This window comes from Tachysurus vachellii, chromosome 22 (assembly GCF_030014155.1).
Source record: "Tachysurus vachellii isolate PV-2020 chromosome 22, HZAU_Pvac_v1, whole genome shotgun sequence".
Classification (NCBI taxonomy): domain Eukaryota; kingdom Metazoa; phylum Chordata; class Actinopteri; order Siluriformes; family Bagridae; genus Tachysurus; species Tachysurus vachellii.
Genome location: NC_083481.1, coordinates 11,252,304 through 11,396,482, shown reverse-complemented (window position 1 = coordinate 11,396,482; position 144,179 = coordinate 11,252,304). Strand labels below are relative to the sequence as shown.

The 144,179-nt window shown below is 37.2% G+C and overlaps 4 protein-coding genes across 6 annotated transcripts; all 4 read left to right on the top strand.

Moving 5' to 3' along the window:
- The first annotated feature begins 34,926 nt into the window (after positions 1-34,926).
- On the top strand, positions 34,927-44,262 carry cstf1 (cleavage stimulation factor, 3' pre-RNA, subunit 1). Its single transcript, XM_060858379.1, has 6 exons — positions 34,927-35,037; positions 37,826-38,014; positions 38,714-38,991; positions 40,363-40,560; positions 41,218-41,608; positions 43,688-44,262. The coding sequence occupies exons 2-6, from the start codon at positions 37,846-37,848 to the stop codon at positions 43,945-43,947; spliced, it is 1,296 nt and encodes a 431-aa protein (XP_060714362.1). The 5' UTR covers positions 34,927-35,037; positions 37,826-37,845; the 3' UTR covers positions 43,948-44,262.
- Positions 44,263-57,984: 13,722 nt separating this feature from the next.
- Positions 57,985-67,907, top strand: cass4 (Cas scaffold protein family member 4). Of its 2 annotated transcripts, none has more exons than XM_060858468.1 (7): positions 57,985-58,224; positions 63,383-63,640; positions 64,437-64,514; positions 64,650-64,742; positions 64,869-66,173; positions 66,297-66,383; positions 66,538-67,907. In XM_060858468.1, exons 1-7 carry the CDS (start codon positions 58,219-58,221, stop codon positions 66,949-66,951), a joined length of 2,241 nt encoding a protein of 746 aa, XP_060714451.1. In that variant the 5' UTR covers positions 57,985-58,218; the 3' UTR covers positions 66,952-67,907. The 2 variants fall into 2 exon arrangements, with proteins under 2 accessions (XP_060714451.1, XP_060714450.1); XM_060858467.1 differs by having other exon boundaries at positions 63,383-63,724.
- A 4,919-nt stretch (positions 67,908-72,826) lies between these two features.
- On the top strand, positions 72,827-99,997 carry LOC132838469 (constitutive coactivator of PPAR-gamma-like protein 1 homolog). Of its 2 annotated transcripts, none has more exons than XM_060858792.1 (17): positions 72,827-73,561; positions 75,655-75,901; positions 76,468-76,550; positions 77,596-77,724; positions 77,810-77,900; positions 80,929-81,011; positions 86,654-86,844; positions 87,746-87,830; positions 87,948-88,169; positions 88,354-88,525; positions 91,089-91,338; positions 91,774-91,888; positions 93,084-93,263; positions 93,821-94,004; positions 96,116-96,254; positions 96,755-96,851; positions 98,102-99,997. In XM_060858792.1, the coding sequence occupies exons 1-17, from the start codon at positions 72,893-72,895 to the stop codon at positions 98,387-98,389; spliced, it is 3,225 nt and encodes a 1,074-aa protein (XP_060714775.1). In that variant the 5' UTR covers positions 72,827-72,892; the 3' UTR covers positions 98,390-99,997. The 2 variants fall into 2 exon arrangements, with proteins under 2 accessions (XP_060714775.1, XP_060714773.1); XM_060858790.1 differs by having other exon boundaries at positions 72,828-73,561; positions 93,084-93,293.
- Positions 99,998-102,718: 2,721 nt separating this feature from the next.
- On the top strand, positions 102,719-143,647 carry phf2 (PHD finger protein 2). Its single transcript, XM_060857634.1, has 22 exons — positions 102,719-103,170; positions 114,657-114,742; positions 115,452-115,566; positions 116,944-117,104; positions 117,710-117,851; positions 120,709-120,895; positions 123,661-123,823; positions 124,423-124,510; positions 124,756-124,862; positions 128,790-128,881; positions 128,972-129,061; positions 129,218-129,565; positions 129,653-129,769; positions 130,570-130,685; positions 130,973-131,151; positions 131,348-131,421; positions 134,287-134,453; positions 137,837-138,132; positions 139,357-139,452; positions 139,560-139,669; positions 140,629-140,920; positions 141,315-143,647. Exons 1-22 carry the CDS (start codon positions 103,073-103,075, stop codon positions 141,401-141,403), a joined length of 3,213 nt encoding a protein of 1,070 aa, XP_060713617.1. The 5' UTR covers positions 102,719-103,072; the 3' UTR covers positions 141,404-143,647.
- The last annotated feature ends 532 nt before the right edge of the window (positions 143,648-144,179 follow it).

Genomic DNA, 144,179 nt, shown 5'->3' with positions numbered 1-144,179 from the left:
TTTACCATAAAATAACGTAAAAAAGAATTTTTCAGACATAAACACACTGTGTCCTATCATGTTTCATGGAAACAACGTGAAACAGCCCTTTTCAAGCTTGTCAGATGTGTGCTTATTTAAGGTTGCACGAAAAACCATGAAAGGAAGGCGCTAGAGCTCTGAGACTGCGGGAAACGCGTTTTCAGCTCCTGAGAAGCACTTTTCTACATGCATGAACTGATTCACTCAAAACACATGCTGATACTTAAGATTGCATGAAAATGATCATACCACACACAAATCATCAGATTTTCGACTTTAAATCATATTTTTAGTAACATATTGGCCTTTAATATGAACTTTCATATTTGATATTATTTACCATAAAATAACGTAAAAAAGCATTTTTCAGACATAAACACACTGTGTCCTATCATGTTTCATGGAAACAACGTGAAACAGCCCTTTTCAAGCTTGTCAGATGTGTGCTTATTTAAGGTTGCACGAAAAACCATGAAAGGAAGGCGCTAGAGCTCTGAGACTGCGGGAAACGCGTTTTCAGCTCCTGAGAAGCACTTTTGTACATGCATGCACTGATTCACTCAAAACACATGCTGATATCTAAGATTGCATGAAAATGATCATACCACACACAAATCATCAGATTTTCGACTTTAAATCATATTTTTAGTAACATATTGGCCTTTAATATGAACTTTCATATTTGATATTATTTACCATAAAATAACGTAAAAAAGCATTTTTCAGACATAAACACACTGTGTCCTATCATGTTTCATGGAAACAACGTGAAACAGCCCTTTTCAAGCTTGTCAGATGTGTGCTAATATAAGGTTGCACGAAAAACCATGAAAGGAAGGCGCTAGAGCTCTGAGACTGCGGGAAACGCGTTTTCAGCTCCTGAGAAGCACTTTTGTACATGCATGCACTGATTCACTCAAAACACATGCTGATATCTAAGATTGCATGAAAATGATCATACCACACACAAATCATCAGATTTTCGACTTTAAAACATATTTTTATCAAAATACTGGCTTTTAATATGAACTATTATATTTGATATTATTTACCATAAAATAGCATTTTTCAGACATAAACACACTGTGTCCGATCATGTTTCATGGAAACAACGTGAAACAGCCCTTTTCAAGCTTGTCAGATGTGTGCTTATTTAAGGTTGCACGAAAAACCATGAAAGGAAGGCGCTAGAGCTCTGAGACTGCGGGAAACGCGTTTTCAGCTCCTGAGAAGCACTTTTGTACATGCATGCACTGATTCACTCAAAACACATGCTGATATCTAAGATTGCATGAAAATGATCATACCACACACAAATCATCAGATTTTCGACTTTAAATCATATTTTTAGTAACATATTGGCCTTTAATATGAACTTTCATATTTGATATTATTTACCATAAAATAACGTAAAAAAGAATTTTTCAGACATAAACACACTGTGTCCTATCATGTTTCATGGAAACAACGTGAAACAGCCCTTTTCAAGCTTGTCAGATGTGTGCTTATTTAAGGTTGCACGAAAAACCATGAAAGGAAGGCGCTAGAGCTCTGAGACTGCGGGAAACGCGTTTTCAGCTCCTGAGAAGCACTTTTCTACATGCATGAACTGATTCACTCAAAACACATGCTGATACTTAAGATTGCATGAAAATGATCATACCACACACAAATCATCAGATTTTCGACTTTAAATCATATTTTTAGTAACATATTGGCCTTTAATATGAACTTTCATATTTGATATTATTTACCATAAAATAACGTAAAAAAGCATTTTTCAGACATAAACACACTGTGTCCTATCATGTTTCATGGAAACAACGTGAAACAGCCCTTTTCAAGCTTGTCAGATGTGTGCTTATTTAAGGTTGCACGAAAAACCATGAAAGGAAGGCGCTAGAGCTCTGAGACTGCGGGAAACGCGTTTTCAGCTCCTGAGAAGCACTTTTGTACATGCATGCACTGATTCACTCAAAACACATGCTGATATCTAAGATTGCATGAAAATGATCATACCACACACAAATCATCAGATTTTCGACTTTAAATCATGTTTTTAGTAACAAATTGGCCTTTAATATGAACTATCATATTTGATATTATTTACCATAAAATAACCTAAAAAAGCATTTTTCAGACATAAACACACTGTGTCCTATCATGTTTCATGGAAACAACGTGAAACAGCCCTTTTCAAGCTTGTCAGATGTGTGCTTATTTAAGGTTGCACGAAAAACCATGAAAGGAAGGCGCTAGAGCTCTGAGACTACGGGAAACGCGTTTTCAGCTCCTGAGAAGCACTTTTGTACATGCATGCACTGATTCACTCAAAACACATGCTGATATCTAAGATTGCATGAAAATGATCATACCACACACAAATCATCAGATTTTCGACTTTAAAACATATTTTTATCAAAATACTGGCTTTTAATATGAACTATTATATTTGATATTATTTACCATAAAATAACGTAAAAAAGCATTTTTCAGACATAAACACACAGTGTCCTATCATGTTTCATGGAAACAACGTGAAACAGCCCTTTTCAAGCTTGTCAGATGTGTGCTTATTTAAGGTTGCACGAAAAACCATGAAAGGAAGGCGTTAGAGCTCTGAGACTGCGGGAAACGCGTTTTCAGCTCCTGAGAAGCACTTTTGTACATGCATGCACTGATTCACTCAAAACACATGCTGATATCTAAGATTGCATGAAAATGATCATACCACACACAAATCATCAGATTTTCGACTTTAAATCATATTTTTAGTAACATATTGGCCTTTAATATGAACTTTCATATTTGATATTATTTACCATAAAATAACGTAAAAAAGAATTTTTCAGACATAAACACACTGTGTCCTATCATGTTTCATGGAAACAACGTGAAACAGCCCTTTTCAAGCTTGTCAGATGTGTGCTTATTTAAGGTTGAACGAAAAACCATGAAAGGAAGGCGCTAGAGCTCTGAGACTGCGGGAAACGCGTTTTCAGCTCCTGAGAAGCACTTTTCTACATGCATGAACTGATTCACTCAAAACACATGCTGATACTTAAGATTGCATGAAAATGATCATACCACACACAAATCATCAGATTTTCGACTTTAAATCATATTTTTAGTAACATATTGGCCTTTAATATGAACTTTCATATTTGATATTATTTACCATAAAATAACGTAAAAAAGCATTTTTCAGACATAAACACACTGTGTCCTATCATGTTTCATGGAAACAACGTGAAACAGCCCTTTTCAAGCTTGTCAGATGTGTGCTTATTTAAGGTTGCACGAAAAACCATGAAAGGAAGGCGCTAGAGCTCTGAGACTGCGGGAAACGCGTTTTCAGCTCCTGAGAAGCACTTTTGTACATGCATGCACTGATTCACTCAAAACACATGCTGATATCTAAGATTGCATGAAAATGATCATACCACACACAAATCATCAGATTTTCGACTTTAAATCATGTTTTTAGTAACAAATTGGCCTTTAATATGAACTATCATATTTGATATTATTTACCATAAAATAACCTAAAAAAGCATTTTTCAGACATAAACACACTGTGTCCTATCATGTTTCATGGAAACAACGTGAAACAGCCCTTTTCAAGCTTGTCAGATGTGTGCTTATTTAAGGTTGCACGAAAAACCATGAAAGGAAGGCGCTAGAGCTCTGAGACTACGGGAAACGCGTTTTCAGCTCCTGAGAAGCACTTTTGTACATGCATGCACTGATTCACTCAAAACACATGCTGATATCTAAGATTGCATGAAAATGATCTTACCACACACAAATCATCAGATTTTCCACTTTAAAACATATTTTTATCAAAATACTGGCTTTTAATATGAACTATCATATTTGATATTATTTACCATAAAATAACGTAAAAAAGCATTTTTCAGACATAAACACACTGTGTCCTATCATGTTTCATGGAAACAACGTGAAACAGCCTTTTTCAAGCTTGTCAGATGTGTGCTAATATAAGGTTGCTCGAAAAACAATGAAAGGAAGGCGCTAGAGCTCTGAGACTGCGGGAAACGCGTTTTCAGCTCCCGAGAAGCACTTTGCTACATGCATGCACTGATTCACTCAAAACACATGCTGATATCTAAGATTGCATGAAAATGATCTTACCACACACAAATCATCAGATTTTCGACTTTAAATCATATTTTTAGTATCATATTGGCCTTTAATATGAACTATCATATTTGATATTATTTACCATAAAATAACGTAAAAAAGCATTTTTCAGACATAAACACACTGTGTCCTATCATGTTTCATGGAAACAACGTGAAACAGCCCTTTTCAAGCTTGTCAGATGTGTGCTTATTTAAGGTTGCACGAAAAACCATGAAAGGAACGAGATAGAGCTCTGAGACTGCGGGAAACGCGTTTTCAGCTCCTGAGAAGCACTTTTCTACATGCATGCACTGATTCACTGAAAACACATGCTGATACTTAAGATTGCATGAAAATGATCATACCACACACAAATCATCAGATTTTCGACTTTAAATCATATTTTTAGTAACATATTGGCCTTTAATATGAACTATCATATTTGATATTATTTACCATAAAATAACGTAAAAAAGCATTTTTCAGACATAAACACACTGTGTCCTATCATGTTTCATGGAAACAACGTGAAACAGCCCTTTTCAAGCTTGTCAGATGTGTGCTTATTTAAGGTTGCACGAAAAACCATGAAAGGAAGGCGCTAGAGCTCTGAGACTACGGGAAACGCGTTTTCAGCTCCTGAGAAGCACTTTTGTACATGCATGCACTGATTCACTCAAAACACATGCTGATATCTAAGATTGCATGAAAATGATCTTACCACACACAAATCATCAGATTTTCCACTTTAAAACATATTTTTATCAAAATACTGGCTTTTAATATGAACTATCATATTTGATATTATTTACCATAAAATAACGTAAAAAAGCATTTTTCAGACATAAACACACTGTGTCCTATCATGTTTCATGGAAACAACGTGAAACAGCCCTTTTCAAGCTTGTCAGATGTGTGCTAATATAAGGTTGCTCGAAAAACCATGAAAGGAAGGCGCTAGAGCTCTGAGACTGCGGGAAACGCGTTTTCAGCTCCCGAGAAGCACTTTGCTACATGCATGCACTGATTCACTCAAAACACATGCTGATATCTAAGATTGCATGAAAATGATCTTACCACACACAAATCATCAGATTTTCGACTTTAAATCATATTTTTAGTATCATATTGGCCTTTAATATGAACTATCATATTTGATATTATTTACCATAAAATAACGTAAAAAAGCATTTTTCAGACATAAACACACTGTGTCCTATCATGTTTCATGGAAACAACGTGAAACAGCCCTTTTCAAGCTTGTCAGATGTGTGCTTATTTAAGGTTGCACGAAAAACCATGAAAGGAAGGCGCTAGAGCTCTGAGACTGCGGGAAACGCGTTTTCAGCTCCTGAGAAGCACTTTTGTACATGCATGCACTGATTCACTCAAAACACATGCTGATATCTAAGATTGCATGAAAATGATCATACCACACACAAATCATCAGATTTTCGACTTTAAATTATATTTTTATCAAAATACTGGCTTTTAATATGCCCTGCGATGGGTTGGCACTCCGTCCAGGGTGTATCCTGCCTTGATGCCCAAGGACGCCTGAGATAGGCACAGGCTCCCCGTGACCCGAGGTGGTTCGGATAAGCGGTAGAAGATGAATGAATGAATGAATGGCTTTTAATATGAACTATTATATTTGATATTATTTTCCATAAAATAACGTAAAAAAGCATTTTTCAGACATAAACACACTGTGTCCTATCATGTTTCATGGAAACAACGTGAAACAGCCCTTTTCAAGCTTGTCAGATGTGTCCTTATTTAAGGTTGCACGAAAAACCTTGAAACGAAGGCGCTAGAGCTCTGAGTCTGCGGGAAACGCGTTTTCAGCTCCTGAGAAGCACTTTTGTACATGCATGCACTGATTCACTCAAAACACATGCTGATATCTAAGATTGCATGAAAATGATCATACCACACACAAATCATCAGATTTTCGACTTTAAAACATATTTTTATCAAAATACTGGCTTTTAATATGAACTATTATATTTGATATTATTTACCATAAAATAGCATTTTTCAGACATAAACACACTGTGTCCGATCATGTTTCATGGAAACAACGTGAAACAGCCCTTTTCAAGCTTGTCAGATGTGTGCTTATTTAAGGTTGCACGAAAAACCATGAAAGGAAGGCGCTAGAGCTCTGAGACTGCGGGAAACGCGTTTTCAGCTCCTGAGAAGCACTTTTCTACATGCATGAACTGATTCACTCAAAACACATGCTGATACTTAAGATTGCATGAAAATGATCATACCACACACAAATCATCAGATTTTCGACTTTAAATCATATTTTTAGTAACATATTGGCCTTTAATATGAACTTTCATATTTGATATTATTTACCATAAAATAACGTAAAAAAGCATTTTTCAGACATAAACAAACTGTGTCCTATCATGTTTCATGGAAACAACGTGAAACAGCCCTTTTCAAGCTTGTCAGATGTGTGCTTATTTAAGGTTGCACGAAAAACCATGAAAGGAAGGCGCTAGAGCTCTGAGACTGCGGGAAACGCGTTTTCAGCTCCTGAGAAGCACTTTTGTACATGCATGCACTGATTCACTCAAAACACATGCTGATATCTAAGATTGCATGAAAATGATCATACCACACACAAATCATCAGATTTTCGACTTTAAATCATGTTTTTAGTAACATATTGGCCTTTAATATGAACTATCATATTTGATATTATTTACCATAAAATAACGTAAAAAAGAATTTTTCAGACATAAACACACTGTGTCCTATCATGTTTCATGGAAACAACGTGAAACAGCCCTTTTCAAGCTTGTCAGATGTGTGCTTATTTAAGGTTGCACGAAAAACCATGAAAGGAAGGCGCTAGAGCTCTGAGACTGCGGGAAACGCGTTTTCAGCTCCTGAGAAGCACTTTTGTACATGCATGCACTGATTCACTCAAAACACATGCTGATATCTAAGATTGCATGAAAATGATCATACCACAAACAAATCATCAGATTTTCGACTTTAAATCATATTTTTAGTAACATATTGGCCTTTAATATGAACTATCATATTTGATATTATTTACCATAAAATAACGTAAAAAAGCATTTTTCAGACATAAACACACTGTGTCCTATCATGTTTCATGGAAACAACGTGAAACAGCCCTTTTCAAGCTTGTCAGATGTGTGCTTATTTAAGGTTGCACGAAAAACCATGAAAGGAAGGCGCTAGAGCTCTGAGACTACGGGAAACGCGTTTTCAGCTCCTGAGAAGCACTTTTGTACATGCATGCACTGATTCACTCAAAACACATGCTGATATCTAAGATTGCATGAAAATGATCTTACCACACACAAATCATCAGATTTTCCACTTTAAAACATATTTTTATCAAAATACTGGCTTTTAATATGAACTATCATATTTGATATTATTTACCATAAAATAACGTAAAAAAGCATTTTTCAGACATAAACACACTGTGTCCTATCATGTTTCATGGAAACAACGTGAAACAGCCTTTTTCAAGCTTGTCAGATGTGTGCTAATATAAGGTTGCTCGAAAAACAATGAAAGGAAGGCGCTAGAGCTCTGAGACTGCGGGAAACGCGTTTTCAGCTCCCGAGAAGCACTTTGCTACATGCATGCACTGATTCACTCAAAACACATGCTGATATCTAAGATTGCATGAAAATGATCTTACCACACACAAATCATCAGATTTTCGACTTTAAATCATATTTTTAGTATCATATTGGCCTTTAATATGAACTATCATATTTGATATTATTTACCATAAAATAACGTAAAAAAGCATTTTTCAGACATAAACACACTGTGTCCTATCATGTTTCATGGAAACAACGTGACACAGCCCTTTTCAAGCTTGTCAGATGTGTGCTTATTTAAGGTTGCACGAAAAACCATGAAAGGAACGAGATAGAGCTCTGAGACTGCGGGAAACGCGTTTTCAGCTCCTGAGAAGCACTTTTCTACATGCATGCACTGATTCACTGAAAACACATGCTGATACTTAAGATTGCATGAAAATGATCATACCACACACAAATCATCAGATTTTCGACTTTAAATCATATTTTTAGTAACATATTGGCCTTTAATATGAACTATCATATTTGATATTATTTACCATAAAATAACGTAAAAAAGCATTTTTCAGACATAAACACACTGTGTCCTATCATGTTTCATGGAAACAACGTGAAACAGCCCTTTTCAAGCTTGTCAGATGTGTGCTTATTTAAGGTTGCACGAAAAACCATGAAAGGAAGGCGCTAGAGCTCTGAGACTACGGGAAACGCGTTTTCAGCTCCTGAGAAGCACTTTTGTACATGCATGCACTGATTCACTCAAAACACATGCTGATATCTAAGATTGCATGAAAATGATCTTACCACACACAAATCATCAGATTTTCCACTTTAAAACATATTTTTATCAAAATACTGGCTTTTAATATGAACTATCATATTTGATATTATTTACCATAAAATAACGTAAAAAAGCATTTTTCAGACATAAACACACTGTGTCCTATCATGTTTCATGGAAACAACGTGAAACAGCCCTTTTCAAGCTTGTCAGATGTGTGCTAATATAAGGTTGCTCGAAAAACCATGAAAGGAAGGCGCTAGAGCTCTGAGACTGCGGGAAACGCGTTTTCAGCTCCCGAGAAGCACTTTGCTACATGCATGCACTGATTCACTCAAAACACATGCTGATATCTAAGATTGCATGAAAATGATCTTACCACACACAAATCATCAGATTTTCGACTTTAAATCATATTTTTAGTATCATATTGGCCTTTAATATGAACTATCATATTTGATATTATTTACCATAAAATAACGTAAAAAAGCATTTTTCAGACATAAACACACTGTGTCCTATCATGTTTCATGGAAACAACGTGAAACAGCCCTTTTCAAGCTTGTCAGATGTGTGCTTATTTAAGGTTGCACGAAAAACCATGAAAGGAAGGCGCTAGAGCTCTGAGACTGCGGGAAACGCGTTTTCAGCTCCTGAGAAGCACTTTTGTACATGCATGCACTGATTCACTCAAAACACATGCTGATATCTAAGATTGCATGAAAATGATCATACCACACACAAATCATCAGATTTTCGACTTTAAATTATATTTTTATCAAAATACTGGCTTTTAATATGCCCTGCGATGGGTTGGCACTCCGTCCAGGGTGTATCCTGCCTTGATGCCCAAGGACGCCTGAGATAGGCACAGGCTCCCCGTGACCCGAGGTGGTTCGGATAAGCGGTAGAAGATGAATGAATGAATGAATGGCTTTTAATATGAACTATTATATTTGATATTATTTTCCATAAAATAACGTAAAAAAGCATTTTTCAGACATAAACACACTGTGTCCTATCATGTTTCATGGAAACAACGTGAAACAGCCCTTTTCAAGCTTGTCAGATGTGTCCTTATTTAAGGTTGCACGAAAAACCTTGAAACGAAGGCGCTAGAGCTCTGAGTCTGCGGGAAACGCGTTTTCAGCTCCTGAGAAGCACTTTTGTACATGCATGCACTGATTCACTCAAAACACATGCTGATATCTAAGATTGCATGAAAATGATCATACCACACACAAATCATCAGATTTTCGACTTTAAAACATATTTTTATCAAAATACTGGCTTTTAATATGAACTATTATATTTGATATTATTTACCATAAAATAGCATTTTTCAGACATAAACACACTGTGTCCGATCATGTTTCATGGAAACAACGTGAAACAGCCCTTTTCAAGCTTGTCAGATGTGTGCTTATTTAAGGTTGCACGAAAAACCATGAAAGGAAGGCGCTAGAGCTCTGAGACTGCGGGAAACGCGTTTTCAGCTCCTGAGAAGCACTTTTCTACATGCATGAACTGATTCACTCAAAACACATGCTGATACTTAAGATTGCATGAAAATGATCATACCACACACAAATCATCAGATTTTCGACTTTAAATCATATTTTTAGTAACATATTGGCCTTTAATATGAACTTTCATATTTGATATTATTTACCATAAAATAACGTAAAAAAGCATTTTTCAGACATAAACAAACTGTGTCCTATCATGTTTCATGGAAACAACGTGAAACAGCCCTTTTCAAGCTTGTCAGATGTGTGCTTATTTAAGGTTGCACGAAAAACCATGAAAGGAAGGCGCTAGAGCTCTGAGACTGCGGGAAACGCGTTTTCAGCTCCTGAGAAGCACTTTTGTACATGCATGCACTGATTCACTCAAAACACATGCTGATATCTAAGATTGCATGAAAATGATCATACCACACACAAATCATCAGATTTTCGACTTTAAATCATGTTTTTAGTAACATATTGGCCTTTAATATGAACTATCATATTTGATATTATTTACCATAAAATAACGTAAAAAAGAATTTTTCAGACATAAACACACTGTGTCCTATCATGTTTCATGGAAACAACGTGAAACAGCCCTTTTCAAGCTTGTCAGATGTGTGCTTATTTAAGGTTGCACGAAAAACCATGAAAGGAAGGCGCTAGAGCTCTGAGACTGCGGGAAACGCGTTTTCAGCTCCTGAGAAGCACTTTTGTACATGCATGCACTGATTCACTCAAAACACATGCTGATATCTAAGATTGCATGAAAATGATCATACCACAAACAAATCATCAGATTTTCGACTTTAAATCATATTTTTAGTAACATATTGGCCTTTAATATGAACTATCATATTTGATATTATTTACCATAAAATAACGTAAAAAAGCATTTTTCAGACATAAACACACTGTGTCCTATCATGTTTCATGGAAACAACGTGAAACAGCCCTTTTCAAGCTTGTCAGATGTGTGCTTATTTAAGGTTGCACGAAAAACCATGAAAGGAAGGCGCTAGAGCTCTGAGACTACGGGAAACGCGTTTTCAGCTCCTGAGAAGCACTTTTGTACATGCATGCACTGATTCACTCAAAACACATGCTGATATCTAAGATTGCATGAAAATGATCTTACCACACACAAATCATCAGATTTTCCACTTTAAAACATATTTTTATCAAAATACTGGCTTTTAATATGAACTATCATATTTGATATTATTTACCATAAAATAACGTAAAAAAGCATTTTTCAGACATAAACACACTGTGTCCTATCATGTTTCATGGAAACAACGTGAAACAGCCTTTTTCAAGCTTGTCAGATGTGTGCTAATATAAGGTTGCTCGAAAAACAATGAAAGGAAGGCGCTAGAGCTCTGAGACTGCGGGAAACGCGTTTTCAGCTCCCGAGAAGCACTTTGCTACATGCATGCACTGATTCACTCAAAACACATGCTGATATCTAAGATTGCATGAAAATGATCTTACCACACACAAATCATCAGATTTTCGACTTTAAATCATATTTTTAGTATCATATTGGCCTTTAATATGAACTATCATATTTGATATTATTTACCATAAAATAACGTAAAAAAGCATTTTTCAGACATAAACACACTGTGTCCTATCATGTTTCATGGAAACAACGTGACACAGCCCTTTTCAAGCTTGTCAGATGTGTGCTTATTTAAGGTTGCACGAAAAACCATGAAAGGAACGAGATAGAGCTCTGAGACTGCGGGAAACGCGTTTTCAGCTCCTGAGAAGCACTTTTCTACATGCATGCACTGATTCACTGAAAACACATGCTGATACTTAAGATTGCATGAAAATGATCATACCACACACAAATCATCAGATTTTCGACTTTAAATCATATTTTTAGTAACATATTGGCCTTTAATATGAACTATCATATTTGATATTATTTACCATAAAATAACGTAAAAAAGCATTTTTCAGACATAAACACACTGTGTCCTATCATGTTTCATGGAAACAACGTGAAACAGCCCTTTTCAAGCTTGTCAGATGTGTGCTTATTTAAGGTTGCACGAAAAACCATGAAAGGAAGGCGCTAGAGCTCTGAGACTACGGGAAACGCGTTTTCAGCTCCTGAGAAGCACTTTTGTACATGCATGCACTGATTCACTCAAAACACATGCTGATATCTAAGATTGCATGAAAATGATCTTACCACACACAAATCATCAGATTTTCCACTTTAAAACATATTTTTATCAAAATACTGGCTTTTAATATGAACTATCATATTTGATATTATTTACCATAAAATAACGTAAAAAAAGCATTTTTCAGACATAAACACACTGTGTCCTATCATGTTTCATGGAAACAACGTGAAACAGCCCTTTTCAAGCTTGTCAGATGTGTGCTAATATAAGGTTGCTCGAAAAACCATGAAAGGAAGGCGCTAGAGCTCTGAGACTGCGGGAAACGCGTTTTCAGCTCCCGAGAAGCACTTTGCTACATGCATGCACTGATTCACTCAAAACACATGCTGATATCTAAGATTGCATGAAAATGATCTTACCACACACAAATCATCAGATTTTCGACTTTAAATCATATTTTTAGTATCATATTGGCCTTTAATATGAACTATCATATTTGATATTATTTACCATAAAATAACGTAAAAAAGCATTTTTCAGACATAAACACACTGTGTCCTATCATGTTTCATGGAAACAACGTGAACCAGCCCTTTTCAAGCTTGTCAGATGTGTGCTTATTTAAGGTTGCACGAAAAACCATGAAAGGAAGGCGCTAGAGCTCTGAGACTGCGGGAAACGCGTTTTCAGCTCCTGAGAAGCACTTTTGTACATGCATGCACTGATTCACTCAAAACACATGCTGATATCTAAGATTGCATGAAAATGATCATACCACACACAAATCATCAGATTTTCGACTTTAAATTATATTTTTATCAAAATACTGGCTTTTAATATGCCCTGCGATGGGTTGGCACTCCGTCCAGGGTGTATCCTGCCTTGATGCCCAAGGACGCCTGAGATAGGCACAGGCTCCCCGTGACCCGAGGTGGTTCGGATAAGCGGTAGAAGATGAATGAATGAATGAATGGCTTTTAATATGAACTATTATATTTGATATTATTTTCCATAAAATAACGTAAAAAAGCATTTTTCAGACATAAACACACTGTGTCCTATCTTGTTTCATGGAAACAACGTGAAACAGCCCTTTTCAAGCTTGTCAGATGTGTGCTTATTTAAGGTTGCACGAAAAACCATGAAAGGAACGCGCTAGAGCTCTGAGACTGCGGGAAACGCGTTTTCAGCTCCTGAGAAGCACTTTTCTACATGCATGCACTGATTCACTGAAAACACATGCTGATACTTAAGATTGCATGAAAATGATCTTACCACACACAAATCATCAGATTTTCGACTTTAAATCATATTTTTAGTAACATATTGGCCTTTAATATGAACTATCATATTTGATATTATTTACCATAAAATAACGTAAAAAAGCATTTTTCAGACATAAACACACTGTGTCCTATCATGTTTCATGGAAACAACGTGAAACAGCCCTTTTCAAGCTTGTCAGATGTGTGCTAATATAAGGTTGCTCGAAAAACCATGAAAGGAAGGCGCTAGAACTCTGAGACTGCGGGAAACGCGTTTTCAGCTCCCGAGAAGCACTTTTCTACATGCATGCACTGATTCACTCAAAACATATGCTGATACCTAAGATTGCATGAAAATGATCATATCACACACAAATCATCAGATTTTCGACTTTAAATCATATTTTTAGTAACATATTGGCCATTAATATGAACTATTATATTTGATATTATTTACCATAAAATAACGTAAAAAAGCATTTTTCAGACATAAACACACTGTGTCCTATCATGTTTCATGGAAACAACGTGAAACAGCCCTTTTCAAGCTTGTCAGATGTGTGCTTATTTAAGGTTGCACGAAAAACCATGAAAGGAAGGCGCTAGAGCTCTGAGACTGCGGGAAACGCGTTTTCAGCTCCTGAGAAGCACTTTTCTACATGCATGCACTGATTCACTCAAAACACATGCTGATATCTAAGATTGCATGAAAATGATCATACCACACACAAATCATCAGATTTTCGACTTTAAATCATATTTTTAGTAACATATTGGCCTTTAATATGAACTATCATATTTGATATTATTTACCATAAAATAACGTAAAAAAGCATTTTTCAGACATAAACACACTGTGTCCTATCATGTTTCATGGAAACAACGTGAAACAGCCCTTTTCAAGCTTGTCAGATGTGTGCTTATTTAAGGTTGCACGAAAAACCATGAAAGGAAGGCGCTAGAGCTCTGAGACTGCGGGAAACGCGTTTTCAGCTCCTGAGAAGCACTTTTGTACATGCATGCACTGATTCACTCAAAACACATGCTGATATCTAAGATTGCATGAAAATGATCATACCACACACAAATCATCAGATTTTCGACTTTAAATTATATTTTTATCAAAATACTGGCTTTTAATATGCCCTGCGATGGGTTGGCACTCCGTCCAGGGTGTATCCTGCCTTGATGCCCAAGGACGCCTGAGATAGGCACAGGCTCCCCGTGACCCGAGGTGGTTCGGATAAGCGGTAGAAGATGAATGAATGAATGAATGGCTTTTAATATGAACTATTATATTTGATATTATTTTCCATAAAATAACGTAAAAAAGCATTTTTCAGACATAAACACACTGTGTCCTATCTTGTTTCATGGAAACAACGTGAAACAGCCCTTTTCAAGCTTGTCAGATGTGTGCTTATTTAAGGTTGCACGAAAAACCATGAAAGGAAGGCGCTAGAGCTCTGAGACTGCGGGAAACGCGTTTTCAGCTCCTGAGAAGCACTTTTCTACATGCATGCACTGATTCACTCAAAACACATGCTGATACCTAAGATTGCATGAAAATGATCATATCACATACAAATCATCAGATTTTCGACTTTAAATCATATTTTTAGTAACATATTGGCCTTTAATATGAACTATCATATTTGATATTATTTACCATAAAATAACGTAAAAAAGCATTTTTCAGACATAAACACACTGTGTCCTATCATGTTTCATGGAAACAACGTGAAACAGCCCTTTTCAAGCTTGTCAGATGTGTGCTTATTTAAGGTTGCACGAAAAACCTTGAAAGGAAGGCGCTAGAGCTCTGAGTCTGCGGGAAACGCGTTTTCAGCTCCTGAGAAGCACTTTTGTACATGCATGCACTGATTCACTCAAAACACATGCTGATATCTAAGATTGCATGAAAATGATCATACCACACACAAATCATCAGATTTTCGACTTTAAAACATATTTTTATCAAAATACTGGCTTTTAATATGAACTATTATATTTGATATTATTTACCATAAAATAGCATTTTTCAGACATAAACACACTGTGTCCGATCATGTTTCATGGAAACAACGTGAAACAGCCCTTTTCAAGCTTGTCAGATGTGTGCTTATTTAAGGTTGCACGAAAAACCATGAAAGGAAGGCGCTAGAGCTCTGAGACTGCGGGAAACGCGTTTTCAGCTCCTGAGAAGCACTTTTCTACATGCATGAACTGATTCACTCAAAACACATGCTGATACTTAAGATTGCATGAAAATGATCATACCACACACAAATCATCAGATTTTCGACTTTAAATCATATTTTTAGTAACATATTGGCCTTTAATATGAACTTTCATATTTGATATTATTTACCATAAAATAACGTAAAAAAGCATTTTTCAGACATAAACACACTGTGTCCTATCATGTTTCATGGAAACAACGTGAAACAGCCCTTTTCAAGCTTGTCAGATGTGTGCTTATTTAAGGTTGCACGAAAAACCATGAAAGGAAGGCGCTAGAGCTCTGAGACTGCGGGAAACGCGTTTTCAGCTCCCGAGAAGCACTTTGCTACATGCATGCACTGATTCACTCAAAACACATGCTGATATCTAAGATTGCATGAAAATGATCTTACCACACACAAATCATCAGATTTTCGACTTTAAATCATATTTTTAGTATCATATTGGCCTTTAATATGAACTATCATATTTGATATTATTTACCATAAAATAACGTAAAAAAGCATTTTTCAGACATAAACACACTGTGTCCTATCATGTTTCATGGAAACAACGTGAAACAGCCCTTTTCAAGCTTGTCAGATGTGTGCTTATTTAAGGTTGCACGAAAAACCATGAAAGGAACGAGATAGAGCTCTGAGACTGCGGGAAACGCGTTTTCAGCTCCTGAGAAGCACTTTTCTACATGCATGCACTGATTCACTGAAAACACATGCTGATACTTAAGATTGCATGAAAATGATCATACCACACACAAATCATCAGATTTTCGACTTTAAATCATATTTTTAGTAACATATTGGCCTTTAATATGAACTATCATATTTGATATTATTTACCATAAAATAACGTAAAAAAGCATTTTTCAGACATAAACACACTGTGTCCTATCATGTTTCATGGAAACAACGTGAAACAGCCCTTTTCAAGCTTGTCAGATGTGTGCTTATTTAAGGTTGCACGAAAAACCATGAAAGGAAGGCGCTAGAGCTCTGAGACTACGGGAAACGCGTTTTCAGCTCCTGAGAAGCACTTTTGTACATGCATGCACTGATTCACTCAAAACACATGCTGATATCTAAGATTGCATGAAAATGATCTTACCACACACAAATCATCAGATTTTCCACTTTAAAACATATTTTTATCAAAATACTGGCTTTTAATATGAACTATCATATTTGATATTATTTACCATAAAATAACGTAAAAAAAGCATTTTTCAGACATAAACACACTGTGTCCTATCATGTTTCATGGAAACAACGTGAAACAGCCCTTTTCAAGCTTGTCAGATGTGTGCTAATATAAGGTTGCTCGAAAAACCATGAAAGGAAGGCGCTAGAGCTCTGAGACTGCGGGAAACGCGTTTTCAGCTCCCGAGAAGCACTTTGCTACATGCATGCACTGATTCACTCAAAACACATGCTGATATCTAAGATTGCATGAAAATGATCTTACCACACACAAATCATCAGATTTTCGACTTTAAATCATATTTTTAGTATCATATTGGCCTTTAATATGAACTATCATATTTGATATTATTTACCATAAAATAACGTAAAAAAGCATTTTTCAGACATAAACACACTGTGTCCTATCATGTTTCATGGAAACAACGTGAAACAGCCCTTTTCAAGCTTGTCAGATGTGTGCTTATTTAAGGTTGCACGAAAAACCATGAAAGGAAGGCGCTAGAGCTCTGAGACTGCGGGAAACGCGTTTTCAGCTCCTGAGAAGCACTTTTGTACATGCATGCACTGATTCACTCAAAACACATGCTGATATCTAAGATTGCATGAAAATGATCATACCACACACAAATCATCAGATTTTCGACTTTAAATTATATTTTTATCAAAATACTGGCTTTTAATATGCCCTGCGATGGGTTGGCACTCCGTCCAGGGTGTATCCTGCCTTGATGCCCAAGGACGCCTGAGATAGGCACAGGCTCCCCGTGACCCGAGGTGGTTCGGATAAGCGGTAGAAGATGAATGAATGAATGAATGGCTTTTAATATGAACTATTATATTTGATATTATTTTCCATAAAATAACGTAAAAAAGCATTTTTCAGACATAAACACACTGTGTCCTATCTTGTTTCATGGAAACAACGTGAAACAGCCCTTTTCAAGCTTGTCAGATGTGTGCTTATTTAAGGTTGCACGAAAAACCATGAAAGGAACGCGCTAGAGCTCTGAGACTGCGGGAAACGCGTTTTCAGCTCCTGAGAAGCACTTTTCTACATGCATGCACTGATTCACTGAAAACACATGCTGATACTTAAGATTGCATGAAAATGATCTTACCACACACAAATCATCAGATTTTCGACTTTAAATCATATTTTTAGTAACATATTGGCCTTTAATATGAACTATCATATTTGATATTATTTACCATAAAATAACGTAAAAAAGCATTTTTCAGACATAAACACACTGTGTCCTATCATGTTTCATGGAAACAACGTGAAACAGCCCTTTTCAAGCTTGTCAGATGTGTGCTAATATAAGGTTGCTCGAAAAACCATGAAAGGAAGGCGCTAGAACTCTGAGACTGCGGGAAACGCGTTTTCAGCTCCTGAGAAGCACTTTTGTACATGCATGCACTGATTCACTCAAAACATATGCTGATACCTAAGATTGCATGAAAATGATCATATCACACACAAATCATCAGATTTTCGACTTTAAATCATATTTTTAGTAACATATTGGCCATTAATATGAACTATTATATTTGATATTATTTACCATAAAATAACGTAAAAAAGCATTTTTCAGACATAAACACACTGTGTCCTATCATGTTTCATGGAAACAACGTGAAACAGCCCTTTTCAAGCTTGTCAGATGTGTGCTTATTTAAGGTTACACGAAAAACCATGAAAGGAAGGCGCTAGAGCTCTGAGACTGCGTGAAACGCGTTTTCAGCTCCTGAGAAGCACTTTTGTACATGCATGTAGGGATTCACTCAAAACACATGCTGATACCTAAGATTGCATGAAAATGATCATACCACACACAAATCATCAGATTTTCGACTTTAAATCATATTTTTATCAACATACTGGCCTTTAATATGAACTATTACATTTGATATTATTTACCATAAAATAACGTAAAAAAGCGTTTTTCCGAGATTTCTGACATAAAAATACTGTGTCCTATCATGTTTCATGGAAACAACGTGAAACAGCCCTTTTCAAGCTTGTCAGATGTGTGCTTATATAAGGTTGCACAAAAAACCATGAAAGGAACGCGCTAGAGCGCTCAGAATGCGTGAAACGCGTTTTCAGCTCCTGAGAAGCACTTTTGTACATGCATGCACTGATTCACTCAAAACACATGCTGATACCTAAGATTGCATGAAAATGATCATACCACACACAAATCATCAGATTTTCGACTTTAAAACATATTTTTAGTAACATATTGGCCTTTATTATGAACTATTATATTTGATATTATTTACCATAAAATAACGTAAAAAAGCATTTTTCAGACATAAACACACTGTGTCCTATCATGTTTCATGGAAACAAGGTGAAACAGCCCTTTTCAAGCTTGTCAGATGTGTGCTTATATAAGGTTGCACGAAAAACCATGAAAGGAAGGCGCTAGAGCTCTGAGACTGCGGGAAACGCGTTTTCAGCTCCTGAGAAGCACTTTTGTACATGCATGTAGGGATTCACTCAAAACACATGCTGATACCTAAGATTGCATGAAAATGATCTTACCACACACAAATCATCAGATTTTCGACTTTAAATCATATTTTTATCAACATACTGGCCTTTAATATGAACTATTATATTTGATATTATTTACCATAAAATAACGTAAAAAAGCATTTTTCCGAAATTTCTGACATAAAAACACTGTGTCCTATCATGTCTCATGGAAACTAATTGAAACAGCCCTTTTCAAGCTTGTCAGATGTGTGCTTATATAAGGTTGCACGAAAAACCATGAAAGGAAGGCGCTAGTGCGCTGAGACTGCGGGAAACGCGTTTTCAGCTCCTGAGAAGCACTTTTGTACTTGCATGCAGGGATTCACTCAAAACACATGCTGATACCTTTTCTGACATAAAAACACAGTGTGTTCTATCATGTTTCATCGAAACAAGGTGAAACAGCCCTTTTCAAGCTTGTCAGATGTGTGCTTATATAAGGTTGCACGAAAAACAACTAAAAACAACAGGGATTCACTCAAAACCCATGCTGATACCTAAGATTTCATGAAAATGATCATACCACACACAAATCATCAGATTTTCGACTTTAAATCATATTTTTATCATCATCTTTTTTGTTAGGATATTGCCTTTGGGGACTAGCAGTCCCTCCGATTATTTTAGTAGTATGTTCAGGGCCCATGAGGCCACAATCATTTTTGCTTTTACTCTATATGTCTTTATATTTTAGTAGCAGTTTCTCCAATCTCTTTTTATCAAGGTTAGTTTCCTTAAGAATTCTCTCTATTTCTTTCTTTTGATCAAATTTAGTGTTGCCCTTTACGTGTTTGACATCTTTAAGGGCTAAAAGGTTTTCTTTAGCTTTTATGACCTCGATGCCTTCTAGGTCATACACCTCTTTTTCTTTTATTTCACCATCATATGCTTCTATTAGATATTTCTTTCCTATTGGTTTAAGATTTCCAGCCTCCTTTTGGGATACTGTGGATACATCAGCTCCCGTATCAATTCTAAATTCTAGGTGTCCTATTCTGGTTTTTAGTTGACCTCCCTTTTCTTGGATACCTTCTTTATCGAGGGCATCTCTTAATTCCCTACCGGAGGCCGACTCTTCCTAGTGTTTCTTGACTACTTGCAATTTCTTAGTTAAGGTTGGGTTTGGGGCTGTTTTCTTTTTTCTTTGTTCTAGTATTTTACTTCGCTCATTAGGGGTCATTGTGTTACATTTTTCTGGATCAATGTAATTACTACTTTTCCTCTCATCCGGCTTAGTGAAGCGTTTGTCTGGTGGAGGTGACTGGTATGTTTTATGAAAGAATGTGTCACGCCTATTTTCCTGTCTGGGACGGTACTGGGAATTTCCCCTGTCACGAGGAGGCCTTATTCCAGTTACTTTATGGTTGGTTTTGGCCTGTCTCGGATAATATTCACATTGTGGAGGTTTCAGGGTCTGCTTCCCTTTCTGTACGAAGGACTGATCTTTACTCTTGTCCTTCTCCCCTCCTTTTTCTTTAATCAAAGCCGACTTTCTGTCGTATTTTATTCCTTCACTGAGGATTGTACTCATGGGAGTTTCTGGTCCCATTAAGAGAAAGGAATTTAAGCCTTTAACCTTCCCTTCTTCATGTATCTCTCCTATTGTTTCTAGAATATCCTGTCTATTAGTACCTTTGTTTATCTCTTTTGTTAGGAATATGGTTAGGCCATGTTCCTGTATTGTTTTTTCAATCCTAGCTTTTTCATTTTTACGAGGGTTCCCTAGGATTAGTTCATTTTTTGTATGTTATTAATTCAATGTTCCATTCTGGCCCTATTTTATCCACTAACAGCTGATTTATCAATTCTGTCTGTGCATTCATCATTTGTCCTGCTTTAAGCAGTTGATTAGCTTTTTCTAGTGGATCTTTTCCCCTTAGTTCAGTTCCTGCAAGTACTTGGAACATGATGGGGTCTGTAAATACTTTAGTTTTGTTAGTTTTTCTTTTTACAGCAGTTCTCTTTTTCCTTAGCCCTATATATTTTAGGATTACATCTATTTCACCTGAAGTCGCCAGTATGCTGTCTTCAGCAGAGGAGCTTCCTCTATCAGGGCTTAAGGCCCTTGCACTAAACCTATCACACACGTCGTCAGAATCAAAGTCAGCCGAGCCTGGAATCGGGGCGTATCTGTTCTTTCTATGCTGTGTCTGGGTTTCTCAGTCAGTCTGTCTCTCAGTCCACCTACATGGGGGTCTCTTAGGTCAGTAAAGTCAGAAATCACATGACACAAGGCTTCTTGCATGGTTTCACATCTCATTTCTATCAAATCCATTTTAGCCTTTCCATTTATGTCTGTTCTATCTTTAATCTCGTCCACTGTTTCTCCAGTAGCTAACTGGAGGATTTTGCTTAATTTTAATTCAGTGAACTTATTTGCCTCTCTTATGCGATGTCTGCCTTCTTTACTTAGTTCAACACAACTAAGGTTAACACAGACTTTGTCATTTACTTTAATTCTTTGCTCTCCTGCTCTATTTCTCCTATCTCTTGAGGTTGATCTTCCTCGCTCAGTTTTTATTCTAGCCCGTGGTCGGATGTATCTTTCCTCTTCACTTTCACTAGAAAACGCGTCATCTGGGGATTCCTCCCCGGTAGTTATCGGAGTATCAAACAATACCTTGGTAGGATCTTTTTGCTGAGGTAGGGAGGGATAATGACCACCTGTTTGAGGATCATCCCATGGCCTCAATCTTACTGAATCTAAGACATCATCGTCTAATGACGAATGCCCCATACTTATTTTCCTGTTCCTGAGTGCATTAACCAACTCTTGGGCCATGGGAGTCTTGCCTCGCTCAGCATTATTTCCTGCTATTGACATGCCTCCTAAACTTGTGACATGTCGCTTGGGGATCTTCGCCCCATCTCTAGTGGAAATGGAAGGTTAAGTTCCTTTCCTTTATGCCATATACTACTTATCCAAGTCGAACCTGGATGTTCTGAGGGGGTTGGCATGCTATCGTCCACTCTGATAGTAACATCCTTCCCCAGAGATCTACACAAATCTCTGATACTCTTAGGAGTTAATGCGTACATTTCTCCTCCTGATGTCACTACCGATTCTGCCCCACTCTGCTGGTGAGGGCCAGAGGGCAGTTTAGACACCCAATATATCACTGGTTGATTGCTCATTTTTATGGGATGGAAGTTTTTCAACTATCTCTTGTATCGGATACTTTATAGTTCCTTGCGCAGATACCTTATAGATACATTGAAATTCACAAAATTGCCACAGACAATAAAATACATAGACACGCTATGTAAACTTTCAAACATTCCCCGTACGGGCCACCATGAAGTAATTATAATGACATACGTGTCCTTTAGTGACACGTTTTTGGATTGCGTAGGAAACCCTTCCACAATCCCACTAAAGGATGTGTCGTAGTTTGCACGGGGTAGTATTGAAAACACAAGATCAACAATTAGAGTTGCTCTTACTTTGAACGCAGATATCCTTCGAAGTCCCTCGGTCTTCTAACAAAGGTTCTGCTCCAAGTTCTTCTACCTATTCTATTGATTGAACCTTTAGATGAAGGAGGCAGACTTAGACCTTTTTGTCTTTTCAGGATCTTCACAATGGGAGGCCTTGTTTTTATTAAAAGTAGTGTAATACAAATAGATGTGTGTAATATATGTAAGGTAAAAGAAAAGAAAATTACAAACAAAATCTTCTTCAAATAGTCAAACAATTCTAGCATAAGTAGAAAGAAAATAAAATAAAATGCCTGCGTTTGTCCTCCTGATGCACCCTCTATAAGCAAAAACAGAGTATAACACAATGAGCTTGCCTCAAGGTGAATGCACACCGATAACTGGTTCTAAAACCCTATTTATAACATTTCTTAGTATGATCTCATAATGGTCATTCTGCTTCTGTCAGCATTCTATCAGGTCTCTCATGATCTCATGCTTCTGCAAAATATCCTGATAAGTCTCCTAAGCTGCACGGCTGACTGTGTGTTCTCACAAAGCTGCTGACACAGAACTCGTGATTTCTTTTTTAAGCTTTCACTGTTACTTTCTGTCTTAATATCTAAACATACTATCAAACATATCATTTCTTAATCACACAATGGTTACATAAATTCATATATAAAAGTGAATGAAACTGATCATTCTATAAAATGGAAAAGAAAGTTCATATAAAAGTACTGTAAATGAAACATAACAATTCTATAATCTTCTTTCAGCAAGATGATGGGTCTTGATCCAACTGTCTAGGTACAGTGTCTGTTCCTCTTTGGATTGACTCATGTTCCTTCTACTGTAGGTCCTTTTCTTCACAGTTTTAATCAGATATATTCAATTTCTTTATGTCATATAACAATTTCCCCATTTCTTTTAGTTTATTTTACACAGCTTCCTTTTTCCTTGCTCTCTGTCTTTGTTGTCTTTTGTTTTGTTTCTTTTTGCTACATTAATTTCACTCTGTTTCTTTTTAGTATTTGATGTGATTGTCACATAAGGATAACCAGGTGCACGTTGTATGGCAGTTACATGTGATATGGCAGTTACTCCACTCCTAACATTTCTATTCACAAAATGGGTCATATTGACCTGCAAGAGATTTGTAAATATTGCGCATAGTTATTGGTTTGCATTCTACAATTCTAGATCTATATCCTAATGAATCAGAAGGACAATGCCAACTCAGACCCAAAGCTCCTTCTTTTGGGTCCAAACGATCTTGATTGATTAACTGTTGAATTTCTAAAATCTTTGAAATCACTTGGTAACTCTTTCCGCCTTCATGTAAATCAACAATTCTCGATCAAACATTTTCTGAAAGCTCATTTTGGCGAGGCATGGCCCACATTAGTGTATTCTTGTGAGGAGCAAACTCGGTTTAAGTGGTTTTTGATCAGTCAAAGAAGCTCTAGTCTAGTCCAAACTCATTTTCCTAGCAAGACTCCAGGTATGCTTACAGCTGACTTTATTTAGCTTTTTTGAGGGCATTAACTCAAGGGTTCACATACTTTTTCCACTAGCACTATGAGCTTTTTAATGGTTGTTCTCAATAAAGACATGAAAGATCATAATTTGTGTTATAATTTTAGGCACATTACATTTGTCAATAGTCTTTGACTTAATAAATTATCAGATCACAAATGACAAATAATGCAGAAAACCATGAAATTCTTAAAAGGTCCACATATGTTTCTTTCCACTGTATCCTTTTTTTTTTTTTTTTTTTGTCCCTCCCCCTCACCTCACCCCAAGATACAAGAACACCTCACCCCAAGCAACAAGGGCCCAGGAGGTGAACAGTGCTATTGCAGAGGCAGCAGACAGTCTTAACATTATAGGTTCCTTGAGACATGTGTCGAGTCTGGAAGGACTCCCTTGTCCAGTCTGCTGCAGACTTTTTTGCCAACGGAATAATGCAGACTGCCCTAGACCAGTTAAGCAATTTCCCCCACCTGTCTTTGGTCAGATAAATGAAACAGTCAATAACTCAGGACAACTTGCTGTTTGTAACTACTTCTTGTTGTTGGTGTTGCACACTGTTTTATATCATTATCATATCAGTATTTTTTCAATCCAAAAAGTATCAATCCAAAAAAATAAAAACACTACATAAATGTAATAAATTGTTGCATTTCATTGAGGAATCTGTTGTAAATAGAGGAAATACAAAATAACCATCAGTCCCCCTCGGTCTGGAGCTCCATGAAAAATGCACTGCTCATAGCATACTACTATACCGGTAATTGCTGCTACTATATAACTCACTACTGTACTCATAACTGTACTCATAACTCACTACTGTACATAAACTTAAACACTCAAGGATTGCGCTATTCATAACTTCTGCACATAGTGTATAATAACCTCCCTCAATCCGCTCCCAAACATGTGTCACATGTATGTAACCTTCTAAAAACACTATCATAACCATGGTATACAATGTCTCTCTTCATTGCATCTATCTATAATCATTGCACTCATTATATATATAATAAGTCCTTCTCTGTTTTATTTTGCACTGCAACAAATGCACTTCTGGTTAGATGCTAACTGTAGTTCATTGCCTTGTAACATACATGTGCAGAGACAATAAACAAAGCTGAATCCAATCAAATCGAATCTAATCTAATCTTATCTGAACTACTCTAAAGATTTCACCTCATGATGGTAAAGATAATCATGGGAAAAGTGAGGCATCAGCCCAGAACTACCTGGAAGGAGCTTGCGAATGATCTCAAGACAATTGGGACCACAGTCACCAAACAAACCATTGGACATAAAACATCATATGTTGGGGCTGTTTCTCTGCTAAAGGTACAGGTGAATTTACCACATTGAAGGGCCAATGGGCCAGACTATGTATTGTAAAATTTTGGATAACCTCCTGAAAATGGGTTGTGGATGGGTCTTCCAGCATGACAGTGACCCAAAACATACCACCAAGGCAACAAAGGAGCAGCTCAAGAAGAAGCACACTAAGGTCATGGAGTGGCCTAGCCAGTCTCCAGACTTTAATCCTATAAAAAATTTCAGTCAAGAAACCTTAAGGATTTAGAAAAGATCTGTAAAAAAAAAAAAAATTAACCAAAATCCCTCCTGAGATGTGTGCAAACCTGGTAACCAACTACAAGAAATGTCTTACCGCTGTGCATATCAACAAGGGATTCTCCACCAAGTAATAAGTCACGTTTTGCCTAAGGATCAAATAATTATTTTCCTCATTTAAATTCAAATTAATTTAGATCCCTTGTATTATGTGCTTTTTCTGGAATTTTGGTTGATATTCTGTCTCTTTCCTTTATAATAAACCTATGATTAAAATTGCTCATTTATTTAGGCAAACTTATAAAATCTTTTTATAAGATTTTATAAATTTGCCCACGGTATATACAGATTATGGAGAGTTTCTGTGAGAATTCGTGCCCATTCATTCTCTGGTCCAGCACTGACATCAGATGAGAAGGCCTGGCTCACAATCTCCATTTCATTTCATCCCAAAGGTGCTTTATATGTTGAGATCAGGGCTCTGTGTAAGCCAGTCAAGTTCTTCCACACCAAACTCATCAAACCATGTCTTTCCAGTCCTTGCTTTGTGAACTGGGGCACAGTCAAGTTGGAATAGAATGGAATTGAGAAATAGCCTTTTCTATTATATTGATCAAGATGATATGATCCAAAAAAAATGGAAAATCCAAAGATCTATACCATTCCAAACAGTCCAAGCTGTTCTAAGCATCCTAATTACCCTTATTCATTAGGAACAGCTTTTTAAATCAACTCAACAGGTGAAAAACAGAAGCTCTCTGCTGTTGGTTTGTGGACAGTCATGGCTAAGACAAAGGAGCTCACTGAGGATCTGCGGCTGTGCATTGTGGCTGCTCACAAGTCAGGAAAGGGCTATAAGACCTTGTCTAAATGTTTTGAAGTTATAGTGGCTAAAGTGCAAAGTATTATTAAAAAATTCAAGATGTTCTGCACTGTGAAAAATCTCAGAGGATGTGGTCAGATGCCAAAAGTGACACCTGTGCTGGCAAGGAGGATAGTGAGAGAGGTAAAAAGAATCCAAGGATCACCACCAAGGCCATCCTGATGAATCTGGGCTCTGCTGGTGGCAACATCTGAAGGCAGACAGTCCAATGGACACTGCACACCGCTGGCTTCAACGGACGCATACCAAGGAGGACACCACTTCTCCAGATAAGGCACACAAATGCCCACTTGGCCTTTGCAAATGCTCATCTGGACAAAGAAGAAGACTTCTGGTCTTCTGTTTTATGGTCAGATGAAACAAAAATTTAATTGTTTGGCCACAATGATGTAGCTTTCATTTGGCGTAAAAAAGGTGAAGCCTACAACCCTAAGAACACCATGCCCACTGTCAAACATGGTAGTGGAAACCTAATGTTTTGGGGGTGTTTTTCAGCTGGTGGACCAGGGAACCTAATCACAGTAAATGGCACCATGAAAAAGGAGCAATACATCAAAATTCTCAAGAACAACATCAGGCAGTCTGCAGAGAAACTTGGCCTTGGGCACCAGTGGACATTTCAGCACGACAACGACCCAAAGCACACAGCAAAAGTGGTGAAGAAATGGTTAGCAGACAAAAACATTAATGTTTTTCAGTGGCCCAGCCAGAGCCCTAACTTAAATCCAATTGAGAATCTGTGGAGGGAGCTAAAGATCAGGATGATGGCAAGGAGACCCTCCAACCTGAAAGAGTTGGAGCTCATTGCTAAAGAAGAATTGGCAAAAATACCAGTGGAGACATGCAAAAAGCTGGTCAGCAATTATAGCAAGCATTTGATTGCTGTAATAGCCAATAAAGGCTTTTCTATTGACTATTGAGAAGGGTATGAATAATGTTTGACATGCCACTTTTTGTTCAAATGTAAATAAAAGTTGAGATTTTATGTTTTAGGTTTCGATAGCATTTGAAATTTCTCCACAGCATGTCAGATACTTTATCTTCAAATCTGAAATGTGATCAATAACATGAGAGATTGACTCATGTTGGTGTTGACTGAGATTGATTTGAGATTGCCTTTCAATTAAAGCAGGGAGATCATCATCATCAGTGGTCGGTAAAGAGTCAATTCCATGTCGTTCCATGTCATTTCTATGCTGATGACACTCAAATCTACTTACCAATTAGGAAAAATAATCCTTTAGCAATCTCATCTCTTCTAAAATGTTTATAAGAGGTTAAATTATGGCTGGCACCATTTTTTTAAATGAAGAAAAGACTGAGGTAACAATGTTTAGCCCAAATGAGAACTCTCAGTCCTCAAGCATCAACCTAGAGAGTTTATCTGTTTTTAGATCTTCATGGGTGCAGAATCTTGGCATCTTTATTGATCAGCACTTAAAATTTGACAAACACATCTCGTCTGTTATTGGGTCTAGCTTTTACCAACTGCGGATTCTCTCCAAAATTAAACACTTTCTTACCCCTAAGACTTTAGAAATGGCTGTTCATGCGTTTATAACCTCTCGCTTAGATTACTGTAACTCTTTATATTGCGGTATATCTAGAACTCAGATTACGCGCCTCCAGCTCGTTCAAAATGCTGCTGCCAGATTTCTCTCTAGCTGTCGCAAACATGAACACATCACTCCCATTCTCAAATCTCTACACTGGCTGCCGATTTCTCAGAGAATAGATTTTAAGATTTTACTCTTTGTCTATAAGTCTCTCCATAATACCGCTCCTCTCTACTTATCTGAACTTCTTCATCCCTACTCTCCTAATAGAACGCTTCGCTCATCTGACCAGGCCATGTTGGTGGTTCCTCGTGTACGGCTCAAGCGTAGAGGAGAGCGTGCCTTTTCTGCCGGTCCTAGACTATGGAACTCCCTGCCACTAGAGATTAGGATGGCACCCTCCATTTCTAGTTTTAAGTCCATGCTAGTCCATGCTTTTCTCTAGCCTTTTCATGATTGCCCAGGGGTTTATGTCTGTTTATATCTTCTGGATCCAGAAGCTGTGAGTCCTCAAGAGTATAGAACATGCTGTAAAAGGATTGCAGCACATTCAAAAACGCATCCCTCCAGAGACGTTTGATTCTCTGGTTGTGGACCGATTCCCCTGTAATGAAACTGCGGTGCTCAATACCCTGCAAAAGATTAATAAAAAAGGCCACCTGAAGGTTCTCAACACCATAATCTGATCTGACTCTGGATGGCAGTCCATACAGGCACGTGGCTTTAAGAAACTGAGACAGCACAGTGTTGTCAGTGTTGCAATTCAGATAAGTGATCAGCCGCGAATGTCCATCTATGGCTCCATGAAATACAAAGCCCCATCTAAAATGGTGAATACAAAGACATAAAACATACATGTGGTTATTTAATATTGTACCTATTTAAAGTGTGAAACAACAAATAAATAAAGATGTTATGACAATGCTGTGATAGATGTCATCACTGTGCTTTTTTATAGTCTACCACAAGAAATATTTGAGTTGCAGCCTACATGATCAAGACAAACAAAACAGGCTGCCAAGACTGTACATTTACACTAAAGCACACAAATGAAACTGTGCATTGGCTGTCTTTATTGGCCAAATAGCTATTTCATTGGTGTTCTATTCCATTGCCAAATAATTGTCAGTAGCACTGACTTGATGTCTACTGCATTGCTAAATCTTGAAAATCTGACCTATAACATTGACTAAATCATTACAGTCATAGATTGTGGGTAACCAAAATTTTTTCCAATGTTGAATTCACCTTATAAGGCGCATATTTCCATCTATATGCCACAGGCTGTTAAGGGTAAGGTGCATGATACACCCGTCTTGCCACAGTGTTGCTCCATCTCCTAGCAGTAGCTGCTGGGTTTACCTGAGCCAACATCTCTCGTACCCTACGTCGTGGGACCAGCAATCCATCCACACGTAACAAGGCTCTCATAATCTAAAGTAGTAATAATGATAGTTATTAAAAAACGCAATTTAATCTGTTATAGCAGAAAAATGTACAATACAGTAACGATCAATTACCTCATATTCAGAATTTGGATGCAGGTTTTGAAGCCTTCTTACATGATGTTCAAGTTCTTCGTTTTCTATTGCAGAAAATCTGCTCCTCACTGGTATACCAAGCAACTTTGACCTCTTATATAAAAATGAGGAAGAGCATCCCAAAAGTTTTGCCTTGCTTCAAAATAAAATCAATTTGGTCCCTGGTTACCTGAATGGCTGGTCGTCCTTGCCGTCCTAAAACAAAGAATGAATATAAAAAAATCAAATTTTCAATTTTATTATTTATCAAAAACACACTGTCAATATAATTTGATTGTAAACCACTGCTTAAAACGGAACCAAGCATTGAAGTGAATTTCACATGAATGTCTGTGTACTTTAAGTCCTCTACTTTAACTGCCTCTTTGCATTCATCCTCCAACCACGGCATCATTTTCTTTTCCCCCTTCCTTTACCCTTAAAGACAGACTTTATAGCTCTCAATTTTTCACCCATTTATTTTTTACCAAGCTCTTCTACATCCACATTTCCATTTGTCTGGGTTCATTTTAATACACACTCCTTTCACATAAAGACAAAACATGACATGAGACCAGTTTTAGGTTACGTCTATTATTCCCTTCCTGTAGTTACTGTGTGATTAACATCAAACATTAAATCTTGTTCTAAAGCACAATAAACTCACCTGAATGAATTCGAGAGGCTGAAAACCCTTGATTAACAGGTAACATAACTTCAGACATCAGTGTCCTGAGACCATCCAGACTTTGTTGTAGGTCCTCAAGTGTGTCTGGAGACAATAAATGTTCAATACGACGTAAATTTCTTAGACAACTCTCAAGTGAACAAAGCTCTCGTTCCCCACAAATTCCTTGATTGTGTATGCGTTCTATTTCATGGCATTTTCTAATTATTTTATCAACAACAGCAACCGCCATTTTTGTTACTTGTAAACCGGCTCAAATGATTTTTTTGCTGGGTGAATATCCAATGGGAAGCCTTGCATTAGCAACGTCATGCACAACTATAATGACGAGTCAAAATGACGTTTGCCATATCTATAACTTTAATTCTGCCTCGGCAAAACTCAATTATAGATATCTGCAATTGTCATTAAGTATGTGTGACGAGTTGAATATCGTTTTCAATGACGTCATTGCAGATATCCATAACTCACTTCTGACTATTCGAATCTGATTTCCAGTTATCTCTAACCTTCATTGTGACTAGCTAAAACGGAATTAAAGATATTTCTAACTGTCATTTTGACTAGTCAGAATGCAGATACAACTAGTTGAAAATGTGTTGTTGATATCTGTAATGTTAATTCCGGATAGTCAATCTTAGCCATTAAATGTTAAAACGGCTTGCCATACATGTTAAAACAATAGGAACTACATTCTGATGAAGTAATAACAACCTGTCAGAATCTGCTACCCATGTTAAAACTACAGGAACTACATTCTGATGAAGTAATGGCAATGTGTCAGAATCTGTTACCAATGTTAAAACTATAGGAACTACATTCTGATGAAGTAATAATAACGTTTCAGAATCTGCTACCCATGTTAAAACTGTAGAAACTACATTCTGATGAAGTAATGACATCGTGTCAGAATCTGATACTCATGTTAAAACTATAGGAACTACATTCTAATGACGTATTTACAGCCTATCAGAATCTGCTACCCATGTTAAAAAATATAGGTACTACATTCTGACGAAGTAATAACAACCTATCAGAATCTACTTCCCATGTTTAAACTATAGGAACTACATTCTGATGAAGTATGTAACCTTTCAGAATCTGCTACCCATGTTAAAACTATAGGAACTACATTCTGATGAAGTAACAACAACATATCAGAATCTGCTACCCATGTTAAAACTACAGGAACTACATTCTGATGAAGTAACAACAACATATCAGAACCTGCTACTCATGTTAAAACTATAGGAACTACATTCTGATGACATAATTACAGCCTATCAGAATCTGCTACCCATGTTAAAAATATAGAAACTACATTCTGACGAAGTGATAACAACCTATCAGAATCTACTTCCCATGTTAAAACTATAGGAACTACATTCTGATGAAGTAATGACAACCTATCAGAATCTACTACCCATGTTAAAACTATAGGAACTACATTCTGATGAAGTATGTAACCTGTCAGAATCTGCTACCCATGTTAAAACTATAGGAACTACATTCTGATGAAGTAACGGGTCAGAATCTGCTACCCATGTTAAAACTATAGGAACCATATTCTGATGAAGTAACAACAACATATCAGAATCTGCTACCCATGTTAAAACTACAGGAACTACATTCTGATGAAGAAGTAATGACAATGTGTCAGAACCTGCTACCCATGTTAAAACTATAGGTACTTCATTCTGATGAACTATGGAAATGAGGATGGGCTCAATGAGTAATATATAATGCATTTTTATAGGAACTTAACAGAGGAGAAGTGACGTTCCCAGAATTTTCCGTAAGAAAAGTTCCTTGCACAGGTATTATTTTCACTATAGCCTACATACATATTTAGTTATAAGACCTATTACTTATCAAACATAACATGAATAGCCACAAGAGCTTATAATGAAATTCAAACAGCCAGCAGAACTTTTACACATAATGGTGTAAAATTATACCATTATGTATGCCAAAATCGTGATAATAGAGTTTAAAACTATGACTTATTTTTTGGCCATAAACGGGCACCCTTCTACATAAATGTATAAAAATGGGAGCTTCTCAAGCCGCTATTATTAAAGACGCAAAGTCTTCATTGTCTGCTGTAATTATAATCAGTGGTAAAAAAAAATAAAAAATTATAATCAGTGGTTTACATACCAAGACTTTTGCTTTGACCGAAATTACTGCCCAAATGGCAACGTGTGCACTTACAAAGGGAATGAATTAATGACTTAGACTTCATATGTAGCACACTAGGCTTTCAATAGGAGGTAATTTGGGATGTAAACCACTGATTATAATTTTTTTTTTTTTACCAATGATTATAATTACAGCGGGATGCACTTGTTTCCAGGGATTTCAGAACAGCGTAACAGATATTGCGTGATAATCTTACCCTAACCATAACCGTAGTTTTTGGTTGTTTATTTGTTCATTCATTTCATTCATCTTCTACCGCTTATCCGAACTACCTTGGGTCACGGGGAACCTGTGCCTATCTCAGGCGTCATCGGGCATCAAGGCAGGATACACCCTGGACGGAGTGCCAACCCATCGCAGGGCACACACACACACTCATTCACTCACGCAATCACACACTAGGGACAATTTTCCAGAGATGCCAATCAACCTATTATGCATGTCTTTGGACCGGGGGAGGAAACCGGAGTACCCGGAGGAAACCCCTAAGGCACGGGGAGAACATGCAAACTCCACACACACAAGGCGGAGGCGGGAATCGAACCCCGACCCTGGAGGTGTGAGGCGAACGTGCTAACCACTAAGCCACCGTGCCCCCTCTTTATTTGTTTTCTAATATAAATCTACCTGTATGACTGTTTTGTACGGAAGCGTATTGCATTCACTTGAGGAAAAAATCTACTCTGTTTTTCTGAATTAACGAGTTAATTATCTCAGAATTATGAGATAAATTTTTTTTGAAAGACATTTTTTTCACTCTGTTTTTATGAATTAATGAGTTAATTATCTCAGAATTATGAGATCATTTTTCATAAAAAAAATTAATTGTTCTGTTTTTCTGAATTAATAAGATCCCTCAAAATCCTGCCAGGAGCTCTATTTTAGGTGGATTGCATGGAAGTAAACATGTCCCGCCTTTCAAGTTTAATCCGGTTTTATTTTATTTTGGGTTTGAGACATTGGGAGATACTGCTGTCTTTAAGTAATATAAATGGTATTGTTATTAGTGCGTCAACTTTGCGCAGACACCTCAAGACTTTGCGCCTGTTCAGACGAAAAGAACATTCTGATCTGTTTGACATTGCTGTGTTTCTCCAGGATCAGTTGAATCGATATGGTATGCTTCACGGATATACGATGATGCATCTGGAATGCATTCAGGCTGGCTATGTGGTGACATTGTTGTAAAATACTGTTGAAAATACTGGATCCCCATGGAGTGCAACTGAGGTGCCAGAATCGACAGGGGTTCGTCCGTATGATCATGTCTCATGAACATCTGCATCTGTTCCATGTAACAGTTCTCTGTCCCTATGTCTGAGCGAATTCGGGTGGCTGTCCCATTCCTTGATAACACAGAATCAATAAAGTATCCAGCGATGACCTTGGGATCACTACTTGTAGAGTATGCATGTAGCCATATCACCATTCGTGAAAACCTGTCGATTGCACCATTGATGCAGATCCCATATGGTTTGAGTTTATCATATGAATCAACATGCCATAAAAAGTTCGGGCCTGGATTATGATACAAACGTCGCCGAAGACGATTCCGGCTCCTCAGTTGCACTCCATGAGGATCCAGTATTTTCAACAATTGCCTGATTGTCTCTTGTGTCACCACATAGCCAGCCTGAATGCATTTCAGATGCATCATCTTATATCCGTGAAGCATACCATATCGGTTCAAGTGATCCTGGAGAAACACAGCAACGTCAAGCAGATCAGAATGTTTTTTCATCTGAACAGGCGCAAAGTTGACGCACTAATAACAATATTTATATTACTTATTTAACAACATTTATATTACTTAAAGACAGCAGTATCTCCCAATGTCTCAAACCCAAAGTAAAATAAAACCGGATTAAACATGAAAGGCGGGACATGTTTACTTCCATGCAATTCACCTAAAATAGAGCTCCTAGCAGGATTTTGAGGGATCTCATTAATTCAGAAAAACAGAGTAGATTTTTTTTCCTCAAGTGAATGCAATACGCTTCCGTAGTTTTGTGCTTCGTAGTATGCTCTTTTTTTGAAAGAGGGCGTTTTTCCAAGACCTCCGGAAACACGCCCACTTTACGTCGTGGTGACGAAACCCCTGGAATTTAGTGAATGCCCAAAAAGTCTGTAGCAGGTAATTTCCCATAGTTCTGTGCGTGACTCTCGCGCTTTTAGGAGGCGTGTGTTGTGTTGCTAGTTCTGGTAAGATATTCAATCTGTTAGAGAAAATCATGATTACTTGTGCAGTAAGTATGTCACTAGGCATGCGAAATAGCATTGAATTTTGTTAATTCGTGGTATGTTACGAAACTGAGAGATGCTCAAGTTTCTCTAGCTACCAAGCTATGCGTTATCAGCTAACTGCTAGCTCACGGTATGTAGCACAGTATGTGCTAGCCTGCTAGCTAGTTGGTGTTAGTTAATGTTGCACAAATAACTCAAAGAAGTATAGTCTGTGGGCGTGTGTGATTAGATTTTATCTGTAATCTGATGCAGTAATTGGAAGAACCTGAAGACTACTGCAAAGTACTTCCTAAGCTTTATAATAACTTGTGTGAAATAGTCTTGGTAAATTTTGGCCTTTTCGCTTGGAACTTGAAGGTAGGCGTTGCAGTTAGGGGCTAGTTATTTTTACAGAGTAACATGGATGTTAATTAGGGTTGCAGAATTTCGGGAATTTTCAAGGCTGGAAACTTTCCATGGTAATTAACGGGAATATATGGGAATAAACTGGGAATTTGAAAAAAAAAATGCAGAGTTGCCTATAACAAGGAACATAAATGTAGTTAAAGAAATCTTGCAGCATAATTGTGTTTAATTGTGTTCACCTCCATTTTCCAGGCCTTGACTACCACAGAAGCAGAGACCTAATAAGCTTGAGAAAAAATGCTTCATTTTACATTTTGATTGGGACTTTTTTTTTTAGAAGGCCAAGAGTGGGGGGATGCTTTCATTTTACAGCAATCATAGGGAAATATGTTTATTACAATTATTGTTTATGTGTATTACAAGCATAATAATGTTTATTATGCTTTTGTGCTACTCAATGAAAGAATCAGTTAAAGCTCTACTTACAATTCAATCTTACAATCAGTCAAGATGTCATTTTTAAATTTTGTATTACCTTTCATGCATGTCTGCTTATGACCAAACAAAATGTTTATTTATGTTTGTATATGATATAGTTTATATACATTTCCCTATATTTCCAATTAATTCCCATAAATTACTGTAAATTTCCATAAAATCCTGTAAAGTTTCCAATTTTGAATATTCCCAAAATTCCCCAGATTAAGTTCCTGTGGAAAGTTTCCGGAAACTTTCCGCCCCAATGTTAATTAATGATGCCCTGTAGTCATTTTGGGCAATTAGTGGAGAATATATCTCTGAATAAATGGTGGTGTGATTGCAGTGTATACACTTTCCATATGTGCTACATAATAATGAATTATCTCTGGTGTTTTCGTCCTATAATTACAGGCCTCATTTCTGTTCCAAACTGACAGCAGTTAAGTCTGATGTTGTCTAATGTTACAGTTTGGTTCCTGTCTGCATAAACCAATCCGGTCCTCCTCTGTTATTTACTGGATATTTTTTTCTGAGAGACTGGTGTGAGTAAAAATCTCCCAAACCAACCTGTCTGATCCCAACAACCATGCCACCATCAGCAAGATCACATTTTCCTAATTCTGTTGTATGAAGTGGATGAATTGTATATACATTGTGCTGCTGCCACACAATTGGCTTTTTAGATCATTAAAAGAGATTAGGGTCATATCTGTGTTTCTAATAAAGTGGTCTGTTTATGAATGTATATATAGTTTTGCTCAAAAGTTTGCTTACCTTTTTGGAATTTGGGACTTCTATATGAGATAGACCACAGACTTTGTACTATGTTTAACAATTATTAAAAACAGGAACCTAGCTAGCAGGTGAAGAACTCAAACAACAAAATCACCAGCTAACTTACTTTAAATTTGCAAGAACTATAGACTAATACAATAACAGGCTTAAATTAACCCAAAACATAAGTCCACTTACAGTTCTCACGGACACACATTTTATCAACTGGCTAGTTATCCTCCAGACAGTGACGGACCACGTCTTTCTCTCATTTCGGCCGTGTGGCACGCGTGCCCGCTTGCAGTGTGAAGCACGTCCACTCTATTCTCTGATTTTCTTAACGACCTTTTGTGCAGCGGAATTTTTTTTTTTTGGACGACCTAGTTAAGGTGGTAGGGTTTCCCAGCTTAGGCGGGCCGCCCGAACTGCAAAGTGCTGTGAGGAACCCTGTGCCAGTATTTTCTGATAACATGCATTCATCTTGCCATTCATTTTTACTTTCACAACCCCAAAACATCCACCACCATGCTTTACAGTGGGGATGGTGTACGTTTCACCATAGGCCTTGTTGACTCTTCTCCAAACATAGTGTTTATTGTTGTGACTATAAAGTCACTCTAGATGACTCTCCAGAAGCTGTGAGGCTTGTCTAGGTGCTGTCTGGTGTAATGAAGGCAGGCCTTTTTGTGCATGGGCGCAGTAACGTCTTTCTCCTGGCAACTCGACCATGCAGGTCATTCCTGTTCATGTGCCTCCTTATTGTGCTTTTTGAAACAACACCCCTTTTTTCCAGAGCAGCCTGTATTTCTCTTGAAGTTTCTGAGCAATTCTTCTTACACTAGTGGGTGAAAAAGTTCTTGGTCTACCTGACTGTGGCTATTGCACCTCTTTATCAGATTGTGAGCAATACTGACTGGCATTTTCATGTGTTGAGATATCTCTTAATATGGACGTCTCTTGGCTTCCAAACGTTCCAAATGTTTGCAAACTTGTGTATAATGTATTCCGTATATATATACTTTTGTTATTATCAGAACAAAGCTGCTTGGGTAGGAGCATTAGAACACTCTTAAGGTAATGAAAAGGTATCTGCTTTCAGAAATGACTTAATTTGATTACATTTGTATGTCCACTTTTACTATGTCAGAAAGTGTTCGGATCACAAAGATGTATCGTCCTAAACCGACTCTGAAAGACAGACAGCACTTGTATAAGCTGATCATCAGCCAGCTACTGTACGACGGTTACACCAACATCGCCAACAGCCTCATAAATGAAGTGAAGCCACAGAGTGTGGTGTCTCCATCTGAGCAGCTTATGCAGCTCGCCAAGATTGGTAAGATACTTTTGGTGAAGAACCATTGTTTGCTGCATTTCTGCTGGAAGAAAAAAAACATTTACTTTTTTTTACATGACATCACTAATTCTAGATTTTTGCAAAATGCATTACTATGTAGTAATAAGTAATAAATCAGTTCTTAATTAGAATAAATCTTCTAAAGCCTCAGCACTACGGTTTGAACCTAATGCACGGCCATTAGTCCTTTAATCTCAGTTGTAAGTCACTTTATTCTGTATGGCCAAGAATTTGTTCTACATCTGACCATCACACCCATATGTTGTCCTTCCCCAAACTGTTGCCACAAAGTTTGTCTAGAATGTCTTTGTCTTTATATAATATAAAGCCCCTGTGTGCAAAGTGTGGAAGAACCTATGTTGCCTGCACATAGCACCTTCACCCCATTGAACACCTTTGGAATTAACTGTAACACTAACTGCACCTCAGGCTTCCTCACCCAGCATCAGTGCCTGACTTTCATAATGCTCTTGTGGCTGAATGACTTAAAATCCCAACAGCCATACTGCAAAATCCAGTAAAATAGTGGAAATTATTATAACAGCAAAGGGGGATCTGGCTTGGGCTGTTTGACAAGCATGCATTGATGTGATGGTCAGGTGTCTGCAAACCTCTGGCAAATGTAATGAGTGCAAATGTAAACATTTAGCTTGTTGACCTTGATTTGTGTGATTGCAGGAATGGAGAATGATGACACTGCAGTGCAGTATGCTATTGGACGCTCAGACACGGTCGCTCCTGGTGTGGGCATTGACTTAGAGTTTGATGCTGACATGCAGACCATGTCTCCGGAGGCCTCGGAGTACGAGACGTGTTATGTAACATCACACAAAGGACCGTGTCGTGTAGCCACCTACAGCCGAGATGGGCAACTGATTGCCACCGGTTCTGCAGACGCCTCTATTAAAATCCTGGATACTGAACGCATGCTGGCCAAAAGCGCAATGCCCTTGGAGGTGAGGACAACTGATTTTAAACACAAATTCTTAGTTTTACTTTTTTGAAAATTGTTTTGAATCATTATATCCAATATCAATACATGTGTTACTATACAATTGCCAATGACAAGCCTGATGAAAATTATCTAAAGATGTAATGATCAGTGATGCTGTGATTGTATTATTTCTGCTAAACTTGGAAACATTTATAAAACTCTCATACAAATAAAAAATATAATTTTGACCAGAAGCTACAATGTACATCTAAATATAATGTTAATTACCACATTCAGGGGCAGATCTAGGATTTCATCTTTACGGGGGTTTAGCCCTCAGTGAGAATTTAAAACAAGAAGAGTTTTATATTATATATTATATGACTACATAGTAAGCCAAAAGTTATGGTATTATTTAAAATGGCAAAAGTGGGCACCAAAATTTTATGTATGTAATGATGCATTTTTACATTTACATTTACAGCATTTAGCAGACGCCCTTATCCAGAGCGACTTACATTTTATCTCATTTTTACACAACTGAGCAATTGAGGGTTAAGGGCCTTGCTCAGGGGCCCAGCAGTGGCAGATTGGTGGACGTAGGAATCGAACTCACAACCTTCCGATTGGTAGCCCAACACCTTAACCACTAGGCTACCACATCCCACAGTCTTGACTCAGTCCCTCAACCCATGCAGTCTTGAATCAAATCAGTTCATTTACGTGTGCATTCTCTATGAACAGTGTGTTTAATGAATGCAGTCATTTAATAAAAAAAATATTCACAAGACAAAAACCAAATCAATAAATGTTATTTTTATTTAGTATTGAATGAATTGTTTGCATTAATATTTTGTTTGTTCTATCAACTCTGGTAATAAGAATAGTGAAATTTCACTGCTTTTTGGTTGCCGTCTTTATGGTTTTCCGCCAATTAACGTTATAGATAAACGCCTCCAGCTCTGACTGCGCGTGCACGCTGCGCCTGCCTGTGCTCCTCTGTTCAAATAAAGCAGACAGCTCATGACGCACTTTTGAAAGACTTCAAACGCACGCGCGTAAAAGCAAAGTTAAAAAATTGCTCTTGGATCAAACTTATAAATAATTTTCTTTCCCATCGACGACATGTCCTGCATTTTAACGTACTTTTTATTTTTTATTTATGAAAGTAAAAATTATACTTTTAGTTTTAGGGTGGCTGAGATCACAGACGGGGGGCTGAGCCACCCTAAAAAAGGTCTAGAACCGCCCCTGACCACATTTTCAGGCTTCCTCTCAGTTCTGTACTGAAGAACTACACCAATTTGTGTAAAAATGTTAGAGGACTAGTACAGAGGAGTGGTGTACTAGTTAGAGGAGTGGTGTAATCATTTCAGACTTCCGGCCTTTTTAGGTGATGATGAATGAGACAGCACAACAGAACATGGAGAATCATCCAGTTATTCGAACCCTGTATGACCATGTAGATGAAGTTACCTGCCTGGCCTTCCACCCTACAGAGCAGATCCTGGCTTCTGGATCTCGTGATTATACGCTCAAACTGTTTGACTACTCCAAGCCCTCAGCGAAAAGAGCTTTTAAATACATCCAGGTACAGCATTGTAAGAACTACAATATGTATGTATAAATAGTGGACACATCACTAACTCCAGAGTCTGGGAGAAGAAGGCTATGTGTACAAGAGTTTAAGACAAGCATGCTCAATAGGTTAATGGTCACCATTGATGACTTTTCTTATTCGTCAATCGAAGGAAGAAATATTGATCACTGTTGACTTAAGCTTATTCATGAATTAAACTTATACATATTTACATTAAATGACTTTGCTGCACCACATATATTAGCTTTCACTAGTCAGGTTAATTTGCATGCACAGATGATACAAAACCATTTAAGAATCAGAAACCTTTATATTTTATTGAATCACCGATGATAAAAACAAGCAAAGCTGTCTCATACTCTCCTGCTGGCAAAACACTGACACCTTGTTTATGTCTGAATGAGCTTGCTGGACCTCATTACGTTCCCATTACTACCATTTTTTCTTTAGACTTGTCAGTCTAGGTTTTTTCTAGGTTTTCATTACAGTATTGACCACAATTATACTGAGTTTATAGCAAATCCTATATGATTTAAGCAAACTATATGCAATTGTAAAATGCTTAAGGAAACAATAATGTATAAATAAATGGGGGGGATTCTGATTATAATTTTTTCTTGTTAGGTGGTTTAACCTTTTTCTCTGCAGGAAGCGGAAATGCTGCGCTCCATTTCCTTCCACCCGTCAGGAGATTACTTGTTGGTGGGCACACAGCATCCAACACTGCGCCTTTACGATGTCAATACGTTCCAGTGTTTTGTGTCATGCAACCCTCTGGATCAGCATACAGATGCCATCTGCAGTGTGAGCTACAACCCAGGAGCCAACACCTATGTCACATGCAGCAAGGATGGCAGCATCAAGCTGTGGGACGGCGTCTCCAACCGATGTGTGTGCACGTTCGAGAAAGCACATGATGGGGCTGAGGTCTGCTCAGCCGTTTTCTCCAAAAACTCAAAGTACATTCTGTCAAGTGGCAAGGACTCTGTGGCCAAACTGTGGGAGATCTCCACTGGTCGCACACTGGTCAAGTACACAGGTACGGTTTCAATTCATCACAGCGTGTGTCAGCACCATACTATTTTCTTATTTCCTTAAGCAATAGTGATCAAGAATCTGGTGTTTCTAAAACATGCTGCACAGAATATTTTTTAGAGATGAAGTAGAAATCAGATACAGTGCTAGGCGTAAATGAGTACACCCCCTTTAAAAAGTAACATTTTAAACTATCTCAATGAACACAAAACAATTGTCCAAATTGTTGACAATACTAAGTTTAATATAACGTCTGTACTTAACATAACTTATAACATGAAAGTAATGTTAATAATTGAATTTAAAATACACATTTTTCAGTTTAACTAAAATTAAGGTGATGCAAAAATGAGTACACCCCACAACAAGTAGACTACATCTAGTGCTTTGTATGGCCTCCATGATTGTTAATGACAGCACCAAGTCTTCTAGGCATGGAAATTTCAAGCTGGTGACATTTCGCAATGTCTTTTTCCATTCTTCAAGAATGACCTCTTTTAAATATTGGATGCTGGATGGAGAGTGATGCTCAACTTTTCTCCTCAGACTTCCCCCATAGGTGTTCAATTGGGTTCAGATCAGGAGACATACTTGTCCACTGAATCACTTTTACAGTGTTGTTCTTCAGAAATCCAACAGTAGATGTTTAGGATCATTTTCGTGTTGGAAAAGTGCACGATGACCAAGGGCACGGAGTGATGGTAGCATCTTCTCTTTCAGTATAGAGCAGTACATCTGTGAATTCATGATACCATCAATGAAATGCAGCACTCATGCAGCCCCACATAAGGACACTGCCACCACCATGTTTCACTGTAGGCACCATGCATTTTTCGTTGTATTCCGCACCTTTGCGACGCCATACAGTTTTGAAGCCACCAGTTCCAAAAACATTAATCTTGGTCTCATTACTCCAGAGTATAGAGTCCCAGTAGTCTTCATCTTTGTCAGGATGGGCCTTGGCAAACTCTAGGTGGGCTATTTTGTGCCTGGCATTTAGGAGAGGTTTCTTTCGTGGACGGCACCCATGCATGGCATTCCTGTGCAGTGTACGCCGTATTGTGTCACGGGAAAAGTCTTCCCAGTTTGGCTTTCTACTTTAGATAACTGCAGTGAACATGCAGGCCGATTTTCTTCAACCCTTCTCATCAGAAGACGCTCCTCTCGAGGTGTTAACGTCCGTGGATGACCTGGAAGTCTCTGTGAGATGGTTGCAGTTCCATCTTTTTAAAATTTTTGTACCACTTTTGCTACAGTATTCTGACTGATAAGTAAAGCTTTGCTGATCTTCTTGTAGCCTTCACCTTTCTGGTGTAGAGAAATTATTTTCTTTCTCAGGTATTGTGACATTTCTCTTCCATGTGGCGCCATTGCTGACAGCATGAAATGGGATGTAGCCTAACACCCTTTTATAGTCAACTGTCTACTGGACACTGGTGTAATGAATAATTAGGCTCACCTGTGGTCGAATTCTTGTTAAATTAGACATTTGTAGTCTAAAATTTTGCTTTGCTCCAGACTCTGTCAGTGTCAGTGGGGTGTACTCATTTTTGCATCACCCTAATTTGAGTTAAACTGAAAAATGTGTATTTTAAATTAAATTATGAACATTACTTTCATGTTATAAGTTAAACAGATGTTATATTAAACTTAGTCTTGTCAACATTTTGGACAATTGTTTTGTGTTCATTGAGATATTGTTTAAAATGTTACTTTTCAAAGGGGGTGTACTCATTTACACTGAGCACTGTATGTAGTCAACTTATGCACTTATATAGTGTACATATTTGTGAATTGCATTGATTCTACCCAATTGTGAGTGTCTGTAAGTTCATGTATTTTGGAGATGGCACTTCCTTCTAAGTGTTGCACTGGCTTGTGATGCAACATGAGCAGCAGTGCATCTTTTAGAGGAAATTCATATAAGCCTGTCTAAATAAGGCATAAAATGGGTAGACATGATGCCTTCAAACCAATAGTGTCCTATTAAGTGAAGTCAAACTATATTTGTAGAGCTCATTTAACAGAAGTTGGTTGTACTAGTATTATTAGTAGTATTATAGTTTCCTGTGGTGTGTTACAGGAGCAGGACTGAGTGGCCGTCAGACGCACCGTACGCAGGGTGTCTTTAACCACACAGAGGACTACGTGCTGTTGCCAGATGAGCGAACGGTTAGCCTGTGCTGTTGGGACTCACGCACTGCTGAGCGAAAGAACCTGCTCTCACTTGGCCATAATAATATTGTGCGCTGCATCGTTCACTCACCCACTAACCCAGGGTTCATGACGTGCAGTGATGACTTCCGTGCTCGCTTCTGGTATCGCCGGACCACCACCGACTAAGCTGCCACTGGGCTGCACATGAGTTATATGACTGTGTGTAGAAAATGTAGGCGTACCAGTTTAAGGTATAAAGTGGTCACAGAGGTATCAGGAGTGTAGTTGTTGTGTCTGAGCTTCACCTCGAGAGGGCACCATTGTACTCTGATGAACTCCAGCATTTATAAGCTGTCTGTCAGCTATCTGCCCTTAATGAAGTAGTTTTTTGTATGTTATGATACGAGTTCTTTAAATCTACAAGTGAATTTGCCACTTTCGCAATTTGTGTTTGATACTGTTTTTAATTAAATAAATAAATTGTTTGCATTGTAAATCAAACACCTAGTGAAAGCAAATCAATATGTAAAAACAAAGAAAAACCTTGATCTGCAGCTGAAAATGTTTGAACGTGACTGCACTGACTGTTGCAAACTGTTTTCGATCACTGTCCAATTATTCCGCTTTTTGTCATTTGGCTGAAAGCTACTTTTTCAGTGGCACTCCCCACCTCCCCCGTCTGTTAAAAAAAATAATTGTTTATTTAATGCTAACATTATTGAAAATACATTGATATATATTTCACATACACTATATGGCCAACAGAATGTTGACATCTGACCATCACACCCATATATAGTACTCCTAGGTTCTAGTAGAGGAAATGACATAGCCAAATGCAAGAAATATCTTGCCAGTTTTTATTATTATAGGCCTATAGAGTGTTTTTTAAATCAAAATAATTAAGCTCATTTGTCTGCCAACAATAACACCACTAAATGGATCTTAATTAAAATCTAACCATCTTTAGTGCACTTTTTATATTACTGCCAACCTCACAGTGGTGCAGTAGGTAGCATTGCTGCCTCTCAGATATAGTGTCTCAATCCTGAGCTCAAATAACTTTTTTTTTTTTTCACATGTTCCCAACATGACTGTGGCTTTCCTCCGTTTCCTCCCACCTCCCAAAAACATGGCAGGAAGTGCGATTGGTTAGTCAGTAATTTATTTATCCACACCAATATACTGTAATTCTACTGAAAATATATTAAAAATGCGAAAGTCTTCATAGGCAAAATCTGATTATTTTATGGTCAGATATAATGAATGGCTGTGATGATAAATCTACATACCAGCCCCACTTAAAAATGTTTTAATACTTATTGTGAACGTTTTAATTAGAAACAATGTTGAATATGATAATTCCCAACTGTGCCAACTTTAAAAAAAAACCTTAAAATTATAATAATAAATCATGCCTGTTAGATGACAAACGTGCCCCTTGGTTTGTGTGGGGCCTTTAAAAAGAATACTGAACCTTCTACCATTCTTACAGTTTTTCTGATACTCATTCTTATCTCTATCAATCACCAATTGTGCTTTGTGCATACAGTGGTGTAAAAAAGTGTTTGATTTTTCTTTTTTTTTTTTTTGCATGTTGTGACACTTTAATGTTTTAGATCATCAAAAAAAATTAATATTATTCAAAGATAACACAAGTAAACGCAAAATGCAGTTTTTATTATTAAGGGAAAACAAAATCCACATGGCCCTGTGTGAAAAAGTGTTTGCCTCCCCCTGCTGGTTTATCACACCAGAGTTTTGATCATGACATGATCCCCAAGTCTTACCTCATCAGTCCACAGTATTTTCCCAAAAGTTGAGCTTTTTGGAAGGTGTGTACCCCATTACATCTGGCATAAAAGTAACACTACATTTCAGAAAAAGAACATCCTACCAACAGTAAAATATGGTTGTGGTTGTGTGATGGTTTGGGGCTGTTTTGTTGCTTCAGGACCTTTAAGACTTGCTGTGATAAATGGAACCATAAATTCTGCTGTCTACCAAAAAGTCCCGAAGGATTTCTGAAAGATTTCTGCCATCTGTTCGTGACCTGAACTTGGGTTTTGTAGTAGGACTATGATCCAAAACACACCAGCAACTGGCTGAAGAAAAACAAAATGAAAACTTTGGAGTGGCCTAGTCAAAGTCCTGACCTGAATCCTATTGAGATGCTGTGGTATGTCCAATTCTGCAAAGATGAGTGGACCAAAATTCCTCCACAGTGCTCTAATACTCATGTAGGTTTGGATTTTGTTTTCCCTTAATAAAAAACCTTCATTTAAAGACTTCTTGTTGTGTTTACTTGTGTTATCTTTGACTAATATTTATTTTTGTTTGATCTGAAACATAAGTGTGACAAATGTGCAAAAAAAAAAAACAGGAAGGGGGGCAACACACACACCACTGTACCATGGTTTGTGGCTTGTTGCTTTGTGCAACCTGTTGCTCGGAACAGCTTTGGTCTACCTCATTTAGACTAACGAGCTACAACAATGACACAAATACCATGTGGTTGGCCTCTTTACAAAGCAAACCTTTACCAACAGCCACTGCAACTGGACAGATTTTTTGTTGTGTGCATGCTTGTGTGCATAATGAGCTGAATGATAAAAGTAGCTCTGCCAAAATGTAGTATACAGTATGTAAAAGTAGCCCTAGTGCTGAAATTCAGTATTGTTAGATGGTAACTCAAAATGGGAAAGATGTGTAACCTGTACTGAGCCCTGACCTCAATCTCACTGAAGACATGGATGAACCGGAAGAGAGACTGAGCACCAGGCCTCCTCACCCTATATCAGTGCCTCACTGTGCTTGAACACGCCAATCACCAGAGACATATTTGAACGTTTAGTCAAAAACTTTATTACATATGTGTGTGATTGGTCAAGTGAACACAAATGTTTGGACATTTACATTACATAGTTACATTATATCTTAAACATAATGTAACTTTTTGCCAAATGTATTTGACCCATTCATATCATACATGTTTAACAGCATTGACATCTTTGCCCATATGTCTCTTATCCAGGAAACAACTTGCCACAAATGCACTACTGCTGCCTACATGTTTCATTTTAAAAATGAGGCTTATTTGTAAATGTATTCATATAGCCAAAGGATACAGTTCCCACTAATAGTTTTAAGTTCCTCATTTGTGATTCTAGTTTTGGATTGCTTTATGTCCAGTTACTGCACACAGAGTTTTACTCCATACTTTTCTATACATGAGTGTTCTCAGAAATGTAGGATTTTTTTACAGTTTTATTTGGATCAGTGATAAATTGGAGATTGGAGTTATGAGGCACACCTGCTTTCTCTGTTAATCTGCATGCTAACATGCAACAGTTTACTTCAGGGTAATTACATTATTCAGGGTAACCACACTACTGTTCTGATATTGCTTTTAATGATTAATAAAATGTAATTCATATCGAGTGACGTTTCAGACACAATATGAACAAATGCTCTGTTACTGGATATATATCCCAAAGAAACCACACTCACTTTATAGCACAGCTAGCTAGCTTACTAACTTGCAAGACCCATCCCTTCATTCTGTTCATCAATCACATTAGTGAAATAGAACTAACTGTTGTATTAAAAATAATAATGATAGTTTTTCACAATTAGTGAAAGTGCATTTATCTTCAATACCCTTTATTGTTTAAGTCTAATTTTTTTTTTAGGTTTGTGCATGTTGACTGCCCTTTTTAAATTTCAGTACTACAAAACCCTGACTTTCTGTTCTTGCCCAAATTTGTATAGATGATTGCAGTCATTATCTTTTGAAAACTCTACAGGTAAACCTTAAGCTTCTGCAAGAGGAAACTATGATATACCCTGGGCATTCAGCTAGAAAACGTCAACCACTAGACTACCCCTTTCCCCTTTTGTCACCAAATCTTTTGATAGTACTAAAAGGGCAACAGAGTTTTCAGTTTTGAATCTTTTTAATTGTATTTTCTAAAACTGCACAGATATGATGTAGTGCTGACTAATTAGAGCAAAGGTGTAATTGCCAGTTTTTCCTTACTATTAAAAAATATGATACGGCCTTTCATTTAGCCCTTGCCCACCTGGAAAATAAAGGGCACGTATGTACGAATGTTGTACTCTCCGCTGAACATCATCTGTCGGATCATCTGTAGAGATTGTCAGGATCACCAAATTTCTTGGTGCTCATCTAGCGGAGAACTTCATCTGGTCACTCAACACCAGCTACATCACCAAGAATGTACAGCAGTGTCTCTACTTCTTACAAAGTCTGAGAAAGGCACATCTCGTCCACCCCATCCTGACTACTTTTTACAGAGGGACCATTGAGAGCATTCTGAGCAGCTGCATCACTGTCTGGTTTGGGAACTGCACCAACTCGGATCACAAGACCCTGCAGCGGATAGTGAGGACAGCTGAGAAAATCAGTGGAGTCTCTCTTCCCTCTATCATGGACACTTACACCACATGCTGCAGCCACAAAGCTAACAGCATTGTGGATGACCCCTCACACCCCTCACACACTCTTCACCCTACTGCCGTCTGGAAAAAGGTACCGAAGCATTCAGGCCCTCACGACCAGACTGTCTAACAGTTTCTTCCCACAAGCCATCAGACTCCTTAATAACTGAACTGTACTGAGCACAACAGACACACACACATCAACTGTATGGACTGCACAGACGTACACTAAATACACACACTTCCAGTATATATCCATCAATCTGTTTACATGCTGTTTTTTGCACACTTTTTGCTATTTGCACATTGATTGATTGCTGTTTTGCACAATCCTTTACATTATCTCAGGTACCTTCTGCTATAACACTGTGTTCATTCCAGTATTTCTGCACATGTAATATTGTCTGAACATACAGTATATACACTAGTCGGTGCTGTTTATGTTTATTGTCTTTTGTGTATTGTCTTTTGTGTATTGTCGTGTAATTTTTTGTTTGCACTGTCTTATTTGTCTTGTCTTGCACTGTTTGCTACGGTGGCCGAGAAGTGCAAAACAAATTACCAAATCCAAAAACACATTAACAAGTCAGACAACCCGGAAGATGTTGGTATAGATTGTGAATGGAAACTTACCGATCATCGGACGAGACACCTTTCATTCACCTGTATATCTTGAATGACAGGTGTCTTGTCCAATGATCGGTAAGTTTCCATTCACAAACTATACCTACCTCTTCCGGGTTGTCTGACTCGGTGCACGACATAGATATATACACTAGATGTCACCTTGTATAGGGCAGTACATTGGAGCGAATGCGTCAACTGAGCCGCCATCTTGGTACGGGGGACCCCCTCCTCTTAATGCATTACTGTCAATGTAGGCAAAGAAATAAAATCACCATAAATCGTCATGAATGCGATTTCTAGTTTTTTTTTTGTTCGTTCCAAAGGTCAGACATGTATTTATCATTAAGTCCAGAGAAAATTTAAGGTTTTGATATTAAGACAATCTACTTTTTCACAATATAATGCATAGTGCTAGTAGGTGTAACTTTATTACTTACATTCTTCCACTTGAGTAAACTTCAAATGAACAATCACTACTTACCTTATAGCCTACTGCATGCAACACTGCTACAATGGTGTGATTATACATGTTCATGTAAACCTTTAAATTGTATTTTTTTTATTAAATATGATACACAAAGCAATTTGCAGGTGGAAGCAAATCATAAATTTGAGAGGAACATAATGTGAAAGTTAGATAGTTGAGGTGCCAAAGACTGTTGAATCTTTTATTTATTCTTTTCCCGCAATACTTTTGCCACATTAAATAAGTATGTACTAAAGTCACATAAACCAAAAATAAAACCCCACAAAGTTTGACTTTGAGGCTGAACTGCCAACCTAACTGGTGACATCTTTCCAGGACTGAGCTGAATTAACCATTTAAAAAAAAAAGTGTTTAGTGCTGCAACTGCAACTCGTCTCTTTTTATCACTTGGGAATCTACAAACAGATTCAGATTCAGATTATTTTATTTAATGCCATGTCGGGGGGCACGGTGGCTTAGTGGTTAGCACGTTCGCCTCACACCTCCAGGGTCGGGGTTCAATTCCCGCCTCCACCTTGTGTGTGTGGAGTTTGCATGTTCTCCCCGTGCCTCGGGGGTTTCCTCCGGGTACTCCGGTTTCCTCCCCCGGTCCAAAGACATGCATGGTAGGTTGATTGGCATCTCTGTAAAATTGTCCCTAGTGTGTGATTGCGTGAGTGAATGAGAGTGTGTGTGTGCCCTGCGATGGGTTGGCACTCCGTCCAGGGTGTATCCTGCCTTGATGCCCAATGATGCCTGAGATAGGCACAGGCTCCCCGTGACCCGAGGTAGTTCGGATAAGCGGTAGAAGATGAATGAATGAATGAATGAATGAATGCCATGTCAGCAATCAAAAGCTATTTTCATGGCAAAATTCAATTACAAAAATACACATAACATATAAATGCAATAAAAACAAAACAAATATAAACAGCAAGTCATATTGTACAATTTTTTATTTTAATTAACATACAATAAAAAAATACCTTTTCAGGCATAATGTCATTAAATATGTCCTTAAGTGAAGTAACTTGATAAAAGAGCATTCTGCTTGTGTTAAGTCCAGGACAATCTAATAAAATATGTTTGACAGATAAGGGAATCTTACAAAACATACACAAGGTTGGGTTTTCACCTTTAAGCAAAAAAGCAGGGGTCAACTTTTAACGTCCTTATTAAGAGCTTCGGAAACTGTCAAAAACTAATGGGTAACTAGCATGGATCACCTGTGGTCGTTAACCAAGGACTGAAACAAACCAACATAACCAGAAATATAATTTCCTAACATTCAGTATCATAAAACACATTCTCACTTGTGAAATGTAATCCCTTGCTGTCTGGTTTTTTATATTTCTTTCGTTTGAACAACCAAACGCAGCACAGAAGTCCGGCATCGTCCATGGATTTGAGGTAAAGGAGCACCGTACAAAGATGGCGGCGGTTTTGACGCATTTTTAGGACCCCAATGCGACATCTAGTTTCTCGAGTATCGAGACATCGAGTATCTAGTAGATATCTATGCGAAAACACAACACAACGACAATTCAGACAACCCGGAAGAGGTTGGTATAGTTTGTGATTGGAACACGTACCGATCATTGGACAAGACACCTGTCACTCAAGGTATACATGAAGTTCAACAGTCTGCCGCAGGGAAAAGTTGTAATGGATGGATGGAATGGATTACTGTGGATTAATTCTGTTATTTTCTTATATTTAAACGGAGAACTTTACACATTACACATAAGATTCCATACCCGTTAAACACACAAAAGCCCTCAAATTGATTTCTCTGTTAGACAGAAATAAACTAATTTAAAATAAAGCCCTTTTTGAGTTATTTTGATACATATATATTTATTTAATAATTAGTGTTATTTATTTTCATTCATTCATTCATCTTCTACCGCTTATCCGAACTACCTCTGGTCACGGGGAGCCTGTGCCTATCTCAGGCGTCATCGGGCATCAAGGCAGGATACACCCTGGACGGAGTGCCAACCCATCGCAGGGCACACACACACCCATTCACTCACACAATCACACAATAGGGACAATTTTCCAGAGATGCCAATCAACCTATCATGCATGTCTTTGGACCGGGGGAGGAAACCGGAGTACCCGGAGGAAACCCCCAAGGCACGGGGAGAACATGCAAACTCCACACACACAAGGCGGAGGCGGGAATCGAACCCCGACCCTGGAGGTGTGAGGCGAACGTACTAACCACTAAGCCACCGTGCCCCCCTGTTATTTATTTATTTTATTTTTATTTTTTTGTCAGTTTGATTTATTGTGATCTCTGTTTGTTATTGGCTATGCTCAACCTATGGCTGATTATTGTGATGTTACTTGTGATTTGATTATGTACCTTGTTTGTTTGTTTGCTTATGTTTGGTTACAATAAAAAAAAAAAAAAAAAAAAAGATTCCATACCTGTATATCTTGAGTGACAGGTGTCTTGTCCAATGATCGGTAAGTTTCCATTCAAAAAACGATACCTACCGTTTCCGGGTTGTCTGACTTACTAATGTGTTTTCGGATTTGTTAATTTGTTTTCGGATTTGTTAATGTGTTTTCGGATTTGTTCATTTGTTTTTGGATTTGTTCATTTGTTTTTGGATTTTTTTTTTATTTTTTTTTTTGCCCAGCCACCACCCCCCCGACTTCGGAGGACAACTTTATTTTTATTCATATGAAAACATAAAAATTTTAAAAAAAAAAAGGGATTTCAGGGGGGTACACATCAGCTAGGTACGCATATACAGACAGACAGACAGACAGGCAGACAGACAGACATAGATAGACAGACAAAGACAGACAGATAGATAGAGACAGAAAACAGAAAGACAGACAGACAGGCAGACATAGACAGACATAAACAGACAGATAGACAGAGAAAGACAGACAGATAGATAGAGACAGAAAAACAGAGAGACAGACATAGACAGACAAACACACAGACAGAAACAGACAGACAGACAGACAGGCGAGAATTTATGAGTGTAGGGTTGGTATATCTGTACGTGTGTCTATTAGTTATTATTGGGGGGTAAAGATAGGGGTGGTTGAAGTGAAAGGTGGGAAAGAGGGTAATGGGAATGCACTTGGTTCACATTAACTGTTGAATTTGTAGAGAGACTATGAATGGTTTCCAGGTTTCTTTAAAGGCAGATATATTATTATTTTTATGCATAATGGTTTCTTCTGTCAAAATGAATTCTGTGATTAGATTAGTCCAATGGTTGATATGACAAGATGATTTCGATTTCCAGTTTTGAAAGACTATTTTCTTAGCGACAGCTAGAGAGACAAGGACTGGGGTTTTATATTTGAGAGGGATGGGGGGTATCTGATATAACTCCTAGAAGACAGAGTATAGGAGACAGTGGTACTCTGCAGTCCAGGATTGAAGACAGTGTGTTAGTTACTGTAGTCCAGAGAGACTGAACGGGCTGGCATAGCCAGGTCGCATGGAGATAGGTGTCTGTGTTCCCAGAGGTGCACTGTGAGCAAATATCTGTGTCAGATAGTCCCATTTTAAATAGTTTACTCTGAGTGATGTGGGTTCTATGGATGGTTTTATATTGTATGAGTTGTAAATTGGTGTTGGTGGTCATGTTGAAGGTGTTTCTACAGATCTGTGTCCATAAATCCGGGTCCGAAGGTAGCGTGAGGTCAATATCCCATTTTAACTTGGGCAGGGTAATTGTGGGGTTAGATGAAGTGATGAGTCTGTAAAGTTTAGATATGAGTTTTCTTGGGTGGTTGGCTATTTCCATTAACTGTTCACTGGTTTTAGAAGGCTGTAAGATATTAGTTAAAGTTATTTTACTTTTGAGTAAAGATTTAAGCTGTTTATAGTGAAGAAATTGGTCTTTCTCGATCTCAAATTTCTGGATAATTGAGGTGAATGGCATAAATTTGTGATTTTCAAATGTGGTGGAGGTGGGTGATGCCCTTTTGCTGCCATTTAGGAAAATGGATCTTTTCATCGTGAAGACGGAAGTCAGGGTTGTGCCAAATTGGGGTGTATCTACATGGTGCTAAAAATGATTTTGTAATTTCACTGGTTTTCCACCAGGCTGCCAGAGTTGTTGATATTGTAATATTATTATAGAAGTCTAGTTTTTTGATTGACTGTGGTAAAAAGGGAAGGTCAGCGATTGAATTCGGGGAGCACAGATATTGCTCAAGATCAAGCCATGAGTTGGAATATGTATGTTGTTGAGTCCATTTATATAAGTGCTGTAGTTGGATTGCCAGGTAATAGTGCAAGAAATTTGGTGCTCAAGTCCGCCTAACTGTTTTGAGTTTTGGAGTGTTGTAAGTGCTATCCTCGGTTTTTTATCTTTCCAGTAGAATTGAGTGGTGAGGGAGTCTAGTTTTATGAACCAATAGTCTGTCGGAGTAGTCGGAATCATTGAGAATAGGTAATTAATCTGTGGGAGAGTCTTAATTTTAACTGTTGCGATACGGCCTATGAGTGTAAGTGGGAGCTTGTTCCATCGTTTATAATCATCTTAGAAATACCTAAGTACTTGATGTTGCCAATGTTAAAGGGGAAGGAGAGATCATGAATTGCAGAGTCCACACCGTCTCCTGATAGCAGAAGTATAGTTTTATAGATTTGTTCCAATTAATTGTATAATGAGAGACTTTAGAGAATTCATTAATGACGTTGAATGTTTCGCGGAGTGATTGGGATGGAGTTTGTAAATATAATAATAAATCATCTGCATAAAGAATAATTTTGTGTTGAGATTTGTTGACTTGAATTCCTTTAATTTTTTGGTTTTGGCGTATTGCTACAGCAAGTGGTTCTATGAATATGGCAAAAAGGGATGGAGAGAGTGGACAACCTTGTCTAGTTCCTTGGTACAAGGTGAAACTTGGTGAAGTGATCCCATTTGTGACAACCGTTGCCTTTGGGGAAGTGTATAGGGTTGTAATCCATTGGATGAATGAGTTTCCAAAACCAAATTTACGAAGGGTGATGAATAAGAATGTCCAATTGACCTTGTCGAATGCTTTTTCTGCGTCTAATGATGCAATTATGGTTTCCTGTGGCTGTCTTTGTGCGATATTGATAAGGTTGAAGAGTCTGCGAACATTATCTGTTGCGTTTCTGTTCTTGATGAAGCCTGTCTGGTCTGGATGAATTAGTGAATGCATAACTGTTTCAATCCTGGTTGCTAGAGTCTTTGTGATAATTTTCAGGTTGGTATTGATTAATGATAGTGGGCGATAACTAGAGGGATGTGTTGGGTCCTTGTTTTTGGATTTGTTAATTTGTTTTCGGATTTGTTAATTTGTTTTCGGATTTGTTAATGTGTGATTAATGTGTTTAATGTGTTTTCGGATTTGTTAATGTGTTTTCGGATTTGTTAATGTGTTTTCAGATTTGTTAATTTGTTTTCAGATTTGTTGATTTGTTTTCAGATTTGTTCATTTGTTTTCAGATTTGTTAATTTGTTTTCGGATTTGTTAATGTGTGATTAATGTGTTTAATGTGTTTTCGGATTTGTTAATGTGTTTTCATATTTGTTAATGTGTTTTCAGATTTGTTAATTTGTTTTCAGATTTGTTGATTTGTTTTCAGATTTGTTAATTTGTTTTCAGATTTGTTAATGTGTTTTCAGATTTGTTAATGTGTTTTCAGATTTGTTAATTTGTTTTCAGATTTGTTCATTTGTTTTCAGATTTGTTAATGTGTTTTCAGATTTGTTCATTTGTTTTCAGATTTGTTAATGTGTTTTTGGATTTGTTAATATGTTTTTGGATTTGTTCATTTGTTTTGCACTTCTCAGCCACCGTAGTTTGCACCAGGTTGCACAGTTGCACTTTAGGTGGCTAGGAATACTTACTAAGTCCTTAGCTCTGTCTTTGTTTTATGTAGCACCATGGTCCTGGAGAAATGTTGTCTTATTTCACTATGTACTGCAACAGCTATATATGGTTGAAATGACAATAAAAGCTTCTTGACTTGACTTCTTGACTTAAATCTCTCAATCACACTGAAAGTAATTCCACACCTGACATGTTAAATTGTTTTAGATATGGGTGTGAGTTTCACATTTAAGTCTAATTCTAAGCAGCTAAGTATCTTGAGCCCAGGTGCCCATTACCTCATAATCAATCCCTGTTTCAAATGGTCAAGTTAAGAAACTTTTATTGTCATTTCAACCCTACACAGTATAGCTGATGCAGTACACAGTGAGGAATAAAAACAGAGCTACACAGAAACACACAGAGCTAAGGACTTAAAGTAAGTTAAAGTAAAATAAAGTGCATCTGCCCAACCTAGGCCAGTGTGAGACAATACACAGTGCAAACAAGCAAAACAAAACAATGCTGAACAGTGTACACACTGTATATTCTACAATAGATGTGCAAAAATATAGGAATGACCACTTAATATAATAGCAGCAGTTAAATTACAAGCAGCTTGTGCAAGCAAAGACAGTGTGATATGGGTGGTGCTTTAGACATGGATGTGCATTGGATGGACTTGTATTTGGTGCAGATCAGTGCAATCCACACAGTTGAGTGTTTGTATGTATGTGAGTGTGTGAGCACACGTAACTTGTGGAAAGAAACTGTTACACAGTGTGGTAGTGAGAGCCTGAATGCTTCAGTACCTTTTTGTGCGTGTGAGGGGTGTGTGGGATCATTCACAATGCTGTTGGCTTTGCGGATACAGTGTGTGGTGTAAATGTCCGTGAGAGACTCCAATGATCTTCTCAGCTGTCCTCACTATCCGAGAAGGTGCAATTCCAAACCAGACAATGTCTTGTAGTTCCTGATCGCCTGAATGCCCTGCCACAAGCGTCGAGTGTCTCCGCTGTCCAGGAAGTGGCTGTGGATGGTCTGGGCATGTGCATGCTTTGCTTCCCTAATGGTGCAACTCTTTACATCTTGTCATTGGTCAAACTGATCAAGCAGTGGTCTGGCCTACAATGATCAGACATATAAGCATGTCTCATAAAAGAAACTCAGAGTGTTTATACTACAGAGAATTTAAAGGCATACAAGTAGTTTGATGCTTACAATTCTGTTGTACATTGGCACATTTAAAATATAATAATTTACAATTACAGCAACAAGGGCGTCATGGAACTGAAAGCCAACATGCTGCCCTGCCAGATGCCATAAACTTCAGAGCTTTGAAAAAGCAAAACAGCAAATATAAGCTTATAAAATATAATACTGTTTATAGCTGTTATAAAGGTGATAACAGGACATTCTGTTCCACATTAGATTAGAAACCTGATGTGTTATTATGTAATAAATATTATGTAAAAAACACTTAGACATGCTGTTTTTGGAAAATAACCTTAATACCACATGTATTATTTCACCACAATATGCTACATTCAATCACAAATAAACTGCAGAGTGATTTTATATGTGATTTTTCTTCATTTGAAAAGATCTACTAGTAATGACATTCATGCCTGCATAGTGTTCTTGCTCGAAACTGGTGCAGCTCAGCAGTTAGGATTCTGTACTAAATCTTGAAAAGATGTTAATCCCAGGAATGGCATTAGGCCCTAACCCAGTGGTCTTCACTATTTTTTTCATGTGAGCCACACTGATAGGACAAAGTCAATAGGAGAGCCACTTTCACTGCAAAGTATGCCAAGTTATTCAGTCTTAAATAAGCTTATCTGCTTAAATACAATGTACAATATTGCAATACAATAATTACTCGAGTTGCGGATGATGCATGCTCCCATCAGTTACCTCTTTTGTCACTGTCACATTGCTTTGTTGCTGTTCATTTTGTGAGCGGGATTGTTTGATAAGAAATCGATCCATTTTTTAGTCCGTGTGTACAGTAAACACAAGTTGTTAACTAGCATGAAACACAAACTAGCTTCTGGCAGGCCGCCAAAAACTGGCTATTGCGCAGAACGCAATGAGTCAGTGACGAGTCAAATAATATATAGAAATATATATTATTATTTGTAATAGAGCGCATTCGTTTTTCTATGATTCCCTGATTGTTTTTAATGTTATTTAAATGAAAAATAAATTTTAACCACATGATCATATCATCGTATTATTTACTGCCATGCGAGCCGCATATTAAAGCTTGGCGAGCCGCAGGAGGCTCGCGAGCCGCGCAATGAGTAACACTGCCCTAACCCTTAAACTGTGCAGCTCTGTTCTTGGATTAAATTGTCACACAATTGGTAGAATATGGTCAGTAAATACTAAAATAAAAGTGTGTCTCAGATTATTTTGCGTATTTTGCCCGTAAATACAATTTGCTCCCGACCACCAGCAGGTGCTTCTTAAGGCTTTACTTCATTGTGTCCCGACAGGCCGAAACATCTGGGAATCTCAACCTTTATAATAAAGCCATCTTAATAAATCAGCAGGACACTGTATGAGACAAAAGCAGGAGACTATTTTTTTACAGAATATAAAACTTGAACACAGTACTGAGAATATTTTTGTATTTTAATTGCTACTGTTAAGGATTGAGACTATGGGAACTCAAACTTCTGCTTTAGACAAGAAAAAACGACCACAAACCATACTAGAGGTTTTTAGCTGAAAAGTGACGTAGCACATGGAGCTGTAGAGGAGCGCTGTGATTGGCTGAGCAGAGTATACGATATCGCTTGCCTGTTTGTCTGCCACGCCCCTTAAACGGGTGTGTGTGTGTGTGTGTGTGTGTGTGTGTGTGTGTGTGTGTGTGTGTGTGTGTGTGTGTGTGTGTGTGTGTGTGTGTGTGTGTGTGTGTGAGAGAGAGAGAGAGAGAGAGAGAGAGAGAGAGAGATAATCAGCTACCGGGTGATTTTTAGTGAGAGAACCAGACTTTAATTTGTCTATCGACATGTTTAAGCTCTGAATTTACCTCTGGGTGGAATATTACTTTTATCCTCAACAAAATGGAGGTAAGCATTTAATAATGTTCTGTATTTTTCATAGAAAACTTAAAGGTTTATGTAAAATTTAATATGATTTAGTTGTAAATAAAGCCAACAGTTGTAGATGAATATGTTTTATAAACACTCGTATGGAGAAAAGTCGTAAACAAGAAAAGGGGGAACATAACTTTCTGAAAATAGATTTTAATGGTCGACAATTAAATTATTAATAATGGTTTGTTAACATGTAATGTGGAGCAGCAGCCTTGTCACTTTAACTCTTTAACCCAGTTCAGAGTTGTGTGCTAGTGATGGGTAGATTATGGGTCCAGATCCCTGAACCATCAGTGAACAGCTGTAGGGCTTTTCCCCTCAAGTACTCACCTATATTCTTGCATTGTATTCAAGAGCTCTGCCATGAGCTCAATTTTCTTTGTAAAGGACTGGAGAAATGTTGCTATGTTTTCACCTCATGACTTTATGAGCATCAGATTTTGTCCCTGGACCACCATCTGCCAATATATTGCACTTTTGTATGCACTGTGAGCCCATGCACCACACTGACCTCCTTTGAACCCCCTAAACTTATAGCAAATTTTGGGCTGATGCTACGCTGAGGCTGTTTTATCAGAATGATACTGATTTGATATACAGTACTGTGTAAAAGGTTGTGCATTTTGCCATACTGTATAAAAAACAGACTTTTTTCATGCTCTTATAAAAGAGCATGAAAAAAGTCTGTTTTTTTATATGGCAAAATGTTTTGTTTCTTTACACATGCCTTATGCACAGTACTGTATAACAATTTCTATTCTGAGAAAGGGAAGTGCACCTTCTGACTACTGATATTCTGTCTTTCAGTTGCAAAATCATCATAGAGTTAATTGGAATTCTTAAATTTGCCATGAATTTGGACCTTTTGAATTTTAAAGACCAGTGTTGTTACAAACTGACAAGAAACTCAAGAATTATCCTATTCTGTCCCTGTGAGAGGAAATTCTGAGCACCTACTTTCAACTACTGCAACTACTTTCATTTCCTATCTTTTTACCATCTTTTTTCCATGATTCATCCTTCAAATGCAACTATACAGTATACGTACAAGAAAAGCACAAACAAGGAAGCTGTGCATCCTTTGGAATCTTAAGCAACCAGTGAGATGAGTTTGTGTCTAAACCGATTCCTGTATGGGTGTCTGGCTCTCCAGATGTTTGTCTCTGTCTCTATTTGTGTGTCCAGCATGTTGCAGCATAAGCTATAGTCAGAGCAGGAAGCTGAGTGGAATCCGGCAAGTGTGCTAGCGAACAGCTGGTATTGATGTCAGAGTGAAGAGGCAGGGTGAATTGCTCATTCAGATCAGGTTTTCTTCTTCACTAGTTCAGGGTCATGAGTTTAGGCAGATTAAGCAGTTTGTTTGTTACATGGTTGTGCTGTATTGTTTTAGATATCTAGTTCAAACTGACAATAAAAAGTTCAGGTTTTGACACTTAAAGAAATCAGATTACTTATGAAATTGCCTTTAAATTTGTGTTGCTGTGGGACGGTGCTCCAGCATATTTAAACCCTTTAACAAACTTCACACTAATGAAAATGCAATGGAAAATCTGCTTGCAGTCCTATTAGATAATTTAATGACATGTGGCAAGCAAATTTATTTTTGGCTTTGATGTTTTGACACAATTATAATTACGAAGTTGTACAGAAGTATATCAATGTTGGTTAGCTGCTGCTTAGGCAGACAATGATCAGGATGTTAGGTTACTATTCTTGAATTGCTTGATTGCATTTATTACAGATTAAAGATTTTTTATTTTGTAATCTAATGAATGTGCCCAAAACATCAGTTGCAGTCTATCTGTTTGGCAAAGGTATTTGTTAATTGTAGATTTTGGTGGGATGGTTAAAAAACATTGTTGTCTTAATCATATTAAAATGGTAATTAACAATAAACATCACATAAAAATTTCAATTCCATAGATATTTTTCTTTTTTCTTAAATTTTTAAGTTCATGTGAAACCTAAGGCATTATAAATAACTAAATACATTTATTTTTAAATATATATAACTGTGGCGACGGGATATTTTACCCTGCAAAAGCAGTGGGTCGCAAATGCATGAGGGTCCAGAAAGCAGCTTTAAGCTAACCACAAAAACTGATAAGCATGTGTGGCAGCAGAAAGCCCACTCACTCCGAGCATCACTTCTTCTATCTTGATACTCTATCTCACTTGCAAAAGAATGCATCTATACCACTTTTGTACTACATTTGTTTAGTACCACCAGGAATTTACCATAAGTTTACAATTGTTTGCATATCTCTTTCCATTGCGCTATATAGTATGTGGTCATGAGAACAAAAATCATGTCACATATCGTGTTCGTTATGGCTCAGCAGGAGTTCTTCACCACAGTGTAGTCTGCAAATAAAGGCTACAGCTTAATGATGTTCAGAATTCACTATCCAAAACAGCATTCAATAATTCAGAGGAATAACATCCTTCTGCTGAGAAATCAGACTCTGAGAAGCATGGTGTTTGTGTATGATATCTGTCATAGTTCAGAGACAGGAAATACCAGGGCAGCTACAGTAATAAGGCAAGTAACACAGACACGCTGGGGCCTGAAGAGGCCATAAGTCACAGAATCCTCCCAACTTAGCCCAATTTATGTTCCGAAGATGGCTGATCTGGATGAAGTGGGTGCACAGTATGGCCACTGGCACATAGTTTTTGAAAATATTCTTGTAAAAGATCCTGCTTATGCCTTTGTCGTTCTTTGCATTGCCTCCTTATAGCTCTAATTATGTATTTATCTTGTGGAGATGTACTGAGCTTGCACAGGACATTTCTCATTCCCATGGTCATAGGTCAACATGAATGAAGGGCATAATTCCCCCAAGAATATCCCCAGAGGCCAAAATGCCGGATGTGCTTGCACAAATTCACACATTTTGTAGATAAATAAATTATATTGCAAACGTTGGAAGAGGGAAAAGGGATTATGGAGTGGATAATGGCTGTACCATCCCTGCAATGGACTGGCATCTCATCCAAGGTTCTTCCGCTTCACTGCCAGTATTCCCAGTTTAGGCATGCATCTGTATCGACACTAAAAAGGATAAAACGGTTACAATGAGTGAGTGAGAGTAATGGCTGTATCGGTGAAGAGACACACACCATGGTTTCCCAAGACTGAGAAAAAAAGAAAACTGTAACTCCCGTTTTGGGCTAGTTTCAGGTTAGTGTGTATGGTTTTTGAACTGAAATTGCTAACAATTGCTTAGGAAATTTTGCCCTTCTATTTTGCCTTTCAATCTATCTATTTCTCTTTCTTTCTCAAACACACACAGTCACACACACACTGTTTTCAATCTAATTCATCACTGAGAAATACAGCAAAAGGTGCGTTTTGAAATGCAGCTTTCTAAAGAAAGCCTCAGAAACACAACTACAAAGACCTAAGTATAGTACTGAAGCATTATATCATAGTTTTCAAGTTATGCACACTGTAAAATACTAATTTGGCCATATGAGTGAGAGAGAGAGAGAGAGACAGCTGCAAAATGACAGTTCAGGTCAGCTGTCTTGCCCTCATTCTCACAAACATGTGTGCAGAAATCCCAACTCACAGCTGAATGTGACAAACAAAAAATGTTTTCAGCATCAGTATTGTGTCTACTAACTCTGTAGTAGAAACAAACATCATATGTTTTTCCTGTCTAATGATAACAGTGCATCACACCTTAAAACTTTTTTGCAGTAGTGGGTTTTTTGGCAGGATATGTGATGTGTGTCACCTAGGGCTTGTCACATGGGTCACAGTGTGTCAGTGTGGTGGTTGTGGTTATTATGCTAAAAGAAGTGCAGTATGACAGGTGTTTCTCACACCAGCCTGCTTGATCTCAATAGAGCATTTGTTGTCAAAGGTTAATCTCGAAAGAGAGGCCAGCTTCATTTAAAGCTGCCATTAGTAGGATTTATCAGTTTGAAGCTGATGACTAAGGAAGGAAGGCAGCCGCATGTGGGGAGTGACGATAGACTGAGCCACTGGATGTTAACAAGTTCAAAGTAATTGGTCACCCAAAGTTGGAGGGACATGCTTACATTGGTTACATGAATACATCATTTTTAAAGGAAGTGTCTGAGATGAGGGGAATTTACAGCACCCTGAAACTGACATGACATAAGACATAACTGTGGGTAGATAGCTCATCATCATTGAAAACTCTGCTAAATTCTTCTGAAATGTTCATCACTTCCTAGAATTGTCAGGTACTATGATTCACAATAAAAGTTATAGTTCAAATGGTTTTCATTGCAGCTTCACTTGACTGTCACTGGCTCATTTCTGTGATGTTTTAATCATACCCTGTTGGTACTATTCATTAGCAATATACAGTGCATGTCCATGTGCGCGTGTGTTTATGCACATTGTAAGTAGCATGTTTGTGCTGCATTTAGGATTTACAGGTGGTGTGTATTTCTACAAATTCCTTCGAATGAAAGTGGTCCCTGATTGATATATTTATACTAATCTGTTTTGGGGGTTTCTGAGATATAAATGAACTATTTTGGAGAAGTAGTTTGGAAATAGCTTCCTTTTAGTTCTCCAGCAGAAGCTCTAACAGGAAGCAAAAGCCAGGCACATGAAGTGGCTTTTGTAAGTAGTTACATCTGCCAGTAACTAAAGCCATCCTAGTGCAGTTTAACGGACTGTAATGGCTTACATATATTTACTAATGGCCTAATTATGTTGGTTTATTTTTATTTTTTGGACAGCCAGACTTTCAGATGTACAACAACAGATAAGACATCTTTAAGAGTTTCAAGAAATTAGTGATGAAATATGCCATGATTCACAAACCATTAGAGTTCATTTAGCACCAGACATTTTGGAATGGAGTGTATTTTAATGCAGACCTGATTTTAAATGACATTGTCCCTGGAAGGATTATACACTGGATTACGTTTCTGGCTACAAAGAATCTAGGGAATAAAGTCACTAACGTTCCTACTAGTGCATAGCTATGGCTGAGCCTATTATCATCATCACACAAAGGCCTTGTTTATTCTGAGCATTACTTCGGGAAGGCACTAGCTACCCCGTTAGTCATTGTGCCTGTGCATCTGCTCTATGGAGAGGTTTTGTATTGTGAATATACATGATGTAATGTTTTCTCCCCAGACCATCCTGGCCAAAGCACTCTATGACAACACAGCTGAAAGCCCAGATGAGCTGGTCTTCTACAAGGGTGATGTTGTTGTGGTGATAGAGAAAACTGTTGAGGGCAGTGTCGGCTGGTGGAAATGCTCTCTGAATGGCCAAGAAGGCCTGGCACCGGCCAATCGACTACGACTCCTCTCACCTTCAGAAAGTATTTATCAAACACCACGGCCAGCAGAAGCAAGTCCAACTTACGAGGCAATGGAGAAGGGAAACAAGGTGCCATTCTCACACATAGTACACAGTCCTGTCCTTTTCCTGTGGAAATCTGAATCTCTGGACAGAAACTACTCTCTAAATAAAGTATGCCTGATTTATTTATTTTTTTAAGAGGAAGAGTGTATGTTGATGTGGTGGAGATGAAAGGTAATGAGGTATGCATACAGTATGACAGCTTTTTAATGAATAAACAATAACTTGAAGATTGACATTAGTAATGTTTTAGTAGCTAAATGTCAAGATTACACCACAGTCACCTGAACATGATGTGGATAATTCAAAACCTAAACTAAATTTTGGTAATGAGGTTAGTATTCTCCCCATGCATAAATATTATCAGATTTTACTCCAAAAAGCCCTGGTAGTGAAACAACTGCAGGTTAATAGACAGTTATGCGGTAACCCCTGCCTGCTAAAACACTAGCAGATGCTTTGGCTTGGTCTCTGCCTAAGAACTTATATGTGACTATAAAATAACTTTGAGGAAAGACTACAGACAACGCTAACTACAACCAGCAGAAAGAAACAAAAGGAAGAAGTGTCATTTGCTGGTGGAGTTGATTAGTCAACATGTTGCTGATTTTCCCTCGTGCTTCAGGGAATTTTTTTTACATTTACGGTAGTTCTTTTATAGTTAATGTGCTTCATGGTTTAAATTAGACAACTGGTTTGAATGGGCAGACATACTGAGTTTAGTATGTCTGCCAAAAAAACAAGTTCTAATGTGCCTCCCTAAAGGAAACAAATGGTATAAAGATGACAAAGATTGGATTTTTTTTGTTTGTTTATTTTAAAGATGGTACATGGTGTCTTCACTCCCAGCACAGATATGTATGCTGTTCCTAGTCTTTGGAGAAAAGGCTTGTTATACACAGTAAGGCTATTTAAGCTAATGTATGAATGTTAATATTTGATTCAATATTCTTAAATAACACAGTCATACAATATTTCTCTTAATTATTGACTAATCAAAACATGAGCAACAATTTATGTCTTTCCATAAACACAGCCACTATCACCACGGCCTACATTAAGAAAAACATCCACTGTCATTCAGAAGAGATCCGAAGTCATTGATAACAGCAAATCCATAGCATCTGAGGTATATGTATGTGCAAAATACAGTAGTCAGCTATAGCTTGTCTTAAATATCTTATAATAAATATATTACAAATGTAATAACACATTTTATTAATGTTATACAAAAATATCATCTAATGTTTTACAGATTTATGCTGTACCACCCACACCCTCCAAAGATCCCAATTATGATATTCCTGTTTCTTCCAAAAGTGAGTTAGTTTCCAACTTCAACACTTTGCCTAATCCACAGAAGTGTGAGCAGATATATGATGTGCCTGTAGCACTGGAAATGCCCATCAGTGTACATGGTTTCTATGGCACAATGCCATCTAAAGGTGCACATTCTGGAAAACAGTTCTATGATACTCCAACATCATGTGTTCGTCTTGCAGCAGTCACTGCTGGCTGCATCTATGATATCCCAAAATGTAGGAAGAAAACACAACAAAGAACAGACCCCAACCTCAAAGAGGAAGGATGCATCTATGATGTACCACCTAGCCTCAATAAAAGAGAACCCATTCTGAATGTACTAACACTCCCGAATCAGAAAGTTACAAACCCAGGTAATTTGGAAAATGCTTCCAAACCTATTGAAGACAGGTGCAAACCTGGTCCAATGCATGATCTTCCTCGTAGACGATCATCATGGGGTAGACAGATTATGGTGTCCAGAGCACAAGAGAGGAGGGCAAAAACCACTCCCATGAAGGAGGTAACGAATGATATAGGTGTGTCTATTTCCGAAAACCAAAGGGACTCCACAGTTTCCAACTCCTCCAACACCTCCAGTTCTTCCAAGAGCTCCTGTGACTCTATGATGTTTGGCTCCACCTCACCAGAGCCACTACGGGAGGTCACACTATCCCCAGAGGAAGCAGCCCAAAGACTTTTGAAACTCCAGGAAACAGTTTGTCAGGCTGTGCCCCAACTGATGGACTTTGTAAGTAGCCACTGGAGAAGCCGTGAGCATCTGGGCCAACACCTCCAGCAGATTCGTGCAGCCTCAGAGGATGTGGCCAACTCAGTCACCTCCTTCCTCAACTTTGTTCTAGATATCAGAGGCAATGCACTGCGGCTTACTGACTGTAACCTGCAGGCCAGGCTCCAGAAGCAGCTCTCTATTGTGGAGAACTCAGGACTGATTGTGCAGAACTCTGTGGATGCTCTTTGTGGCTTAGGCTGGTCTCTGGATGTCCTGGCTCAGGATCCGGGGCAGCCACAGATTTCAGACCAACTGGAGCGCTTTGTCATGGTTGCCCGGACTTTGCCAGAAGACATGAAACGGTTGGTGTCCATTATTAATGCCAACAGCAAGCTTCTGTTCAGAAACTCATCAAAAGAGCCAGAAATGCCAAAGAACACCAGTCTACCACATGTTATAAAAAGCACTGGCAAGAATGAACCACCGTTAGATAAAGAGGGGAATGATGATTATGTACATCTTCAGGTATGCTGGACTTTTCTAAAATGTTTAAAGAGTACATGCATCTGAATACCCTAAGTGTCTGTCTATATAACAAATCTTCTATGTATTCTTAGATATTTGACATTTGCATTTGCATTTTTACAGACCAAGACAGAATTTGAAAAGTTACAGCAAACTGAAGAAAAAAACAACATAAAATTGGAAATTAATCAACACAATGAGAAAAAACAGGTAATGCATCCATCCTGTTTGGGTACTCACACACACACATGCACACACACACACACACACACATACACACACATGTTGGAATAAGCTTATTGTTGTAGTTAGGGAAACTTTGTAGTGGAATGTCTCACTGTTTTCTTTATACTTTAATTTTCAGGTTTCCAAACCAGAGCCTACATGCTTTGATAGTACAAGCCAACATCCCGGCAAGCCTGTGATTTCTGACCACTGCCGACTGTATTTTGGGGCCATCAGGAAAGCCATTGCTGTGTTTGTTTCTAGCCTGGAGGAGCAACAGCCCCCTGAGAAGTTTATATCCCACAGTAAGCTGGTGATCATGGTGGGCCAAAGGCTAATAGACACCCTTTATTGTGAGGCCCAGGGTAGGGAGGACAGTCAGGAACTCCTACACAAAAGCAACCACTTGTGTGCCCTCCTCAAGCATCTGGCAGTGGCCACCAAAAAAGCAGCGCTACACTTTCCGGACAAAGTGGCAATCAAGGAAGCACAGGACTTTGCCAAAGAACTGGCTCAGTGGGCACACCAATTTCGCATGTTTCTGGAAAATTAAGCTGTTTGTAAAAGGACAGCAGTATAGTGCACTGTATAAGTTGACACATACCTACACGCTCTGCAGTTGTGCAGTTCGTGTGCAGTTCTTCTATTAGTGTGAACACTGGAACAGCAATAAAATACCAGAATAGGTGGAGAAATGGTTGGTCTAGCAATAGATTAGAATGAAAATTATAGCAAAACATGCACTTTTTTGATGCTAGATGTTGTAGCCAGAATTCAAAGCAGAATTTCAAGGTAGAATTATCATGAAGCAATAGAAGAAACTATTTCCCTCTGTTCTAATAAAAATCTGTCTTATTAGAAGGGTTTTTAATAATAGTATTTGGGTCAGATATGGAAAATTGTGCCTAGATTGTGGATAGGCTAATATTTTAAATACAAACAAATAAAATGAAATTTCGAACACAAAAGAGACAAAGGATAGGACTAAGATCCCTCCACCAAATCTCCATGCTTTTTATAACCCTTTTCTACATGTTGTAGGAAGATACTCAGGTGTCAGGATTGATTTTTGCTTAAATTCACAAATAATGTATTTTATAATATCTTTTCATGTGACAACACTGAAGAAATGGTACTTTGTGGCCAGCAGTTTAGACATTAATAGCTGTGTGTTGATTTATTTTGAGCGGATAGCAAATTTAAACTCTTTTAACTCTTTAACTCTTATACAAGCTGTACACTCACTACTTTACATTGAAGCAAAGTGTAATTTCTTCAGTGTTGCAACATGAAAAGATATAATAAAATATTTACCAAAAGTGAGAGGTGTTCTTACTTCTGTGAGATACTGTATATATAAATAACCAACTACAATATTTCAGTAAGATTTCTGGCCATCAAATAATGTTTTGCTTGACTAAATAGAACCTGTTTTATTAAATAAATAGAATGTGTAATTATAATAAATATAATTCATATAATATTTTAATAAACTAATAAAAAAAGTTATACAGCTATAATGTTGTCTCTAATATTTTATTAGTTAGACAATGTTTGTGAAATAAAAACCTTGTGAAGTTAAAAGTGTCCCTGCTTACAAAGGGACCTGAGAAACACTGATCTAAGCAACTAAGAACTGATAAATGGGGACTGTAGACTTTTGCACTTTATAGTATCTTGGTAAGAATATAGTTAGCTAGGTTGATTCCAGACTGTCTAACTGCTAAACAAATGATCATAATCATTATCAGAGAACCACTGGACTAAAAAATGATGGAAAACACACCTCAGCATGGTCATAATTTGAATGAATTAGTTTGGGTTGATAGTGGCACCTCACAGTTTTAGGATCCCAGATTTGATCCTGAACTCAGGTTATTGCCTGCAAGTTTCTGTGCATGTTCTTCGTGTGTCTGTGTGTGTTCTGGTTTTCTCCCACCTCCCACAAAAAAGCCAGCAGGTGGATTGGCAAAAATAAATCGACCCTATTCACGAAGGAGTGTGTGAAAATGCGAGTGTGTGTAAGGTGTATTTCCATGTCATGCCTACGGTGACCATATTCCCCACTTTGTGTCTTTTTGTCCCACATCTCACAACTTGTTCTGTATTTTGATTGGATATAAACAGACTATGTTTATAGGTTTTTAGGTTGCGTCGCCAATGAAAGAAAGCATGTCATCAAAGATTTGCCAGCCTTCTACTGCATCTACGCTAACAGTAAAATTACATTCATATTTTAAGGAAAAAAGCAACACAAAGAAAAGAAAGTATGGTTATACTAAAAAACAGACAGCAACATATTAGTGGGTGAGACCTGGGGATGATGACTTACAGAGAGCTTTTTGTCTGTGCTGAAGTAGTTTCTCCATTTCACACTGTGCTGAACATTCATTCATTCATTCATTTTATACCGCTTATCCGAACTATTCTTGGGTCACGGGGAGCCTGTGCCTATCTCAGGCGTCATTGGGCATCAAGGCAGGATACACCCTGGATGGAGTGCCAACCCATCGCAGGGCACACACACTCTCATTCACTCACACACTCACACATTCACACATTATTTTTCCAGAGATGCCAATCAACCTACCATGCATGTCTTTGGACTGGGTGGGAAACCGGAGTACCCGGAGGAAACCCCCGAGGCACGGGGAGAACATGCAAACTCCACACACACAAGGCGGAGGCGGGAATCGAACCCCCAACCCTGGAGGTGTGAGGCAAACGTGCTAACCACTAAGCCACCGTGCCCCCCACTGTGCTGAAAATTTTATCTATAAAAAGACATACAAATCATAGACTGATTTATAATGAAGCCTAAAGATGGTTGACAGATACGTGACAGACACTGCATCGCAAAATTTAGCACTCTGGTAACAAGTTAGTGCTGCTCATTTTTCTAGAAATTAAGAGCAAAAAAATTAATAAATTTCATGTGGTAGAACTGAAGCAGTTTTCATAGTTACAGATGTACGTTCTTCAGTGGACAATTGATGAGGGAATTATGAAACAATGGTTCAGGCCTCAGGTGAACAAATTTTTTTACAGTGCCTTCATATGCTTCCATTCGGGGCACAGCCAGAATTGGAAATTGAATCCATAGTAAAAGCAGCTCTTGCATTAGAGGAAGAGGACTAGCAGGCTGTCATGACTATACCTATAATTTGGCTCAGTATATGAACTGTTGTCAGAAGACTGGCCTGCAATCAATCTAGCTATTTCTTGTCAGTGGAAGTTGAAGTAGCAGATACTGAACAGAGGTGGGTAGTAACGAATTACATTTACTTCGTTACATTTACTTGAGTACATTTTTTGGGTAACTTGTACTTTTTGAATATAATTAAAGATGTGTACTTTTACTCTTACTCAAGTAGATTTTTAGTGGAAAAATTTACTTTTTTTTTTTTTTACAATCGGCGGCATTCCTCCGTTACTCAAATGGTAATAAATATGAGATTTAATAAATAATAATTAGTTTATATGACAAGTCTCCCATTGAAGTTTAGCGCGCCTTTAGTTGGAAGATGATGGCTGAAGCAGAGGAAGGCGTTTGCGCTTTATCAAAGGCAGATCACCCGTGGCCTCAAATTAATTCTATATTTTCACTCCAAGATGTAAAAAATAATAGCTTTATAATGCGATGCATTCTGTGTGCACCAAAACAAACAGACATCGCAGCTTACAAGAATTCCAGCTCCAACCTAAAAAACACACGTAGCGGTAAGTGTCAAAATTATGCCTATTTGATGGTAATTTGGTAACTATGGGCACTTTACGTACCTTAACCTTAACGTAATACTATATTTTCACACTGTCTGAATGTTTTCCCTCATATATGCTCTCATGCAATCCTGTGAACCCTACAAACAACACGTTCATGAACAAACGTTCATTATAAGTGTCTGCATTTTCATATCCATGTTCCACAAAATAAATTGAATTGCATGCTGTAAGACGTTTTGCATTTATACGCAAATCCTGACATCTCACAAGTTTTTTTTGACTACGTTTTTTTTTTCACTAAAGTGTAGAACATATACAAAATAAAAACAGGATTATATTTTGTTTTATCCCTACCTAAACTTAGTGCTAACCACTAAGCCACCGTGCCCCCCTTGGGATTGAGAGTAATGCAATTTCAATTCTCTATATGTACTGTACATGTGGAAATTTGATAATAAAGCAAACTTGAACTTGAACTTGTTGGCTTTGTAGAAGCCAACATTCTGTTTTCCTATTTAAGCTTAGACAAAAATTTATCAAGAGTAACTCCTCCTAGGGCTTTCGAGCCACATGAACCAAATTCGGATATGTTGTAGACCCTGCTCTGAGGTTTGTTTCTGTTACTTTTCTAAGTGATCCGAGTACCGGTACTTCTGGTACCGGGTCTCAAAATGGCCTTTTTTCTCATAGACTCCCATTATAAACTTTGGAGGTTTATAACTTTGCAAGCTTTCGAACTATATACACCAAACTTGGACAGCTCCTTTAGAGTGATACTTTGAACAAACTTTTAAATTGGTGTACCGACTGGCCTTTCGGTTGTCCCGCCCCCAAAATATGCAAAATCAAAAAACTTTTTACAACATGGACATGTGACATATCAAAACACTCAGAACAATGAGGGGAACTTCCTCACGGGTATTCTGATGATGTCACGTGACATCACATGATGTCACTTGAAAACAAAAAACATTAGCACAACATGGACATGTGACATATCAAAACACTCAGCCCAAGGAGGGGAATTGCGTCACAGGTTTTCGGATGACGTCACACGCTCGTCTCCACTTGCCTCCAAATGATTTGGTGCTTTATGGAGGCGAGTGGACATACTGTAAGGCACAGTGTTACTTTTAGAAGCAAGTGGACAGAAAGCTAGGGTGCCAAAACATTTGGAGGCAAGTGGAGACAAGCATGTGACGTCATCTGAATACTCTTGAGGAAGTTTCCCTCATTGGGCTGAGTGTTTTGATATGTCACATGTCCATGATGTGCTAATGTTTTTTGTTTTCACATGACATCACGTGATGTCACTTGACTTCATCAGAATACACGTGAGGGAGTTCTCCTCATTGTTCTGAGTGTTTTGATATGTCACATGTCCATGTTGTAAAAAAGTTTTTTGATTTTGCATATTTTGGGGGCGGGGCTGCGGGACAACCGAAAGGCCAGTCGGTACGCCAATTTACAACTTTGTTCAGAGTATCACCCTAAAGGAACTGGCTGAGCTTGGTGTAGATAGTTCGAAAGCTTGTCGAGTTATAAACCTCCAAAATTTATAAGGGGAGTCTATGGGGAAAAAGGCCACTTTGAGACCCGGTACCGGAAGTACTGGTACTTGGATCGCTTACCGGTACTTGGATTGTAATAGCAACAAACTTCAGACCAGGGTCTACAACATATCCGAATTTGGTTCATGTGGCTTGAAAGCCCTAGGAGAAGTTACTCTTGATAAATTTTTGTCTAAGCTTAAATAGGAAAACAGAATGTTGGCTTCTACAAAGCCAACATAATAAATGGGCAGAGTATACATATTTCTTATGCACTTAGATAGACATAAAATGGTCGGCCTCTCAGGGTTGGAAATATGTCTTACTTCTTGTCTCACATTTGCATCTGGTCATCTAAACTGGTACAGTGTGGTTTAAAGTGGTTCAGGGATAAGTGGTTACTGAACATGATAAGTGAGTTTGCTTTATTTTTTATCCCACATGAGTATCATCAGTGTGCAGCCGAGTTCTACCATGTTTTAGGAAGAGAGGAATCACCGCATTGTTCAGAGGCCAATAGACTTCACGTCTCGACTTTGGCCCTGTGCTCGAATTAATCGATGTTCTTGGACCTGAAGCGTCGCCTCTAGTAAAGTGCGATTTCTAAACTCTACTTTAGCGCCATCTGTCGTTTTACAAGCAATGACAGATTGTTTATTGCACTTTCTGAACGTTTCCTAGGTCTGCTTAATTCTAAATATAATAAGTATTTACATATTTACAAATATACAAATACCAACAAACGCCAGCATCGAAAACACTTTCTGTACATTTATTTTCTAAATAATGTAGATAACGGCATGATCAAGCACAAGTTGACACAAGCTCCTGTCCTATTAATAGCCTGAGCGCTGCCTAATTACCAACAAAGTAAACTGACGATTCTACTCATAACATAATGTTTGTGCAAGAACTATTAAACATCCTGACATGCACTCTTTAATGAAAGGAAGAACCACATGGACCGGCGTCAGGGAACGTTTTAGTGCCTCTTTTCAGTTTTCTTTTCCAATTTGATGCATAACATTCTATGTTGGGTCTGAACGAAGCTTTCATTAGATAGCATGTACAGTGCACTAATATACAGAATAGGGCGCCGTTTGAGATTGGTCCCTAATAACGTCATGGTCAGTCTCCGCCCCCGTGTTTCGTCACTCTGCTCCGTCTCTCAGCTCAGCTCACTGCGCTCTAGACCACAGACATGGCTCCGTAGGACTGCACATGGCGGCCAGCGGCCATGAACCAAAATACCCCCACAACTCACCAAAAATAATAACAAATCTTGATTTGAATAATTTCGGACCCATCAATTCCATCCTTGGCAATATTTGTTTTGTTTTCAGCGTAGGCGAGAGTGTGAGGCAGAGGCTGCTTGGAACTCCTCGTTATTTTGACTTACTTCCCCCCTCAGCAGTCATGGGTGTGCAAGGCTTTCAGGAGTACATCGAGAAGCACTGCCCAAGCGCCGTGGTGCCGGTGGAGCTGCAGAAGCTGGCGCGGGGGAGTCTGGTGGGAGGCGGCAGGCAGAGGCCGCCACAGGGCCCGTTGCGCTTGCTAGTGGACGCGGAGAACTGCGTGCACCGGCTCTACGGCGGCTTCTACACCGACTGGGTCGGTGGCGGCCAGTGGAACCACATGCTCGGCTACCTGGCTGCTCTGGCCAAGGCCTGCTTCAGCGGAAACATCCAGCTGCAGGTGTGCTTCAACGGTGCGCTGGAGAAGGGCCGCCTGCACGAGTGGGTGAAGCGTCAGGTGAACGAGCGGCAGACCGCGCAGCAGATTGTCAGCCACGTCCAGAACAAGGGAACCCCGCCACCCAAAGTCTGGTTCCTACCGCCTGTGTGTATGGCACACTGCATCCGCCTGGCGCTCCTCAGATTCCGGATTGAAGTAAGTTAGCTACCGTTAGCGTCACTTAACAGGAGTACATTAGTTTCATGACAGTTACACTTGTGACTAGTTTTCCTTTGGAGCTACAGTAGTATTTCGCGGCAACGAGCCTGAATTTGACTCGTTCACGAAGAAATATCGCCTAATGTAAAGCTGTTAATGTAGTTTTCCCAGGATATCCTCATAAAATCCTCAGTGTAGTTAGCAAAGCAGCTATCTGTGTACTTGTAGAAGCTACCAGCAGCCACTTGTTCACGGGGTTTTACAACATTTTCCTTATGACAAATAACTTGTCAACACGTGTATGACACTTTTTTGAAAAAAAACTATCTAATTTGATCGAGGCCTACGTTACAGACGGAGATCATCGTTTTCCTCCGAAGTAAAGCGCTCATTCTACATTGCTAATGTAGGACAGATTGAGCTAGTAGCATTTCAGCTGTTGATTTTGGCGATATGTTCTCCTTTAGTCTCTGTGCAAGCGCACTATTAAACCTTTTAAAAGTATCGTCTTCATTATGGTGTTATGTTCAGTTTGTTAGCTAAATACAGATGATGAGTGATTCGCCCTCACATCATCATCATCATCATCATCAACTGACACAAGTGCAAGCTGTCATCTGAAACCGATCAGCTGGCTAGTTAACTGTCCACAGAACATGCTAGCATTCTAGGCCTTGTTATAGTCCATAGGCTGCTAAAGTTGTATACATGCTTTCACGTTCTCCATGTAGATTAAACGGTGTCCTTAAACAATTATTGTCCACCTTTCCTTCTTCTCTGTCCAATAAAAGGAAGTCTCGAGTATTTTTCAAATTAACTACAGTATCTGTCTTTAAACCGCAAAATATTTAGTTTCACTTAAAGCCATTTCACATTTTTAGTGTCATTATTTTCAAACTGTGATTAGTCGCTCCACCAAAAGACCAAAGTAATCAGAATAAATAGTGGGGATATTATCTTGGCATTAGGTTGTCTGTTTCGCCCCGCCTCTGTCCTGCTCTGATAGGTTACTTTGAGGAGTTTTATGGCGACACTATAGGAAACCCAGCACACTGATAGGCCAGACAGATGGACATCACATGAGCTGAGTCCACAACTCCGGGCCACACAACAAACAAGCCCTGATTAAGCTGGTTGGGTTGAGTCTTTTCCTGAAAGGGTTGAGGAGACCTGGAATCTGAAACCATGCTGTTTTATATTTCATCAGTGAATATTTTTGAGAATAAGCAAGTTCTTTCTCTTCCCAAGGCACATGTGAAATCGTTTGCTATTTATTATTATTCCTTAGCTATCAGTATTGACCTGTTTTTGATTAACTATTAACGGAAACCTCTTTCGTTACATTAAGTGTTCATTAGGCTTGTGATATATTGATGTTTTTAGCTTTTGATTTACCATTTAAAAGCCTAAATTAGACAGTACAACAGTTGCCATCTTTTCAGGTTTAAGGGAGAGTAGGGCCAGATGTAGGTAGTATGGTCAGATGTTGTTGTTGTTTTTTTTTTAAATTAACATTTCAAACACATTTGTCACCATATCATATTGTTAGATTTATTAGAATTTATTAAATGTGTTTAAAGATCTATAGTTCAGTTTTACTACATATTACTTATATCACAGAGACTTGGCTTGCCTAGATGGCAATCTGAGATTCTGAGCACGATGGTGTTGGAGCTTTGAAAGCTGATCTATTTGAGCAGAGCGTTCAGAGGAAGAGCCCAGAGAGCTGAACAGACTAAAGGATTAAAATGCTGTTGCATACCTCAGTTTAGTTTGAGATGAAGCAAGGGCTCAATCCCACTGGCATTTTAATCAGCCGGTAGTAAAACAGCATTATGGGTGTTCTAGGAAACCAAAGTGCCATTGAATAAAGTTGAAGCTAATCAGGCAACCCAGAAATTAATTGCAAAATGGTAACTGTTTTGTGTTCAGAAATTAATGGGGGGTTGGTATGTGATCCTGTAGGAAGTTAATGGAAATCTTTTCTGATTATTTATGAATGAAATGCTAGTAATTATTTAGGGATTCTGAAAGTATCAAATTTACATCTTTGATAAAAATTTTTTAGTAGTGTTTGTTTCTTTTCCCAGGTTGTGCAGAGCATTGAGGATCATCATCAGGAAGTAATCGCCTTATATAGAGAGAACGGGTTCCATGGCTTGGTAGCCTATGATTCTGATTATGGTCTGTGCAACATCCCATATTACTTCAGTGCCCACGCTCTAAAGCTCAGCCGTAATGGCAAGAGCCTAACCACCAGCCAGTACCTGATGCATGAAGTTGCCAAGCAGCTGGATCTCAATCCAAATAGCTTTGTAATTTTTGCTTCACTCTTAGGTAAGCTATATTATCAGTGAATAAGTTTCAAATGAGTTTGAGATGAATTTTATTTTACTAGTAGAGGGATATGAAGCTGACAGTTTGTTCAGGTTACCCTATGTTCACACTAATCAGCGAATAAAAATGTATTTTCTGTGTACACAATTGCCACAGCGCTACAGTGTTTGTGATGGCAGTAAAGAACTTAGTGGCAAGCGACATTTGGCCTTAAATATTCTCAATGTTTTTGCAAATTATGTATGAAGCTACAAATGCAAGCAAGTGGCTCAGATGGTTTCTTGGAAAAATTGTTTGGCACATCTAGTATGACTTGTTTTGAGTTCTCTAATCAAACCCAAATTTAGTTTCTAAATACAGGTAATTTTGTTTGTTTGATGCACAAATATGGTGAAAAAATACAATTCTGATGCGATTTTTCTGCTAATCCACTGCACTGTATGTTAATAAGTGACAAACAGTGGTCATTACATGGCCACAAGTGACATGAGTGATATGTCGCTTGCTGTAGGAGTTGGAGATCTGTCCCTTGTTTAGAAAGTGCTTTGTGTGTTGCTTGTTTGCAGGGAATCACATTTTGCCTGATGAGGATCTTGCTGCCTTTCACTGGAGTTTACTTGGCCCAGAGCACCCTTTAGCATCCCTGAAGGTACAGTAATCATCCACTAAAAAACAAGGGTATGTTCATAGTCTTGTTTTTTTTTTCCTCCTTGAATTATAATTGCTTTTTGCATGCACTTTCCCTGCATGTTCTCAAAGACCAAGTGAGTCTCTGTAAGTGTTTACAAATGTTTGAAAATAAGACTTGCCCTTGTGTTACATTCCCTCTGCTGTAAACCATGGTGCTTAGGTTCCTTGGTAACGACTGAAATGAGGTCTGGCAAGTAACTCTCAGGGACTGTGTTGAAGAACTTTAACCTGATGTGTTTGTTCAGCCCAAAACTCCTGTCTCTATTTTTTTTCTTAAAAGAAATTTACTTATGTACCTTGCATAACTGTTTACCCCTTGAACTTTTCCACAGTTTGTTTAGCTACAACCTGGAACTGAAATAGATTTGCTTAGGAGTAACATGAATGCTGTCCTTGCCTTAATTTTATTGTACAGTATAGTCTCCTTTAAGCAGATTTGTACAAGTTTTTTGGGATTTTTTTTATATATAACCAATCCCTGAATGACACTCTTCCTGAGCTTTGTTCTTATAACTTCTTGGTTTTTCTAATTATGACAGAGGAACTGTATTCATACTGAAATCATGTAACAGATTTTTGCATTATTGAATTATTATTTATTATTTCCTACTTTAATGGGGCACAATATCTGGGCACAGACTTTCCAAACTAATGCAAAAATCATATTTTTTTTCCCACCACATCAATGAGCAAGGCAGATGAGCTATCACTGTTAAGAACATTTCAGTTCCAGGTTGTAATAATGCAAATGTAAAAGTAGCCAGGGGATGTGAACACTAGCCATCATGTCAGGGGTTCAATATATAAGTGGATTGTTAACTCTCAATGTTTTTCTGTGCTTTTCTTGCCACAGCTCTTGTGGTTTTCTGTGGCTCTTTTGCCTGATTCTTTTACTGGTTCTGAGAGAATTAGGTCCCGAATGATTCAAAATCAGTGTTTTGCCCTGTTGCTTTCATGCCAAGAAAAAGGCCTGGAGCAGTGACAAGTACTTGGATTTGTCTTAGGTCCGTGCCCATCAGCTAGTACTTCCTCCCTGTGATGTCGTGATAAGAGCTGTGGCAGAGTATGTGCACAACTTGCAGGATGTCAGTGACCTTGAAGCCATTGCTAAAGACATATTCAAGCACTCCCAGGTATGCCTACCTGTTTCTCTAGTATCTCCTTTTAGCAATCTTCCTTATACAAATTGAGTCAACCTTTTTGCTTGGCTGTTTCCAGTCCAGGACTGATGACAAACTTGTACGCTTTAAGAAAGCAGTGGAGTATTATTCAGCTGCTAGTAAGCCTCCCCAGTCCTCCTCTTATATAGGTAAGTTCATGTTTTCTTCATTTTTTAAGCATTTCTTTCTCTCTCAAGTTTTTTTTGTGGCTTGCTCAAGTCCAGGTTGGACAGACAAGCTCTGTCTTTCTAAGCAGTTTCCCAGCCTCAGACCTCTCAGTAAAGCTTGAAATTTTTTTGCTATCCCCCCAGACCTTGTGTGCACTTTGGAATGGGTTTTATGTCCCATGCATACAAATAGGCTTCTTCAGAATGGCTTCTTGCATCAGAGTTGCTAGGGTGAAAAATGTGCAGTAGAGAAACACATACTGGGAAATTAGAGAATTTGTTAAATAATGTTATTTTGATCTTGGTCTCCATTTTGCAAGTAGCTGGAAATTGTATGTGGTCAGTACTGTTTAAATCTTGAATGAATTTGGGGTTTATTTTACAATGTTTTTGCAGTAATTTATTAGTATGCACTGATTTTTGTTATAACATTCTTTGATTATTTTCAAATCCACACCTCTAATGCTGCTGGTTGTAATATTTTGTAATTCTGGTAGGAAAAATCTAGTACTTTTGGAGGAATTTCACAAGATTGGTTGTTTTTTACTGTCCTGCACCACACACTCTAATCTTCATACCTGTGGGTGCCAAGTAATAAACTTTGAGTGAGAATGTAAGGCAGTGTTCCAAAGTGTTATGAAAATAAATTAGCTTTAGCTGGGATTTTTTCAGTTACCCTCTACCAGATGGCAAAACCTCTTAGAAAGAATATGTGCTTAAGATGCTGTCAGCTGGTTAGTTATTTGACTGCCTGACAAATACACACACACACACACACACACACACACACACACACACATATGTGTGTGTGTATACATATATACAGTTGCAATCAGAAATATTCAACCCCCTCACCTCAAAAGACATTATAGTGATGTTGATAAAAGATCAATGAAAATCAATGAGAAAAAAAAACCTTGTGAAATAACTAAAAATATTTGATACATACGAGTTCGTTTGACAACAGAAGTTGACTTAACTTTGAAGTTTAAATGAAAATTGTAACTCTTGTAACACATGAGCATGTGCAGTATTATTCAACCCCCAGCTTCAGTACCTTGTGGAGTGTCCTTTATGATTTTTACTTCTAACAAACGGTTTCGATTTCGAAGTGACAAGCTTCTTACACCTCTCGATTGGAATCTTTGCCCATTCTTCATATGCAAAAGTCTGTAACTCAGTGATGTTTTATGGCTTCCGTGCTGCAACTGCCTTCTTCAAATCCCACCAAAGATTTTCAATTGGATTTAAATCTGGTGACTGAGAAGGCCACTCCAGGACGCTTCAGCATCTTTTCCCCAACCAAGCATTAGTTGATTTGGAGGTGTGCTTGGGATCATTGTCTTGCTAGAAGATCCAATGATCACCAAGGTTTAATTTGTCAACAGAAGGCATCACGTTCTTATTTAAAATGACCTGGTATTTCTGGGAATCCATGATGCTAGGTACACGATCAAGATTGCCAGTTCCTGCCGCAGAAAAACAGCCCCACAACATCAATGACCCACCTCCGTGCTTGACCGTGGGGATGGTATTCTTTTGGTCATAAGCCTGACCTTTTGCACGCCAGATGTACCACTGGTCCATATGTCCAAAAAGTTCCAGTTTGGTTTCATCAGTCCATAGAACTGTCTCCCAGACCTCTGTAGTTTCATCCAAATTCCTCCTGGCATATTCTAGTCGACTCCTGATGTTCCTTGAGGTCAAGAGTGGATTGCGTCTTGGGGTCTGGCCATGAAGTCCTTGATTATTCAGTGCATGTCTTATAGTTGCCACTGAAGCACTTGTACCAGCTCTCATCAGGTCATCCTGTAGCATTCTTGCAGTCACAAGTTTTCTTAGCTGTCCTGACTAAGTTGCAAAGGGCCCTTGATGAAATTGTGGGCTTTCTTCCACGGCCAGGAAGGTTTGCAGCTGTTCCATAAGTTTTAAACATCCTTATAATGCTCCCAATGGTGTCACTTGGAATGTTAAATATTTTGGAAATCTTCTTATACCCAAGGCCCTTCAGATGTGATGAAATAATCTCCTCTCTCAGCTTTTGTGGAAGCTACTCACCTTGAACACCTTCATGGTTGGGGTTTATATATGCATCACAGCTGAAGCAAATGAAGGATTGTTATAGAGTTCCTAAAGGCTTAATGATGTTTCAGCTCCACTTCAGGCCATAAAATCTGTCAGAAAGCTTTAAAAATAACAATATTATATAGGGGTTGAATAATTGTGACATGGCTATCTTAACAAAATTTACTGTTACACACAAATACTACATCATACATTTTCTGTGTTGATTTTATGCATCACTTAACTCATAAAGAAGTCATCCAAAGCAGAATCGCGCACTTTGAAAAGATTTTTATTCATAAATCCTTAAAACTCTTTGGGGGTTGAATATTTCTGATTGCAACTGTATATATATACACATATATACTGTGTGTGTATATATATATCAGCATGAACCTAAATTGTTTGTCTGTGGCTGCTTTTTATTTTATTTATGCATTTATTCTTCTATTTTTCCTTTGATAATGTATGTTCTTATGCTTTATGTTGCAATGTACTTGTGATTTGTGGTCATTGTTCCATTGTATTATGTTAAAGCACAAAAAACAGTAGACCAATGTCTGAGAGGATAAACAATACAATTTTAGAATGTAATTTACAAATATCTTTGACTGTCTTCTATCTAACTCCTATTGTGAGTAAGTTTGGGTCAGCAGTGGTCCTTTTCAGTAGTGACATATTATCAATAATAGGTGTCTGTAGGCTCCAGGTGCAGTGCATGAGCTTCATGATGGTAGAGATTTCACTATAACTCATTCTTTTGTTGAATGGGTTCAAGATTGCCTCACAAGGCCAAAGGGCAGGAAAGCAAGGGGCAATGTGTAATGAATGCATGGCTTGACTGTATGTAAAAAGAGAACAGAATGCTTGTTTTTTTTTCTAATTACCGGTGAGTATAAGGTCTTGTTTGAATCCTATAGTATATTTTTCTTCTGTGTGCCTGCAGCCAGACCAAAGCGGCTTGGAGTTCCTGAAACCTTGCCACTGTACGCATATCCACCAATGCCCAACATTCCGCAGCAGCCTGTGGTGAGTGCTACACTCATGCCCCACCTACAGACAGTGTGAATATGAGTGTTGAGTACAAGTACACACCGCAGCCATCGGTCATGACAACACAATATGTTGTTAGGCTTGCTTATTTATTTATTTATTTATTTTGTGCACAAGTTGCTCAAAAGGCGAGTGTAAATCATAAAAATACATCCGTAACATAATGATCATTAACGATTTTGCAAATGGACAACTTGGAAAGTTAACATTATTGGCTTTGGGGTCTATTGCCAGGCTTGCTTTTAGGGATGGGTGATATGGATTAAAATAAAAATCCCTGATTTATGATTTAAATCGATTTTCCCCCTCCTACTGAAAAATCAATCTGCAGATTGCAAAGAAATTGTTCAAAACATGTTTTTACTTTATTTTGATTTTCCGTTCTGGGATTCTGATTCAATCAGTTTGTAAATGTTTCTAAGACGGTAGGCTGTTTTTTGGCGGGTGTGCTTGTGCTGCCGCGGTCTTTTTCATTTTGCAGGGCGCAACATCTCCTCCCACTCGACAGCATGCCTTTGTTTAATGTGCTGCAGTAAATTAGTCCTTTGCTAGCAACTAGGGTGCAAAATTCTGGGAATTTTCAAGGCTGGAAACTTTCCATGGGAATTAACGGGAATATATGGGAATTAACGGGAATATATGGAAATAAACTGAGAATTTGGAAAAAAATGCAGAGTTGCCTATAACAAGGAACTTAAATGTAGTTAAAGAAATCTTGAAGCATAATTTTGTTTAAAACAACAAGATTTAAGGCAATTTAAGTTGACTTGTACCCTGCATTCCTCGGTCACTTGCACACAGCACGCTGCTTACTGGAGGGCCATTGAGGCCACACCCACTGCATGTACTTGCATTCTTCCATAACATGCACAGTAACACTTTATTTTAGGGTCATTTAACTAGTTGCTTATTAACATGAATATTAATAGAATATTGGCTATTTATTAGTGCTTATTAAGCGCATATTAATGCCTTATTCTGCATTACCTTATTCTACATTCTTAATTGTACCCAATACCTAAACTTAATAACTACATTACTAACTCTTATTAAGCAGTAAATTAGGAGTGTTACCACATATAATTTGATGACCCTCCCTCACACACTCACTGAAATAAAAACAATCCTCCATATATCACTTAAGGGGGGATTCACCTCCATTTTGAGGCCTTGACTACCACAGAAGCAGAGACCTAATAAGCTTGAGAAAAAATGCTTCATTTTACATTTTGATTGGGACTTTTTTTTTTTTTTAGAAGGCCAAGAGTGGGGGATGCTTTCATTTTACAGCAATCATAGGGAAATATGTTTATTACAATTAAGTTTATGTGTATTACAAGCGTAATAATGTTTATTATGCTTTTGTGTTACTCAATGAAAGAATCAGTTAAAGTTCTACTTACAATTCAATCTTACAATCAGTCAAGATGTCATTTTTAAATTTTGTATTACCTTTCATGCATGTCTGCTTATGACCAAACAAAATGTTTATTTATGTTTGTATATGATATAGTTTATATACATTTCCCTATATTTCCAAATAATTCCCATAAATTCCCGTAAAGTTTCCAATTTTGAAAATTCCCAAAATTCCCCAGATTAAGTTCCCGTGGAAAGTTTCCGGAAATTTACCGGCAACTTTCCGCCCCTTTGCAACCCTACTAGCAACAGACTTTAAACACACTTTGCAGCGGGGTGTTGTTTGTTCTGCGTCCGACGCCGCAAAACCGAACCAATTCCATATGACAGATGACAATGTGCCTTTCTTGGGAACGAGTTCTTCCCTGCTCGCTGCCATGTTGTTTGTTTATTTTCCTGGAAATAAGTGCATCCTGTATCTCTATGGCAAACGCACGGGGGGAGGGCTGAGCCCATTTGAAACTACGGGAGCCCAGAGGGGAGCGTCAGCGGATGTTAACCAATATTCATTCAAACAAGTCGACGTAAACTACACATTCGAGTAAATCGTTAAAATCGATTTATCGCCCAGCCCTACTTGCTTTCTATGATGAGTGTGTTGAGAATACAGTAAATAGTTAGAATTACAAAAACAATAGGTGACATGCAGTTGTTGAGATAACAGGACTTGATCAAAAAAGTTTTATCTTGTAGTGGAGTTAGGGAGGTATTATTAAGGGCTCTTTTGTAGAATAGACTGCTTAGTAAATTCTGTAAGCTAATGTTATAAACTTTTCATATTTAAATTATAATATTTGATAGTTATGCTCATGCATTGTCCTTTAACAGCTTAACTATCATGTGAAACTATGTTCTTTCAAATAATTGTTTTCCATTCAGACAGTGCACCTCTGTACAATGATATTACTAGATAGTACTAATTTATAATAGCTTATAGGGCTGTCACAATTATGATATTTGGGTGACTAATTGTCAAATAAATAATTGCGATTATGCCTGTTTTGGGGCTTTATCGATTAATTGTTTGTTTTAGGGCTATGACGATTAATTGTTTACGGTATACAATTAACACACTACACACATTTAATATAGTTATTTATTCAGTGAATAATATACACTGTATCGTTCAGAAATATGAAAATCAAAGAAGCACAATACAGTACCATAAGAAAAGACTGTAGATTCAAAATTAAACCATATTTACATAATCAGTAACTCACAATAAACTATGACCATAACAGAACAAGCCATAACTGTCACATTTCCGAACAAGGCTGATCCTGCTCCTTAAAGGCTTGGTAGATTAAAGGAAAGAAACACTAGCATGTTTACTTTCTCAGGCTTAAGACAACATCTTACTGGGGTCACAATATTGCCAGCTGTACTGAACATTCTTTCTGAAGCAGTACTTGTTGCACAAATACACATTAACTTTTTTGTCAGTTTGGACATTGAAGGAAACCTGGATTCATTATCTCGCCACCATAGCAGAGGATCTTCTGCAGTATATATTGCCTCTTCCTGAAGGTACCGTGACAGTTTGGCATCAGCTTGCACTCTTTTTGGGAACACATGGGTAGACGGTTGAGCTCTTCTGTGTTGCAGTACATCACACAGCCCCTTTTGGTGCAGGTGGTATTATATCCACATCTTTTGTCAATGATTTGTTAAGACAATGTAAAGAGTGAAGGGCAGCGGTTATCTTGAATTATATATCTTAAAATATATATTTACATGAATAACATTTATCAAATATTTTTACAGTGCATTTCCCACCTTCCTCCTCTCTTGCTCTGTCATCTTCATCTCTTTTAAAAGCTCGTCTTTGGTGTCATTGCTGTTTCTCCAGAGTGACCCCTGTACCTTGGGTCAAGAAGGACAGCCTTTCTCAGGAGCTCTTGAAGTTTAGCTGGGCTATTTAAAGTTTAAAAGGTCCAGCACCGGCTTCACGGAAGACACTGTCACATACTTTTCCCCTGACATTTAAATATATCTAATATTAATTGCATTTTTGTATTATATAAATCTATATATTACCCTTTTGTTTCAAGTTTATGCTCTATAAAGCTGCTTTGAGACAATTGTTAAAAGTGCTGTACAAATAAATTTGAATTTGATAAAACATCAGTGAAATCAGCCAGAGGTTTCAGTGCTGCATTGATGGACTCAAGGGCACATACTGTACCTCCTACCAGGTCATGTACCCATGTTTTCTGTCATCAATCAGGGCACGTCTGTTTGCAAGTAGTTGTTCCAGGGCTCTGTAAATCATTTTTTGCTTCATACCCCATCGGATAGAGACATCCTGGAGGAATTATGACACATTTTTTAGTTTAGTTTTGTTAACTACATTTAGTTTTGTTAACCACATTTACTTTACAAAAATAGTTCAGATACAAATTTGTGATAGAATCAATTAGAAATAAGGATTAATAATTATATCACTTTACACTATATTAGTTATTTTATACATACATACATGCATACTTACATATAATAATTATATATAATAATAATAATTAATGGAGTTAAAAATTAAATCATCATTAATCCTCTAATTGAAATTATTAGATAGATGGTTAGATAGATATATGTTAGGGGATGTTGGTCTCAGTCTGCCTTTTTCAGGTCTCTTTTTTTTATCCAGCTCATACTGAAGGTGGTTAACAGATTTCTACACAGTCCTAGGCACAAGCTGTATGCTCTTTTTCACTAGCTATAGCATTTGTGACAGCCAAATAGCCATAGCCAACCAGGTTTGCCCACTCCAACAATATTCGCTCCATTATCTGTGGTAATGCAGGACTTTTTTTTCATGTAATTCCCAATCTGATAAAATACATTTAAGTGTTTCTGCTAGATTTTCAGCTGTGGTGTACCTTGTCTCTAGACATTTTGACCCTAGAGTCAGCTGTGAGGTAATGCACTGTAAAGCTCATGTACGGAGTGATGTTTGAGCTGGACCACTTGTCTGTAGTAGCAGAATAAAAAGGAATTTTTTCAGATCTTTGATATCTTTCTTTACTTGATTGTTCAAAAATCGGGATTGCCATTTTGGAAATGTATGTTTTTTAGGGCAAATCATATTGCTTGTCAAAGTTCTGGAGCATTTCTTTAAATGCTGTTTTTTCCACCGTGTTAAACGGCTGCATCTCCTTCGCAACGTACCTCATAACACTGTCTGCCAGTGTGCTCCGTTTAATGCTGTCACGTTTATATTTCGTTAAAAGTTTGAAAGTCTCCGCTGTTGGCAGCTGACGGGATGTATGTGCGGCTGTGGATGGCTTGCAAATTCAGTGGGATGATGTGTCTTTAGATGGTTTCTATGATTTGTGGTGTTGGATTCCTCTTTTACATATTCGACACACTGTCTTTGTCATGTTTTTTTGTCATGTATAAATCCAATATGTACCCAGACAGGTGCTGTTTTTGCGTTCAATATCAAATCTGTTGTTGCTGTATTATTGCGCTGATATGGTTCAGTGATGCAAAACTCGGCAGATAAGTGTCATTTAAAATTAACACTCATATTTGCTTAGCGTAATGCATGCAGAGAAAGCATGTTGGCAGTAGGGTCAAACAATTGCAATCATACAGTTATTTAATAATCATGACCACCTCAGTAGCTTATTTAATTTAATTCACTTATAGATTTTTCCTGTTCCATCTGTATAGTTGATATGCTGACATGGCTTTGAAAATAAAATAACTAAATAAACTCAAATAAAACCACAGAAAAAAGTATCTCCATCTTTCTCAAAGCTCTTCAAGTTCTCTGGGTTGTCCTGTTTTACTCTACCTCCTCGGAATCTGACTTTAAGTGGATTGGTTTGATTATGTGTCTGAATGTGTCTGCATGGTGCCTTGTTATGGACTGAAGTGTATTCACCAGAAAATCCAAAACAAAATACAACAAAGTATACTTTTGGTCCCAAGGTTAAACCAGTTGGTTGATAAAGCATATACTGTAGGAATATGTTACTAAATGCATATAAAACGGTCACATTAGGAACTAGTTAAGCAAGCTAACAGATTTGAAGATTAAGCTTTTAATTTTATAATTGCATCATGACACTGTTAAACAAAATACTTTAGTACAAGTACAAAGAACAAACCTGTGCTTGTTACTTCTGGCCAATTCAAAATAACCGTCAGACAATGAATTACATTGTCCTTGTTCTTCTCCATTTCATTCTCAGAGCCAGCAGAACTCCTCTGGGTTGATGGCTAAAGGGCCCTCGGATCAGAATAGCTTCAGCAACATTCCACACAACGGCAAGCAGCACACACCGCTATATGAGCGGGCTTCTCCAAATCCTGTCGAGATGGTCTTCAATGCCTCGTCCACTTCATCATCTGAAAATGAGGAAAACAACGGCTCTACTGCCAAGTGAGTAGTCAAATGTCTGAGAAAGCTCCCACTGCAACTTTTACCGCAAAGTGCTTTCTGCCAATGTCGTAGATGGTATTATTTTTTGCTTTTATATTGAGATGGGGGCATTAAAGAGTGTCATTTGATAATCCGTAAATCAGTCATGATTCTTCAGACCCAACGTAATGCGTAAAAAAATAAATAAATAATTTTATATATATATATATATATATATATGTATGTATGTATGTATGTATGTATGTATGTATGTATGTATATATATATATATATATATATATATATATATATATATATATATATATATATATATGTGTATATATATATATATATACTCTAAAATCTAAAATAGCAGACAAAGGCAAGATCTAATATTTTATTTGGATCTCAAATCACTAGTAATTTGATAGTGATTTTAAGTTAGTACTTTTGGTTCTTATTCATGAATACATTTTTAATGTTTTCTGATTTTAGTGCTTAATGCAGACAAGTCACTCTTGTGACCCTTTACCCCAGAGTATAAGTTTAGAGTGCATTTATGGTTTATCAACAGAAAAGACCACATCTATAATGGAATGGAATTATACTACTACCACTAATAATAATATTCTTTAAAATCTATTTTTCAAAACAAGTAGTAATCTTTTATATACTGCCTTTGTGAGATCATGCTTTCTTCCACTTTCAGAGAGTAATTTGTCTGCCTTCCTGCCTGTTGTTATAATACTACGATTTCTAATACTATAGTCTATTGCAAAAGAAAGTTGTAACATATTTTTGATATAAACTTTTTTGTGCTAACTCCAAGTTTGTCCACTGACTAAAGTCGTTTAAAACCTTTTAGTTTAAAAACCTCAGCGCTTTTTATTATTTACTTATTTTTAATTATCTTTGTTTTCAGTCATATAAGTGACCATAAAGGATGGGACAAACAAAGAGATCAGGTGAACAGTGTGCCAGAGGGAGACCTTGAGGACCAAAATAAAGTGGGTGATGCACATATCCAGCAGTGAAATGTTGTTAATTGATCTCAGTTGAGATGTGTATAACGCAGTAGTGTAATTTCCTTCTCACATAATGCTCTATTCTTTCTTCTCATACAGTCTGAGCCTTCTGTGACCTCCCCTATGGGTCAAGGCACAGAGGTCCAAGGTCATCATGGTGTCAATGCCCAGATTCCGTCTCTACTCTCAATGCCAACCAGAAACCATATGGACATCACCACGCCACCTTTGCCTTTGGTGGCACCTGAGGTGCTGCGAGTAGCTGAACACAGACACAAGAAGGGCCTCATGCACCCTTACATCTACCACATTCTCACTAAGGTCTGTTTTCAGGCTGTAACATCACATATGAGCTTTAAATATATACAGAATCTTGTGTACATTTATTAATCACAAGCAGACCTTGTCAAGCTTTGAGAATTAAAGGTTGATGAATCCTCATTTAGTTGTAGATGTCATGTCCTCACAAGTGACTGCCAGCCTGGTTTTTCATCTGTTCATTCAGGGAGAGATAAAGTTGTCAGTTGCAATTGAAGATGAAGCTAATAAGGAGCTGCCATCGGCTGTGCAGCTGTACCGACCTATCCGCCAGTATGTTTATGGTGTGCTCTTCAGCCTGGCTGAGGCCAAGAAGAAAGCGGAGAGGCAGGCAATGAGAAGAAATCGCCTCCCAGAATGTAAGGAGCATACACTGCAAACATATAATTAATTACCCATCCTCCTTTGCTTTTGTCAGAAATGTTTTAGTGTGGCCCACATGTTGCCTGGATCCGGTTTAGAGATTTGCTGGTATATTGTAAACGTATGTTGATGTAGCTATACAGTGGTGTGAAAGTGTTTGCCCCTTCCTGATTTTGTATTTTTTTTTTTTGTTCGTTTGTCACACTTTAATGTTTCAGCTGATCAAACAGATTTAAATATTAGTCAAAGATAACATAAGTAAACACAACATGCAGTTTTTAAATGAAGGTTTTTATTATTAAGGGAAAACAAAAACCAAACCCACATGGCCCTGTGTGAAAAAGTGTTTAAAACATAACTATGGTTTATCAGGCCTGATTACTGCCACAACTGTTCGCAATCAGGAAATCACTTGTACCCCTTTTCCACCAAAAAGAACCGGGTGCTGGTTCAGAGCTAGTGCTGGTTCAAAGTTCCACTGGTGAACCTTCTAAGAACCGGTTTGCCTTTCCATCGGTTAGAGAGCCATCACAGAGCCGAGTCTGACGTCACTGTATACGTGTCACGTTACACAGCAACGTTAGTGCAACAGCAGCAAACACAAACACATCAACAATGGCGGATGTTGCTTTACTGTTAATGCTCATGGCTTTGTGAACCTACAGTACACTGGCATCCAAACGCAGTGACGTGTAATCTGTATAAACGGAGGTATAAACGGAGGTTGTAATCGCAACGTGTATATGCAGCTCCATGTAATCTGTATAAACATAGGTTGTAATCGAGAAAGTACATAACATTATTTTATCATTAACACAGAAAAAAGTTAGTCTTAGCATGTACCTACCTGCTATCATGTGTGCTGATAATTGTTCATATTGCGGTAAAGTGTATTAAACATTAGTATACTTAAGGTACATTATCAAATGTGCTAACAGTAGCCCCGCCCACAGCTCCTGACACAAGCGGTTCTTAAGTCTAGACCAGCAACGTTTTGGTGCTACTTAAGAACCACTTTTCCTGATTCCGAGCCGGTGCTTTGGCTGTCGAAAAAGAAAGAACTGGTTCTAAATTAGGCTCTGGCCCCGAACCAGCACTCAAACTGCCTCAGTGGAAAAGGGGCACTAAAGACCTGACTGACAAAGTGAAGTAGACCAAAAGTTCCTCAAAAGTTACCCATCATACCGAGATCCAAAGAAATTCAGGAACAAATGAGAGAAAGTAATTGAGATCTATCAGTCTGGAAAGGTTATAAAGCCGTTTCTAAAGCTTTGGGACTCCAGCGAACCACAATGAGAGCCATTATCCACAAATGGCAAAAACATGGAACAGTCAGTGGTTAATCTTCCCAGGAGTGGCCGGTTGACCAAAATTACCCCAAGAGCACAGCAACGACTTATCCAAGATGTCACAAAAGACCCCACAACAACATCCAAAGAACTGCAGGCCTCCCGTGCCTCAGTTAAGGTCAGTGTTCATGACTCCACCATAAGAAAGAGACTGGGCAAAAATGGCCTGTATGGCAGAGTTCCAAGATGAAAACTGCTACTGAGCAAAACAAACATAAAGGCTTGTCTCGGTTTTGCCAGAAAACGTGATCTTGATGATCCCCAAGACTTTTGGGAAAGTACTCTGTGGAATGATGAGACAAATGTTGAACTTTTTGGAAGGTGTGTGTCCCATTACATCTGGCGTAAAAGTAACACTGAATTTCAGAAAAAGAACATCATACCAACAGTAAAATATGGTGATGGTAGTGTGATGGTCTGGGGCTGTTTTGCTGCTTCAGGACCTGGAAGACTTGCTGTGATAAATGGAACCATGAATTCTGCTGTCTACCAAAAAATCCTAAAGGACAATGTGCGGCCTTCTGTTTGTGACCTCAAGCTGAAGCAAACTTGGGTTCTGCAGCAGGACAATTATCCAAAACACACCAGCAAGTCCACCTCTGAAAGCTGTCTATACAATGCATAAAATCATGCACATACAGCTTAAGAACTTTAGTCAATGTTCATCTCAAACTTCAGGAAGTAGAAGAATTTATAAAGCCTCAGTCTTAATGTGGTATGGTTATCATTGTCACATGACCTGGTTTAAGTATTTTAGAAACTTAGAATCTCCTGGGAATTTCACACACAGCTTTCTCTAGAGTTTACACAAAATTCCTGAGTGCAGAGAATCTGCAGGCTGAAATACCTTGTTGATAAGAGATCAGAATAGACTGAGCAGACTGGTTTGACATGACACAACTTGTACAACACACCAGACCTTGAGGTGAATGGGATACGACAGCAGACCACAACGGGTTCCTCTCCTGTCAGCCAAGAATCACACTATCATGAGCTCAGGCTTGCCAATCATGGGAAGTTGAAGACCAGAAAATAATGTGATTTATTGTCCATTAAAATAAGTACTTTTAATTTAAGTACTTATTAGTGCCTTTCTGTAGGTGCAACATGATTGTAAGCAACTTTGCACAAGGAACAAATGACCACAGTAAAAATATGCCAGCAGCCACAGAAATCCAACCCTTTACTTTCCTTTTCCATCTAAAAACAGATCAGCCTGCTGTTATAAAAGAGTGGGCAGCCTACAAGGGTAAATCTCCACACACCCCTGAACTGGTTGAGGCCCTTTCCTTCCGTGAGTGGACCTGTCCCAACCTGAAAAAACTGTGGCTGGGCAAGGCGGTGGAAGACAAGAACCGGCGCATAAGGGCTTTCCTGGCCTGCATGAGGTCGGATACACCAGCCATACTGAACCCTGCCAATGTGCCCACTCATCTCATGGTGCTCTGCTGCGTACTGCGGTGAGAGAACTCGCGCATACACACACAGCTGCAGGCCTATATCACAGCCAAAAGTGAACGTTTCATAGGATGTAGGATACTCTCTGTTCACCTTCATGATGATTACACAAGACTTGCAGACTTTCAGTGGTTGATTTTCTTCATCTTGATTTTCTAGATGAAGTTTAAACACATATCCACAATGTTTCTTATAAATCAATCAGATTTACTTAGGGTCATTATTTATGATTACTTCTTTGTTTCAGGTAGTCTAATTCTAATTCCACTCTGACCAAACTGCAAAGATGATCAGATTTTATGAATTCCTTTATTTATTAATTAAATAACGTTTTGCTGTATGGCTCGATCTGCCTCCAGAAAACCAGTTCTTAGCAGCAGGAGAACTAATTGGTTCCTGTACTTTGCTGTATTTCACTCCTTTGTGTTTTGCTTCAGGTTTATGTTACAATGGCCAGGAGTAAGAATTTTGCGTCGTAACGAACTTGACGCTTTCCTAGCCCAAGCACTTTCTCCTAAACTTTATGAGCCTGACCAGCTGCAGGAACTGAAGGTGATTGTGTTGCGACTGTTGTATGTGGAATGTCCTGGGAAAACACACTGTCCAAGACTTATTTTTAGTGCAATATTATATGTTTGGGTTTGGGTTTAAAGGAAATCACCCGTCCAGCACAGAGCAGAAACTTTCCCAGGACCCTCTACATAATCCAATGTAATTTGCTTAGTGGATAATGTTAAAGCATGCTTTAATATATTAGCTGGCTTTGTAGGAAAAGATCCTGCATCTTTGACTTTGAATATACAGAAATTTGTGTCTTGTGGTTGTTATTTTTATCACTTTATCTTATTTTCTAAATTTGTTCATGGGTACACATGGACATTTGCTACTAGCCATTCACACTGTGTTATTTTATCTGTAGCAAGCAAAAGGGGCTGGGCAATATGCCTGAGTAATGAAAACCAACGATGACTTTTAATCTGCACTAATGCTTAAGAAATGATCATCGCTCATTTTGAGAAGAAAAACATAAAACAAAACTACTGAGGTGTGATTTTACAAATACTTAGGAGTGTAGCTATAGCAGGTATCATATATAAAATCCTCATAAAGTGATTACATATGTAAAATAAAAAGATGAAGCATTTAGTTATTACAGCATGTAGAACAAAGACTTTTCTAACATTTAATTAGTTGTTTAGTCCCATTTAGTTGAATACTTTAATGAAATGAAAATAATTTATTCATATGCTTATACTTCACTGTCTTCTGTGTTCTCAAATGGGTATTTACTCTAAATACAAGCCTTTGTGGCAAACCTAGTGAGCAGGAGATGATGTGATCTGACTGCATTTCTGGGTTGCTTAAAAAAGCCAGGTTTATAAGACTGAAAAAGCACATAACACTGAGTGCAGGCATAGCTTTGCATAACTTAGACTTGGGTGATGCAATCAATATTATTGTCACTAATATTATTAGAACATAAGTATAATCTTGCACTTATTTTCTATGTATTGCCCAGCCCATGTGTATGGTTAAGTGTGGTGTGGGTGTGGAAAGTGAGTCTCAGTATTTGCTCTGTTCTGCTTGGCTGACTGCTGTAGACTGCTCATGCTGGCTGTCTTCCCCCTTGTGCTTGGTTCTGTGTTCCCTGCCTCTCATTGCTTCGCTGCTGCTTGATTGGGACACTCGCTTTTTATTTATTTGACCCCTTTCCCTTCAATCTAACAATGCATTTTTTTGTCTCCAGATTGAAAACCTGGATGCACGAGGTGTACAGCTGGCGGCGCTCTTCATGTGTGGTGTAGACATGGCTTTGCTGGTGAATGACGTGTGTGGTCAGCCAATACCCTGGGAGCACTGCTGCCCGTGGATGTACTTTGATGGCAAGCTGCTGCAGAGCAAGCTGATTGGGGCCACACGAGAAAAGGTCCCACTTCTTGACCTCTGTGATGGTCAGGTAATCATTAATAACTCTTCCGCAATTTTTAGTGGGGGAAGGTAAATTAATAGATTTTATGAAGCAAAGAATGAAAAGGTCATTAGAGTTTTTTTCACTAAGGTTCACTTCATTTATCTTAATGAGATGCTGTATTTAAATACATATATTTTTTATTTTCATCCATTATAAAATATTTTCATTGATATTCCTGAATTAATGTCACTTGAATTTTCCTAATGTATGTAAGATTTATAAATTTATATATAAATATCAATTTGATTTTAAACATTGTAATTTGTCTTCTAGATTTATTTGGTTTCTGTAAAGCTTTGAGACAATGTCCATTGTTTACTGTGCTATACAAATGAATGGAAGATAAATTGAAGATTGACACTGAATGTATACAATAATTAAATGCAATTACCTGCACATCTCATTCTTGATGGGGAAGAATTGCCCAAAATGCCTGCACTATGTAGCATGCCAACTAATTTCTAAACCCTTTCAAAATCTGACACTGAGCTCTAAGCACATCTTAATTTTAGGTAGAACTGGTCTCCAAACTGGAGAAGATGCGCCAGAGTATTATGGAGGGTCTGAACTTCTCTCGGCCTCCTCACCCCCTCACGTTCCCACCTCCGCATGTCATGCCCTTCTACCCCCCCAAAAGCACCTTCTACCCACCTCCACCTTTGCCCCCTCCACCAGGGCGAGGCAGGTCTATGCCAGGCAAGTGATTTAATTCTGTTACGCATGTTCTGATACTTGATGAGTGCTTTTGACTCAAGCTTACTGTTGTTTTAGCAAAAACAATTTTAGATAAGATACTGTGAGAATGCTTTTATTTCAGAGTTATTGACCTGACAATAGGGCTGGGCGAAATGGCTGAAAACTGTATCACGATATCAGTGTTTCATATCGGTCGATATCGATAATTATTATTTTTTATGGCCCATTTAAAATAAGGACCAGGAGAAAAATATATTACATTTAAACATTTTTATTTTAAACTTAAACTTCCTCTGATCATAATCCCCTCAGTTATTAAAACAGAAATGTCAACAAACATGGAAAACTCAAATAATTAAAATGTAAACATAAGTCTAACATCACAATGAACACTTAACAATTATCTCTTAACATTTAAGGTGCAAAATGAAAGAAAATGTAATAAATGCTTAATTGTATTAAAAGTGTAATACAATAGTGCAAAGTGTTAAATATAAACATAGAGAAACCTGAGAATTTAGTGCAAGTTTAGTGCTAGGAAGTTCACTAGCTGTTCACCTTCTGGTGAATAAAGTGTTTTAAAATATATGCTGTGTTTTGTAAACATAAATAAAACTGAGGTAGACTGAGATACATCTGTAATATAAAAAAAACAAACCTGATACAGTACAGTAACATTGTTACAAAACCTGAAGAAATATGAAAAAGTAGGTGACTTTTCCTCTTTTATTTACAATTTCCTCTCTCGCTGCGGCTCATTTCCTGCTTATCAGTCGCCGGTTACTGATGAGAAATCCAGCAGACCAGCACGAGACACCGACATGGTGCAACCAAAGATGATACTGTTACATGATTGGGTGCTAGCGTGTCACTCCCTACGTTGCTAGGTTACCAGAGAGTGAGTGCCTTTGTTAATGCAACCAAACTTGCTTCGCAACCTCATTTTTCTTCCGACGAAGAATAAAATTTACGATCAAGAACTTAAAAGTAGAGTCTCCGATGTTTGAAAGCCAATGCTGACATTTGAAATCACCAAAACAAACACACCCCTAACCCAAATGGGTCCCACCCCTGTATTGATAGCTCCGCCCACACATACATATGTAACCCAGACAACTAACGGAAAGCAATGTGTCTTTATCATAGCTGAAGGGAAGAATACGATTGCAGATAAACAAACACGCAAAGATGACACACAAGCATAATCATGCAAAGGACGGCATATATTAGTTCTGTGAAACAAAGCAAAACCAACGTTACTCACCTATCGAGAAGGAAAAAGCAACCTCGGCGTCTTAAGTAAAGTTGGCCGCATATTCACAGATTGGAGTTTCCCGAGTCAATAACTCCTGAGCTAAACGCTGTTACTACACAAAACGCGGTTGTAGCTGCCTCTCTACATTACTACGATAGAAAAGAGGTGTTATTTGTGTAGTAACAGCATTTAGCTCAGGAGTTATTGACTCGGGAAACTCCAATCTGTGAATATGTGGCCAACTTCCTGCTCCTTCAGTTCTCTCCAGCGCTGGAAAGCTGATCCTATATTAACACGGTCCTACTTCTTGCCTTATCGTAAGCCTTTCTTCTCTTTCTTATTTTTTGTTTTTATCCTCCATGTGAATGTTAAAACCGCTTTCTGCTAATGTCACACATGCACACTGAACACTCTCTTCGCCGCATATTGACAAGACCCACCCCTTTCTGCTCATTGGCTACACGTTTGTTTTGATTTTTGTTTAGTTTGTCGCTCCGACTCATTTTCAAAAAAAAAAAAAAGAATAAAAAATATTGAACAAACGTTCATTTTTTTTTTTTTGCGGAAAAAAAAGGAAATGTAATTTTTATTACCGTTCTTTTAAAGGTAGTGTCTCCGATGTTTGAGAAAAATATATCACATTTTTTATTGATATTGATCACGTGTCTATCGCGATACATATCATTATCGTTTTATTGCCCAGCCCTGCCTTACAATAAATAGATTTAATAATTAGATCGTGTTAGACAAAATGGTGTTTGCTTTAAGAATCGAAATGGAGAACATTACAGAGATGTCTGAACTTTTTTAATAACAAGCAGTGCTATTAATGACTGAACTGTGTATTTGTGATCAGGACTGCAGGCTATCCCGTCACAAGGGGGCAAACTTGAGATTGCTGGCACAGTGGTCGGTCAGTGGGCAGGCTCTCGCCGGGGCAGGGGCCGGGGTTCCTTTCCTATTCAGGTTGTATCAGTTGGAGGACCAAGCAGAGGGTGAGTTCTAGTGATGTTTTACTTAACGGGACACGAGTTTATTTTAAACAAATTTATAAATGTGTCCTTTGCTCATATCCCAACTCAATTTGGTGTTGATTCTGATTTTCCTGCTCAAACGATTTAGCCTACAATTTAATTATTGGATTTAGTTAGGGCTGTGCATGAACGGAATGTCTTTCTAGCAATAATATGTATAATACTTTGGCGAATTGTTTACAAAATTTAAGGAATTTAGATCTCATGTGTTTTTCTGAGTTATCTTTAGTTGTGTAAAAAAAAGTATTAATGTCTTTGATTTTCACTTTCATTCTCACTCCTTTCTGTTTTTTTAGTATAATAAATATCTGATTTTGAAGTGCAGCCATCATGTGTGTGTTACAGAAGGGAAAATCTAGACTCTGTCCCTGCAGGATTGGGGTTATGCTGTCCTGTTTACAACAACACTTGCATATCTCCATAATGTTTACATGAAATTTAACCTTTTTTCTTTTGCGTAGACGACCAAGAGGTGTGATTTCAACCCCTCTTATAAGGAGCTTTGGTCGAGGAGTCAGATACCTTGGCAGAGGTTTCAAAAGTCAGGGATTACACCAGGTTAGTTTCACTAATCATTATTTTCCCATCCTTTTACAGTGAAGGTCATGCTCTGATCATGTTGTCTTGGACACATGTCTAAACTATTTAGTTTGTTCATACTGGCTTTCCAGTTTATCATGGTACATTTGTGCCATAATCTAATTGAAACAGACTTAGACACTGTACAGATAGCAGTGGACAAATGTTTTTTTCATTTATAATATGGGACTTTTTTTAATTAAAATATGGGACTGACAAAAAAAAATTTGGCTGACAAACTAATACTTAAAATATAATTAATGTTTGCAATAGTTATAATATATAATTAACTATATTTTCTTTAAAAAAAAAGTATTATAAAATAAAAATATAATTATAACCTATTCCTAATATAAACCTATTCCTAATACAAACCTGTTCCTAATGCTTTTTTAAATAAGATCATCTTAATATCCTGTCAGTCTAATTAATATAGATATAATCTTGGTCATATTTATCATTTTTATATATCTAATACATTTTACATTTAATTAGACTTAATAAAAAGCAGTTCAGGCAGTGTGAAAATCAGTGTGTCAGTTTTTCACTGATTTTTAAATAGAATCTTTCGATTGAAGTTTTGTTCTTTGTCACTTAACTAACTGGCTAACCAGATTTTAAAATGCTAGAACTTTACTTGTACTTGAGATGCATGCAAATGGGAAAACCTGTTCTTTTCAGAACTATACAACTTTTACCATGCGCTTTAATAGGAACCCCTGTACACCTGCTCATTTATGCAGATATTAATGCAGATATAATTTAATAAGCAAATCATGTGGCAATAGTGCAGTGTATAATATCATGCAGACACTTCATGAGCTTCAGTTAATGTAAACTTCAGAATCAGGTTCAGAATGTGTGAGCTTTAACTGTGGCATGGTTGTCGGTGCCCTATATGCTGGTTTGAGTATTTCAGAAATAGTTTGCCTGACATGATTGGCTGATTGAATAATTGCATAAAATGAGCAGATGTACAGGTATTCCTATTAAAGTAAACTGTGAATATAGAAAAAAAATCTAAAGATGCCATAGCAGGAGGGATTTTTCATGGACTAGAATATTATGCTAATCACATTACATTATTAACTCACTGCAACTTCAGATTATATAGGAACATGGCATTATCATTATTTTTACTAGCATACATAATGTTGAAATGATTATTTCAAATTTGCATTCTTTATTATTTAAATTAATTAAGTCATAATGGGGTTCCTGTTTTCCAGAGTAAACCTGTATATGCTAACTCCACCAATGACGTAGGGAAAGAATGGAAGAAACCCAATGCAGAGAGCAAAACCTCGTCTGATGGGTCTGTCGTGGCTGAAAACGGGGTGGAGGGCAAAAAGGCGGAGCTTAATGGGAACAAAGTAGCTCCCAACCAACCAGAAAGTGCCTTTAGTAACGACTCCAAAATGTGCAATATGAGTCCTCATTTAACTGCACTAAATACAGACAGTGAGTGCCACAGAGACGAAGTACTGAGCACTGCTGTCTTAAAAACAGAAGAGTAAACCTATTTTTATAGAGAGGGTGAAAGATGGAAGGTTCAGGTTTAGGAAAATCTGGAAAGATGGAAAGCCTACAGTTGGTGTACCTTTTCCTCTCCAAAAAGTGATTAATAAGGACTTACTGTATGAATAATTATTATTATTTTGGGAATCCCTCTTTGATGTCAGCAAGCAAGTACATGACTTTAAAATTTCAACGTTCTCAATAAAAGTATAGACATAAAAGTATACCAGTTATAGAATACTAGCAGTATATAAGGAGTTATGTCTACTCCCTCCTCACTAATTACCTGTCTCAAACTGCTTATACAGACATTTTATTTTACATTCTCCTGAATTGCTGAAGCCAAAAATCATTTTGGCAGACTTTTTATACTCATATGTTGAGACATTTTACCAGTAGTTGGCACCATATATATTTGCCATTGTAACTGATTTTGTGTTGTCACAGTAAATGCTTTTTTTTTTCTTTTAAGAAGTGAAACTCAAAACACAAGAATAAAGAGAAGCACGAACACATTTCTCACTGGGTCATCACTGTGGGTTTAGCTAAAATGTGCAGAAGTGTTTGGAAATAAAGTAAATAGAATAAATACTGCAGCATAGTTTTGATGATCTCAGTGTCATGCTTCAAGTGTTGTAAGAACAGTCAAGAAACAGAAAAATCTTAGAAAAGTTGCAAAAGAGCCAATGACAAATGCCATTCTTTTCTTTGTCAAGAATTGCCAGGCATCAATATTAGTGTGGTTCCTTGAATCAATTGTACAACATTAGTATGATGGTTTCAGCAACATTTTGCATGGTTCAACTTTAAAAATGGTGTGTAGTTATGCATGTTGTCCTTTTTCTTCCATCTCTACAAGTACTGTGCTCATTTGCAAAATCTTAAAAAGGCTAATAATCAGTAATAGTCCTTTTAAAGGTGTTAACTGTTAGTCATTAACTGATTTGAGCTAACCTTCAATTTTTGTGATTATTGACCTCTGTTGCATTTACTCCAAAATATCAGATGTTATCTAGCCATTTTAAATATTGTTAACCCTGGTATGCTCATCCATATCTGTATCTGTTATTGTACTTTGTTGCCGTTTTCTGCATTCAAGTTAGCCAGCGGGGCGGGGGGTGGGGGGGGTGGGGATCTCTGGGCAGAAAAAAGTTTCAGTCTTTAAATGCCCAGCCCTTCCCGTTCCCTCCCCTTTTCTTAGCTGGAAAACAAAGCAGTGAAATTATATGACCTTCCAATTTTGAGAGTTTAGCCTCAGCAGGTAATCTGTGGGATCATTTTGGTGTTTTGTTTAGTGTTTTCAGTGCTTATTGTACTTCTGAATAAGATTCATTACTTGAATGAATCATTACTTCAAGTTTTCCACCTAATCTTCCTGATGCCTTCCATTGCACATTAGTGATCAGAAATATGGTGTATTTCCCTGCCCGCAAGACTAAATAGGCTACCTTAAGTAAGTTGGTCGGAGTTTCTTCCTTGCTCATAGGGTGTCAAAGAATGATCTACTGTTGGGTTTGAGTGATTGTTGATGGCTTGTGGTGTGATGTATTTGAAGAAAATTGAATGCAACTTACAATGCTTAATAAAAGTCTATTCTTTTAGTATAATTCTTGTGTGAATATTTTTTCATTTGTGCATTTTAAGTCTCTTTCATGTTAAATTATTATATAACATGTTAAATAATAATAATATAAGGACAAATTAGTAAATGAAGATGAATGATTTACTTTTGCTATTTAGATCGAAGACGAGGTTTGATTTTCCTCTGCAAATTTACAGTCCCTCTTTTTTGAGATCAATGCCACTTGTGCTGAGCTTTAGCAAGTATGTGATCAAACTGCAGTACATGTTTCACTGGGAAGACAAAGCTTGGTGTTGAAATTATGGGAAAATTGTTTGCATATAATGTTGGTTTTTGCCATAATGGCCATTAAGTGGGAAAAAAAACTGACGTGACGTGACATACAGCTAAGTATGGTGACCCATACTCAGAATTCGTTCTCTGCATTTAACCTATCCAAAGTGCACACACACAGCAGTGAACACACACACACCCTGAACGCACACCCGGGGTTTGGTGCCTTGCTCCAGGGCACCTCAGTCGTGGTATTGCCGGCCCGAGACTCGAATCCACAACCTTAGGGTTAGGAGTCAAACTCTCAAACCATTAGGCCACGACCCCCCCCCCCCCCCCCCCTATGAATAGCTACAAATTATCCATGAAATGTAAATATTATTCATCTGAGCTTTCCTACTTAGTTACTTTAGGTTGGCTCGCAATGAATGTATGGGACTCTTCCAATATACATCCATGTACACAGCACCACCCATATCAAACTGTTTACATGCAGTTTTTGCACACAGTTTTTGTTCTTGGCTCATGCTGTCTTGCACATTTCAGTCAATTGCTGTTTTGCACAATACTTTACAATACCTCATATCACTGCAGCTGCTATTTAAGTGTTCATTCCAATATTTCTGCACATGTACTATAGAACATACAGTATGTACACTGATCCCTGCTTATTTTGTGTATTGTCTTTTGTGTAATGTATTGTTTGCACTGTCTTTTTTCTTTTGTCTTGCACTGTTTGCCTTGAGAAGGTTGTAAAGCAAAGCAGATTCAAGAACATGGGGGAGCATCACAAGGTCTGAGGCTTGAGTCAGTGCATCGATAGCCACCCCACACAGAAGTGCAGGAAATGGGCTACACGTGTCAACTCCTAAACCATAACTCAGAAGCGTCTTACCTGGGGTAAGGAGAAGAGCTGGAGTATTACTCAGTGGTCCCAGAATCCATGCTTCTTAAAATCTGATGTAAAGTGTCCACAGTCAGTGAAGATTTGGCATGCCATGTTATCTGCTCGTGTTGGTCTACTGTGTCCAAAGTCAATGCAAACTTCTATTTAAGAGTTTTTTTTAGAGCACTGTACTCTTCTATATGCTGACAAGCTTTATGGAGATGCTGATTTCCTTTTCCAGCAGGACTTGCCCCCTCCCCACAGTGCCAAAACTATTTGGAACAGGTTTGCTGACCGTGGTATTACTGTACTGGACTGGATGGTCAACTCAGCTGACCTGAACCCTCTAGAGAATCTATGTGGTATTGTCAAGAAGAAGATGAGAAACACCAGACCCCATAATACAGATGAGCTGAAGGCAACTATCAGCAACCTTAGAAGTGCCATATGCTGATCTCCTCCATGCCATGCTGCATTAAATCAATTTGTGCAAAAGGAGCCCTGATCAAATATGTGCATAAAAAAGCATACTTTACTCAAAGGTTTGTCTTTTCTGTATAATAAATAATTTCTTTGTTTGATTATCTAATGAAATATTCCAATACTTAGAAATACTTGAATACTATGAATAGCTAAAAATTGGAGATTTTGGTGTCTTCAGGTGTCTGCTAGTAAGCTGAAGTTGAAAGAAGAAATAATTTCACTATTCAGCACGACAACGACCCAAAACATGCATTATGCAAGTCAAAGAAATGGCTTCAATGTTCACAGATCAATGTTTTTAAATGACAGAGACCAGACCTGTATACAACTAAAAATCGGTTGGGTGGCCTGTAAGAGTCAGTGAACAGGAAATTATATTTACAATCTAGAATGTTTTTGTAAGAAAGACTGATCACACTTTAGCTCTTCAACTGTACCTGCATGATATTAGGCACTGTGCTGCTGGTTGGCTAACACTTGACTGGCTGATTTGATAATTGCAAGAAGGAGCAGATGTATGTACTTACAGTACTACAATCCTAATAAAGTTTCCGTTAAGTGTTTAAAACCGACAGTGTTTTACAACCCCCTAAAGATTCAGTGCTTAATACACTCATAAAAAGACTGAACAATTTCCATTTTATATCAAAATCAACTTGGACATAAATGTGCTCAATTGGTGGAAAGTTTATGAATTAAAATGAATGTGCCTCCAATAAATAGTCAAAATATTATTTTACACTATTAACTTGGGGTCCCTTATATTTTGTTACCGTTAAAGTTAAACTTCTTATATTAACATATATTTTGCACTAGGCTGAAGCGTAGCACTGCTCAGAAAATTGTGAACATTTGTGTATATACGTGTGTGTGTATCAGAAACTTAAGGATATCGTTTTTATCCAATATGGTATTATACCGGCACTTAGCGCGTTTGGTTGGTTTTATTCAGCCCCCACAACTGCACACTCAGTGTGCAGAGCTGACGGTGAGCTCGGCGAACAGTTCCGCTGTTTTCTCCGGTGATGAAGCTTGCATTCAATGCACCGGCGCAGTGGCTCGCGGGGAGACCTCGCGCTCTAAACGCCCCCAAAACTTCCCGCAAGGAGCCGCACTAATGCCTTCCACTCATCTCATAACCCGCCTGAGCGATATCATAAGGAAAACATAGCTACATTGTCTTATGCTTTTCGGACACACTACAGTAGACTGTAGTCACCAGGGGGCATGCACGCGGTATTGCGCTTGAGGAAACATTGTAACCTCTGCGATGCGCTCGCGGAATAATTCAGCCTGTGTGCGTGATTCGGGATCTGCTCGAGTATGAATGCTTGTACGGCGGAGGCGCGAGCGTGCTGACGGTCTTCATATTGCCGTGTCGGTTGCCTTCCCTGCTGCCCCCGTCTCTTTCTCTTTCTCCTTCTATCTCCCTCCGCTGCTGTTGGGAACTGAGCTAACATGGCGACTGTACCAGTGTATTGCATCTGCAGATTACCGTACGACGTAACCCAGTTCATGATCGAATGCGATGCCTGCAAAGACTGGTTTCACGGCAGGTAACGACTTTATATCTTTTTAAATTTTCCTAATTGTGTACGAATGTGGCCCAAATTTGTCCTTGTGTGCTGTACTCGCGAGGTATAACAGCTCTACGTTTGTGTTCGCCCAAAAGCGCGAGAGGCCGCTTGAAGAAGAAGGCGGAGTTACATGTAGCTGTCTTTCTGGAGACATTTTTGTCAACATTTTGTCAGTTTTAATTGCATTTCTGTCGTTACTATTGTTATAGGGACAAAATGTTTTGTGTATTTAGTGCTTTTTTGCGCTCTTATCGTACACTTGGTGTGTATGGACTTATGTACTGTTGTCGGGGGAGAGCCGAAAGCAACGCGTTCCTGCTGTGGCTCCCGTTTATTTCATTGCATTTAATTTCCAACTAGTATTACTGTAGATTTCTCGGTCTATTTATCTAAATATAGATATGTCTTATTAGCCTCGTTGTGTTTTAAACATGGTCTAGGGTATTTATATAGCCCGAATCTGCCCTCGCTCTCCTACGAAGAGATGGGTCGTTTCGTGCTGGAAGAATAATAGGCTACTTGTGCCAGAGATTTGCACGTTCACAGCTCTTCTGTCACTACAAAGCCACGCACACACGTTTATCGATCATAACCGATTCTATCTCGCGAATGAGTGCCGCTTCTATTGCTCGCTGCTAAAGAAGACTAAACGTGTGGGCACCGGAACCCGTCCACTGACAGCGGTGTGTAGGCTGGTCGAAGGAAATGAGTTCAACCCGCCGCAATACTGGAAGTAGTTTAGTTATAAATATATATTTTTTCTCCCAGAATGTGTCTCAGAAGAATGTAGACACGCGACGTTTTCCCCCCGCACAGATGGTGTAGGTTCTCCCATAACAGCCTGTCGTTCATGTAAACAGTTGAAGGAGAGTTACAGCTCATTGATAGAGACATTTACGCGCCTATTTTAACCCCTTGATGATCCGTGTGTTCGTTAAGAAAAAAAAGTCAGATAGACGTTTGTCTGGTGATCATTTGAAAACACTGGATTTTTTTCTGGAGTAGTTGGAGACATTTTCAAGAAATTGTTTGAACTACGAACGTGACTCTAGGGGGGGGGGGGGGGGGGGGGGTAGTAAATGCTTAGTGCCCGAGGGACTTGCTCTGTAACGATATCGTTAAAGCTACCGTTCCACCTTATTAGTCATTGAAAACTCATAGCGAACGTTCACAATCTCAGTAAAGCCCGATAAAGACACCGCTTCATGGACACACGTGACACGAGTTATTGTGCTGGTCAGACAATAGCCTGGCCCTGAGTGCCCTGTGTGTACTTTACATGATGCTGCGTAATGCATGTTTGATAGCTTGTGAAGGCAGAAAGTGACTGAATTGTCCCGGATCTTTCTTTATCAATGTCCTGCTCTTTCCTCACACTTTCAGCATGTATACTGTCTCCCCATACATTGCTATGTAGACATAGTTGACCAGTAATAGAAAGATAAAACAGCCTTGGTCTGTCTTTAGTGAACGTGAAGCCTTGATCTGTTTTATGCTATTCAATTGAGTAGCGCAGGGTTTATTTCATTATTCATGTGTTGCACTGACACTTGCAATGTTGAATAAACATTAATTGGGTTTAATAAACCCTTAAAGTGTCATTTCATGCCTATAATGTCAAGTGCACCCTTACTTATTAGTACTAATGTGTTAACAAAAGCAGTGTTGAATTTATAATACAGTGTTGTATTCACTCCCTGGGTGTGTAGCTGAACTTTAGTAAACACTTATTCTATGTCTTTGGTTAGGAATGTGCATTGGCAGTATAAACTTATGATTATTATAAGTAGTTTACTGCTCTTATGATATTTACATTATTTAGCAGACACCCTTTTCCAGAATGACATACATTTATCTCATTTTTATTCAAGGGTTAAAATCTATCTCAGCAGGGAAACTATTGGGGTAAGCACATTAGTTCACACACACACACACACACACACACACACACACACACACACACACACACACACACACACACAAATACACACCTGTTAGCATTTGTGATTTATAATTTTCCCCTTCATTTTCTTCACCAAATTTGGTCACCTGCTAATCCCTAGCCAATAGACTGCTTGCCCCATCATTCAAATGTAGCCACAGTTTTTTCAATCTGCTGCCCATGCTGTGGAACATGTTTTGTGTTGTCCTCAGCATACATAAGTTCACATACTCCCACGAATGGATAATGTCACTGTGATTGACAGCAGATAGAGTATGCCACCCTGACCACTAAGAACACACAGCCAGATTTGGTCTCTTGGCATCTATCCACAGATGACAGTGGATTCATGGAGATTTGAACATGCAAACTCCCAATGACGGAGCAAATGCTTTTCTGTTGCTCCTTTTAGTCACAGGCACAGCATCTTAACCACTGAGTTATTCCTGTGCTTGTTGTGTTACTGCTTAGGCTCACTGGACAGAGGGAGCCCTTTAAATGAATGCAGTAATGTTTTCAACATTATAACACAAGTCCATTCACAATGACACACAACAAGCAATTCAATTCATTAGCAATTCAAAACCTTCAAAGTCATATTCTTCAACAGTAGTTGCCTGAGTGAAGATTTCTGCAGCTTTCAGGCTTATAGCTCAGCCCTGTATGGTCCTGTTTGTTTTGTGACTCCTTGTTTTGAGGTAGCAATGAATGACATCATCGCTTCTATCCCGTCTCAGTCTGCTGGGCACAGAGCCAATCTGAGAAACTGTGAGTTGCAGACTCTGAGGTGGCTTATCATCTGCAGCTCATACCTTCATAACAGAGAAGAGCACTATGTGGAGTTTAACTCATTTTCACTTGTATGTACATGTTTGCAGTTGACTGAACTAATTTAAAAGTCAGATATCCAAAACATACCAAGCAAATCTACAGCATCAATGACCATATGTTGTAACAAATGAAACAATTCTTCACCTGCTTTCTGTATTATTGCTGCCTAATCAAACACCTTGAATTTAGCTTCCAAACAAACCTAACCTCAACCTGCACATCCTGACTCTGGAAGCCACAAAATCAACAAAGGTGAACAAATAACCATTCATTAAAATTGAGTCTATAAGCACAAACTCACATGCAAACATGCATTAGCAACCTGTTAATCACTGTAGGACACAAGATACTTCCTCAGAACAGACAGAACACATAAATAGTATGGAATATAATGGAATAGATAAGTAGTTTTTAACCAAATACTAGTATGCAAGTAGAATTTAGTTTGTACTGATCAGCAATAACATTAAAACTCCTGACAGGTGAAGTGAATTAATTTAAACCTGTAATGGGGTGGGACATATTAGGTAGCAAGTGAACAGACAGTTCTCAAAGTTGATGTGATGGAAGCAGGAAAAATGTACAAACATTTGTGCGATTTTGACAAGTGACAGATTATGATGGATAGATGACTGGGTTAGAGCATCTCTAAAACACAAGGTCTTGTGGGCTATTCTTGATATACAGTGGCTAGTACCTACCAAAAGTGGTCCAAGAAAGGACAGCTGGTAAACCCAAGACTTGTGGAGGTGCATGGGAAGTGGAGTCTCGCTCATCTGGTCCAATTCCACATAAGAGCTACTGTAGCACAAATTACTAAAAAGGTTAATGGTGGCAAGAAAAGAAAGGATTCACATAGAACACACATTGCATTGCATCTTGCTATGTAGCTGAAGAATGGTCAGAGTGTCCATTCTGAACCCTGTTCCCCATAATAGCTATATACTGAGCTCAGGTGACTCCTCCATGTTTTCTAGTTTTCCCCAGCTGTACTGTTCATGTTAACAAAGGTTGTGTATTGTCCTATGTACTGTTTTCATTCTCTACACTTGTACACTACAAATACCCTATTATTTTAAATGCCAAATTTGACAATTTGTGGTAAATATATGAATTACATCCCTGGTACTCAGATAGTAGATAAAGAAAGACAAAGAAAGTTATGAAAAATGCTGCTGTCAATTGCGAGCATATCACTGCCACGGAGAAGTCCAATTGAACAGTCATCTGTTTAAACATTTAGCATTTTCAATATTTGTTTTTTTATTGTCATGACAAAATGTATGCTGTGAATTGTTGATTACATAAGCTTTTTAATTCTCTCTATATATAGTGAATTAAACAAACTTTGATAGATGAATAATTTAATTGGACAAGTTTAATTAAATGCTATCACTTCTAACAAAGTGCTGCTTATAATGCAATGCATTGTACGTTTAACCGTATTCACAGATCATTTTGTGTCAGAAATCAGATAAGGAAGTCTATTTGAGATACTGACACAGTTGACACAGTTTGAAGTGAGTTTGACTTAGGAATGCTATTGCAAGCAAACTTGGATTTTTAAACTTCTCTAATATAGAGTTGGAATTTAGAAGCTGACAAAAGTGGATAGGAATTTTGGATATTTCAATTATATACACATATCATGTTAACCTGAACATTTTTTATGGTGTAAATAAAAAAGTACATTTATGACTGCTTGATAGGGGTGAGATATGTTTTTCAAAACATAGGAATTATATAACAATTCAATAATTCATTATATAATTAAATTCAAATGTCAAAAATGGAAATTCAGATATCAAAAATGAAAATCTCAAACATCTAAATCACAGAAATACAAAACTTATATAATGTAGGCCAAAGGTGAAGCTTCCGTGATTCCCAGGGAAAAATAATGTCTTTCCGAGTGGACAAACAAATGAAAAACTTCTACTCAAATAGCAAGTATAATGTAGATGTTAAACAGGTCTGCCCAGTTTAACTATTTAGGTAACGCTAAACCTAGTTAGTCTATGTTAATGTTAGTTTGCTGGCAATCATTAACAGCTAACAGCCAAAGCTGTTGTTCACTTAACTGTTCTCAACAACTCTTCACTTTACTTCATGGATCGTGACAGATGCCTATATGCTATAGGCTAAATGGGGAATTCAATCCACTGAATATGTATACTTTTCCCTGGGAGACCCGGATGTTTCACATTTTGCCTAGTTTACGTAAAATCTATATTTTCTGTAGTTTAAAAATACCTATCTCAAATCCCTAACTTGTTATTTTGCTCGATGTGATTTTAAAGGTAGATTTTACACTGGTCCTGGTTTTATTTAAAATAATAAAATACACAAATGTACAGTTATTAAGTACACCACAAAACAAAATCATACATTAATATTAATGTTATTCATACATTAATAATATACAAATACACTACAGTCTTATTGCAGCTCATGTGCAAATCTAAGAAGAATAACACTGTATTCTAAACATCAATTTATACTTGGCCAAAGATGAAGATAAAGTAATATTGCTTTCTACTAACTAGCTCACCATCTAAGTAAAATATCTAGTGTGCTGCTTAGTCCTATATTTTAGTTGCAAAAATTATTTACGTTGATTTAGTTGCAAACATTAAAAAGTAGTTTTTTAGCCAAATTTATGTTTGGCAGGCTAGTTAGCTTGTTTATTGGTACACATTGGTACACACTAAGGGAAACTAGTTTATGACATAAACACACACATGCTCACCAAGAGAGAGCGAGAGAGAGAGAGTGTGTCTCCCTCCTTAAGGCAACCTTTTCTGGCTAATTTTATCAGGCTTAAAGAATGCCGGAACCTTTTATACTTCCCCTTTTATCTTTGTCATATTTAAGACTTGGGGTTGATATTGTGGCTTGGCCAAAGAGCTACATATTAATTAGTCATGTTACATTTTTGTGTGCGCAGGGGATGCAATGAGAGTGGAAGTACATGAAGTACATATCGTGTATAGTATGATTACACTATAGTCATGCAAGTAAGTAGAGTAGAATTAAATGGCATGGTATTTTATTTTTTTTAAAATTTGATCTTTAAATGTATTAAAAACAATGTACTGTTTTTAACTAATCATGTAACATATATATATATATATATATATATATATATATATATATATATATATATATATATATATATATATATATATTCTATGTTTGTGTGTGTGTGTGTGAGGTCTTCTTTCTTTCGGCACCTTAACACCGATGCCACAGACTGCATTTCTCCAGCAGATTCAGTTCTCGATGCTGTGTTTTTGGTGTGGATATGTGGATAGACTTGCCACTCAAGTGAATAATTTATTAACATCCTTTTCTCCAGCTGCATAAGCCACGACGATCAGGAAGATGTATACTAATGATAATAATTAGTACAGATAAAGCAGCATAGTCCTAAATGGTGAAGTGTTTAAAATACTGCCTAGTTGGTTCATCATAGTTTCATACTCATCTTCTTGCTCAGTTGGAAGCAATTATTGGTTACATAAAACATTTATTACAGTTCTGTCTTTATTAAGAGTGTTTATGTGAGCTATTGCTACTGCCATGGCTGTAATTGATCAGTAGTATTTTATAAAAAGCATTTAGGAGTCACCATCTTGCCATCTTGCTAACTTTAGGCAGCTGTCTGAGCTTCTCCAGCAATGAAAATGCATTACCATTAAGCATTCAGTGCATATTGCAGCATAGGAAGTCTATTCCCTTCAAAATAAAATTACTTCAGAAGCTTCAGAATTGCTGGCAAGATTTTTGCTGTTTAACAGTGACGTTAATTATACATTTGGCTGTAATTTTAGTTTTGAGGTTTTTCCCTTGGGGTAACTTAGCTTAATTGCATGCTGAAAATATAAATATATAAAATATACAATAAAAATACTAAGAAAAAAAATGCTAACAAAATCAAATGAGTTATAAGTATTAGTACACCTATTTTCATGAACCAAATGTTAGAGAAGCATGCTTCTGTGTATATTTTACCTTTTTCATTTGGGTCTTATATGGTCAATATGACTTCCTGTTTTACTAAGGGATAAATATGTGGTGACATAGAGACCCAGTTCCCTTTCATTCATCAGCTTGGGGGACATTAGTGTATACAAATGAATTGAGGCTAAAATGTGTTGGCATGCATTAAATCAGACAGAATCTGCATACAATTTTTAGCACAGTATTAAAAAATGTCTATATCCAGTGCTGTAACACATTTGTCTGAGAGAGGACACACATTTTTTGGTACTATGCAAAGGTTGAGGAGGGGGATTGGAGAGGAAGACTTTTCCAAGCATTACAGAGATCTGCAGAAGATGGTACCATTTTAGGGTCACTAAAGTCTCAAAATCTAGAATGAGACACCACCTCCATGTTAACAGACATATTTTGAAAGTATGCCATGATAAAGCACTGCAGGCCTGCCAACATTAAATGTTTTACACTTCTTTGAGCTATGACTCAAAACATACACAGAAAGTTGTACGTTTTCCTAAATAAAAATGAGCACTTGGACATAAGAATCTGGAATGATTGATGGCTACTCAGGTTACTCAGTTTTGACCTTTCCTATATGAACCGAAATTCCCAGAAGCCCCGTCCTTACTCTCCATCTCACGTGTAATCTTTTGATCTGTGCTCTTGTCTTAACTGGATATTGTGCCCGCTTTTTCTGTAAACTGAAAAAGTTTGTTACGGTAAAATAAAATCTTTCATTGTATGTTTTCAGGAGCTAACATATTTCAAGTATATATTTACGATCAGTCATTATATTTATTAGAAAAACCCCTTAAAGCTTCTAACTGGTCAAAAACTGCTCTTTTTTCAGATGAAAGAAAAACATGGCTGGATATTTTGATTGACAAAAAAATACTTAAGCCTACAACAAAGTGTCAAATCAATTCATTTCAGTAATAATGCAATAATTAGAAAATAATTTAAAGTTTTACATAAAAAGTTTATTGAAGTAGAAACTGTAATGTGCATTGAAATACTTTTATTTATTATTATATTATATTAATATATTTATTCATTTATTTATTTTAAATTATTATTATTATTATTTATTTTTTTATTCATTAATTTTTTTAAATACAAAAAATAACCCAATCATCAGAGTTAAATATGGTTGGGATCTGTGATGTTCGATGAGACCATGTTAACCTTATTATTATACATGGCATCAGTGAGACATAAAATATGTTGATGAAATACCAGGAGATATGAAATTAAAATGTAGCTGCTTGTGTCAGTAAGCTACAGTAAAATGATTCTAATTAAACATATGTGCATATGCTGGATAGCTTTTGTCATCGTCATATGAGTCACCTTACCTAAACCCCACTTGAGGTGAAGAGGAGATTCCACAAGAAATCCCCAGAGATGGTAATATTCTGTATTGATACTATAATCAAGGTTAGACGTAAGGTTAGATTTAGATATATTTCAGTGTGTGATGAAGCTCAAATCTTTACCAAGGGTGTCACAAATACTGCAGTTGACTGTATATATCTACAAGGTGGTTTAACCACAAGTTGTTTTAAAAGAAACAGGTTAGCGCAGAAGAGAGATGAACGCTTGACACTAACCTGCTGGGTCCTGAATTGTGAAGGTGCTTGTTTTTCCTGTGAGACAGTGATTAATGGCCAATGTTTCCTACATGTTAATAGAGTGCATATAAGTTATTATTTATGTTCATACTGTGTTTCACCCAATTAAAACAGTTTAAGCTCCACATTGCCAAATATATGAATGAAGTGAATACAAAATATTTTGTCCTCTACTTATGGCAGTAATATAGTACTGGAGAGCAGCCCACATGGGTGACTCCTATGGCAATATTTACTTCTGTATGGCTCCCTCTTCTGCCAGGAATGTGGAAGTTTTGCATGAGGACATGGAGAGTCCTGTTAACCCTCATCTTTTCACAGCTGCAGAGATGAACCAAGTGCTACTGATAAATGAGCTGAGTTGAGATCATGAGCTTTCCTGGAACTTCTTATATACTTCACTCCAAATTGTGTAGCAGTTGTCCTTCATCAAGCTATGCAATTCAAATTCAATTGTCATTTTGAAAGGGTTCCTCTGTATCCATCTATCTGGATACAGAGATACTCGGCGAAGGGTAGCACATACAGTATAGTGCAATGAATCAAATAAAAATTTACACATTTAAACAAGAAAAAATTACCACTCAGCCATAACATTAATTCTGGTCATTAGAGAAATGTATTGGAACACACAGTACATCATAGATTGCCTCATATGGGGCTTTGTAGCTCCAGACTGATCAGATTGCCCATACTGAACCCTGTCTTTAAAAGCAGGAAGATGGAGAAGGTGGCCTGGATAGATGAATCACGTTTTCTATTACATCTATGGGCATCTATTAAGAGCTAATCTGCTGAGAAACTGAGGCATTTATTTGGATTTTGTACATGTAAAACCTACCTAAATGCTGAACAAAGTACACTCCTTAATACCAACAGTATTCCCTAATCACAGAGGTGGGTAGTAACGAATTACATTTACTTCGTTACAATTACTTGAGTACATTTTTTGGGTAACTTGTACTTTTTGAGTATAATTAAAGATGCGTACTTTTACTCTTACTCAAGTAGATTTTTAGTGGAAAAACTTTACTTTTACTTCGCTACAATCGGCGGCATTCCTCCGTTACTCAAATGGTAATAAATATGAGATTTAATAAATAATAATTAGTTTATATGACAAGTCTTGCGAGACGTTGGAGAGGCTGCTTCGCGAGAGTATGCTGCGCATCTCCCGTTGAAGTTTAGCGCGCCTTTAGTTGGAAGATGATGGCTGAAGCAGAGGAAGGCGTTTGCGCTTTATCAAAGGCAGATCACCCGTGGCCTCAAATTAATTCTATATTTTCACTCCAAGATGTAAAAAAATAATAGCTTTATAATGCGATGCATTCTGTGTGCACCAAAACAAACAGACATCGCAGCTTACAAGAATTCCAGCTCTAACCTAAAAAAACACGTAGTGGTAAGTGTCAAAATTATACCTATTTGATGGTAATTTGGTAACTATGGGCACTTTGACCTTAACGTAATACTACATTTCACACACTTTCTGAATGTTTTCCCTCATATACGCTCTCGTGCAATCCCGTGAACCCTACAAACAACACGTTCATGAACAAACGTTCATTATAAGAGTCTGCATTTTCATATCCATGTTCCACAAAATAAATTGAATTGCATGCTGTAAGACGTTTTGCATTTATACGCAAATCCTGACATCTCACTTAAGTTTTTTTGACTAAGTTTTTTTTTTCACTAAAGTGTAGAACATATACAAAATAAAAACGGGATTATATTTTGTTTTATCCCTACCTAAAGAATACATGTACTTTCTTATAAAATGTAACAAATGTAAGAATAAAGTAAATTAATCTTAAAAGGAGTTTGAAAATCAGGGTTTTTGCTTCATATCAATCAGATGAGAAGTAACTAGTAACTAACTACTTGAGTAGTTTTTTCATCGGATACTTTTTTACTCTTACTCAAGTAACTATTAAGATTGTTACTTTTACTCTTACTTGAGTAAATATTTCCATAAGTACTTGTACTTTTACTTGAGTACAGATTTTGGATACTCTACCCACCTCTGCCTAATCACAGGACAATGTGTCCTATCACACTTCAAAAATTGCTCAAGAATGGTTTCAAGGAACGTGACAAAGAATGTTGACCTGGCCTCCAAATTCCCCAGACTTCAATCCAAGCATCTGTGGGATGTGCTGGACAAACAGGTTTGATCCATGGATGCACCACCTCATAATTTACAAGACTTAAAGGATCTGCTGCTAATTTCTTGGTGCCAGATACCACTTTCAGAGGTTTTGTGAAGTCCATGCTTTGATAGCTCAGAGGCAGGTGGTTTTAATTATGGCTGATTGGTGTCTATTTTTGTATCTATTTTCATGTGATTAAAATAAACATATTTTAAAATGTAATCTAATCGAAAGGAGCATGATACACATTTCTTACTGATACAACACGTCACATATTTGGTGTTGTCATACCTTCATTAGTTTTCTGTTAGCACATATATTTGTATGTAATATCAAAGACTAGGTTTTGCAGTATAAAGTGACAGCTGGTATATGATAAAAAGTGTTTACACTGCACACTACAAAACATAATGCTAATTACAACATGTTGTAGACTATGAATATATTATGTTTGTAAAATATGATTTGTAGCTATGATATGTGTTTCATAAAGTTTCTGTTATATTTGAATTTTTTTATTTTTATGATTTTTTTTTACAGAATCGTTGCTGTATGTTCAATTGGTGTAATTGGTGGTTTTGCTGTTTCAGTATTCATGTAGGCTTATGAATGACCACATATATAGAATATAGCAAAATCATGACATGCAGCTTCACTTTTTGCCTTTGCTGAAATCTTTCCCATGTGTTCAGGATGTTCAACACAGCAAGTATGAATGGTTGTGAGGAATGTTTCAGTTGTTTCACTGCAATTACTTCATAATATTTTACAAAATACTTAAAAATTGATGGCATAATATAGGTTTAATAGACATAGTATATGGAACTGGAACTTTGTTTTGTATGCTTTGTTCTATTTTGAAAATCTCATAAGGCTTTATCTTTGTCTGTTTTTCTTGTGCTGTAGCTGTGTGGGAGTGGATGAGGATGATGCACCAGACATTGACATTTACCACTGCCCCAACTGTGAGAAGACACATGGCAAATCCACCTGTGAGTACTTTCTAGCTGCAGTCTAATGATCTTGAAAATGTATTTGTTTTCTAATCTTTCATTGTGTTACAGTGCTTTGAAAGTTTTTTCTTACTGGATTATGAGCTACAGGCACACTATATGCACACTTTATGCCATGGGAAAGTGTCTGAAGATGAGACTAGAGTTTTGCTGTTTATTTATGTAAATTCTGTGATTGCTTAGTAGCTTAAAGAAGCAGCTTATCTGGGGCTCCAGCTGCTCACAACACACAATATTGACTTTAGATTTGGTATTTGTGAGCAGACTGATTTGTGTATACCCACCCATTGTAAAATCCAAATTATAATTTGTATTGTTAACTTACAATGTATTGTGCAGCCCTTTATGTGTTGTGTTATGTTTTTCATGCTAAAATATCACAATTTTTTTTATTCAGACCAACATGCAAATAACAACCTATTGCTCAAAATGTATACAGTCTATTTAGCAATGTTTTTTTATTTTTTGCTCTCTGATTTATTTCATACTCAAGGTATGTAATTGTTTATACAGTATAAAATTGCATTGATTTTTTTGTGTATTTTTAATTATGAAATCAGCGAGTGAGGGCAATAAATGCATAACTCCAAGGCCATTTCTTAGCAATGTCAGCTTAACCCAGAAATTTGGGTGAACCATGGGCTTTGGCTAAACCAGATTTATATGCCTCTGGCACTTTTCTTTGCAGTGAAAAAGAAAAAGAACTGGAATAAACATGACACAGGGCAAAGCGGAGACGTTAAACCGGTTCAAAATGGCAGTCAGGTGTTTATAAAGGAGCTGCGCAGCAGGACGTTCCCCAGGTACAGCTGCATTTGCTCAATTTTACTTTTCAACATTACTTTATATTTTATTGATATTGTGTATTAATAATGCATTATTCCCAACAGAAAACCCAGCCCAGTGCAAGTTTTTTAGTGCCTCTTTACCATCAATGAATGGCACTCTTTGATCATAATTCTGATTTTAGAGGATGATTTTTGAAAAAATCTGCATGGCTATGCAGACTAGAAAAGAGTTGTATGGGATAGACTAGAACAATAAAACACAGCAACAACAAAAATATATCGCACACTGTACCACTATGCATAACACAAATACTGTACTGACATTTTGACAAATCACATTATACAATAAAGTGTGGGTGTGTTTATAGCCAGTAAAGACAAAAAAAAAATTAACAATACTTTAAGGTTAAATTACATACACTACTAATCATCACTACTAATGCAAAATAAATCCGATTGTGCTTACCTTTTCCCTATGGTGGCCAGCAGTCCTCTACCTACCCAGGCAGTATTTTCTCTTATACTCTTCTGGATTATTGCCCTCTTGGCTGGCTCACCAAATTTGTAACCCATTGTGAATATGAGAATAAATGATTCTACACTGAACTTTAATAAAGGGAGGGGGAACAGTAGCTTAGTGGTTAGCATGCTTGCCTCACAACTGTGGGTGTTTGATTCCTGGCCTTTACCCTTTTTGTACAGAGTTTGCATTCCCTGTGATTTAGGGGTTACTCTCCACCAATCCAAAGACATGCACTGTAGGCTGATGAGCATCTTTAAATTGTTTGTGAAATTGTAAAGTGTGAAAGGGTGTGTTTGCATATGTAATTGTGCCCTGTGATAGGTTGGACCTCATCAAGGTAATCCCCAACCTTGTGTCATTCAAGCCATTTTCTGTGATAGCTATGTTGTATTGTCATATTGCCCAACACTACTGACACTTGAAGTAAGAAAGCATATACCGTAGACTGAGATAAAGATTGTAGATTGAGATTGAGATATGTGCTACTAATACCGATAACATACAAGATTATAATCTGTATAATAATCTGTAATAGGCAAGAAACATTTTTTGAATTTTGAGGATATAAATGCGAGAAATATCCGCCTAAAATACACTATGTGTATTAAATTGTTATTATTGATGTTTTTTAAGTATCTTTGGAAACTAAATTTTATATTGTAAAAACACTTTGGGTCAACATTTGTTGCATTAAATGTTTGATTCAGGTCACTTCATACCAATTAGGTCAGAGACACATTATACTGTAGTGTTTATACAATGGAAAATTTCTGTAGTGTTTATACAACAGATTTTACAATAGTTCCTGATATCTTTGTTAACATACTACAATAGCATCATTTAAAAGGTTGTAATGTGCTTTTTTGCAGCTCAGAAGATGTGGTGGTTAAGCTCAGTGGGAATCAGCTAACCTTGGACTATCTAGAAGAAAACGGCTTCAATGAGCCCATCTTGATTCAGAAGAAAGAGGGGCTTGGAATGACCATGCCTGCTCCCACCTTTTATGTCAGTGATGTGGAAAACTATGTTGGTAAGAACTAAGATCTTTCAAATGTTTACATTTTTTATAGGTTTAGGTTTTGTGTTATTAACTGTATTATTGTATTAAATAACTGTATTAAACTGTATTAAAAATTATTAAATTTCTTTGATACATGGCTAACAATGATTCTCATAAAAAGCCAGCCATGGGTTTTTAAGTCTGGAATAATTCCAGGTAATTTGTATATGCACTTACAAAAAGGTAGTGTATTATTATTTATTAGATTGTTAGATATCTATACCTAAAAATATTGTAGCAGTTTCTGTAACTGAACAACTAGAAATCTGTTCTGCTGCTGTATTTGAACATTTGTAAAAGCGTGTCAAAACTTGGTGTCATTTTCACATCATCCTAGCACTATTAGTTAAAATTGGGTTTAACTATTAACAAGAATTTTCATCCTTTTCATTAAGGAAAATTAAACAGTATATAATTTTTAACATTATGCAGCAGCCTGCATAATGCTCTCATCAGTAGTGTCCATTAGAGGGCACCAGTGCATCATGAATGTTTAACCCTGAACGCTGCTGTATCAGTGTTTTCAACCATAATCAATGGTACTTATATGGAATTATTTCTCTTTTTTATTCCAGGGCCTGATGTTCTTGTGGATGTTGTGGATGTCACCAAACAGACAGACAGCAAAATGAAGTTAAAAGAATTTGTGGATTATTATTACAGCACAAACAGAAAGAAGGTGTTAAATGTCATCAATCTGGAATTCTCACAGACAAGGTGAGCACAGCAGTGTGGATTTCTCTAACATTAATAGTATTTGTATACAATAAACTATTTGCTGCCTTCAATATAGTAAGAATTGTGCATATTATCCTGAAATAATTAAAACTTTAAAACAATAAATGACGTACTTTTGAGCTTTTGTTGCAGCAGCAGAGGCTATTTACCCCCAAGTGTAACTAAAAATATATAGATATGTTTACAGCCTTGTAGCTCTCACTATCACAAGATAACCATGACTATGTGAATGTGCTCAGTATACAACTGTGCTCAGTTGTATAAAAAAAAGAGATGAGAATGTATGTCACTCTGGGTATGGGCTGCCAAATGCTGTAAATGAAAACTGAGCAGTTGTGTGGAATTCTTAGACTGTGTTAGTGACTTTATTAATAACAAAAACCCCAGGCACAAAGCTAGTGACTTTTTTGAGCAGATGTTAGTGATTGTCCTTTACTTGATATGGCTCTGCAGCTCGCATAATAGCTTTGTTCTTGATGATTCAGTGAATGTATAAATTAGCCCATGATATCACCTGATGACTTCTAGTGACTTTTTGAGCATGCATTAGCTAATTTCCCCTGAAAAGAATTTGTAACACTGTGCTGCTGAAGTTGGTTACAGCAATATTAAATACAAATTCAGGAATTATTATTTTTTGCCTTTTACACAATATAAATTGCTTGCTAACTAGGTTACTTTTTTAGGTAATATGAACTACCCTGATGTTAGCTAAATTGCTATCAAATAAGTTATCTGCTTACAAAATATAATAGCCTAGCGAGGTTATCTATTTGGTGATGTTATACCTTTAAACTGTCAGTGAACTTGATTACTAAGTTTACCAGCTACTGCCTGAATATACCTATACTATATATACTATACAAAATATAGCTTAGTTAATGTTGCTAATTGATGACATGTCCATTCTGTTTGTTATGCAAACTTACCTTTTTGTTAGTTTAGGATATTTGAGATGATGGCTAATTTATTACAATGGCATTTATTAGAAGAAGAATTTTTACTGCAATAGAACATTACTGCAATAGTAACTGTCAGGATTTAGTACCTAAAACAAATGAGCAGGAGCTTTTTTCTCTTTCAGATAGCAAATGTTAGAGTACCAGTTCATTAAGGAATTTATGAGACAGCTGGCATTAGCTTTTTTTTTTTTTTTTTTTTTTATAATCCTTGTATGTATAACACACAAGGTCACCAGTTTATTCTCATTTTACAGATATCACACATGTGTATATAAAGAGCTCATATGTATTATATTCACATTTTATTATTTCTATTTAAATTGTCATTTTAAATTATTATTTACCTTACTGTAAATTCATAAATATACTGATCATCTCATCTCAAAACAAGGCTTGAACTACATAATCCTATCAAGAAAAAGAGGTATAAATAGGGAAAAATAACACAAAACAGCTGGGCACAATCAGGTAACATGCAACTGATGGACACAGCCAGGAACCAAAGCAAAGAGCACATGGCATATACACAGCTTCACTTTTACAAGGGAATTAAAAGATTTGTCTAGTTGAGGGCAGGAATTTGGCTGAAACACCCAATTTATTTATTTATTTATTTATTTTTATTATGCAAACAGACAATTACAATATTTACAGAAGAGAAATTAGATGCAAAATACAAATACAAAGACCAACAAAACAAAACATACGTGTGTGTGTGTATGTGTGTGTGTGTGTGTGTGTGTGTGTGTGTGTGTGTGTGTGTGTGTGTTTGTGTAACTGTAAGTGTAACTGGGTGTGGGAGTGGAGATATATGAATGAAGGAGCATGTAGGGAAGTACAACAGATATAAAATGTATACATATATATAAATCAAAGAGGAATATATATATATTAATTTAAATAATAATAATTATAATGACAATAATAATGATAAAGATAGTAATAGTATCATACAAAACAAAAAAAAACAAAAACTAAATTAATTTAACCAAAATAAATAAATAAATAAAAAAATAAGTAAAACAAAAATAAAAATCTAAAAGGGGGAATGAGGAGGGTTAAAGTATCAACAGTAATAGCAATAATAATAATAATAATAAGAATAATAATAATAATGAAAAACCCAATTAATAAGAAATAGTAATATAGTATTAGCAGTAGTAGTAATGATAAACATATTTATAAATATACTCATTTCCTCCGGAAAGAAGGGGAGGTTAAAGGATCAGGAAGAGGACAAATAGAAATAGTAGTAGTAATAGCAATAATAATGCTGATACAGCCATTAATAGTAATGATAATAGTAGTACTTATAATAGCAACGATAATAATAATAATAATAATAATAATAATAATAATAATAATAATAATAACAGTAATATTGATACAGCTATTAATGATAAGGTATTATAAAGCTGCTTCTGATACCCCTCATGGCCATGGCATAGTATAGACCCCCGCCAGCGTCATATTACAACGGGCTATCAAGGTGAGGTGCTGCCGGGTCCAGGGTCCCAAAATCCATCCCCATCCCCAGCCGTCCCACACATGCCCCGCTTACCCTGTTTGTGTGTGTTAGCTGGCATTAGCTTGAAAGTTTAAGCTTTGGAAATTGATCTGTTTGAGCATTGTACAGATGCAGAGATGACAAAGTTGAACAGAATAAGGTTCCAATGCACAGCTCCATTGCCTCATAGAAATTATAGCAGGTATTTAAGCCTAATTGTGCAAAATCTGTTAACTGAAAATAGACAAATGTGTTAACAATCCTGCTCAGATTCCAGTAAGCATCTTCTATGTGACTTAAGGTGCTGCAAATCTCTTGCAGTGACAGACACATTTTGTCTTTATTTTCTGTGTGTATTTTTTCCCAGAATGGCTAGTATTGTTGAAAGTCCACAGATTGTGAGGAGGCTGTCATGGGTGGCGAATTATTGGCCTGATGATGCTCTGCTTGGGAAGCCCCAAGTCACCAAATACTGTCTGATCTGTGTGAAGGACAGCTACACCGATTTCCACATTGAGTGTGCTGGTGCCTCTGTGTGGTACCATGTCCTAAAGGTAAATAACCTGAAATCATATTCTACATTTTTAACAGTTATTATGTATAAGCTGTGTAATTTAATAAACACTGATGGTGTAAAAAAACAAAACAGAAAAACATTTTTGTATTTGTTACAGTCCAGGTCAATCCCTAGAAATATTAGATGAATAAAAGATTATTAATAATATTATTTTTATAATTATTATTAATAATTAATATGGATAAATATATAATAAAAATACATCTGTAGATAGATATATAGATAAATATAATTGCTGCAATTTTAGAACATTTTATTTATTTCATTTATCTACATAAGATATCCAATGATATATCATTTTGTTAAAAGGTAGGTATGCCATATAATACGAAGTATCTGTGATTCCTTAATCTAGTAATCCTTAAAACAAATGTACTAAAGGATCTTTTTCTAAAATAACTATAAAAATGAGAACAGGAGCAGATGGTCTCTGGGCACTATGTTGTGTCTGTAGGTTAAGCTGGTCTTTATAATAACTTATAATTTCGTTCATATACCACTGACCACCTTCTATTTTACTGTGAGGTTTAAAACTTCCTTTGACTAAATAAGACAGTGGTTTCTTAGTTTAAAAACTCTTGACCATGACTCATTTAATGTTTCATCAACTCAATTTGCAAGGTTTTCTCTATAAACATAAAGGCAGGCTGTACTACTCACTTGTTCCACAGACCTAATGCTGTAATATGTAATCACACAGGCCACCAGAAACTTTCCACTTTCTTATGACAGCTAACAGCGGTAACATTTAATCCTGCAGACTGACAAGGTCAAAGTAGTTAAGAAATCATTATGCAAAAAGGTTTTCTGAAAAGAAACAGCCAATAAAAAATATAAAACTGTGTTTCTAACACCAAGAACACACAGACTTTATATAGCACTGTGAGACGCCATCTGTGAGTTCTTGCTTAGATGGAGGTAAACTCCCAAACTTAAGGAAACAGGGAAAGGAAACACCAACAGCAAGTATTTTAATAGAGCACAAGGTACCAGAACAGCTTTAGATTTGCCTTGGCATAGTTACTGCAGAGGAGTGGAACTTTATTGCTGGGGTGAAACAATAAATTCCATCATTTAGTATATTGGTATGGTGGGTGGGGGAAAAGCCTACACCTCCCATAAGACTTAATTTAGGTTGATATCTGGTGACCCAGAGTGTTATGGAATAAGGGTTTCTTTAATGTCTCAAAAATCCCTTAATTTTAAAAGCCACTGAATTTTCACACATACCATGCTCTCATATATTAAACTATGTTATTATGTTAAATGCAATATAAATATACACCAATCAGCCATCACTTTAAATCACCTGCCTAATATTGTGTAGGTCCCCCCTTTGCCAGTAAAACAGCTCTGACTCATCGAGGCATGGACTCCACAAGGTGTGCTGTGGTGTCTGGCACAATGACGATAGCAGCAGATCTATTAAGTCCTGTAAGATGTGAAGTGGAGCCTCCATGAATCACAGTTGTTTGTCCAGCACATCCCAAAGATTGGATTTGAGAACTGGGAAATTTGGAGGCCCCATATACAGCCCGACATACAGCAAAACATGAAGCACTTTGTTTTCTGACACCTTTCTATCATAGCCAACATTAACATTATCAGCAGTTTGTTCTACAATACCTCTTCATTAGGATTGTGTATCAGTGAGCCTTGGGTGAGCATGACCATGTCACTGGTTCAGTGGGTTCACCTTCCTTGTACCACTTTTGGTAGGTACTAAACACTGCATACCAGGAACACCCCAGATAACCCAAGATTTTGGAGATGTGCTGTCCCAGTCATCTAGCCATCACAATTTGGTCCATGTCAAAGTCACTTGCTCATTTTTCCTGATTTCAGTGCTTCAGTTTCAAGAACTAATTGTTCTCTTTAACCTTAATATGTCCCACCCATTAAAAGGTTCCATGGCAAGATAATCAACGTTATTAACTTCACCTGTCACTGTTTTTTTTTCCAAGTCTTCAGTGTTCTTCTGGATTAAATTCATGTTTTATTATAATACCCAAAATGCTAAATGCAACAGTTGTAAGTATAGTAACTCTGTGAAGCACAAAAAATAAGTGCATTTGTCAGAGTTTTCCTCAAAATAATCTATATTTATACCACATTTTCTCTTAAACAAACCATTGTTTACTTTTTAACTTTGTCACATGATACAGATGTCAATTATTATTATTTAATTTTTGACAAAATTGTAATTGATTTTGCCTCGGCAGGTCAGAATTATGTCTCTGGGTATATGTTAGATAACATCGCTAATTTTCCACTATATATTTGCAATTCTTACACTGATAACAGTTGGTCTTCTGCTACTCACTTTAATTTAAAATGTTATGGAAATTACATTGGAAATGCATTTTACTGTTATCGATACTGTTAAAACTACCAACACATTAAAATCAACCGAATTGTTAATCAGCATTATTCGTACGAATTGATTACGTAGCAAAAAAGGTAATGTGAAAGACTCCTCAAACATGCATAGTTACATAATATTAAGCAACTACAAATCTACAAAACTACAAAAAGGAATGTCAGTGATTATTATACATTAATGCTACACTGATATTGAAAAAAGAAAATAATTTAATACAGAACAGCAACCTGCTCTTCAGGATTAAAATCGAAATATGCTTGCAATATATTATGCAAGACAGGATCAATATACATGTCTTATATTGTACATTAATTATAGAATTAATGACAGAGCATGTAATATACTGCCTTTGTTCTTAGGGTGAGAAGATCATCTTTCTGATCAAGCCCACCTCAGCTAATCTGTCTCTGTATGAGCGCTGGAGATCCTCATCCAACCACTGTGAGATGTTCTTCGCAGACCAGGTGGACAAGTGCTACAAATGCACGGTGAAACAGGGCCAGACGCTCTTTATTCCATCAGGTAATATAGGAAAATCAGAAAGCCACTGCATGTGTAATGGTCAGTCAGTGGAAAGCACTGCATTGTGTTTTCAGGCCAATTCATCCATACCAGCCTTGGCAAACCATGTCTTCATGGACCTTGATTTGTGCACAAGGGGCATTGTCATCCTGGAACAGGTTTGAGCTGCTGAGTTACAGTAAAAAAAAGTGTCAATGCTACAGCATACAAAGGCATTATGTACAGTTCACAGTTTTTTTCAACAGTGGCAACAGTTCAGGGAAGAACCACATATAAGTGTAATTCTCAGATGTATTAAAAAATATATCTAAAATATTCCATTCAGGTAATTTTGAATACTATTACGCATAATAATTACAAGGCTAATAACTGTCTTCAATGCTCCTGTACCACAGACAAAATTACTTTCAAATGAAAATTTAAGTCATTTTAATTTATGTTGAGGGTAACTTTGCTTTAAAATGGTAGAACTTTACTTGTGATGATGCACATAAAATGTAAAAGTTTTACCATTTTAAAAGGTTTATTCAGGCCAACACACAAGTGGTAAATACGTGAATAGTGTAACACTGCTGAACTTGTGTTATCTGTCCTTGCAGGATGGATTAATGCAGTATTGACGCCTGTGGACTGTCTTGCCTTCTCCGGGCACTTTGTCCACAATTTAAGTGTTGAGATGCAGATGAGGTTAGTGACATGACAGTTATAATTAGTTTTCATAAGGCTTGTGGTATATCATGATTGGAATCATTTATCCAGATTTTCTGCTTTAGATCTATGCTTGAAATTGATGAGTATTGGAGTGTAAAACCCTGTTTCTCGTTGTTCCTTACAGTCAACCTTAAGGGCATCTAGCGGGCTGAAGTACACCTTTTAGATTGCACTTTTTGTTAATCCAAATTGTAAAAGTCAATTTGCTTCTCTCCACTCAGGGCATATGAGGTGGAAAAACGACTCAAGATTGCTAGTCTCACTCCATTTCCCAACTTTGAGACAGCATGCTGGTATGCTGGGAGGCACTACCTGGAGAGATTTAAAAGTGAGTACTTCTTTGTTTATTAAATGTTGTTGGGGTTGAGACTTATGTACAAGCCAATGTAAAATGCTTAATATGCTTAGTACCTGTGAGTTTAGCTACAATGAAGGAATGTGAAAATCTTTTACTCCAGGTGGAACACGCCTAATATAATATGCTATAATTTAAAAAAAGCAAACAAATGTTATAAAGCTGCATTGCATAAGATTTTTCTTCGTCAAAAAAATTATTTTCAGGTGGCACAAACAATGTATATGATGATCAGCTTTCGTGAGTCTCCCTGACAAACTGTAATTATTATTCATAGTCAGCACTGAATTATACATTATATGCCAGTTGAAATATTTCAAATGTCATCACACAGAAATCAGGAAAGAGAGAGTGGGAGACTGTAAACAAAGAGTTGTGCAAGAGTGAGTCTGATATTAAAGGATCAAGCTAGGGTTGCAAAGGGGCGGAAAGTTTCCGGTAAATTTCCGGAAACTTTCCACAGGAACTTAATCTGGGGAATTTTGGAAATATTCCAAATTGGAAACTTTACAGGAATTTATGGGAATTTACAAGAATTTATGGGAATTATTTGGAAATATAGGGAAATTTATATAAACTATATCATATACAAAGATAAATAAACATTTTGTTTGGTCATAAGCAGACATACACGCAAGGTAATACAAATTTTAAAAATGGCGTCTTGACTGATTTAATTGTAAGTAGAACTTTAACTGATTCTTTCATTGAGTAACACAAAAGCATAAACTTAATAATTGTAATAAACATATTTCCCCATGATTGCTGTAACATGAAAGCATCTCCTACCCTTGCCCTTATAAAAAAGTCCCAATCAAAATGTAAAATGAAGCATTTTTTCTCAAGCTTATTAGGTCTCTGCTTCTGTGGTAAGCTTATTCTGATTCTCTGCTTTCGGAAAATGGAGGTGACCCCTCCCCCCCTTAAGTGATATATGGAGGATTTTTTTTATTCCAGGGGGTTGTGAGTGTGTGGGGGAGGGTCATCAAATTATCTGTGAATGTGGTAACACTCCTAATTTACTGCTTAATAAGAGTTAGTAAGGTAGTTATTAAGTTTAGGTATTGGGTACCATTAAGAATGTAGTATAAGGTAATGCAGAATAAGGCATTAATATGTGCTTAATAAGCACTAATAAATAGCCAATATTCTATTAATATTCATGCTAATAAGCAACTAGTTAAATGACCCTAAAATAAAGTGTTACTGTGCATGTTATGGAAGAATGCAAGTACATGCAGTGGGTGTGGCCTCAATGGCCCTCCAGTAAGCAGCGTGCTGTGTGCAAGTGACCAAGGAATGCAGGGTACAAGTCAACTTAAATTGCCTTAAATCTTGTTGTTTTAAACACAATTATGCTGCAAGATTTTTTTTAACTACATTTAAGTTCCTTGTTATAGGCAACTCTGCATTTTTTTTTAAATTCCCAGTTAATTCCCATATATTCCCGTTAGTTCCCATATATTCCTGTTAATTCCCATATATTCCCGTTAATTCCCATGGAAAGTTTCCAGCCTTGAAAATTCCCGGAATTTTGCAACCCTAGATCAAGCTAGTTTTTTTAATTGTTTGAAGCTAATGAATGATAGTGAGAGGTTTTGTCCTTGTTACACAGTTGCAAAGTTGTTATAATAAGCAAGCCAACACTAAAGCCAAAGCTACTTGACTTGACTAGCTAACACTAGCCAACACTAGCTTATGTGTGTAATGCCTTTGACAGACTAAAGAAAATAATACCCCTTTTAGGTAATAAAATATATGGACAACACAAATCAGTTAATTACATGTGAGCAACCAAAGGTGATATTTGAATTTACTAGAGTTAATGGTCATTTGGCTTGATAGATGCACAGAGATCTCTGATACAGGCAACCTGGCTATTGTTTTTTCACCTAATACTCAGTAACTATGACAGTCACATTAATGGACACATTAAAGTATTTATTTATAATGCTTCTGTAATACTGAGGAAATGGCAGCATTTAATTATAACTTCAGAGTCATGAATGCTACATTCCAAACTCCATACTACAATAATAAATAGTTTGTCAATGTATCATTGAGGTTATTACAATATAGGTATACTGATTAGAGCTATTTAATTTGATTTGGATTATCATATAGCGAAAGTCCAACATTTTAAATACTTATGCTTCAAAAACAGTTAACCATGAGGAACAATATGTTTCCTAAACATTCAGGGCAAGTATGGCTATAAATATCCTAGTAGCTTCCAAGTAATTTGTTGTTGTATGATGAACTTTTTTCCCTTTTTTATTCTATTACACCTATACATTAATTTCTTTAAAATGAAAAGAACAACTTGAGGACAAGTAAAGTTTCAAAAGGAGTTGGGTCATAAGGGCTCCTCCTGTTTCCAACTGAGGCCTGCTGAGCAGATGAGGAGAACTCATACAGCAAAGAATATTATTGCAGTTGTTAGATCAGTGCATAATGGAGTTCACAGATGATTAGCTTCAAAAGGAAGAATCACTTGCTCCATTACAAACCAGTTTAAACTCTTCTCAGCTGGCCTTCTGCTCTCTATTTATCTTTCCACCATTTTCTCCACTGCTCACGTTTCTTAATTTTGCCAGATCTCAGTAGTACACACAGCTGGACGCTTTGACAAAAACACTTGCTCCCTGGGCTATCTAATGTTCAGATACTCAAGAAGGGGAGTCAGTTTTCAGGGTCATCTTTTTGAGCTCCATATGTGGTTCAGGTGTGTGTATAAGTGACTCAATTCCCCAACAGACCTCCTGACTCATTGCCAGACCCAGTGCTCCCCTCCGTCCACTCTTTTCAGCCTTCACTTTATGTTCATGTTGTTAATTTTAATGCGGTAAGCAGCATGTTTCCTGTAATGGCCATGTAGCCAGTCCAATGTAATCAATGTCTAAGCATGTGTTCAGAAAAAGGCACGCAACTGTTTCAGGCCCCAGCAGATTGGAGCAATCAGTTTGATGTATGAATGGTCATTGTTATTGAACAGTAATGACTGCCATTGCCATTGGACTCTATTTTTATTTCTAATATAATATCCCTCTGCCTTGTAGTTGAATGTCATGTTTTTGACTGAGGGATCAGTTTCTTGGAAATTGGAAGTAGTTCAGAATTACTTAGCAGTGTCAAAAGAGTTATCCCTATTTGTTATTTTCTAATGCAAATGTCATTTATAGTTCTTTTAGGCAGTGAGGATACAGTAAAAACACAGATTTCATACTTTCATTTTAATTGCAGTAATTTAGTTTATTGTGTTATAAATTGATATTATTGGCCTTCAATTTCCATAAGCATATTTAATTTATTGCTATAACCTATTAAAAATGAATTGCTATCATTTTTTAAACCATTTTTCTTATTTTTCTCTGCTACAATTGGTCAGCTTGTTTGCTCAGTACTCTAACAAAATCCACCCAAAAGCATAGTAAATACCTTTATAAAACCAGCAGACTCTGTTATTATTTGCAGTAGCCAGTAGCTGACAGGGTATTCAGATATAATTATTTTAAATACCAAATGTTTTGTCTTCCTCTCAGCGATAAATTTATTTTGTTAATGATGAAAGAACAGTTTGGATTGTCAATTCTTCAAATAGCAACCCAAAAGTGAATAGATATAAATTAGGATTATACACTTGGAACTATATTATTCAGTGGCTACTTATTGGAAATTATTTTCTTACCATATTTTAAACAATGTGGTCTGCTTTGATGGTGTTTTATGTACATAATGTGATGCATGTGCAGTATCAGAAAAAAGTAGTAAAAAGTATTGCTGTATTATATGACAGAAATGTCATGGCATTTCTACTTAACCTGTTAAACTAGTTCCAATAATGCATGGCAGTGTAGAAAACAGATTTTTTAAAAAATCCCTTTTTTATTTATCTTGCAGGTTTACATAAGACAAATAAACAACCAGCAGCTTACCTTATACACGGTGCCAAAATTATCAATGGAGCCTTTAGATCATGGACTAAAAAACAGGTAGGTAATGAGGTTTTGGTTTTAATATTAACTGTTGTTCTGATTGGTCTAAACGAGACATTTGTTAGAATTTGTTTTTTCTCATTAAAGGCCCTTCTTGAGCATGAAGATGAGCTTCCTGAAAATATGAAACCCACACAGCTTATTAAAGACCTTGCCAAAGAGATTCGGATTGCTGAAGTGAGTTATACGGGAAGTAACTCTAAGCACTACAGTGAATGTTGTATATATATTTTGCTTGTTTGCTTATCAGCTCAACAGCTTTTTTTTTTAGAATCAACAAGCTTATGGTTACAGCCAACTAAACAGCCTGGTAACGTGTCTTTTGTCAACCAGAATGCAACTAAAGCCATAAAGAGTGAGTTGAGTAACTCCAAGCCTCCAGCGGAAGAACCCCCATCAGCCCCTTCAGAACCAGAAGAACCGATGTCTCCATCCCATATGTCCACTCCACCTCGAGACAAACCAGCCAGGAAAAAAGCCACCAAACCTCCAAAACCACCTAAACCACCCAAGATGCCCAAAGCCCCCAAACCCCCCAAAGTTCCTAAAGTGAAAGAGGGTGGAAAGAAGAAAGTGAAAAAAGTGAAAGAAGGTGGCCTGCTTGAGAAAAAGCCATCCAGCCTGGCAGCTCTCGAGTCCCATGCAAAGGACATCCTCAGCAAGATGGATCAGCCTAAAAAAGTAAATGTGACCCAAAAAACAAGCTAGACTTTTGATACAATTAAAAGTCTAACTTTTTTTAATCATTTTAAAATCTTGATTTTGCAGGCTCAAAAGAGTGTGATGAGCTTCATGGAAAAAGAGACAAATAAACAGAACAATGTGGAGAAGTTTGAATTGCGAGAACCCAACAAGAACAAAACAGAAGCAAAATGGAAATACAAGGTAGGACTACCTACAATTAAAAGAACTGAATCTAGTGTTTCCTACAAATCATACCTTATGATGAAGCTTTAATGTAAAATTAGCCCAGAGCCATTTTTAAACATTAATGCAAATTGTATTAAACCCCTGCCAAGTGGTGAAAGGAACGGGGGACTGTTCCAAAAGTGATTTACACATCTCAGATTAAAGCAATCAACAGAAATAATTCCATGGCTCAGTCATCCTTTCTGTTTGGAACTCATCAAAGGCAGCAGCCCTTCACCCCAGATCAGAATTTTTACCTAATGCATTTACACTATGTCATATCCCTGACATCCTCACTAAGTATTTACATATGCCTCCCGTTTCTGCTGCAAAAAGTAAGCATGTTGTGTGATTATTGTTAGATGACATGGGGGGCTTTTGAAGAAAAAGCTTAATTCTGGTGAACGGAAGACATTAGAAAGCTTTGGTTTCATGGAAAAGTCAATGCCAAACGGCCCTGGGATGTTTGTAGTCGCTCCAAGTCTTTTCTTCCAAACGCTCCTTTGCAGCTCCCCAAGCACTTACAGATGGAGGGAGTCTTGGCTATATGTTTGCCAAGGTCATCAGACCCCATGTGTCCTGTCTTTCATTCTTGATCACTTTCAACACAGAAACAACTGGACTATACAGGCTGATTTAGATCTTGACCATGTTACATATCTTACAGTTAAGAGTTTTCAGTATCTGTCTGTCTGATTTTTATATCTAGTTCTTTATCTCTCTAGCCTTTGTCAGAATGATGCCTGACTCTCATGTGATCTGTTTCTCTATTGCAGAATAGCAAACCAGATTCATTGCTAAAAATGGAGGAAGAGCACAAATTTGAAAAAACACCTCTAGGACATAGAGACAATAGATTTAGCTTTACAATGTCTCATAAGAAATTGCTGGGGTATGTATATTACTGTGTACACTCAGTAACAGTGTAATGGCCTTCATGTGTCTGTAGTATTCTCAGTGTTATTAGTTTGTCCCTGTGATTCATATGTAAGTGCTGCATTTACATAAGGTGGGCTAAAATGAAATTACTTCATTCTATATCTGAAGAATTTTAATATAGGATACTATGCATGTTTTGCACTTTCGTATGTTTTTGCCTCATATTTATTATGAAGTTACAATTGTCAGATCTATTGTGGATCTACTCTGATGGCTCTAATAATGTGATATTTCCCTCAGGGCAAAGACACTAAAGCCACAGACCAACTCGAGTTTGTTTGGCTCCTTACAGAACGTGAAAGAAGACAAAGCTAAACCAGTACGAGACGAGTATGAGTACGTCTCAGATGAAGGGGAACTCAAAATTGACGAGTTCCCCATCAGGAGGAAAAAAGCTCCGGTTAAAAGGGACTTTTCCTGTGAGTAGTGCCAGTGCAGCAAGTTATACAAAATAAAAAGCAGAAATTTACTCCATATGGAACAATTTATTGTTAGTTCTTGAGGTGATCATTTTTCAGGAAATGAATTATAAAGCCTTTGGGACACGGTTATATCACTTCTATAAGTTTTCTATTCTCTCTATTTTTAATGGTTACCTTTTGACTTTTTTTTTAGTTTTATCTAACATCCGGACATCAGAACCCATCAAGACATCAAAAAAGCCAAAATTGCAATCTTCAGATATTAAGGTAAGCATATACCTTATGCTTTATAGTTCTTCTTAGAGCACTTGAAGGATCTTGAATTGACAATTAAAGGATCAAAAACCGCAACCCTTTTCTCTAAACAGACAGTGACATGAACTTGAAAACGCTGATTAATTTCAAATTCGACAAAATTGGGACTTAATCACCAACCATTATTTCATGAAGTAACTAATAGATTCCTTCTGGGTGTGTTTAAAGTATACTCCCCACAATAGAGATCATATGTGTTAGCACCCAGATCCCAGTGCTTGGCGGGCGTTGAGGCATTCTAGTAATTCCCCTTAATGTTCCAACTTAAACCAACACACAGAGGAATTCAAAGAGAGAAAGCCACAAGGCTGAGGAAAATGTCACCACATGACTGATGAAGGAAATAGCTGTGGTGTGAATCGACAACATACACAATCAACAACATACAATAACAGACATTGAGAGGGTCTAGGGGGTCAGCAAGGGAAGTTTTCGAGTACATGGATTTTTTTTACAGCATGAATCTCTACCTTACTCTACTTGATCTTACATTTGATTACATTTAATTACTTATGTGTAACTACACATTTTTAAAGGTTTGTCTGTTCTAGATCATAACAAAGCTTAAATGGTGAATAAACCAGGGGATCCCAAACATTTTGGACAAAAAACTCTAGATGGACATTGGAAGGATTGGATGGAATCTTTGAGACCCCAAGAATAAATTACATGTATAAAATTTAGGAAGTACTGTAAAATGTAAGGATGTTTTATTATCAGTAACACATATGTATTGTAAATGACTAGAAAGATACATTGGGAGTAAAACACTATGGGGCATATTTTACAGGGAAATAATTCATGCCACCATTATATTTCATTATCAAAACATCCTAAAACTCTAATGCTCATTATGAAGAAATTTAACCAGGATTTTTTAAATAATAATTTACAATATTAGATGCAGGCAAATTGCATGTTTTGCCTAATTCCTTCAGAATTAATTTAATGTTACCCTTTTCATATGAAATTGTACCAAAGGGCAAATAAAACATTCTACAGTAATTTTTTTTCTTTTGGAATATTTAGAAAATCTGTTGCATTTAGTTTTGTGCAGAATTGTTTTTTTTTTTTATTTTTTTTTTTTTAGATATTTTCATAGTAAATAGTTAATGGTGTAGAAATTAGGCAAAAAAGTCAAATAAAAAAATCAGAATAAGAAGCTGGTGGATGAGAAGACAGAAGCCTTGTCACCCGATGGAATAAAGACACTTGATAAATTAGCTCTGTTTATTTCATACAAAATCAGGTGACCAACAGTGATTTATTTTCCATGGATGGAAATCCACAGATGTTGTGTTACCTCTGATAAGGGTAAAGATGCATTGACCTTTAGAAACAATTTACTAATAGAACAACGCAAATTTATCTTGTGCTCAGTAATGATCCAACTAATAATACAGTAGTTTAAAATGTCTGTATATTCCAAGACATTTCTAGAACTGCTTGCCTTTTAAAAGAAATTATTCTGTAACTTTCCACTGATTTCCCACAGATAACATAAAGTCCTGAGCTAAAGTATTTTTGCATGCAAACATTCACAATGTATTACCATTTACAAATTAGCTAGATCAGACTTTAAATCTAGCCACAGGGGTTGCAAGTCAGTGATTTCTGTGTCAGTCTCAAGCCCGGATAAAAAGAGAGGGTTGCGTCAGGAAGGGCATCTGGTGTAAAAGAGGAGAAGAGGCAAGTGCAAGCGAGCAGGAGTGGGTGGAGAAAAGTGTCAGTAGTGTTGTGGTGTACAAAGGTGTACAAGACAGTAGTGACACCTGCTATGCTCTATGGGTTAGAGCATACTGTAGCAGTGAGAAAAAGACATGACGCAGAGATGGAGGTAGCAGAGATGAGGATGTTGAGGTTCTCTTTAGGAGTGACAAGGATGGACAGGATTAGGAACGAGCACATCAGAGGGACAGCTCAGGTTTGCTGTTTTGGGGACAAGGTCAGAGAGATTAAATTAAGATGGTTTTGACATGTACAGAGGAGGGAGATGTTTATATTGGAAGAAGGATGTTGGAGATGGAGCTGCCAGGTAAGAGGGGATACACAGATGTGTTAAATGAGGACATAAAGGTAATTGTTGCAAGAGTATAGGATGCAGAGGATAGAGTTAGGTGAAAACAGATGATTCGCTATGGTGACCCCTAACGGGAAAAGCCAATAGTAGAAAGGATCAGACATTAATCGATCTATTATATTTTTATGATAAAAGTATTTTAGACGAGCATGTTCATTTGATTTTTAAAGAAAATTAATGTAAAAAGAAATATACAAGTTGTCTGCAATAAATAGCATAGAAAAAACTGAAGCAATATAACTATATTTATTTCTCAGTCCCGTATAACTATGTTTCTATATTAATTGTTTGTATGTTTTTTGTAAAACAATGCCTGACAGATCTAAAATCTCTTGTCAGGGCCCAGAGAAAGTCAAATGTTCAGAAGTGAACCCATAGGTTTCTTGTAATCGACTGTCATCAACTGCTGGACCAACTGCTGGACCTAGCAAAGTATTTCAGAAGACCGAACCAAGTACTTGGAAATAAAACTGGAGCAGGGCTGATAGACATCTGAATGTGACAAAGTTTAAAATGTGAGCCAGCTTGACTTCTGAACTAGCTAAGGTCTATAGAAATGGGAAAGCCGAGGAAGGTTTTCACTGATTTTTCATTTTAATTACTCGGATTAGAAAACTGACAACATAGCATACTTAAAAATGTCAACAGTGAAAACTGAAGGTATAAAACACAAAGGTACCGAGAAGTATGTGTTCATTCTCAAAATAAATAATTTTATATATCCTGTTTTTATTCAGAATGCAGATTCTTCAGATGAGGAGTCACTTCACATAGACACAGAGGCCAAGCCAGAGGCCAAAAGCCGTAATTCCAAGGCTTGCAAAAAGAAAGGGGGCAGCGCAGCAGGGATTCTAGACCTCCTGCAAGCCAGCAAGCAAGTGGGTGGCATTGACTACAACAACAGGTACACCATCCTAAAACTTTTGTAATATGCAAAAAAACAATTAAAACAGCCTTGTAAAATTATTTGATGTTTGATTTCAAACAGTTAATGCAATTTAATTACATTATATTTGTAGAAACACTTTCAACATTTGGCATGATCAGAAACAGCTTTACAGAAATCTGTTAGAAATTGATCCTTTCTCAGCAAACAAAGGACAGTGGCAAGGAAAAGAGATGAGAAAGAATCCTTTGTGAGAATCCAGGCCCAAAATGATTCTCTGAACGCAGAGGCAGTTTGTAGGCACAGTATCCAAGCAAGAAGCTGAAAATCTAGATAAAGCAAGGGTGAGACTTTGGCATAAACTGTTTTTGTGAAGCGTAAATCTTTGTCCATGTGGGACCACCCATAGCAGTAGAAATTGACAAATTAGAAATAGAGCATTAATTAATTAAATAATGATATACATTATTTCTGTATTTATCAAAGTGCCACATTTCAAAAATCTCAAATATTTGTTTTTACAAAACAAAAAAGGGGTTTTCAGTTTGGGCAATGCAAGAGTAAATTGTGCTCAGTCTGCCGCTTTTAACTTTGCTCCACATCACTCACCTGTCATTGACAGCCTACTGAGGATAGACAGGCACATGAGTTGGCTGCCATTGACACAGGTGTGGACAATCACTCGTTGCCTGCTCATTCTCTCCAACAGCCATTTCTTTCCACAAGCAAGGCTGCATTAGAGTCTTTTACAAAAAAGCATTATATAGTAACCAGAAGGAATTAGGGTAAACAGGAGTCAAATAGATTAGTAGTATTCATTTTAAATGTTAATTAATAATTCATTTTATCAATCCATTATTTCATTTATTGGTTTTTATTCTTTAATGTGTAGCTTTTATTTATTAATAAAGAATTGTAAATCTAATTAAAACCAAATTTAATTATCATTCAATATACTGCAATGCTAATGCTCAAATGCTCAAAGCTCATCCACATTCACATCTATCAGTCTAACCACCTCTTAAAAGCACAAACCTGGACAATTGTTTACTTGTATGTTCAAACACACAACCACGCACATGCATGTACATCAGTGTTTAGTGAAATGGTTACACATACAATACTACTCATTCAGCACAGAACTTACTTAATTTTTAATTAAATTTTTGCATTTAATTTTAAAATATGTCAGCTTTCCTGATATTTATACTTGTGTGTTAATTCAGAACATGGCATGCTTGCTTTCAGACCACCCAATTTTTAAGTTAGCAAAAGTATAGTAAAAGACAATTTTTAAATTAAAATAAATAACATGAACACAATATGAATAAATAATATGAACACAATTTGTCTGCATATTACTTGGTTGCAATAACTGCATCATCCTGGTGACCCTCTGACACCACCAGCCAGTTGCATTGTTCCTTTTGATGCTTTTCCAGGCTGGTACTACACCATCTTTCAGTTTTTGTTTGTTTTTGGGGGTTTCTCCTTTCAGGCCGTTAAATGCATGCTTAGTTGGGTTAAGGTCTGGTGACTTGGCCAGTCTAAAACCTTGTGTTTCTGTTTACTCTTTCCATTGTTTTTTTTTTGGTCAGAACATGCGGTTGCTTTTCAATTGGTGTTTCATAAGAATGCAGAGATAATGCCATGTCACATATATGTTTATGTGAATGAACCACCTTTGCAAGAGACTCATGAAACTGTTAGTCTGACATGACTGTTGACAGGGAGAAACAAGACTCTGACCATAGCTACAGCTCAGATATAGAGACTACAAGCATATAGCACCCCATGCTGCAATGCTCAGAATGCAGCTGGCACCGTATTATATATTTTGCCATGACATAAATACAGCAAATCTACTTTTCATTGAATGCATGTACTCAAATTAATTTAGAGCCAGGCGTTTATTCTTCACTATGTCTTGTCTACAGATATGTGAAGTAATAGTTTACACTGTGGTATTTATATGAATACTTACCACTTTGTCAGCAGTTTACATATGTAGTCACTACTTGTTTGATATTCTTCCACTATTAATTTGTCAAAATTTAATAAATGCTTGGGGCCATTGTTCTTCATTTTACTGCTTGTTGTTCTGAACCATTTTTGATGGTCTATTTCAGCTGGGCTGAAATCTGCAAATTGGCAGAAAGCTAAGCAAAAGAGAACGAAAACATTACTGAAATATGTTAATTTCTCAAATTATTTTTTCTTGAATTGTATGACTGCAGGTTGTGTGGAGGAAATGACTACACTCAATTTCAACCACATTAAACAGCCACTTTTTTCTTGTTGTTCCAGCTCACTGCTTAATGACTTAATAGGTGGTAATCTGAACAGGAGAATTTTTTTTTTCTTCTGGTTTCCACAGGCTAGAGGCAGATGGAAGCACATTTTTTATATCCTGCACCATGATAAAACACCTGGCTTCAATAACTTAAATGAACAACAACTGGCTTAGTGGGGATTAAATTAAAGACATCAAAATATTATGCCAAGTGTTTTTCTTTAGGTTACTCATTTATGGAACCAAAGAGTCTGTTATTTTAGTGTAATTTATTAAAATAGATGTCTTCCCACTTAATTGAAAATCTGAAGATGAAAACCTATATAGTATGTGGAGCTTTTCTGATTTTAGTAGTCAAATAGCTGTTTTGCCTTTTACTGATAAAGATTTAGTTTAAAAGCTAATGAACAGGGAAGTTTCTGGGGCTCCCTACATTTTAGTGCAACTATAATGAGATAAATAGATATTATGAAATGTAATTATTTGCCATTGCTCTTAGATTATGCAGTGACTTCAATCCAAACTATCATATGTTTTTACTTTTATGCTGCTCAAAGCAGGCATACCCTCAGCTTTGTTTTTTCAATTTTAGCTGGCTATTTCTGGACATGTCTGTCAACTCTTTGACCTATCCCATCACTCCTAGCCCTTTTCCCAGTCTCCGGTCTTTTCCATGTCGAAAAAGCTTTCTTTTTCCCCAAACAGTTTATTTTCATGACAAAACAACTGAACTCAGATGTCCCATCAGCAGCACCACATGCACTGCCTGTAGTGTAAAAGCCTTTCTCAGTGAGTTTAGCTGAACTATTGTCATTGTCCCAAGCCACACCATCAATCATCTTCGTACTGTATTTGCATTTTCTGTAACCTCTGCATGATTTTCCACACTCTTTAAAAGTTAAAGCGTTTTCATTCTTTTGTTGGAAGTAATGGTAATGTGTATACTGTATGGTTCCTCACTGGATTTACAGCCATCTGCATAACTTTTGGTGCTCTTTATGTTAATCTTTCTCCTTTTTCCTGCACTCTAAACCCTAGAATTCTCTACGTTAGCACTGGCAACTTAAAAGTAACATAATTGTGTTGTGTTATGTGTGTGCACTTACAGTCAGCCACCTGCATCCCCCAGTACACAGGAAGCTATCCAGGGCATGCTGTCTATGGCTAACCTGCAGTCTTCAGACACCTGTCTGCAGCCAGCCTGGAACAACAGCCAGGCCAAAAGCAACTCTCACAGCGGGACGGCTGGTAAAAAACCTGCAGCAGCCAGCAACAACAAGCGTCCCTCAGCCAAGCGGCCTCCCAAAAAGCCACGTAAAAGCAGCAGCGTGGATAGTGGCGACATGTTTGATGACGATGATGACCAGGACCACCTGGATGCCTGCTTCAAGGACTCAGACTATGGTAAGATTTGACATACTGCAACATATGCTTTGGTTAGGAGTAATATTGTTAACTTTGTTTTAAGTATGAATTATGGTGCAGCAGGGAACATAGCCCTCACATCTCCATGTTCCCTGATTTGATCCCAATTTGGGGTTATTGTCTCTGTGCAGTTTTTCTGCATGGTCTCCATGACCAAAACATGCCAAAAGGATGTTTGGCTCCACTAAATTGTCCTTAGGTATGCGTGGTACTTTTCTGATTTTTTTAATAATAAAAGTATTCATTCAGATTGTCCCCACCTCACACCCAGTGTTCTCAGGATCTAGATCCACAGCGACCATGACCATCCCCAATAACTTGTATGCCAAAATAATTTAAAGACATTTCTCCTTATGCTGCCTTACATATGGGTTAAATTCTAATTTGCGAACATAATGCTTGTCTAAAATATTAGTATATATAAGTAAATAACATCTAGTATATTCTTAAATACAACATATGGGTGAGTGACTAAAGACCTAAACATTAACACTATTTACTTTCTAAATATCTCTGTACATCCAGTATCTATTTGAAGGAATACTGTAGTTTTGTCATTCCAGTGCTGGAATTGAAGGACACTCCTGCAGAACCAAGAGAAACAGAGTCATTTACAATTGCAATTGATTTTTTTATTTACTCTGGGAGGTTCTCATTATAGGCAAGTGACGCGTTTTGTTTATTCCGCATGGAAGGATCTCCAAATTTCGAGTTCAATCCGAATGAACTACTTTTTCAGCTGGGTGCTTCTTGTGAACCCTTTCCAAAAACAGCAAGGCCATTAGTAGCTCCATTAATAATCCATTAGCCATCATTTTAAACTGTTGTTTTAAATGCTTTTTGATCTGATACCCTAATTACTCATTACTAGCACACATATTTGCAATCTAGATCACACTAGGGAGCATTTTATAAAGTTCAATGGCATTTTTCTCTACTGTAAACAGAGACTTTTTGCAGCCTTTTTAATGATTGGAAATTGCGTGTTTTTGTGCAGGAGCTCAAAGAGACTAGATACATCAGGCAGAGTATTAAACAGCTTCCTTGCATCTGTTGTATGCTATCAAATGGAAAATCTTCAGTACTAAAGTTTATTAAATGCACCTTTGATATATACTGTATATACTTTTTCCAACTTTTGTTTGGTATAATTCACTATTGTTTTGATGAATATTGAAATGTGCTGAACTGTGTTTGTTTCAGTTTACCCTTCTCTGGAGTCTGAAGAGGACAGCCCGATCTTCAAATCAAGGTCAAAGAAAAGGAAAAGCTCAGATGACACTCCATATAGTCCAACAGGTATAGACCAATTCATTGATGTCCTAAATATTCCCCCTAGAGTTTGATAAAAGTAGAGGATGTCTCTGGGATGAGATTGTGTGATTTTTTTCTGGTGTGTTTTACAGCACGTGTTGGGCCCTCTGTACCACGACAGGAAAGACCAACACGTGAAGGGGCCAGAGTTGCGTCCATAGAGACTGGCTTGGCTGCTGCTGCTGCCAAACTCTCTCATCAGGTTAACAGCTTCCACTTGCCATTTTTCTCATCACAATATAATCTGTGTACTGAGGAAAGGCACAACTTATAGGTCTAACACTTTATTAAGTATGTCTAAAAAAAATATACATATAAAATAATAAACTGCATGGCCATTCCTGATTATTACATATTTCTTCTGCCACTGGCCAACTCTTTTTTTCAACTATATTTACTTTTACAGATATATAGGAAGTTATAAGGCTAGTTACTTCCTTGCTCTGGTGGTTTTTGATTTGATCAGTTGTAGTGATTATCTGTGCATTCTTACATAAATCAGGTACAGCAAATGGCTACAACATTGATCATGCTCTGTATTTTGGGCGTTTTATAGTGTGCTGCCTTTTTTTTTTTTTTTTTACAAAATGCACTGAAAACATGATTGGATTTTGCTTTTGCAGCGGTGGTTAAGTGGTGGTTAAGTGGTGGTTAATCAGTTGTGTAATGCCCTCTATAAAGCCCCTGAAGTATTTAGCAATCTATGAGCTTGCTGGAAAATCAAAATGCTGATCATTTTCTTGTTGGCAATTAAAGATTTTTTGCCTCCATCCCAAATCCTTGTAGGAATTAAATACAAATGATAATACCAACATATAGTTTTTAGTTTCCAGAATTTTTTGCCTTTTCTAAAGATACAAAATGCTTTAAAGGCTCCCTGCTGGGATTATAATATTGGACATCTGTAACTGATTCTGTTCTTTTCAGTAATCAGAAGAATGCAGATTATTAATCCTTTACATTTGAACTGAATCAGCCAATGAATTTAACTCAATACACAGTATAACAACAGACATGTTAGTTGTATGCCTTTTACAACACAAAGCAGATTTATAGACATCAAAAGCTTCAGTAATTGTTGCCAACACTCAACAGGGGAAGCCTATTCCCCTCTCTCCAGTGGTGCCTTTTGAGTCATGTTTAACTTTGTCCTTGTTACAGGAAGAGCAGCAGAAGATAAAGAAGAAAAAGAAAAGTATCAAAAAGAAGCCTGTGGCTGTAGAAGAGCCTCAGAAACACTCTCAGGACATCAGTTCTCCAGAGGCAACACCAGATTCAGAAGGTAACATGGCTGACCAAGAGTATGGCAGTGGAACAGTCAAGATAGCCAGTGGCTCTCAGCCCATGGCTCCAGGAGTCTTCCTTAATCAGAGACGTCCCTCCACTTCATCTCCAAACAATTCTTCAGCACAGCCAGCAAAAGTGGAACGTGGCAACTCGACAGATGCCAAAGGTAAATCTAAATATCTGAGTGCTGTTGTTCTACTGTCTATGTTTTTGGGCAATTGTATCTCACATTTTAAGATTCTGTGCTAGTAAGCAGAAAGTAGGACTGTTAGTTTGCCACTTTTCAACATAATTGCTCAGCTGTATACTTGGTTATTGATAAGCTACTTCTGCCTAATGAAGAAACGGAATTAAATTTTTGTTGCATCTAGACTACAATACCGAAGATCAGCATACATGTTAGGTGATTGGAATTATTATATCTATCTATTGTCTAACTATAAACATTTTGTTCATTTTTGTTATAGATCTGAATATAGCTTAACAAGAAGTTTATTGGTAATTAAGCACAATTCCAGACTCACAGGTACTTTTAACATTACTCTATTTTTTTTTCCCAGCAAAGCGGCTAAAGAAAGGCATGGCAACAGCCAAACAAAGACTCGGAAAAATCTTAAAGATCCATCGGAACGGGAAGCTCCTCCTGTAACAGGAACAGTGGAGGAGATTTGACATTTTCTCCTGATATTCTTATGGATACAATGGATTAGCCAATCTGATCCCTCCCCCTCTCTCTCCCCTCCCCCAAACTGTGGACAAGAACTGAAAAACGGAAGGGGAGTGTGCGAGTCACACAACTTTTTTGATTTCTAAAAGAAAAGCTTAGGTCAGAAAAGGTTTTTGCTTCTACTTATACTTTATAACTTTCAGATATTAAAAAATGTACAGAATACCTGCTATTAATATTTTGTAAGAAGAATTTGTCTTGTTTTACTACAGCTGTCAGTTTATCAGGGGTTGCTAAGATATTATAAAATAATAAATAGCAGTCATTCCAAGATAAAGAAAGTATCCCTTGCATGTATTCAGTTGCGTGCATGCATCGGTAGAGAGGGCTGGGACGGGGATTAAAATCCAGGAATTCATTTGTACTCTTTGGATGTGGCTTATCATTGTCTTTTCGATGTTTAACAAGTATTACAGAACATTTTTTTCCGTTCATTTTTACAATGTTTGTCCCTCATGAGTCCATACACATCATATTTCCTATTGTCTTGTGGTAAAAGAATATTTTAGAATGAGTTACTGTTGTTTGCTGAGCACTATCACTGATAATATTTATTGATTTAATATAATTGTATGTCATAGATGAAAAACGCCAAAAGGCACTTACAGACATCAACAAAGCACAAAACCACGATTATTGTAAGTAGTTTTAAATGTCTTTATATAACAGCGACTGTGAACCGTGTACTGATGATAGGTTTTTTATTTTCAGATAATAGCAGCCAAAATCATAAAATATCCTGATATTGTGTACATCATATAATAACCACATCAGGTTCCTTATTTAAAATAAGAATATAAATTTAACGTCCAACACACTAATAGGTCAGACTGATAACTGCTAGCAACACTCAAAGTATTTTAAATCCCTGATTATTTTCTGAAAATATTACATCATCATGTTTATCCCCGAGTAAATTTTTTTTTTAATGAACTGAGCTTCATGTTACTGTGATGTTCAAAAATGTAGCTTCTCTTTTTTTTATTCATATCCTAAAATGATCTAAACAAAAACACTAATCACATGGGACCTTGAGCTCTGATAAGCCTCATCCACATTGATGTGTATCACTACATTAGGGATACTTTCTCTCCTATGTTGGTCTCACAGGCAGCACCCATTTACCCTAGACTGAAATATGCATTTATATTGCTTCACAGTACAGTATGTAGAATGTAGCTTGTATATAGCTTTTTAAATGAATACGTTTTGTATCCTTTTTCCTTAATACTTCATTATACATTTTTACTAGTTTTTTGCAAAGTGTAAACAAGAAAAATATATATAAAGATATAGAACTAGTAATTTCTTTCTATTTTTTTTGGTAGATAAACAATAGCTGAGCTTTTTTTTATTTTAATCATCTTATTTTGTTTTGTTCACTTTTTTGGTTAGATAATGGTGTTGCCTGGAGAACAAAAGCATCATCATAGCATAACATCTCATTATAGCCTTACATAAACAAAACTACACGTATTGTACTAAATCATTTACACAACGTTGAGGGTGAATATGTCAAGTCAAAATGAAAGTTTCTACAAACAGCCTCATGTTTTGGGTTTAACTAACCTTACTGGGAGTCAAAGTTCTTTTATTAGCACCTTGTGAAGTGTTGTCTGTGTCAGTGATGTAATTTATTAATGTTTGTAGCCTTTTATACTTGTATAATTCTTATGAGATTTTGTTTTAAATATTTTATGTGTAAAAGCCCCATAGGAATCTTATCATTAAAATGCCTTGTTGAGTTCCATAAAACTCATTTTGCCTTTTTTTTGCCTTATTCATTTTGTTAACTGAAACAGGTCATTCATTTAAATTGTTACATTGTTGTTGTCATTATTATTATTATTATTATTATTATTATTATTATTATTATTATTATTATTATGCAGCTCTTTTTAAAACCATATGCCATGAACTTTATCATTTATTTTGATATGTACATTCTCAACAAGGTTTGCTGATTAATTACAGTATTTCAGTTATCAATGTAAATCTTGTATCCACCTTTTCTGGAGTGTAAAGCACTCAGATCGATCTTTGTCGATGGATCTATTTCAGGTTTCATTTGTACAAAAATGTGTGTTGCTTTGTTGTGGTTTATTTTTATATGTTCAAACCGATTAAAGACATCCACTGTACCAGGGCAGTGAATGATACCTCTTATTGTGGTGTTGTTATACTTCATCCATTTCACTTTTCAGTTTTTCACTGTTTTTCTTTTTTTAATTAATGTACTCATTCTAATATGGCAGACTTCTCAAATGCTCTAAATTCCTGCAACAGGAAAAAGTTTTTAGCTTTCCCATCCCATTTTCTTTGGCCCATGCAACCACCCAAAACTGAGATACTTACAGATATGTTTTTGTAGTTACAAAGCACACACAAAATTAAAACAACAACAAAAAACACTTAAATGAGCTATTCTTTGGGGTCAGCCAAGATACACAGATATCCTGCAACACAAAGGAGTCTTGTAGTACAATGTGCTATATGCAATATTCCATTACACATAGTGCTGTATTCTCTATTTTGTTACCTTGTTCCGTAACATGCTGAGTAAATTACTTAAATATTCTTACTCTCAGGCCTCCTCAGCCCAGAAGAACGGCTTCCTGAAATACAGCTACTTCCGTTTTTTGCTGCAGGGGCCACTGGGAGTAGCAGGGAGCGAGAGAGCCAGTGAATACTGCAGTGA

Bases quoted from the DNA above. Each gene is read 5' to 3' on its own strand.
- cstf1 (XM_060858379.1), top strand. From the start codon at position 37,846: ATGTATCGTCCTAAACCGACTCTGAAAGACAGACAGCACTTGTATAAG. The intron at 38,015-38,713 runs GTAAGATACTTT...GTGTGATTGCAG, and splicing joins TATGCAGCTCGCCAAGATTG to GAATGGAGAATGATGACACT. The intron at 41,609-43,687 runs GTACGGTTTCAA...GGTGTGTTACAG, and splicing joins CACACTGGTCAAGTACACAG to GAGCAGGACTGAGTGGCCGT.
- cass4 (XM_060858467.1), top strand. The intron at 64,743-64,868 runs GTATATGTATGT...AATGTTTTACAG, and splicing joins GCAAATCCATAGCATCTGAG to ATTTATGCTGTACCACCCAC. The intron at 66,384-66,537 runs GTAATGCATCCA...TTTAATTTTCAG, and splicing joins AACACAATGAGAAAAAACAG to GTTTCCAAACCAGAGCCTAC.
- LOC132838469 (XM_060858790.1), top strand. From the start codon at position 72,893: ATGGCGGCCAGCGGCCATGAACCAAAATACCCCCACAACTCACCAAAA. The intron at 87,831-87,947 runs GTGGGTGATGCA...CTTCTCATACAG, and splicing joins ACCTTGAGGACCAAAATAAA to TCTGAGCCTTCTGTGACCTC. The intron at 94,005-96,115 runs GCAAGTGATTTA...ATTTGTGATCAG, and splicing joins GCGAGGCAGGTCTATGCCAG to GACTGCAGGCTATCCCGTCA.
- phf2 (XM_060857634.1), top strand. From the start codon at position 103,073: ATGGCGACTGTACCAGTGTATTGCATCTGCAGATTACCGTACGACGTA. The intron at 117,852-120,708 runs GTGAGCACAGCA...ATTTTTTCCCAG, and splicing joins CTGGAATTCTCACAGACAAG to AATGGCTAGTATTGTTGAAA. The intron at 129,062-129,217 runs GTGAGTTATACG...TTTGTCAACCAG, and splicing joins AAGAGATTCGGATTGCTGAA to AATGCAACTAAAGCCATAAA.